Here is a 131,192-nt window from a genome sequence, read left to right on the forward strand (position 1 = left end):
GAAGTCAGATGCCCAACCGACTGAGCCACCCAGGTGCCCTGAGTCTAAAACCATTAAAAAAGTATATTTAAAAATCCACTAAAAAATACAGTAAAAAAAAATTCTGGGTACAAAAACCATATGTAGACTTGATCTGAAAACTATCCTGAGGGAAATACTCCCAAATGTTAGGTGCTTCTATATGGGTGATAGAAAACCAGGATGACAAGCGTCTTCATTATACTTTTTCATATTTTGTAAATGTTCCAACAAGGAGTTTGCTTTTTTTTTTTTTCACAATTAAGCAACACATTATTTACAAAGTTACCTTCTTTTCATTTTATATCGTATTGGTTAAAGCTTTAGCACAAACAGCAGGAGCAGAAACTGAGGGATCAGAGAAAAAGGTGCTCACTTTGAGCGGCATTCATTGAGCATCTGCTAGGTTTCAGGCACTGTGTAGAGTATTGACTGTGCCAACTGAGTTAGGTCTCAAAGAGCTGGTCCCTGCAGGGCAGACAAGTCAAGGGAATGGCATGTGCAAAGGCCCTGGGGTGTGAAAGAGCAGGCATGTCAAACAGCAAGCAGGGCCTGTGGGGGAGAGGAAAGAATGTGGCCGAGAGATGGGCAGGCTGGAAATGCCTCTGGGGTTCCTATTAGTTGGATCAAGGGGTTCCGACTGCATACTGAGGGCCCTGGAGCTCTTTTTTTTTTTTTCATTTAAAAAATGTTATTGATTCATGTATACTTGTAAGGAAGAATACAGAGAGATGCCTGGTACACTTTGCCCAGTTTCCCCCAACAGTGACATTTTGCAAAACCATAGCACAATATCACAACCAGGGTATCGACATTGACCCAATGTTATTCAGATTTTCCCAGTTTTACTTGTACGTGCACGCACCTGCACTTATTAAGTTCCGTGCAATTTTATCACCTGTGTAGGTTCCTGTATCCACCACCACAGTCAAGATCCCCAACAATTCCAGCACCACAGGGACTCCTGCTGCCCTTTGATAACCACACCCAGCTCCCTCCTGCTCCCTCCTCTCCAGCCCAACAGACCAGGGGACTGATTGGAGGAGGGGGAGGGCTAGGAGGAGGGGCCTGCAGAGACTCCATTTCTTCCAGGCAGAGCTCACAGGGGTTGGGGTGGGCTGTGAGTTAGGGACTAAGTTTGGGGGCCAGCATGCTAAGTTAGCCTGGCCACGGGAAGTGTCTAGAGGGCCAAGGAGGGGATGTCCTGGAGACCAGTGGATTTACAAATCCACAGTGAAGAGAGAGGTCGGAGCTGGAGGGGAATTTGGGAGTCACCACCTGTCACTGCTGGTGCTGTGGGTTTGCTAAGGAGGGAGGAAGGCAAGAGGAGGATTGCCACCCTTCATGTAACAGACTGCTGTAGTCTCTCCCTTCTGGGTACTGCCTGCCCAGAGGCCCAGGGACGGATGCCTTGTTTTACAGCTGGCTGCCTCCTGTCTGGCCAAGCCTTTCTCTTGCTTAAGGAGCCCTGGGAAACCGCACAGAGGGCTCCCCCTACGTGTAGGACGCCCTCACTTTGCCCCCAGTGTGAGCCTCAGAGCCAGGCATGGAATGTCCCTCTGCAAAATATGCACCCCTTAGCTGTGTCCTGTTGGGTTCCCTGAGCGCAGAGCTTGTTAATCCTGGCCCTGCCGTGCGGGGAAGGACCTTAGAGGTCACTGAATCCAAAGCCTTTAATTACAAAGGAGAAAACCAATCCTCAGAGAGGGAGGCTTTGCAAAGGCCATAGATGTGATCTGCAGCAAGAAAGGGGGCCGTTTGTTTTCACGTTCAGAATCTGCTTCCCCATAGAGAAGAAACCCAGGCGAGATGCATGGGTTTCGGAACTCCTTCACCGACCAGTTTTTATTGAACTTCTATTATGTGCCGGGCAGCGCTGAGTTCTCTGGAACCATGGACCCTAAAGCTGGTGCATAAGGGCATCGAAGGGTTAAATTCCGGGAGCTGCTGAGGGTGGGGGTGGGTAGAGGAATCTCCCCGAGGAAAGGGCCCCCTCTCGAGCTGCTCAGTCTCCGGAAACCTGGGCGCGAAGAGCCTGGGAAGCGCTGCAACCTCTGGCGCGCGGCCTCCCCCGCACAGCCCGCTCGGGCCCGGGGAGGGGCCGCTCTCGAATTACAACAAAAGGGGCCGGAGGCCGGGCCTGCCGCGGTGGCCACCTCCCGGGAAGGGGGTGGGTTCGGGGAGGGGTTTGCCTTACGACTCGCGTTAAAAGTACCGGGAAAAGCGTAAAGGAGCGACTCCGGCCCGCGGCTTCCTCAACTTGGATCCCGCTTCCTTCAGCGGCCTGAGAAGTCGGCTCGTCCCCTCTGCTCGGGAAAGGGGCGCAGCGGCGACGCGCGCGGAGAGGGGCCACCGTGGAAAGCTGGCCCCAGCCAAGCCAGCGCGGGCCCCTGTTGCCAAGTAAGAGCGCTCCCTGCTCCTCCCCTCCGCACAGCTGTAGGCAGGGAAGCGGGAGCGTCCCGGTGGGGTCCCCGGGGTCCGCTCCCTGCGGAGCTCCCTCTCGGCAGTGCTGCGGGTTCCCCGGACCTGCGTGGCGGGCACTTGGAGCGAAGGCTGCTTGCTCGGAGTGATGCTAGGACCTGCCGGCTAACGGGTGCCCCTTCCGACTCGGGCGGACCGGCCAGCCCCACCTCTCCCTGAGCCGGGCGAGGCTTTGCAGCTGGCGCGCCCCGGGGATCAGGGCGCTGTGTTCCTGGCTTGCTGGGGGCTCCTGCGACCCGGCAGGACGCAGCCCGTCGAGGCTCTGTGGGCCCTAGGTGCGGCGTGGGGCCAGGGTTACCCGGCGTTCTGGCTTTTGAGGGTATGGGGGGCGCAGTGCCCTGGGGTGTCCCCGGACTTTGGGGATACGGAGCGCACAGGGCTGGGGCAGAGCGGATGGGGGCCACCAGGGGTACGCCTGGGTGCCCTATCTCCCACTGCCTCGGAATTGGGTTTTCTACCCAGCCTGCTTGAAAGGCTGGGCTGAGCGCAGGAGTGCCCTGAGTCCCGTAGGAGGACAGGCGCGGTCCGCTCCCAAGGTGTTCCCTCCCACGTCGTGCTGGCTTGTCTGGGGACCGGGGCACCTCTCCCGCCGTTATCACAAAGAGACCCTGGAGTAGGAAAGAACTAGCACAAGCTAACCCGAGGGTCGTACATGCAGGGTCGCCCCAGTGGTAGAGCAAATCCTAGCCCTGTACGCATCCCGCAGGACTCAGTGCCTACAGTTTTACGCAGGCGCTTTGGCCACTGCGCGCTGCACACCCTCCCCCCACTCCAAATCTGGGAGTCCTCTAACTGTAGCTGCCTGCTGGAGGTGTCGCTGTAAATCAGCGCCGAGCTAGAAATGATTGGAAGAAACAAGCGAAGACCACCAAAAACCAGCGCGGGTGGGGTGAGGGGACGCGGCGGAACCTGGTGGGGTGGGGGTGGGAAGCACTGAACTGCTCAAAATGTTAGGAAACCTCAGGTCCAGGTGAGAAGAACGATGTTCACGTAAGTCGGAACATGCCCAAAATTAATTTTGCCCCCTAAAATCTTTGAACTGCGGGGTTCTAAAAGTGAGCCCGATCATTTCTTTTTGCAGAGGAGGAAAAACTCTGAAGCCCAAGGCCAGGGAGCTAGTCAGTGGGGGCTCGAACCCCTTTCCTGTACTCCGGCTCCTCCCTTATGCCACCGCCAGCCTGTCTGTCCAGGAACCCCCAAAGCCCATTTGTCACCTTTGCTGGAACTTTTTAGTTATTTATGGTGTATTCTGTACTTAAAATGGTCAGGGATGGGGTTTAGAAGGAAGAGGGAAATGCTCATTTCCCTAGTCAGTACCCAGATGAATGACTGGCTCACTGGACCCTGCCTTAGCTAAATTATTCATCTCCCTCTCCCTCTTGTCCTGTTCCCCTTACTGGTCCCCAGTATCTGCCCCGGAATGACCATTCACTCCCATGGCAAAGTGCATGCCCCCATTTGGCCCTGGGGTTCTTGGGGCCCAAAACAATTGAGCCTCAGTGGGGGGTGTGGGTATGCAAGCGTCTGTGTGTCCCCCTGTAACTTTGTGTTAACAAGTGACTTGGTCTAAGATGAATAGGATACTTAGGTCTGAAGACAAAGTGTGCAGTTGACTTTATAGGCTGGCTGACGTTTGGATGCATGGCAGACAGAAAATTCTGAAAGAGGCTTCCACCTGGGGTCCTGGCCTGCCTTCTCCTGGCCTTTTGCCATGTCCTTGTTCTCTGACCTCTGGATGACCAGTGTGGAAGGGTCTTGTGAAGGAAACAGATCTTCTGTGCTCTGGGGATGAACTTCAGTGAAGCTTTGTGATCCCCCACCCCCCAGTTCTGCAATGTTTACTTAAAAATTATCTTGTATGTGTGTGGGGGGGGCAGCGCCTAGGTTGCTCAGGGGTTTGAGCCTCTGACTCTTGACTTCAGCTCAGGTCATGATCCCAGGGTCACAGGATCAAGCTCCATGCCAAGCGTGGAGCCTGCTTAAGATTCTCTCTCTCCCCCTCTGCCCCTCCCCCTCCCACTCAAGCTCTCTCTTGCTAAGATAAAAAAAAATAATAATAAATTTAAGAAATTATTTTGTATTCTGAAAAATTTCATATATGCATAGTAGAGAGAAGGCCTCCATATTTTCTCCCCCAGCTTCAACAGTTATCAATATTTTGCCATATTTGCTCCTATCTATCCTTTTGTTCTTTCTTTCTAAAGCAAATTCCAGATTTCAAATTTGATAATAATTCTATCCCTATGTATTTCAGTGTGATCTTGAAAAATATTAAATAACCATTATGCCATTGCTATGCCTAAGAAAATTAACAATAATTCTTTACTATCATCTAATACCCAGCCCATATTAAAAAATTTCCCACTTTTGGGGCACCTGGGTGGCTCAGTTGGTTAAGCATCTGACTTTGACTCAGGTCGTCATCTCACAGTTCATGAGTTTGAGCCCTACGTCGGGCTGTGTGCCGACAGCTCAGAGCCTGGAGCCCGCTTCAGATTCTGTGTCTCCCTCTCTCTCTGCCTCTCCTCCACTCATGCTCTTTCTCTCTCTGTCTTTCAAAAATAAATAAACATTAAAAAAATTAAAACAAAACAAAGACAAAAATTTCCCACTTTCCCCCAAAATGCCTTTGTAAAGTTGAGCCGAGTCCTGCTGGTTTTTATAATCTATGTTCATACTGTATGTTATTCCTATCAAACCACTTTTCTATCCACTGTGTTGTTTGGTTATTATAACACTCCACCGAAGAGTAAGATGGTTACTGAATTCATTTTACAGCTGAGCACACTGGCAAACAGATAAGCTGTCCAGATGGCAAGGCAGGGATTGGGGAAGCCAGGACCTGACCCAGCCTCCTCATTCCTGGGCCACAGTGGCTCTGTTTCTCAGTGCTGCTCATGGGCTATCGGCTGTTCTCTGAAGTGTTCCTCTTGGCTCTGGCTGCATCCTGAGCTTATCACTTCCTGTACACCTGTGATTAGAAATCCGTGTGTAACTATGTAGTAACTGGCCATTTGGTGCTTGTGGTAAATCAGCTGCAAAGTCAGGAAGCCTGGGTTTATTTCCCAGCTTACTGTAGAACCGTATGAAAGTGACTTACCTCTTGAGGACTCGGGGTGGGCCTCTGTGAACTAGGAAGCAGCATTTCCCCCTAGTCTCTGGCTCCTAGGTCTGGAAGTAGGATGAGCAAATCCGCTGTCGCTGAAATTCTTGGACAAGACCAAGGCACCAGAAGGAAATCTCACTGAGAGCAATTACCCATCATTGATCATTGCCTGAGTAGTTTGGCAGCTAGTGTCTATAGTCGGAGATTCCTAAATTTCATGACAGGGAAGAGACTTCCCTCTGAAGTCCTTCAGTTATGGACAGCTTTGTTTATTCTGCCTTGGTCTGATGAGGATATAGAACACCAGAATTTTTTACTTTTAGCATTTTCATTACTTGTGCTTATTTGCTTGGAAGTGGGGTGATAAATCATTTCTACATCTTATTAGTAAGACTCATGAATTGGAATTCTTCCTTGGCTGGCCGTGTGGGAAAATGGAATCTCTTATTTCTTGACTCCTAGATTTTCTGCTCTTATATTCATTGCCCTGAAATAGACATTGAATGAACACACCTTCCATAAAACAGGCAGTCAGGGACAGACAAACTGGTTACTCAATCCCATTATTCAAACTGTAGAAACTCAAAGGGGCAAACCATTAACCTTGAATCACCTTGTCTTCCGGCAGCCATAAATTTCTCTTCCCTCTTAGCTAATAGGCTGTCTCCGTGGGAGCAGAATTTCTAGGTGATGCCACATCAGCTGTGACAGTTGCTTCTTTCCTTATAGCTTTGGGAGCATTAGGGAGTAGAGTCCCCCACTCCTGGAGCTGCTTGGATTCAGAACAGCTTGTGATTATTGTTCATTCCCCTCTGGAAAATGGTCTTAGTGATCTGTCCCCGTGGCTGTGTCACATAAACCCAGCTGCACCGTGGACCCTGAATGGGCCATGAGGCCTCAGATGAAGTGGCCGCAGCCTGCCCCGCCCCAGACCCCCCCGGAACCAGCAGAACTGGCAACTGTAGGCCAGGACTGGGAGGGCCAAGCAGATTGCACAGACGTGCACCTGCAGCCATGCACTGCTTATCTTCTGCTCTCCAGCCATGTCTAGTTTCGAAGTGAGTCTTCAGACCTTCTTATTTTAGTAATTCCAGCTGTGCTCCTGCTGTTGCGCATGGCGCATGCTTGGCAGGGAACCCAACCTGGCCAGGTGTGCTGGCCGCTCCTGCCCGCCACGTGTGTCTGAGAATTCTTTTGGCACAGGACCATCCCTTCAGAATAGCCACTTATTCCAGGGTGATAAGAGCGTGATGGTGACAATTTAGATAAGATTTCTGTCCGGAGTTCAAAAAAAATCTTTGGCACTTCTCTTGGCAAAAACGACATACCCAGGTAAGTGATATGTGGCAAGTCCGGGGGTACAGTGAGAACAGACTCAACAGATAATGAGGATGTAATTAGGACCACAGTTAATCATTTCTTCTTACCCAAGGCTTTTGATGCCTTCGTGTGGAATACCTCCAACTTCATACTGTAATATCGCATGCGAATGATGAGACATTTTTCAAGTTGTTTCATTGTCAGAATCTGTTAGACAAGCAGACCCGTGGAGGTTTTGTGCAAGCTGCCATATGCCCTCCTTGATGCGTCCCCAACACAATGCTTAGAGTATCTTCTGAGAAAATGATGCTGCTTGCCTGAAAAGCATACGCCTAATGAGAACATTATGTGGATGACTTGTGAACAGCTTACTCTGCTCCGTTTCTTGTCACTGCCTTTGAACTTGAATCCATGAACTCCCCCACCCCCAGCCTTGTCCTGGAGCACCAAAGAGTAGCGGGATAAACATAGCACAGCTTTCCAGAGTGACAGCGTGACCCTAAGATCTAGTAAGAAAGATCTTTTCCTATCTTCCTAAATCAAATACAAATATAAAATTGAGTGCATTTTTAAAGTCAACTTCCTCCCCCACCCCCCACCAAGAATAGCACATGTAGGTGAAATGGCACCAATTCTAAGCATACACATGTATATGCTTTTGGTTTTGCTTTATTGTGATAAAATATCCACAACGTGAAACTCACCATTGTAACCATTTTTAAGTGTGGGGCTCAGTGGCTTTAGGCACATTCACATTGTTGTGTGACGTCACCACCATCCACCTCTGGAACTTTTCCGTCTTTCCAAACTGAAACTCTATCCCTATTAAATACTAACCCCCTATTCCCCACCCCCGCCCCGCCCCCACCTCCCAGCCTCCTGGAAACCATCATTCTACTTTCTGTCTCTATGAATTTGACAACTCTGGGTTCCTCATGTAAGTGGAATCATATGGTACTTGGTCTTTTGGTGACTGGCTTATTTCACTTAACATCTATGTCGTCAAGTTTCATCCATGTTGCAGCATGTCAGTTTCCTTCCTTTTTTAAGGGAATAGTATTCCTTTGTATGGACGTACCACATTTTGTTTACCCGTTCGTTCATCAGTGGTCACTTGAGTTGCTTCCGCCTTCTGATTGTTGGGAAGAGTGCTGCTGTGAGCATGGGTGTACAGCTACCTGTTCTGGATGTATTTTTACAAAATGAACATGCCCGCGTAACTACCGCCTAGACCAAGACTAGAACATTACCTGGAGCACACGGCAAAGCAAGAGGTTTCAGTTACATCTCATGCCTGCATGCGGCTGCTTTAGCTACACCTCGGGGTCTTGGGATTGGACGCTCGTTTTCTCTTGGCGAGGCAGTTTGCAAGAGATGTTTGAAAGACACAAACATCGAGATTCGTTGTGAGATTTAAGCCACTTATTTCCTTAAAATATCTGGGGAAGATAGTACAGCATATTTGGCGTTTGCAGCTGTATTAACACATGACCACTAAGTATGGTCCCTCCAGGCTCTCCCTGGAAGAAGGGGACTCACATCCATCCACCTGAAGAACGGCCCTTTTATCAGCTTCTGCTGCAGCATGAGTTTTCAGCCTTGCGGGAAATTTTCGTGGCCATGTACTGCCTTCCTGTCTTATTTTCCTTCCTTCTTCCTTTCCTTCTCTTCCCACCTAGTCCTCTCTCTTCCTTCTTAACTAAAATGACTTATTAGTGGCCTTCTATGTGCCAGACACTCTGCCAGTCATTGTAGGAGACACAAAAATGAGTAAGACATGGTATTTGACACACGTATTTAAAATAAAATCGTCGGTAGGGGCGCCTGGGTGGCTCAGTCGGTTGAGCGTCCGACTTCGGCTCAGGTCATGATCTCACAGTCTGTGGGTTCGAGCCCCATGTCGGGCTCTGTGCTGACAGCTCAGAGCCTGGAGCCTGCTTCTGATTCTGTGTCTCCCTCTTTCTCTGACCCTCCCCTGTTCATGCTGTCTCTCTGTCTCAAAAATAAATAAACGTTAAAAAAAATTTTATAAAATAAAATCGTCGATCAAGAATACTATTCTGATGGCCGGCCGCCAACCCCTTAGTGCCCACCTAGTGCCAACGGCAGCCTCAGAGCATAGCCAAAGAATTTGTGGACCTCGGGCTTGTTGCAACATGTGAAGAGAGGAAGATTATCCACCGGGTTGCCTAGAATTGCTCTAGCATGCCCATAACCAAGTGGTAAGAATAATTTCTTTTTTTTTTTTTTTTTTTTTTTTTAATTTTTTTTTTCAACGTTTATTTATTTTTGGGACAGAGAGAGACAGAGCATGAACGGGGGAGGGGCAGAGAGAGAGGGAGACACAGAATCGGAAACAGGCTCCAGGCTCCGAGCCATCAGCCCAGAGCCTGACGCGGGGCTCGAACTCACGGACCGTGAGATCGTGACCTGGCTGAAGTCGGACGCTTAACCGACTGCGCCACCCAGGCGCCCCAAGAATAATTTCTTTAAAACACTTTTCAGCTAGGGGTCCCTGGCTGGCTGAGTCAGTAGAGCACTGACTCTTGCGTTTGAGCCCCTCGTTGGGTGTAGAGATTACTTAAAATGAAATAAAATAAAATAAAATAAAATAAAATAAAATAAAATAAAATAAAAAACTTTTAAGCTGCCTTGAATTCAGGTGCTCTGTTTGAGAGCCTTCTTCTAAAAATGATGTTTAGAGACATTTTAATGATGGGGACAAAAACACTAAAATTTACACATCAGTGAAACCCTGTGGGGTCTCTCATCCTTTCCAGAAAACCAGGCACTCTTGATTTTCTTGACTTGATATTCCCCAGCTGTTTTTCCTTCCCCACAGCTCACAAAGCCAGGCCCATCTCTCCACCCCACAACCATGCCAGTTACACCAACATCGTGACATGACCCAGCAGCGAGAGAGTTGCTCGTCTCCTAATTGGCCTCCTTTCCCTTGGTCTTAACCCCCACGAAGCCCTCCTTTATGCAATAGCCACTAGTGATCTTTCCAGAGCAGGGGTGGTAAACTTTTCCTCTAAGGACGGATAGCAAACATTTTTTTTTTGGACGTCACAGTCCATATGCTCTGTGTTGTTATTGGTCCACACTCTGTTTTAGTGGGAGAGCAGCCACAGATAGCAAGTAAAGAACTCATTATGGCCGTGTTCCAATAAAGTTTCATTTCCAGAAACGGTATTTATAGATTTGGCCCGTGGGCTGCAGTTTGCTGACTCCTGCTCTAGATCACAAATCTGCCCCCATCACCGCCCCCCCCCCACCCCGCCCCGCCCCTGCTTTACTGTCCATTGGCTCCTTATCCCCAAAAGGAAAACTCAGCATTTCTTAGCATGACGTTCAAGTTCCCTCTCTGCCGGCCCTCTGCTTGTCATCTCTCCCACCTCTCATCATCCCTACCCTGCAGTGCCTCTGCTTTTCATCTTGCTATCTGCACCACACACGGCTTCCAAAAGACCCTTTGTTATTTCAGACCAGCCCTACCTGCTGCCTGGGATGATCTCCCCACCCCCAACCTGTCAAATTCAAACTTGCCTCCACAACCTGCTCAGTGTCAATGTCTGAGGCTTTTCCTGTTCCTCATCCTCAGGTGTGATCACCGCCTCCTCCTTTCACTCCTGTATCTCGTTCTGTACTGTTTCTGCTTCTGTAAGTATTGTGTGCACTCCTTGAGGGCAGAACCCACGTCAGAGTCATCTTTGAATTCCCAGTGCCTAATACAGTGTTTATCATGTAGCGGCTACTTCATAAATATATACTCTTAACGCAAGTGTCATTTAAGTCCATTTTTTAACAGCTTAGTTGAGATGTAATTTACATACTATATAATTCACCCATTTAAAGTGTTCGAGTCAATGGATATTAGTATATCCACAGATATGTACAACCATCACCACAGTCCATTTTAGAGCATTTCACTACCGGAAAGAGAAACTTGTGTCCCTTACCTGTCACCACCCTTACCTTCTCCTCCCCCACCCTATCCTCACTCCCCACGCCCACTCCTCCTAATCTGCTTCCTGCCTAGATGTGCCCAATTCTGGATATTTCGTATAAATGGAATCAAACATAAGGCTTCTTTCACTTTACATGTTTCCAAGCCTTATTTATGTTGTGGCACGTAAGCATACTCCATACCTTATTATGGCCAAATAATATACACTGTATGGATATGCCACATTTTGTTTATGCGTTCATTGCTTTTTTTTTAAAGTTTATTTATTTTGAGAGAGACAGAGACAGCGTGAGTGGGGGAAGGACAGAGAGAGAGGGAGAGAGAGCATCCCAAGCAAGCTCTGCACTGCCACCTGCACAGCCCAGTGTGGGGCTCAAACCCACAAACAGCGAGATCATGGCTTGAGCCAAAACCCAGAGTCAGAGGCTCAAATGACTGAGCCACCCAGGCGCCCCTATCTGTTCACTGTTGGGGGACATTTGGATTGTTTCCATCTTTTAGCTATTATGAATAGTGCTGCCATAAACATTTGTATACGAACTTTTGTTTGAACATCTGTTTTTAATTCTTAGGTATATAAATAGGAGTGGAAGTGCTGGGTTGTATGGTAATTCTATGTTTATCTTTTTGAGGAATTGCCAAACTGTTTTTCACAACAGCTGTACCATTTTACATTACCACCAGCAATGTATGGGGGTTCCAATTTCTCTGCATCTTCACTAACACCTACTTTTTCCCCCTTAAAAGAAATGTATAGGGGCGCCTGGGTGGCTCAGTCGGTTAAGCGTCTGACTTCAGCTTAGGTCCTGACCTCTCAGTCTGTGAGTTCAAGCCCCGCGTCGGGCTCTGTGCTGACAACTCAGAGCCTGGAGCCGGCTTCGGATTCTGCGTCTCCTTCTCTCTCTGACCCTCCCCTCTACTCTCACTCTGTCTCTCTCTCTCTCAAAAGTAAATAAACATTAAAAAAATTTTTTTTCAAACATTGTATAGCCCTCCTAGTGTATGCAAAGTGGTATTTCATTGAGGTTGTGATTTGCTTTTTCCCTGGTGACTAATGATGTTGAGCATCTTTTCAGGTGTTCATTGGGCATTTGCATATCTTCTTTGGGGAAATATCTGTTCAAGTCCGGTGCCCATTTTTAAATTAGGTGGCTTATTCTTATTGAATTGTAGGAGTTTTTTTAAATGTTATTTATTTTCAGACAGAGAAAGTGTGTGTGTGTGTGTGTGTGTGTGTGTGTGTGTGTGTGTGAGAGAGAGAGCAGGGGAGGGGAACAGAAAGATAGAGATAAAGAGAGAGAGAGAGTCCCAAGCAGACTCCTCACTGTCAGCACAGAGCCTGATGCAGGGCTTGATTTCACAAACCATGAGATCATGACCTGAGCCAAAATCAAGAGTCAGACACTTAACTGACTGAGCCACCCAGGCACCCCAAATTGTAGGAGTTTTTATATGTTCCGGATATTAGACACTTTTCAGATCTATGATTTACAGATATTTTCTCCCATTCTGTGAATTGTCTTTTCACCTTCTTGATAGTGTCTCCTTGTTTCTCAGTTGACATCACATATACTCAGCCTTTATACTATAATGGATTCAGGGGATACAGAGATTATGTGCCCTCAAGGGGGTTTACAGGCTTGAAAGGGAGATAGACATGCAAATAGTACAATAAATACTTGATCACTATGCCTTTTTTCCTACCCATACTACTGCTGCCCTGGTTCATGAAACATCCTGATAGTGCCTTTTGATGCACTTTAAATTTTGATGAAGTCCAATATACATATGTTTAATTTGTTGCCTGTGCTTTTGGTGTCATATTTGAGAAACCATTGCCAAATCCAAAGTCAGGAAGATTTACCCCTACGTTTTCTTCTATGAGTTTTGTAGTTTAGCTTTTATATGCAGATGTTTGATCCATTTTGGATTAATTTTTGTAAATAGTGTGGAGGAGGAGTCCAGCGTCTTTCTCTTATGTGTGGCTACCCAGTTATGCCAGCACCATTCTTTTTACAAAGACTGGCCTTTCCCCATTGAATTGTCTGCATACTCGTGTCCAAATCAATTACTGATAAATATATGAGTTTATTACTGGACTCTCAGTTATATTCCACTGATCTGTGTGTCTGTCCTGTGCCAGTACCACACTGTCTTAATAACTGTTGCTTTGTGTTAATCTTTTGCCCTTTTGAAATTGGAAAGTGTGAGTCTCCCCACTTGGTTCTCCTTTCTCAGAATTGTCTTGGCTATTCTGGATCCCTTACAATTCCACATAAATTTGAGAATCAATTTTTCAATTTCCATGAAAAAGTAAGTTGGGATTCTAATAGAGATTTTGATGAATTCATAGATTAATGTGTATTCTCATCTTAATGACATTAAGTCTTCCAATCCATGAACACGGCATGTTTTTCCATGTATGTAGATCTTTAATATCTTTGAAAAATGTGTAGCTTTCTGAGGATAAATTCTGCATGTCGTTTGTTAAATTTGTTTCTAAATATTATATTAAAATTTTTTTCAACATTTATTTATTTTTGAGAGACAGAAAGAGTGAGAAAGAGAGAGAGAATGAGCAGGGGAGGGGCAGAGAGAGAAGGAGACACAGAATCCGAAGGAGGCTTCAGGCTCTGAGCTGTTAGCTTTGAGTCCAGTGCAGGGCTTGAACCCATGAACCATGCGATCATGACCTGAGCCAAAGTCAGATACTTAAACGACTAAGCCACCCAGGGGCGCCTAAATATTTTATTCTTTCTGATGCCATTGTAATGGAATTCGTTTTGTCATTTCCTTTTTGGATTGTTCTTTGAAAGTGAATAGAAACAGTTAACTTTTGTATATTGACCTTGTATCCTATAACCTTGCCGAACTCTTATCAGTTCTAATAGTCTTTTAGTAGATTCCTGAAGACTTTCTATATATACATGTGGGTAGATTCCTAAACATAGAGTAACAGGTGTTCAGGAGGTAGATATATGGTATCCTAGAACAAAGAACAGCAAGACCAAAGTCAGGGAAGTGTGGAAGCAGGTATCTTCTGGGGACCACATGCACTCAGGTCAGTGTGGCTAAACCTACGGTTGTGGGTTGAAGCTAGTATGTGTCATGCTAAAGAAAGTGGAGGCATCCTGTAGCCACCAGTGGGAGCCGTGCCATGGCTGGAAATGCAGTGAGAATATTAGAATCATTCTTAGGAAGCCCTGAAAAGACTTGTGATCAGCACCACTGACACTGATCAGGTCCAAAGGTAGCTGAGAAAGTCTGCCTCCCCCAGGAAGAGCAAGAACTTGTAGGTCCATGTGTATATGCCACTACTCTGCAGATGCCATTATCTCCAGGAATGATCATCAGTGACACAGCACCAGCTGGCATTGTGCAGCTGAGCCCCTCCAGCTTTGGTGATGTGGCGGTCAGTGCCTGCTATTACTCACCGGGCTTCTGGAAGGAAGCCACTGCTTCTAATGGACAGCAGAATCCCAGATCACGGGCTCTTAACAAAGTTGAGAACGGCACTCCTACCCCCTCCTCTGTGTAGCCAGACATTTCCAGACAAGGCAGAGATGTGGCTGCTCCCTCCTTTGCTGGGCCCCCTGGGTCTAGTTCTCGTCTGAGGGGCTCAGGCCTGAAGAACTGACTGTTGACTGAGGTTGCATCACTTGGATGAGGGCTTGGCCTGGAAACTAGTGGGGACACAGAAAGTGTAGAAAGCCAAAAGTGAGTCCTGCTAAGACTAGCCCTACCTGAGGCACAAGGAAAGCTAACCAGTACCTCCGTGGCCACTCTTGAGGAGGCATCTCTTTGAAAAACTGGTTTGTGTACTCCCTCTAGCCCAGAATTCCCTCCACTTCCCACCCAGTATACTCCTCTTATGAGCATGGCCAAGCTCCTCCCCACCTGTCTCTGCCTGGACCAATGCTCCATGGATTTGCATGCAGTGGGTCTCATCCCTAACTACACTTCCTGCCCTAAAAACACGACTTGTTGGCAGTGATTGGATTGCACACCCTTCTGGCTCTGGCTTCTGTTTTCCTCCCCCTAAAGTGGTGCAGAAACTCAGACGAGTTTGGCTACTGATTGTGGCTCTGGGAAACAGTGTGTTTGGGGGGTGTGTACAGAGGAGGGGAGGTGGGGGGATGGTTAAAACCTGTTACCTAAGTGGTGTGTTAAGAATGGTCAGTGGGTGAAGTGAAGCCCCTCCTTGGATTTTTCCAGGTTCTTGCTGATTTTATAATTATAATAGTTACCACTCATTGAGCATTGCTATGAGCCAGTCACTCTACTGGGCCCTTGATACTTCTTTTTTTTTTTTTTTTTTTTTTGTAATTTTTTTTTTTTACTTTTGAGAGAGAGAGACAGAGCATGAGTGGGGGAAAGGCAAAGAGAGAGGCAGACACAGAATCCGAAACAGGTTCCAGGCTCTGAGCTGTCAGCACAGAGCCCAACGTGGGGCTTGAACCCACAAACTGTGAGATCATGACCTGAGCCAAAGTCCAAAAGTCCAACGCTTAACGAGCCACCCAGGTGCCCTGGGCCCTTGATACTTCTTATGTGACTCACTAAGATGGTAAGACCCTTCTCTAGTTGCAGAAGCCAGATCTGGATCTTGACCACTCTCAGATGCCAACACTGTGTTCTTTCAATTATTGTAGGTTATCCTGGAGTCAGACTAGGCCTTCATTTTTTTTTTAGGGCCACGGATTGGTTAATTTGAATCCAATGGGCATCTTTGCGTCACTCTGTTCCCACCGCCATTACAATGGTATTGCCTTCAAACAACAGCACTGATTTTTGGGTTTTCTCTGCCTTTCTTTATGGACTATGTGCTGTAGAGATAAAATGTGTCTCTTATAGATGCTATATGTATTTGGCTTTCCCTTTCTGATCCAGTCTGACAGTCTCCATTAGGCACACTTTTAAGAGTCTGAAATTGTACCTTCAGCCTCCCCGAGAAGCAGCCTGGTTAAAATGAGATTCCATCCAGAGCCAGAGATGGACTGTGGGGAACCCTAGTTGATCACAACAAATTATGCCCGACAAAGGCCTCTTTCTGAAGGCTGAAAAAAAAAAATTCAGCTTTATATGCTTACCTTCTCACCATTTCCCGGTGCCCTGAACATTCCTGCTCTGTGGCCAGAAATAGACAGGGCTGAGGTGGAATCTTTGGCCAGGGGCCAAATGGACCAGCCCTGGCCAAGCCTGGTGTCAAAGTCTGCATTCTTGTCTGAGGTGGTTCAGAAAGGCCCCATCATCCCCCACCGCTGCCCTCATTCTCTGAGCACAGCCCCCTCACCAAAGGCAGCCTTCTTCCACAAAGGAATGTGTTCCATGTGGGGCCAGAAGCAGCACCCGGACCACAGCTGGGGTAGCCTCCCCGTGGTGTGCTCTGGGCCATGAATGAGAACCATTCATCAGTCCTGCTGATCCAGCAGGAATCCCTAGCAGTGAGGGTCTGATGAAGGAGACAGCCCCCACCCCACCCCTTGACCCCGTATCTGAATGCCGACATCTGGCAGAGACATTAAGTGGAGCGTTCTGTCCGGGTGAAAGAATCCCACTGGGTTCTGTGCTTCCCTGTTCAGCGAACGCTGAGCAAGTGCCCTTTGCATCGTGGGCCACTGCTCATGGTTGGGGAGTGGTGCCATTGTTTATGCAACGAAGCAGGAAGGCCCGCTACTGGGAGCTCCGGAGCACAAGATGTGGAGCAAGGGCTGCGAGGAACGAATCATTTCCCTACCTCAGAAGGGCCTAGAAATGGCAGGGCCAGTCATGGAAAGCTGGAACCCAAGGGAGGCCTGCTTGAGGAGGGCCTCAGACAGTCGTGTTGGTGGGTGGGAAGAAGGGAAACGGTTAAGAGGATCAGCTTGTAGAAGAGCAGTGCTTTTGGCTAAACGCACGCCGTGCAAACAGCAAATGGTGTTTACAGTGTGTTTTCCCCCCTCGTCTGTGCATGCCTTTGTTACTGACTAGGAACCAGCTGGGTCACGTGGGGCATTTTTTGACTGGGCGCCACGGAGTGAGGTGTCGGTGGTAAGGGGCCGTGGTCTGTCATATTGTTTAAGGCTACCCTAGGCCAGTCAATAGCCACTTTTCCGAAAATGTTTTTAGGCAGGCAGGTTCTCTAGCACAGAATGCCCCTTTCAAGGGAGGTGATGGAGTGATTCAGATGGGACCGCTTCTGGGGGAAGGAAAACGTTTGAAAGCCCCAAGGAAATCTTGAGACTCAGGGTTTCTTTTTAGAGTCGGCCTTTCATACTCTTTGCTAGGCAAAATGATTCAGCTGTCGAATAGTAGCCTAAGAAAAAGACCCTGGAAATTCCACTTTTACTTTCCTCTTTTGCCTTTTGGAGCCCTGTTTGGTTCAAGTTAGGTAAAGGATTTTCAAATATTCATCCATGATGGGAACAATGCCACTGTTGGAGTCATAGCATTGGATGACATAAACCCCATTTAAAAGTCTTATTTGCAGACACTACAGACAGACTCCCTGGAGCCCACCCTCCCATTGAACTTCGCACGATTTAGCACCCCACCTAGCTTATCCAGCACATGTGAAGACACCTATTGATTGAGGTAACTAAGCTTTTCTCCAGATCATATGTTCTCTGGAGCAAATGTGTATTTCTAGTTTTCAAATAAGTTGTTCCAAGAGCTGGATCCAGGAGGAACTACCTAAGCTCATCCTTGGGAGTTCCCAGTTCCCCAGATAACACTTGGGGAAACCTGAAGATCAAAATTAAGCACAACCACTTGCATAATACGGCTTAGCATCTTGTGGTTGGCACTTGAATTGCCCGACCCAAGTCTAGCAGGCTCCACCTATTTGAACCAAAATATTTTACCTGACATTTTTGACCACCTACTGTGGATCAGGAACATAAGAAGTACGACCTTTGATTTTTTTTTAATGTTTTTTTTTTTTTAACATTTATTTATTTTTGAGACAGAGAAAGAGCACAAACAGGGGAGGGTCAGAGAAAGAGGGAGACACAGAATCTGAAACAGGCTCCAGGCTCTGAGCTGTCAGCACAGAGCCCGACGCGGGCTCAAACCCACGGACCTTGGGATCATGACCTGAGCCGAAGTCGGACGCCTAACCGACTGAGCCACCCAGGCACCCCCGACCTTTGATTTTTGTAACAATCCTGAAAAGCAGGTGTTTCTTGCTTTCCCTTTAAAAAGTTGCTTTTAAGTAGATACCGTTTCCATTTGGCAGATGAACTACGGAGACTTAGACAATCTAAGTGTGCCTGAGGTCACAGAGCGAGTAGTGGAAATGAGATTTGAACCCAGATCCACGTGCCTCTAAACCGCTTCCTGACAGTAGAGAGGTGGCAGCGTGTCCAGCCTGTTCTTCATGGGGGAGGAGTTGCGCGGCTGTCTGAATGGCTCACTGTTTATAGAGGGTGCTCACGGCCCTTGAAGAAGGTGAGCTGATGCTGCCTGATGTTTGTCAGGAATGCCTGGGACCTTCAATCCCAGTGATGTGAAGGAATTCTTCCCGTATCTCTCCCAGATACTCCCTGGAGTATAATACCTCTTCTTGGCGTAGCTTACCCTAGTATCGACCGAGTGAAAGTTGTATCCTCCAGGGGACTGAATTGAATGTGAGAATGTCCTCAACTGCTTAGCCATGAGCCCAGCGAGAACATATTGGGAGAGATCATTTAGCACGTTCTGATAAGCCACAGTCACAGCCAGCTTTCTCCTGGCACGCACTGCCTCTCATTCATGTTAATCAAACACTGCAGTCCATGGGCATCTTGCCTTGAACCCTCTGACGATGGCCCACTCCCGAGCTAAACTGTGTGAATAATTAAGACCATCTGCTGCAGTAGTTCCCAGACTTCAGTCAGATGAGGTTTTAACAATACTCTCCAAGGTGAGCTTTCCCCTTGTGAACTTTCCTCAGCATGCCTGGAGAGGGTCGCTGAAACCCTCTTGAGCTTGCTTTTTGGTATGTGTGAACGAGCTGCAGATAGGTTCTGCTGACCCAGTTGGCTTGTGTTCAGGGTAGAAGGTGTTCCTGGAATTAAACATGGCCGTGGGTGACCTGGGAGGTCTTCAAAGGTGAATGCTGAATAGATCTTCCTGTTGTGTAAAAACTCCCCCAGCTGTGGGATCAGATACTACATTTGGCCAGAGGTCTCCACCATTTTTCTGATGTCTTTAGTAGAATAAAAATCTCTAAGGACTGAGAGAGCAGGTGTGAAGAGAAGGAATGTGTCTTTCATCAATCCAAATGTCATCAAATGTCCAGAAAGGTAAAGGGAGAATTGACCATATTTGTTTATGATTAGGTGCCAGAGAAGGTAAGAGACATAGTGCTCTGCTGTTTGTTTTATTCAAATTAAAATTCAAGCTTTGCTTTTATTTTTCACCATTGGGAGCCTAATACATCTTTTTTTTAATTTTTTTTAATGTTTATTTTATTTTTGACAGAGAGAGAGACAGAGCACAAGTGGAGGGGGGAGCAGTGAAAGAGGGAGACACAGAATCTGAAGCAGGATCCAGGCTCTGAGCTGTCAGCATAGAGCATGATGTGGGGCTCAAACTCGAGATCATGACCTGAGCTGAAGTTGGACACTTAACCGACTGAGCCACCCAGATGCCCAGGGCCTAGTACCTTTCTTAGGGAAGCTCAAATCCTTTAGTTCAAAGCAGTCTTCTTAAGCAAATTGGTCACTGGGCAAGGCTGGGTATACCAGAGTGTGCTTTTCTCAGTCACAGGGATAAGAATGACTCATGAATAAACGTCTCAGTTCTGGTATCTGGATGCCTGGATGCAAATCCCAGCTCGATCACCTTTTAGCTATGTGACCTTAGGAAAATCACGTAGCCTTTTGTCCCTCAGTTTTTCCTCAGGGAGGTGGGGATGCTTATAATACTCTCAGAGGGCTGCCTGGAGCTGTGCCGTCCAATATGGCGGCCACCATCAAGTGGGGCCACCAAGCACCTGAAATGTACTTGTCCGCGTTGAGATGTGCTGTGCATGTAAAGTACCCACCAGATCTCAAAGACTTAGTAGAAGAAAGGGATGTAAAGTATCTCATTAATAGTTGTATACATATATATTTTTTAAACAATTTTTTTTATTTTTTTTCAACGTTTTTTATTTATTTTTGGGACAGAGAGAGACAGAGCATGAACGGGGGAGGGGCAGAGAGAGAGGGAGACACAGAATCGGAAACAGGCTCCAGGCTCCGAGCCATCAGCCCAGAGCCCGACGCGGGGCTCGAACTCACGGACCGCGAGATCGTGACCTGGCTGAAGTCGGACGCCTAACCGACTGCGCCACCCAGGCGCCCCCATATATATTTTTTAAATGTTTATTTATTTTTGAGAGAGAGACAGAGCACGAGCAGGGGAGGGGCAGAGAGAGAGGGAGACACAGAATGCAAAGCAGGCTCCAGGCTCTGAGGTGTCAGCACAGAGCCCAACATGGGGCTTGAACTCACGACTGTGACATCATGACCTGAGCTGAAGTCAGATGCTTAACCAGCTGAGCCACCCAGGCGCCCCTAATAATTGTATATTGATTACATACTGGAACAATAATATTTGGGACATAAGATATAATATCATTAACATTAATTTCATCCATTTCATTTTACTTTTTTAATGTGGCTACTATAAAAATTTAAATCCCATATGTGGCTCGCATTGTGTTTCTATTGGGAAGCTCTAGTCTAGAGAATTAAATTGGTTCATACCTGTAAAGTACTTTTTATACAGTAATAGATACAGAATGAGTACAAGAAGTAAATAAATACAGGGTTCTTTTTTTTTTAATCCAGCTTTCTCTTTAACAGAATCTTACCTTAAAAATGCCAGCCCGTGTAGTGTCCAGGTTGCTGAATAAAAGCAGAAGTCATACTTTTGGAAGAAGGGGAGGGGTGCAAATGAATACATAAAACAGGCAGAGAGCAAGAAAGCGTATATGTCCCCGGGTGGGAGAACTAGTAGGGAATTGCTCACCATCATCTTTGCACAACAAAATGACCCGACCCCGAAGGTAGAGCACATCTGCCTCTCGGCACCTTCCACTATAACGTTACGTTCAAGGGGAAGGCTCTGGAGCTGTCCCATAAGCCTTCACTCTGCCTTCCTTCCTGGAGCTGGCATCTATTTGGAAATGGCCTCAGAGAGGGAATGGAATGTGCGTGGCTTCCATGGCACACTCAAAGCAAGAGATGATGCCCAGCCCCCTCCAGCTTCATGAGCATAGCTTAACGGTGTTGTAGGAGGTAAGCCGAGAAGGCAGAAGTCGCTGGAGCAGGCTTCTCAGAGCAGGTGGGTCTTTTTTTTTTTTCAATGTTTTTATTTATTTTTGAGACAGAGAGAGACCGAGCATGAGCAGGGGAGGGGCAGAGAGAGAGGGAGACTCAGAATCCGAAGCAGGCTCCAGGCTCTGAGCTGTCAGCACAGAGCCCGACGCAGGGCTCGAACCCACGGACTGTGAGATCATGACCTAAGCCGAAGTCGGATGCTCAACCAACTGAGCCACCCAGGCGCCCCTCAGAGGAAGTGGGTCTTGATGAGCTGCCATTCCCCATGGGTCTGCCATGTGGGCCCCGTAGACACAACAGTTCTCCCCTCTGGGTGTCAGCATTGTTCACTGCCTCAGACATTCACAGGCCCTGAGCATGTCAGGTCCAGCATGTGGGTAGGGGCTCATCCTTTGAGGGCAAACAGGTGTGTACAGGGGGTTGGCACATTTTCCAGGAAATCAGATGTGATGGGTTGGTACTATGCCTTACTCTGCGTCTCTTAGAGCCCATCTTACAGCCCAAGACTTTTGTCTAGATACTAAGCATTGATTATCTGTGGGGGTGCGATTTTATTATCCCAGGGCGTCTTCATCCCCCATAAATCACCCCGTCTGCCTACCACCTTCACTACACAGAGTGAACTTCAGAGGTAAGCAGGCACCTACGTCAGCTGATCTGAAAGGCACAGGAAGGTCCACCTACTCATGAAAAACCCGTTGCCCTTACTTCTAACACGGTGCAATATGTAAAATTCGACTACTGGAATTCGTATCTAGGAGTTCTTTGTTACAACGTAAAAGTCCTTAGAGCAATAATTAATTTATTCTTTAATGTGTTAAATTCCTAAATACGATCATTTCATGAGGAATGAATTTATCACCTTGCTTTTCAATGCACCTAGATCAGAAGAAAAAGGCAGTTTGGGTAGGGGTGAAGATGTGAGGAGGAATTTATATTTATTCACTCAATAACTATTTGCTGAGTACTGTAGTTACTCAAATCAAGGGGTACTGAGCTGGCAGGAAGGCAAGAAGAAAACTAATGTGCATGAGTCTATGCTGTATGCTAGGAATTTTTACATGATTTCATTTAATCTACACACACAGACACACACTCACACACACATCTCATTGCACTTTGTAGATAAAAGAAATGAAGACCAAGAGTTTAATGGATTGGCCCATGGTCCATGGTTAGTAGTTGGCAGAGCCTTTTCTTGACCTTGGGTGTCTTGGCCCATTGGGTGCCTTGTTGTCCAATTCTATCTATCTGAGATGCCTTTGTCTGTCCTAGGCTCTAAATTTTGGCTCTAAGAACTTGGTTCTTGGTCAGGCTCTAAGTTCTTGGTTTTTCAGTCAGGCTCTAAGTTCTTGGCTGAGGTCAGCTTGCAGAGGATCTGGAAGCATCCTGTTGGACCCCAGGATGCAGCCAGGGACCATGACAAGACCTCAGGTTCTCAGTCTCTTCTGTAACCTGAGTCCCTGCCACCCCTAGCCTCCAGTCCCTCATCTGTGCCATGAAGAGGGTGGGCTGGGACAGGGAAGGCAAGCAGATGTCGATTTGCATGTCAGATTCAACCAGCTAATGGTGGCTATCTAGGGTGTCTGGGAGCAAGACGTAAGAGGCAAGAGTGCTGGCACGGGTTTGTGATGACTGCCACAGGGCGGGGCGGGAGAAGGGCGGCGTGCCTGCTGGGCGTTTGCCATCCTGGGCACTGGATGAATAATCTTAAGAACTTTCTGGTTCTAAGATTTTATGAATCCACTGAGGTCCCAAATGGCCTAAGTGAGAAGACAGTTGGTATGGGTTGAACTGTGTCCCTTACCTTGCTCTGGTCAGTCTTTCTGGGGGCTAATCCCTCCCTCTCTGAACCCAGATCCTAATTCTGCTGCTGAAGTGGTGCTTCCTCCCTGGATCTCTCACTATCACCAACTGATGCTCTGCTACTGAGCCCACCCCAAACACGTGTTCCACGACCCCTCCGTGTGCGCATCTACTCCGTGCCACGGCTGCTCCAGCCACATCCGCTGATCTGATCGGATGGCCATCTGATGCTTGACGTGCCTCTCCGCGGTGATTTAAAAACAACCTCTATGCTAGGATCATAGGTCAAAACGCTATTCAAGTAAAGTGGCTGGGAGGGGACCTTTGACTCCCTCATCTTCCACTGTGTAGGTCCTCTTGCCTCCCGGCGGCCCCTCCTCTCGTATCTATTGGCAGCACTGGTTCCCCAGAAGGTCTGGTTGAGTATCTTGGAATCAGAACACAAAGGTCCAAACCCTGCCTTCACCACCTCTGAGCGCTATTGATTTGGGGACGCTTTACTTTTAGAGCCTGAATTTCCACTTTTGATTATGGAAATAACCATACTTGCTGACTCTGAATTCCCCTCCTGCTCTGAAGACCTGCCCATCCATCCTTTTCCAGCCCCTTCTAAAAACTGTGTTCGGAAGCCACCTCTTTCTGTCCCTGCACAGATTGCTTATTTCCACACCTATTGCTCTAGTCACATCATATGCTCTAGTCCAGACTACTCCACGTTTTCTTTTCCTAATTCTTCTTCCCAGCCCTGCTCAAGGCCTTCCTCCTCCCCTAGCCTCTCCTGACCTTTGTACTGAAGTGGGAGGAGTCCCGGATTTGGGAACCAGGAGATATAAATTATCCGCTGCGCTTGCTCCCTTAGCCGGGTGACCCCCGACATGGCCTTCCCCTTTCAAATGGCCCTGCATGGTCCTTTCTGGCAAAAACCTTCTCTGATTTTGTTCGAACTCACACAGACCTCTTGTATCCATACATCCATAACTCTTTTTTTAATGTTTATTTTTGAGAGAGAGAAAGAGCGTTAGGGGTAGAGAGAGAAGGAGACACAAAATCCGAAGCAGGCTCCGGGCTCAGAGCTATCAGCACAGGGCCCAGCGCAGGGCTCCAACCCATGAACTGTGAGATCATGACCTGAGCTGAAAGTCGGATGCTTAACCAACTGAGCCACCCAGATGACCCCCTAAACCCATAAGTCTTAATGTTCCCATAGTCTGGGCCCAACTATTTAAAACTTGAGTACATTCTCTTCTTATAATTCTCCCATTCCAGAGAGATGGGACCAGCCCAAGAGACAATGGGAGAAAAATGAGAACAGAATTTACATTCTAGATGGGGAGATAGGACCAATCCCACAAGAATGTGAGCACCTTCCGTTTCTTAGGTCTCTCCCACAGCAGCTAGCTCCATACTGGGTACAAAATGGGTGCTCAACACTGGGTGTTATATGCAAGCCATGGATCATGGGAATCTACCCCCCAAACCAAGAGCACACTGTATACACTGTATATTAGCCAACTTGACAATAAATTATATTTAAAAAAATAAATAGATGCTCAGTTAAATACTCAGTAAGTATGATAGTACTTTTCATTTATACAGATTCTATGAACTGAAAGGAGCCGAATAAGGAGGTAGGGCACAGGAACTAGGAGGTCATACAGACTGTCCCTCCATTCTTGCAAGAACAGAAGGGACGGGGTGTTTTTCTGCACTCTAACTTATCGTCACCTCCTCTGAGAGGATAAATCCACAGAGGGAGCTTTACTGTACCAAAGTTCAGTCCCAAACCCTGCAATTGTTCAGTTAAAAAAAATGACATTTTCCCCTGCTCTAATGATCCTTTCCGGAAGGAGCATGTATGCAATACAAGTCATTATTTACGGTAATGGCAGAAAGTTGAGGGAGTCTTTCTTGTTTGAGGTTTGGCCGCTGTCGGTCACCCCTCCCCTCTATTCTCACAGCAGAAAATTCACACAGGGCACCTACAGCAGATGAGAGCAGTCGCTTTGTATGAGAAAGCCAGGACTGGGGAAGGCAGCTTGGGCCACGATGGGGCTCCCACCTCCCAGGGAAAAGTGAGGATGACCTAATCCAGTTTTCCTCTGCTTTGCCCCTGTTTTCATTGGCTGAATATATTTTCTCACAGGTCCGAACGATGTATATATTTTACAGAGAGAAACACTGAAGAAGGGGAAATGGTTTGCTAGGGGTAATAGAGCGCTCCCACTGTGCCAACCCAGCTATAACCTCAGAACGTCTGCCCCATGGCAGGTCTGTTGTTTACAAGTAAAACTGCGACACTTACCCACCATCTGCGAGGCCTGCGGTTTGCCTGGCCTCTTCTGCACCGCCCTCCACCCCTACCCCACCTTCCAGGAATGAGGATGGGTCTACCCTGAGCCAGCTGTACCCTGTCCTTATCCAAATCTTTTAAAATAAGGGACTAACGTACGCCAGGGACCGCGCTAAGCCTGGGGGCCGGGTCGAGTGCCAGATCACCCACGCGGGCGCGAGCAGAAAGGGGACACCCGCTCCCACGGAGCCTGGCACTGCCCTGCCCAATCCGTCCTCACCCGGCCTGGTTCTTGAAAAGGCCCGAGGGAGGCAACGGGGCCCGCAAGTCCAGGCCGCCTGGTCAGCGCCCGCCCCCCCCCCCCCCGCCTCGGGGACGCTGGTCCCCCGAACGCCCGCGCGCCCCGAGCCCCCTGGGGCTTACCCAAGGACTTCAGCGCCCCGGGTCCCTGATGGGCCGGGAGGACCGCCCGCCCCAGCGCTGGGGCACTGAGCATCACGGCCCCAGGCCCCGCCCCCGCAGCTGGGTCTGGAACCTCCCCCTATCTGGCCCTGCAGGGCGGGGCTCGGGTCTCCCTGGGTCATCAGCGTCTCTGGACAGCGCAGCCTTTCAGAAACAGTGGGACCACCCTGGATAGATTCCCTGCCGGCCACCTTGCTCCAGGCCCCTGGGGCCTTAGGCCGAGGAGGGGCTGAGCCCAAGCTCAAGTGCAAGGCTCTTGGGTAGAGCAGGCGAGGCCTGAACTGGGTGGCAGTGAAGCAGCCGTGAGGAGCGACCACAGGGCATTTTGCTCTCCACCCACCCAAGCTTTGCTTTGGACGTTGGTTTCCACCTGGTAGTTTTTCCCTCCTGAGGGTTGTTTGGATGCCAGGGAGAAAAACGGATTTTACAAAGCAATCATGGAAAGGAACATTCAGGAGAGAAAGCATGAAGAGATAATTTCAGAAAGGAGGGAGGGAAGAAGGAAGGAAGGAAGGGAGGGAGGGAGGGAGGAAGGAAGGAAGGAAGGAAGGAAGGAAGGAAGGAAGGAAGAAGGAAGGAAGGAAGGAAGGAAGGAAGGAAGGTGGCCAATAGCAAGGAGTGGGGGGCTCAACCTCACTAGTAACAAAAATGCTAGTTAAAACAAAATACCCTTTCCAGCTTCTCAGATACAGAAAAGTTTGAAAACATGGCCTTAGCTAGAATTTTGAATTTGTGGGGAAATCTACATACTACTGGCCGATGTGTAAATTTACAGTCTTGCCGGACGGTCTTCTAGTTTTGCAAAAGTATTGACTTTTTACCAGCTCTTTGACCCAGCGGTTTTACTTTTTGGAATTGATCCCAAGATTGTGCAAAGTTTTAGCTCCAAGGATATTCATGTCAATAATATTTATAGCAGTAAAAAATTCTGTGATAAGATTATCCAATTTTATCATGTATTAATAAAAACAATCTTGTAAAAGAATAGTCAGGGTGGCATAATATTCACAACATACTATTAAATGTGAAAAGCAGTTTGCAGATAAGTATGTAGAAAATTATCCCCGTGTTTGGAAAGGATATATGTATGTACAGAAAAATAGGCTGGAGGGATATATACCCCCATGTTGATAATGTTTACCTCTGGCAGTGATATTGTGAATTATTTTCTTCCTTTTACTTGTTTGCGTTCCCCAGATTTTTATCATTAGCTTGTATAACATTTATAATAAGGAAGAAAAAAAGCATAAAAGTTATTTCTAAAAGAAGAGAGAAGCATCTGGGTCTAATTCTTTACAATCCCCCAGAGTAAGAAGCAGAAGGCCCCACAGAAGAAGCAAAAAAATTCAGGAGCACTTTTCTAGGAAAGATTTAGGAGTTGAACGCTGGCCATTCCCACAGATTGGAGAATCCAAGAAGCTGGGTGGAACAGTTTATAGATATACACATCCAGAGAGTAAGATTTCTTTTTAAAAATTTCAGGGCCACATATTCTTTTCATTTCTTCCTGAGACATGAATAGATGATCTAGGGGCACCTGAAGCTCTCCTGTGAGGGGGAGCCTGGTGGGGGGGGGGTAGGGGAGACAGGCAAATCCTGGACTGGGGTGGGCTGCTAGAGGTAGTAAAGCCTGGTGGGGGGAGGGCATAGCCTGGGTCAGTCTGTTGCCCATATTCAGAGCCTGGCTTGCACATCGTACCATCAGTGCAACCTTGGGTGACTTGCCAAACTTCTCTGTGCATCATTTTCCTCCTGAAGATAATCATGGGGTTTACCCCATTTGAATCAGGTATGTTAGGACACACAGGTGGTTTGAAGGAAGAAGGTTATACTCATTGATTCCTAGAAACAGGAAACAAGGCACACCACGGGGGACCACATGCAGAAGCACCAGGGTCGGTCAAAGGCAGAGGGAGTGAAGGGAAACTGAGGGCTGTGACTGCCCCAGGAAGGAATGGATGAGGCTAAATAAGCAGGCTAAGCAACATGAGGACCAGCCGATTGAATAATATCGGCTCACTCTGGGGCATTAGGAGCTGTCTCTAATTGTCTGGTACCTGGCACTGGGGTGATTAGGGCAGGGGGATAATGCCCCAGAGGGGATGCTAAGATTGAGATTTGGGTAAGGAGGTAGTTGGGGGGGGGGGGCGTGGCTCTGGATTGGTTGGTTTGCCTGGGAAAAGTGCACCTGTAAGGAATTAACTAACCCTGGGAAGGTTAATTGTGTAAAGCACAAGCAAAATACTATTTTAAAGGAAATCAGAGGACACATTCATTCTGATTAGAGGAAGAATTTCCTGTGCCCTTTAGGGCCCTTCTAGCTGGGCACCTGACACATTGGCACCTGACAGATTAACAGGAGAAAATCAAATTTAATTTCATACATATGGGGAATCTACACAGACATGGAAATTCCAAGGACAGGCAAAAGGAGGTACATTTGTCTTCATGAAGTAAAGGAAGGGGGTAGGGGTCTGGGACTTCAAAGGGAAGAATGCAGTTCACGGGAAGATGATAAAGAGTAAATGTTTGGTAAACAATGTTTGCAGGGGTGGGGCAGAGGGGCGGGCGTGGGGGGAGCACTCAGGCCAACTCAGAAACAATGGGACACACAGGACTTTGATCAAACAGGCCTTGCTAGGTTCCTCCCTGTCTACCACACCTGGTTCACACCATAATGTAGTTCTCTATGGTGACAGCTCTCTTTCCTGGAGCAGGTTCTCCATCTAAATATTTTTTAGGCAGTTAAAGGGGAGGGAAAGAGCTTTTCCTGAATCTGCTAGGTTTTGATTGCTTTGAACTCAAAAATAATCTTCATGCTAAAGTGGCCCATTTTGGAGTGGCCTGCCCTTGGCCCCCACAGGGGCATCTGGGAAGGTTCCCTTGAAGAATGGAAGGGGCTGTGACACACACTCTTTGGAGGGAAGGGGAGCGAGAAAGGATGGGGACACAGTGATATGTAAAACTTAAACCAAGTATAGGCTGCTGTGATTGGACTGGTGACATGTGAAAGTCTGGAGCGAGGGCAGGGAGAGAGGGGTAGTTGGAACTGAAGCCAAGAGCGTAGCTATGTGCTGATTGTAGCTGCTATGTGCGGCTTCTACAGGGCAGGCAGAATTGGGGCATTTCTTACATGTGCTGGTGGATCGTTGATGTCTTGGTAGCTTGGGAGTGGCTAGTTCTGGCTTTGCCTGCCCGAAGGGGCAACTCTGATAAAGTCCTCAGTCCTCCCTCGTTCTTGATTTTCTCCCTCGTAATAGAATCATAATCCCTGCCTCCCTTACCATGCCCCACAGTTGTAGCGAGGCTCAGTCGAGCTTGTGGATGCAATTGTGCAACAATGGGAACGAAGCGTGGCCGGGGCACAGGAGGCGAGGATGCTTCCCTTCAGAGCCACGTTGCTGGCTGTGGTCTGAAGGGGGCCACTGCAGGAACCCCTGTGACTTTCCGACCTTGTTTGTGACTCACAGGATGATGGCGAATGGATCTCCAGTGTAACCCGAACTAGCTTGTCTCCCTAACAGTGGCCCCGCACCCGCTACAGGGCACTGGGCACTGCCTGGCCCTCCCAGCAGACGTGGAGCTGCCTCTCCAAGTTAGATCATCCCCCCTGGGCAGCTCTGGGCAGTTATCTGGTCCTTCCTTGATGGTGACGTGCCATGAACTGAACACAATTAGCCTAACCCTCTGTACCTGATTAAAATAGAAAGTATTATACTTCTGGCTTCCACGTACTAGTCCTGGTTTTCCTTCTGGGGCCCCATATTCCAAGACTACTTCCTCTCCTGTGAAACATACCTGCAGTCCTTTTAAGCTAGTGGTTCCTGTCTCTGAATTATGGAAACACTGAGACACATGATCTACGTGGTTATCTCTTGCTATAGCCCTCCCTGTAGGATTCTTAGAGGTAGGCGCCACTGGGCTACGGTGACCACAATTGTAAGAATTTACATTTTTTATTTAGCAAATGCTCCTGCCACACTTACAGTATGTGCCACTCATTCAATCTCCGTAACATTTCGGTGAGCTACATAGTATTATCCCCATTTTATAGGTAGGAAGCACAGAGAGGCAGGGAGAAGTTAAGTATTTGCCCGAGGCTGCACAGCTGGTAGGTGTCAGAGTGAGGATTCAAATGCAAATCGTCTGGCTCTAGAGTCTGTGCTCCCCGCTCCTCTGCTGTCCAGTCTTCCCTCACCTGATCACGGGCCGCTCAGCCCTCTCCTGTCTGCCTCCCCTCTGTGCTAAGAGCAGACTAGACTCGGCCCCCCAGCACCCCTCAGGGAGAGAAACCATGCAAAACGACAGACCTGTCACCAGGACGTCACTGGCATCAGGACTGCTGCCTGAGGCTTCTGCTTGCAGAAACCATAGCTCAGCTAAGGACAGGCCCTGAGTGAGGGCTGTTTAAGGAGACTTTGCTCCTGACCCCCTCGCTCAGCAGCCTCGCCGGACTGCGGTCCAGAGTATGAGCTGTAATGAGATCTGAGGTGTGGGTGGGCAGCGTGCCGGTGTGTCTGAAGGCCCGGAGGCTGAGAGCAGAGCCATAGGAAGGCTCAGATGGGTGTGCAGAGAGAACAGCCCATGTTATGCTGGTGTTTCTCCTGGTGTTCTCTGTACCTGGAAGAGGCCATTTCCGTCCAGCTGAGCTAACGTCCCGAAGGAGGGAGGTCATCGCACACGGGAACACCCGGAAAACACACCCAGCCCCCCCCCACCATGCAGTGCGCTTAAGCGCCATACCTCACCAGTGGCTCAGTCCCTGGAACCAGATCACCCTCTCATGCAATAAACGTGTCCATGAACCTGTAATGTTTACTCTGGAGGAACCAAAGAAGAACGAGCTACAATTCCTGCCCTCGAGAAGTTTGTAACCTACCTGGGGACATGGAAGTGTCTGGAAAGGTTGAGAAGAATGTCTAGATAATGAGCCCACCTTGGAAGGAGAGAGCCACAGAGGCCGCTTCAGTAGGGATGTTGCATAAAGGAGGCGGGAACTGGTCTGGGCCCTGGGGAATGAGCTGTACAGAGGTGGGGAGAAAGAGGAAGAGTATGCTGGATGCCCTCTGATTGCCCTGTCTACTGCTGCCCTCTCTCCCCACCATTCCCTCTGCCCCAGGAGACCAACCCATACAGACTGCACTCCCCGCCCCCCCCGGGGGCTTGGCCTCATCCTGCAGGGTGAGCTTGCCCAATAGGAGACACTGGAAAGAGAGCAGAAGACAGAAGAGAGTGAGGTCAGGCATTTTTATTCTTCCTGCTCCTGTTGCTGTGGTTTGGCTCTAAGACCCTTCACTGAAGCCACAGCTCCAAACAGGCGACCCACTCAGCTTGGCCATGCTCTCTGGTCCTGTCACTCCCTCCCCAACCTCTCAAGCTGGAGTCGGAAGGGTCTTGCCTCTATTGCCAGCCCAGAGCACTATGTTATCTTTTGTTTGTTCCTCTGAGCTCTGCTCAGAGCTCGTGTCTGAGATGGTCTTTTTTTAAAACTCTGCTCAAATTAAGTTTGAATGTGCTCTGGTTCCTGCCAGGAACCCTACTGAAAACACACACACACACACACACACACACACACACACACACACACATTTCAAAGATATGGAATGGTAGATGAGCAGAACAGGTGAGAATTCACAGACCTGTCAGCTGAAGTGTAAGGTGGGAGAAGACAGGGGTCGGGGTCCAGAATGTCAAGAGCTTCAAATACTAAGCAAAGAAGTAAGGAACTCACTGGACGTTCTGTAGATCCCTATAACCTGCATTCCTTCCTGTCTTCCAGGACACTCCTGCCTGCCGCCCCTCACCACCCAGCATCCCCTCGGTCAGGTCCTCCAGCCAGAGGACAGGGATGGAGAGGCGCGGAGTCTGGCGCCTTGCCAGCTGTCTGGCCGTGCTCTCGCTGCTCCTGTCCCTGAGCCTGGCGCAATACGAGAACTGGCCGCACTACCCTGAGTACTTCCAGCAGCCGGCCCCCGAGTACCACCGGCCTCAGGTGCCCTCGGACGTCGCCAAGATCCAGCTACGCCTGGCAGGCCAGAAGAGGAAGCACAGCGAGGGGCGGGTGGAGGTGTACTACAATGGCCAGTGGGGCACCGTGTGTGACGACGACTTCTCCATCCACGCGGCCCACGTCGTCTGCCGGGAGTTGGGATATGTGGAGGCCAAGTCCTGGACCGCCAGCTCCTCCTATGGCAAAGGGGAAGGTAAAGGCTCTATGCTTTGGAACTGAGTGCTGGTGTCCCTGGAAAGCCCAGGAACCGTCCCCTTTTGCACAGTTAACCTGGTAAAGGAGGCTGCAATTGCTGTCAAGTGTGAATTCCTGGTGATACTTCGGCTGGATAGCCTCCTACATCTGCGCGGGAAGGTGGGAGCAGACAGGTGCTGGGAAAGGGTACAGTGACCAACCAGCCTGCTTTGGACTTTCCTGGTTTTAGCACATGAAGCCTGCCATCCAGGAAATGCCTCCCCTTGGCCAAAGCAGACCAGTTGGTGACCCTAGGTGAGGGCTGATATCAGGCTGTACCCAGGGCTCTGTGTGCCCTGCCCGGGGGCCGCATCAGCCAGGGGAGGTGGCGCCTTTCTCCCAATCGCCCCCTTGCAGGGGTGCCTTTTGCTTTTTCTCACAAAGGCCACCTATAGGCTCGCGTTCCCTGCCTCTCCCCACCATGCGGCTCACATAGCATTCCCGTCGTTAACACTAATATGCTGTTCTGGGCTTGTCCGTGATAGGAACAGAGTTACTTTGGGTTTTTCGCTTTGGTTGGCCTACCCTTTCTTCCCTTGTCAAGATCAAATCAAAATATTTTGGGGGGAAAAAAGATGTTTTGGTAAAAGCTTTGAGGGAGAGCAGGTGTTGGAGTCCAGAACCCTGAGCTGGGTCCACGGAGCTGGGGAGCTAACCCATAATATTCTCAGTTAAGGTCGGGGCTAGAGTCTAGGACTCTAACTTTTGGAAGCTTCCCAAGTGGTTGTATATATATCCATGTTTGGTAGTCATGGAAATAGATCATTATGATCCCTTTCAACCCTTGCTTTCTGTTACTCTAGCAATGACAGGAAAAAGGAAACCCACCTCATATGTATCTTACCTCCATGCAATTGAGTTTGTTCTGTGGAAATAACCAGACCAAGAGACCACACTTAGAGTAAACTGTTCTTGAAGCTACCTCCGGGTTCCCTAGTGGTGCCGAGATTAAAGTAGCAAAGACGAGTTGGCAAATGCTGTCTTCTTTTCAAACCTTTGGACATGTCTCCATACTTGTACATTGCCATGTATTCTGCTGGCCGAGTAATCCAGAGGTAACGTCAGGTTTGTGTTTTCAATCCCAGGCTCTTAAGCCTAGGTCTTTTACAACAAATACTTTTCAGGGCTGTGGGGTTTTTTCAGTGACAACTTTATTTTATTTCTACCCAGACTTAAGGTTCACCTGTCATCAGATTAGATGGATGTGGTTTTTTTCCCCATCCCAAGTTCACCTGACCAGAAGTAGGCATGGGGTTGCCAGGAGGTGGGTTAACCTGGCTCAGACTTCGCCATCCAAGGGGGACGAAGGGAAAAGAGTTAAAGAGAGCAGAGGGAATGTGTGAAGGAGCAGTTAAAACCATGGTGCCTGGAATCCGGGCTGGGTGAATAGAACGGTACTACTTGGGGGACTTGTGTGGAAGGCTGTAATGGGTCAGGGTAGAGACTGCAATACAAGAAGGAGGGTGCTAGAAACATCTTTGGGGATGGGTAGGGATGCGGAAGCACAGCAGAGGGGTTGAAATGGACATTGGAGAGGGGTGCCGTTGTTGGTGATGACAAGGTCTAGGCTGCGACCGTGGGAGAGTGGCTGATGTAGGGTGGAGGAAAGGCAGTGGGGAGAGAAGCTTTAGTCACAAGATGCCAAAGAGTCCTGGAAGGGTCATCTGTGTGGATATTGAAACCAGCAGGCTCAGGAAAAGAGAAATATCAAAAAGAAAGGGGGAAACAAATGTTAAAAAAAAAAAATTGTGATCTGTCATGTCTCCCAGCCTTGGGGATTATGTTGTCTGCGTAAAGTGGCACTTGATTTTTACATCATAAGAGAGAGAGGGAGAGAGAGAGAGAGAGAGAGAGAGAGAGAGAGAGAGTACAAGCTGGGGAGAGGCAGAAAGAGAGGGAGACACAGAATCCAAATCAGGCTCCAGGCTCCGAGCTGTCAGCACAGAGCCCGACATGGGGCTCGAACTCACAAACCGTGAGATCATGACCTGAGCCGAAGTCGGACGCTTAACCGACTGAGCCACCCAGGCGCCCCTGAATATAAAGATCTTTGAATATCTGCAGCATCAGTTTTGGATTCTCAGCACTGGGTACATGGTAGGCACTCGGTAAATATTAGCTGATTGATTCATTTTGATTTAGAAGAATACTAAAAAGAGCTGACAAGCAGTCATTGGCATAGAGATCAGAGGATGTGACCAGCGCCCAGGGGTGTGCTCCCATGGAAGGAGTTTAGCCTGCAAGTCAGCTCTGTCGGTGAATTGGGAACCCATGGCTGAGCACTTACGAGGCCGTCCCTGTCACCTGCTCCTGATGTGCAGGCAGTAGTAACAAAGCCCCAGGAGAGCATCCAGGCCCTCCCAGGTTTTCCAGCCTGGACTGTCAACAGATCTTTTCCCCTGAAGTGTCTTTGAGCTCAGGGAACTCATGGACCCTTTCAGAGGGTTCTAGAGGGGACAGCTGCTCTATTTCCCACCCTCCGGTTGGGTGTCACAGTGACCTTTGCTTCAGTCTCCAAACCTGAGATCAGATCTGATGGCTCCACTGCCCCCGCCCCCACCCCGTTGTTCAAATCCGAGTGACAAAGCCAGCAGATGACCACAGCGGGGAGCGGGGTGGGGAGCAGAGGTTCTAACTTGAGCAATTGCCCTGAAAGCAGCAGGGAATACTCTGGCATTCAAAGGGTTTCATTTGTGATCTCTATCTTCCAAATGGTCTGTTAATTGGTTTCTACATCTCCTCTCCTTTCATCAGGAGGAGCATGTCCTAGAGTGAATGAATGGACAGAGTAAAATGAAGTTTTGCTTCCAGAGCAGCTGGCTTTTGTGCCCAAAGTTAGAGCCCCATCTGTGATCCAAGGGCCTCTTTCTAGCAGCTCCGAACTGGGCCCAGAACCACCCTTCATCCCGGCAGGCAGAACCAGGGCTGGCTGCTTGGGGATCAGGACGGTCTAGTTGTTAGGAATTAAGCATAATGTTAAGTACTGTTAAGAAAACATACTGTTATCGAACCGGGCCAAATTAGGATATCGTGCCTGGTGACACTATCTTAGGCTACGTAGAAATTTACACTTCTACAATCTACGAAAAAATAACTGGTGAGAACATGTGAAGCGTAGGATGATTGACAGTGAAGGGTAGCTCTTTGGGATGCCTGGGTGGCTCAGTTAGTCGAGCGTCTGACTTTCAGCTCAGGTCATGATCTCACAGTTTGTGAGTTCGAGCCCTACATCGGGCTCGCTGCTGTCAGCACAGAGCCCGCTTCAGATCCTCTGTCCCCTTTTCTCTGCCCCTCCCCTGCTCACTCTCTCTCTCTCTCTCTCTCTCTCTCTCTCTCAAAAATGAAAAGAAAAGAAAGCAGCTCTTGGGGTCAGCTCTTTGAGGGAAGTTAGTTCCCTTAGCACCCCAGGGAGCTAATTTCAAATGTTCCTTATCAAAAAGTAAAGCAGGTCTTAGAGCACCTGTTCTGCAGTTCCCAATGGTTCTTTTAGCTTTGCGCTGTCCTGCTTCCCATCCCCTTAGGTGGGATGGTTTCTGTTATCACAGATGGAATAAGGGCCCTGCTCCCTTTCACCATCTCTGTCCCTTCAGCAGCTTTGTCACCGAATTTCCAAAGAAGAGGCCCCACTTCAAACGCAGACGGTCTTTTCCGTTGCTAATACTTAGCAAGACAAACATTGGTTTGTTGCTGAAGCAGCAACTGATTAGGGAGCATATGTTTCCGTGGAGTTCGACGGCTGGGAAGCAAGGCCAAATTGAGAAACCAGTTGGAAAACCTCAGCCCAGATGTTTTCAATAAGCTTGTTGTTCCCCACAATGTGTCTGAGGTGCTCTGGTTCAGGCCCTGACCAGCCATCCGTCACAGCGAACACATTTCAGAAGGTCCCCGGAGTCAGGGACTGGCCCCGCATCCTCTCTGACCTTGAAGAACCTCAGATTCTCCTCAATTTTCTTGCCTCTATAATGGGAGTGTTTTTATCTGTGTTTTCCTTTCCTCGTGGAAACCGCGGGATCCCCTGTTTTTCTGATTTACTGGAAGGAGGAAGGCAAGGGGGGCTGGGCACGTACTGGGCACATACATTATCTCATCAAATCTCCATGGTGACTTGTTTGTTGGGGATTCTTGTTTCCACTTTAGAAATGGGAAACAGGTTTGGTTAAGTAGATGGCCAAGTTATGTGGTGCCCAAGCCCGAGGCAGAGAGAGTTTGAGCCCAGGTTATCTGGCTCCTTTATAGTATAGAGCCCTGCCTGAAGCCATGAGGAAAAGGAGACATTTGACTTTGTTTCCTTTCATTTTATAGGGGTACTTACGAAAATCACTATTTGAAAACCCTTTAGCACTTTAAAAAAATTATTTTTAATTGTGATAAAATACACATAAAAATGTGCCGTCTTCATCACAATTCAGTGTACAACTCAGTAGTGTTAGTACCTTCATATTGTTGTATGACCAATCTCCTGAACACTTTTTTAACTTGCAGAACTGAAACTCAGTCCTTACTCAACAACCGCTCCTCCTTCTCCCCTCTCCCAGCCCCTGGCAACCTCCATTCTACTGTCTGTCTTTATGAACTTGACTCCTCTAAGGACCTCATCTAAGTGGAATCATCTAGCTTCTGTCATTTTGTGACTGGCTTATTTCACGTAGCGTAATGTCCTGAAGGTCCATCCATGTTGCAGCCTGTCTTAGAATGTCCTTCCTTTTTAAGGCTGAGTAATAGCCCAGTGTGGATATAGACCACAATTTGTCAATGGACCCTTGAGTTGCTTCCAGCTTTTGACGATTGTGAATAATGCTGTATTGCACGTGGGTGTGCAACTATCTCTTTGACACCCTGCCTTCAGCTCTTTTGGGTGTATACCCAGAAGTGGGGATTGCTGGATCGCATGGCAATCCCATTTTTATTTTTAAAATATTTATTTATTTATTGAAGTGTAGCCGACACACAATGTTCCATTAGTTTTGGGGTGTACAACATAGGGACTGGAAAAGTCTCTGCGTTACACTATGCTCACCAGGAATGTAGCTGCTACCACCTGTCACCATATAGTGCTATTACAATACCATTGACTATATTCCCTGCTGTGCCTTTCATCCCCACGACTTACTCATTCTATAATTGGAAGACGGTACCTCCCATTTTTAATTTCTTGAGGAGCCGCCATACTGTTTTCCATAGTGGCCACACCATTTTACATGTTTGCCAACCACTAGTGCATGAGGGTTCCAGCTTTTCCACCACTTTGCTGACACTTGCTATTTTCTGTCCTTTTGGTAGTAGCCATTCCAGTGGGTATGAGGTGATGTCTCATTGTGACCAACCCTCTAGTACTTTGCATGCTGAATTCTCTACTTAGTGCAGATCAGGTAGAGACACGGAGGTGAGCAGAATTCCACAGGGCCCCCCAGGCAGATTGTTCGCCTGACTTCTGGAACGTGAGGAGGCAGCTCTGTGGGTTGGTCTAGCCGGGCCATCTTGGATTCATTGGCTAGGAAACATCAGGAAGTGAGAAGAGCACTTGCTGGACCAGGTTCTGGGTTCAGGGGGTGAACCTCACTGGGTTCGGTGGGAATACTAATGCCTTGAGGCACCCAAGAGTCAGGGGAGGTGATACGTATGAAAATGCTGGAAAAACCCCAAACCTTCAGTGGCAGGATAGCTTACATTTTCCCCAAGGGGTCAGAGTTCAGCCTCCGCTGCGGATGGAAGGTGAGTCTGGCTTGTGCCATAGTCAGCATCACTAAAATCACCATCGTCATTATTGTTACCATGCTTGAGTAACTACGGGCCAATGATAAACTAGGCATGCATCATGTATTATCTCTAATCTGTATACACAGCCCTGCAGTTGAGGTGTCTGACGAGAGGGGCTTTGACCAAGGCCATATAGCTAAGTGGCTCTGCCAGCATTAAACCCAGCTTAGTATCCAACATCTCTGCTCTTTCTACCATGCCACGTGACTTCTGGGCTCAAATTTGGGTTCTGTTCATATCACATTCAGTCTACCACATCCCCAGATCACATCAGCGGTCCACTCTGGAACGGGAATCCAGATGGTCTAGAACTATACCCAATATATGAAACATACTAAAGATCGATGGATGACCACAATAACTGCCAAAATGAGAGAAAAATTCTCTTCCTGCGTATGGCGTTGGTGCCCCCAAAGACTCAAACCTCCTTTGACGCAGTGCTTGGTCTCTCTCTTCTCTGCTTCCTTCAGGGCCCATCTGGTTGGACAATATCTACTGCACTGGCAAAGAGGCCACCCTCGCAGCTTGCTCCTCCAATGGCTGGGGTGTCACCGACTGCAAGCACACAGAAGACGTGGGTGTGGTGTGCAGTGACAAAAGGATTCCTGGCTTCAAGTTTGACAATTCGTTGGTCAACCACATAGAGGCAAGTCTCGTGCTCTTGACGACCCCCTCACGTGAATACTTTCCTTCTTCCATGAAACTCCGTTCTTGCCTACTGATTCCAAGAGGAGTGTGTGAGCACGAAAGAGGGGACCCAAGCCAGCCTGGTTTGGTGCAGGGTAGTTGAGGAGAGGGTTTCTGGGGAAGGGGATACCGTCAGTGGGGAAAGGGCATTCCAGACACATTCCAGAATGGCTTGGGTAAGGGCACAGAGGGGCTGAGGCATCAGCTGGGGATAAATAGGTCAGTACTGCCCAACAGTAGTGGGAAATGAAGCTACAAAGGGTGCACATGAAAGCCCTTCTGTGCTCTTCCCAGGAGCTTGCTCTTTGCACTGAGAAAATGTACTAGTTATCAGTTGCCGTGTAACAAATTACACCCCCCCCCTCCAAATTTTGCAGATTCAAACAACAGACTGTTAGCTCACTTAGTTTCTGAGGGTCGGGAATCCATGAGCAGCTTAGCTGGTTGACTCTGATCAGATTCTCTCATGAGGTCACCAGGGGCTGGAGTGACCTCTCCCAAGCTGACTCAGGCAGCTGTTGGCCAGCTTTCGTTTCTTTCTGGCTGTCAGCTGGAACCCTCTGATCCTCTGCACACAACCTCTCTATAGGCTGCCTAAGTATCCTTAAGACGTGGAGGTTGCCCTTCTCCAGAGCGAGTGATTGATTCAAAATGGAAAGAGAGAAAGGGAGAAAACATGGCAGCTACAACCTTTCATAACCTAATCTTGGGAGCAATATACCATCATTTCTGCTATATCCTGTTGGTCACACAGATCAATGTACACAGTGTGGGAGAAGATTACGCAAGAGTGTGAATACAGAAGGTGGAGACTATGGGGGGCCATCTCGGAGGCTGGCTACCAAAGGGCCATTGTTTCCAAATCTAGCTGGGGGTCAGAATCACTTTTAAAATGCAGATACTGGGGCCTCACCCCAGACCTCCTGAATCAGAATCTCCCACTAGGGGAGGAGACTAGTTTTTAAAGCTCTCTCAGATGATTCTGATGTTGCCAGCCTGACCCAAGTCAGCCTTTGGAAATGGCAAAGGACTTGTGACCCTCCTACACTTATGGCTAAATTTCAAAGTTAGCTTTTCAACAAGTTCTCCACCCAAACAACAAAATCAGTAAACGTTTATGGCACTGTCCTTACGTGCAAGGTGTGTGGGGCTGAGGGCAGGAGGAGTGGGCAGCCTCCTCAGGGACGTGGTGGACGTCACCCGCAGGGCACTCTGGGATCTGCCATGAATCCAGGCCAAGGATCCTTCCCTGTGCTTTAGCCTCTAGCTGACCCCAGGACCCGCGCTGAAGAAAGGCAACTTGAAATTGCCCTATTTGGGCTCCGGAGGAAGTTCTACCCAGACTGTGGTCTTTACATTTTCCTCTCATGAGTCATCCCGTCCTGCTTTTTTCTCATATGTTCCTAGAACACACTGAGTCCACTGGGAACTCGTCCAAGCCTGCGGTATAGCAAAAGGATTTCCAGCTTTCTCTCAGCTGGCAGGATCAGACCAGAGGAGGATGTGACCCTCTTCACATGCCACTGTTTTATCCGGGAGAAGCAGAAGCGATTGTTGAGGAGTAGACGTGCTTTAGTGTCCCAGTTACCAATGGCAACTTCGCTTTGCTGTGAAGTCTCTGATTTGGAGGATGGGCTCATCCAGCCTAGTTTCACACTTCCCTCTCCACTCCTTGTAACCTCATACAGAATCGTTGGCACCCTCTTATATCTAGCTCATCTTTCTAATGTGTCCTGGGGGGAAGGGATATAGCTAATTCACCGTTGTATCCAGTAGAAATAGTGCCAGGAACCTAATGTGGACAGTGTCTCCAACCCCCCAATTTTCTTCTTCCTAGGAATGCATACCAAAGATTGTGATCCCCCAAAGTGAAGAATCTCCCAGGATAAAACATCAAAGGAAACAGTGATAAGCAGCACATAGAAGCGAATCATTCCTTCATAGCATCTTAATAGATGCTTAATAGATATATGAGCTTATTTATAACATCTTTATTTTATTGATAACATCTTTATTTTTGTTTTATCTTTTTTTAACATTTATTCATTTTTGAGAGACAGAGACAGAGCGTGAGCAGGGGAGGGGCAGAGAGAGAGAGGGAGACACAGAATCCGAAGCAGGCTCCGGACTCTGAGCTGTCAGCACAGAGCCTGACGCAGGGCACGAACTCACGAGCCGTGAGATCATGACCTGAGCTGAAGTTGGATGCTTAACCAACCGAGCCACCCAGGGGCCCCTATAACATCTTTAATGGGCTTCTGTTTAGCCAAGAACCTCAGGATAATACATTTGGATTGCCAAATGAAGATCCGGGCTTCTGGGCGTAAGAAAGTCATTGATAGCTTGAATAAAAAGAAGGTGAGCCAAAATGTCAGTGGGTTTGGGGTTGGGGAATGAAAAGACTCATCTGCCATTAGAAAAAAACGATTCTGGAAAAGATCTCTATGAGTGGCACTCCAGCAGAGAAGTGTCTATTGAAACTGGCTCGCAGAGAAAGCAGAAACTTGACTGGGTAGAATAGGCAGAGAAGTGAACCCCCAAAATATATTAAGGAGTACTTTTTTATTTTGGAAGTGCTAACAGTCCTCACAAAAGCTCAGCACCTACCTTTATTCTGGACATTCGTTGGGTGCCTGGTGCACACACAGCATGGTCTGCCATACCCTTAGGGAAAGAAAGCATGGCCCTTGTCCTCCTGCCCTTACAGCCTGAGAAGACGAGATGCATGCCTTTAAAAAGCCCGAGGATCATTCCGAGGCAGGGAACCTAGACCCTAAATAAGTTTATAGTAACCTAGAGAGGACTACCTGGGGAATGACTGGTTTGAAGCGTTCCACACTTTCCATCTTCCTAGAAGTCCTCCCTCTTGCTGTCGTACAATCAGGCTGGTTACCACGAGCCAGACTGGGAGCTTTCTTGTCCAGCCACAGACACTGAGGAAACTTTCAACTGATGAGCAGCCCCCTGTAACCTCTTCCTTCTGATACCGGCTGAACGTAGGTCGTGAAAGGGCCCGCATCTCAAGATGTCTGAGGAGAACCTTTGAGGGTTACCACTGCATCTAAGACTTTGTAGCTAAAGCTCATGTTTACTGTCAGAGCTGGCCTGATGGGTAGGGAGCTGCCCGGCCCACCTTACAGGGGGTATTTGTGGGATGCTGAGAAGTTTCTCTGAAGTACCTCATGTAATAGCCTGTGTCAGTAGCTGAAGTCATGGAATCATTCCTCTTGGCTAAAGAAATGTCCCCTATTAAACATTTGTGGATGAGAGGAAGAAGTGTAGGCTGGTGAATGTGCAGTTAGGTGGGGTCACAATGTGATGACTAATGGTGCCTGGGAGAACTGTGGGCTAATCAGCGTGAACACAGTGGTATTTTCTGGGGCCTTGCTCCTGCCTCTCCTACAGCGGAAATTTGCATGGAGATTAAAATGTGCACTGATAAGTTATAGGGGACACAAAACTGGGGGGGGGGGGGAGTTGCTGGAATATGACATGACTGAATGAGATTCAGTAAAACCTCAGTAAGTTGAGATAAAAGGCCCAAACTGTAATATATTCAGGATGAATTTAAGATCCTATAGCAAGGTTCATGGGAAAAAAGCAGCCACAGAGTGAAAGCCAGGGAGAGTGACTAGAAAGCCTTGACTATATCTTTAAAATCCCTGAAGGAGACTGGCTGACTGAAGCTTAGTACAAGCCAAGGCTATGATATGGCTGGTAAAAAAGAAAAAAAAAAAAAAAAAAAGTAAACGTACACTGATGCGCTGATGGAATTCTTCCCTTAAACTCTGTTGTTTTGGATCAAGAACCAAGTACAGGGTTCAGTTCTGGGGGCATCTCTTAGCTAGGTCACCCAGGGGACAGGCCAGCAGGATCTGGAAACCATGTCATATGACGAAGTGAAGATACTGTGTCAAGAAAAGAGAGGAGAGGGGACATGTGGGCTCTCTTTAAATATTTGAAATGTTACCATGGAGAAGATGTTGATTTCTTCTAGCCCAGAACCAAGATGGATAAGAAGGTAATGGATGGGATGTAGATTTCAGCTCAGGGTGAAAACTCTGTAACACTTAAGACTATCTGACCCACAGTGGATGGGGCTACCCTGTTAGTAGCAAGCTCCTGGTCACTAGAGTAATTCAGCAGGAATGGGATGACCTCCTGCCAGGAATGTTGTAGCCAGATTCCTACACTGGGAAGGAAGCAGGATGAGGTGATTGCCAAGTTCTAAGATCCCTTGTTAACTCTGCATTTATGAAAATACACCCAGCCCATGATGGGGGTGAGCTGACTGCTGGCAATGCACACCATTGTGTGCACTGGTGTCTCTCTCTCTCTTGCTCTCCCCCCCCCCCCCCCCACACACAAGGGATGCTGGCTGGTATATGTGCTGGGTGCTCTGGCTCTCTCCCTGCCTCTTCTCTGGTACCCCACAAGCTTGACCTTGAAAGCAAAAGCAGACTTTCTGCTCTCACTCTTCCCTATCAAAGTGTGAGAGCCTAAGGCCCTCCCTTGACTTCCCCAGTTTGGAGTCCATAAATTCAAAAGTGGCCAAGAGTAGAGTGTGGTCAAAGTGAAATGTCTGTTAACACTCTGTCTGTGTCTTGTGACCCCTGGGGTAAATGACTGACCTAATGAACCTGATAAGGACACCTGCCCCCCCTTCCCACCTCATCTCTTCCCACCCTGCTGTGAAGGGTGTGGTTGGGCTCTACAACATGCATCCTCATTGGCTCCTGGAGGTTGGGACCAGATCACAGACCATTAGAGATGACCCTCACAGGCTCGTGCCATCTCTGGAGTATACTGGAATTCCCCAAGCAGAGAGTGGAAGAAAACTGCGCCTCAGTCTAGACCAAGTTCATCCCACTTTGGGATGCCAGAGGCATGAGTCACTAAGCCCAGGGACCTGGCTGATGAATTTCACTCAATGAGCTAACTGTATTTCCAGTGGACTCCTACATCTGCTAGGGGCATCCTCAGGGGCTCTTTGATGCTTCATGATTTCCCTTCTAAAGAAGGGGAGAAAGCACACCTCCTTTATATGACTGACCCCACCAAGAGAGAGTTCACAGGTTTGGACCCTGAGCTACCTATTGGCCAGCAGCCAGAACCCTGGGCAAATCCATTCTCTTTATTACGATGAGCTGGTTGAAATCAGTCCCTTCCAGCTATGACAGTCTGTGACCCAGAGTGGTGATGGTTTCTCCATCAAAATGACACCACATGCACTCACCATTTACAGGGTAGTTTTAAATACTCTGTAGGGGAAAGAAAAATCAGATGATTTCCGCAAAAATACCTGGCAGACTATGAAGTGCTACAGGAGCTTAGCCCCACCACTGGTTCACCAGCCTTGGTTCATTGCATCCAGAAAGTTCACCAGGCGGGGTCTGGGGTCTCGGTTCTCCGGTTTGCTGACACAGACTATACTGTCACATCTTGCTGTGTAGCCTGTTTTAGACCCCGGAGTTCAAGTCAGGACCCTTGAGTTCTGGTCTGGCGGAGCCTGAGAACTGCAGCTGTGTGTCCAGAGTGACTGACCCTTCCTGGGTCTCTGGACACCTCGCTGTAAAACAGCATTCTCACAGGGCAAGGGAGTCTATGGCCCGAGTCTACGGACAGTCCCCAAAACCTTCTCAGAAAGAAGCAAGCAGGAGCAAATCGTGAAATGCAAAATACTGTTGGTTCCAAGCAAATGGATCTTTTTTCAACCTAGAAAACAGAGCCCCAGCTAAACCTCCCAGGATTTCAGAGGCTCTTAAATTGAGAGGCTTCGTTTCCTGTCTGTGGCAGTGGGCAAGTTGGAAAAAGCATTAGATAAGAAGAGATTACAAATCCAGATGCCCTCCTGAGGAAATTTCTCTACACTGGCTGTTTTGCACATTGCTAAGTCATGTGCTCATAGAAGGGCTCAAGGCTGAGCCCGTGTGTTGTGAGATCAGGGAACATGCAGCTCGTTTCCTTTTCTTCGCCTCCCCACACCACCTTCTTACCTACCCATTTTTTAAAGGCTCTTTTGCCAAGGCAGTTAGGTTACCAGAACTGATTGGGAACCCCCAGGCTGTGAGATTTAGGTGTGGCCTGGCCTCCAAGCCTCAGTTTCTCCTTGTGACAGCAGGCAGCCCCGAGGTCTGGAGAGGCCAACAGAGGGACGAAGAGGACGGGGCTGAGAGAATCTGGTACCCTTACCCTCCACGCTCCCACATCCTTCTGGAAGGGCACTGAGACCTGAAAAAGCTCTTTCTTCTCTTAACCACAGGAGCTGAGGCTGCTGTGAATTCTTAAAATTCCAGGAGTCCAGGTTTTTATTAGTCACACTCAGCTGCCAGAATGCTTCAAGGTTTTCCTCTCAGCCGCAGCCTTATCTCAGCCGCATCTGGGGCCTCTAGGAAGGTCTGAGAACTTTCCAGCAGAAAGTTTTCCCCCTACCTCCCCCTCCACCAGAGAGAGGGTACAACAGGTGACTGAGGAAAGAAAGGGGGTCTGTTCCCATCTCTGTGCAGTGTCAAGGCTGGTGGTCTCTCCAAGCCTAAATCTAGTCCTGCTTCCCTGATGGCCACAGGAGAGTTGGATGGCCTCCTTCTGTGGCAGGAGGAGAAATGGTGGCCAGACTGTCCTGCGAGGGAGTAAAGAGCCATGGTGGAAGCCCACAGCCTCTGAATCCCTAGCCTCGCTGTGTTGTTGAGCTGAGCATCAGCTATTGCTGTCCTGGGTTTGTCTCATAGCTCACAGGGAGGTTAGGCAGAGGATGGATGTATAAGATCCTGTCCGGAGTTAACATTCCGTGATTCTGTTTATTGAGTCTCTATGCGGTCAGGGCTTACCAGTGACCACAAGGAGCACACAAGAAGTCATTCCAGGGTGACCTATTTTCCCAACTAAAAGTAGGTCATAGCATCTGGAAAGCAAAAGGGCATTTATGCAGATAACAGAACAAAATATGTGAAATTGTGCACATCCTGACAAACTGGGAACGGGATGCTTGGCCAGGGTGGTGTTCACACAACTTTTTGAAAAGCATAAATACCTTTATAATCCTTTGCCAGGTGACATACGTGAATAAGCCGCATTACAGTTATCTGTCCGATGAAATAAATAAGTAGCATTATAATTTATCTTAGGTGAAATAAATGAATAGGCAGCATGTACTCAAACTTTGAACAGTGTAAATTGGGTGGAAAATGTGTGGCAGTTTAGAAAGGGAGAGAATATGGAAGGGATACTATATGGGAGTAGTGGGCAGGAGAACGACTCTCTTTGCCCTGGTTGGGGGATCCATTCTGTACGGGGAGTCCATTGATGTGACTAGAGTGGGGCTGCTGGGGTCCAGCCCGCTTCTGCAATGGACCGGAAAACCGTTCAGATGGGACTTCAACCATGTCGGAGGGGTCAGTGCCAAGGAATCCCCCCACTCCGTTCCCAGGAGGCGGTTAAGACAGTTGGATGCGTTATCTGGTCATGCATTCATTTGATATATTTTAATTGAGCACCAGCCACTGGGAATAAAGAGATTGAAGAAGTGGACAGCTTTGACTTCCTGGAGATTACGGTGGAGTAGTGGAGAAAGACAATTTCACAAATCGTTACTTTGTTACCATGGTGATGATTACTCTGAGGAGCAGTAGGCACCCCAGCTGGGAGTCAGGCCCAGGACTTGGCTGGTCTGCGGCCTCAGTCCGCCTGCTGGGTGGGAGGGGCCGGTTGCTGGAACAGGTGTCCTGCCAGCTTCCTGCAGACAGCAGGGCTTGCATTCTCCAAAGAAGCAGTCTCTGTGACCTACCCCGGTGCTTTCAGGTTGGAAAATGAAACACAGAGCATTCGATTTTCCAGCAGCCTTGCGAGACTCTTGATTTATAGAAGGAGGGCCCAGACAGACTGCAGGTTTTTTCCTCTGGTGGCTCAGAATGACCTCAACTGTCCACGCCACCCACCCCGACTGGTGTCCGTCCCATAGAGCTGAGGAGCAGAAGTCACTGCAACGCTTTCTCTCTTCCCTTTCATCCACCTGACCCGGTTGGAAGTCACCGGATAGAGAATGCTACTTCTTATATGGCTCCTTACTCAATGAATTCCTGATTTGATCGAAAGGAGGTACAGTGTAGCCAGACTTTACTACTACTCTCTTACTGTTTACAGATGACAACATCCAGACGCGTGCTGAGGGTCAGATCAGCTTTTCATTCAGCTCAGTAGCTCCCTTAGCATCGGATGTTGAAAGGACAGGGAAGGTGTTAATAGCCCAGATGACAAGGGAGTGCATGGATAAAGCGTAGACGTTCTGCTTGTCCATCTGTAAGTCACACAGGTAGGAAGAGAAGCAAGTACTGCCTAGTTGTTTATTTTGCATTAAATAAAGAATAAAGGCGGTCTTTATTAAATTTTTGGCTTGGGAGCTCAGTCTTCAGCTAAGTTGAACTCCTAGCATTTGGATTTTTAAAAATCATAATTGGTTCGGGGCGCCTGGGTGGCGCAGTCGGTTAAGCGTCTGACTTCAGCCAGGTCACGATCTCCCGGTCCGTGAGTTCGAGCCCCGCGTCTGGCTCTGGGCTGATGGCTCAGAGCCTGGAGCTTGTTTCTGATTCTGTGTCTCCCTCTCTCTCTGCCCCTCCCCCGTTCATGCTCTGTCTCTCTCTGTCCCAAAAATAAATAAACGTTGAAAAAAAAATTTAAAAAAAAAATCATAATTGGTTCATTCCAAAAATGTTTGAGGACCCCCTATGTGTCGTGTCTGGCACTAGGAGCCATGGGTAATACAAAAATGAGTAAGGCACAATTCTGCCATTGAGGGACTCACAATTCAAGGAAGTGGCAAAATAGATGCAAAGATAAATACTAATAGTATAAGACAGTTAGCATAAGTCAAGGACTGACTGACTGGCTCAGAAAGCAAATGCCAGGGGAATGAACAGGACGTCAAATCTCTGTGGACCAGATATTTGGGGAAGGGGGCTTCGTGGAGGAGATGGTGGTGCCTCTTTCCTCCTCTGTCGTGAGTGACAGCAAGAGACTCGCCTATCTAGTTGGCCTGTGTGTCCCAGGGCCTCACACGGTGCCTGGGGGTAGCAGCACTCAACAGTCAGTTTTCAGATGCGTGGATGAGACTGTCCCTGAGGTCAGTAGGACTCTGACAGGAGAGAGAAGGAAGAGAGAATTGCAGGGAGGTTCAGTGCCGGGCTTTAAGGAGTGATATCCCTGGCAGTGCGAGAAGGTCACTGGCTGGGAAAAGGGAAGGGGGAGGGTGGTATGGGTCAGATCAGGGAGCCGACGGCCTGGGGAGCCACGGGAAGGTTTGGAGCAAGACGTGGACACGCAGTGGGCAAGGTGGATGAGTGTGCTGGTGGCGTGTGTGAGGTGGCCGGGGCAGCGATTCCCCCTCGTGGCCTATGTGAAATGGCCGAATTACAGTGCCTTTCTTTCACTTCCATGGCTCTCGGTGCCACCTGACTGGCAGATGGAGGTGGAAATGGGGTGGTGATGGGTGGCCAGAAGGCATCGCTGGGTGGCTAGAGGTGTGAGGAGGGGAAGGTGCAGAAGGTGCGGAAGACAGGTGAAGCTTGTGCCTTGCAAGCTGCAAGGGCAGGAGCCTGACTGGGGGGGGGGGGGGGTGCGGGCGGGGGGTGGCAGAGGAAAGGTTGAGGGTATCTTGGATGTGTTGGGTGTGAGGTGCTGAGGAAGGTGCCAGGCTGGTGGTTGGGAAAATGGATCTGTATCTTGTTGGGTTTTTTTTAAGATTTATTATTATTGTTGTTGTTGTTATCTATTTTTGAGAGAGAGAGAGCACAAGTTAGCAAGGGGCAGAGAGAAAATCTCACGAGGGGCACAGAGAGAGAGAGAGAGAGAGAAAGAGAGAGAGTATGTGGAGCCCAAAGCAGGGCTGTGCTCACCCAGAATGGGGTTCGTGCTCACCAGATGTGGGACTCGAACTCACGAACTGCCAGACCAAGACTTGAGCCAAAGTCAGGTGCTTAACCGACTGAGCCATCCAGGTGCCCCTGGAAGGCCAGTTTTTGAAATAGCTGAAGAAAACCAGCCGGGAGCTTAGAGAGCAGGAACCCACCAGCAGTGGAGGGACGGGTCTCGCTAAGCGAGCCGAGGTTGTGTGCCATCAACCAGCCGTGCGTCCTAGTTGGGTTGACGGTGTGCTCCTGTATCTTGCCGCCGAGGTCCTCCCTCCTCGACACCACCCCCTGGTTGTCTTCTCAGCTGGGAAGGCCTGGGCTGATATTCAGTGACAACTTCTAGAACAGGGAGAAGGAGGATAGTTGGGCGAAGATGGGGCCCTTACAAACGCCTCCTAAGGAGGGGGGCTTTGCCCCTGGTGCCAAGCTTTCCGATCATGAAGTGCGTCCTTGTAAGGCTTGCTTGCTTGCCTGGCCTACCCCCCCCCCCACCCCGTTATCTTTATCTGATGCAATCTTCCACTAGACTTTCAGAATTGGTGATTTTTCCTCATTGGCCATAGCCCCAGACTGTCACATTGTGGAATTTGCATTCACAGATGCTGCAAATGCAAATGTCGTGCAGGCACAATGCTGGGAGTGCTGCCTTGGTGCTCCTTCCCTAGCTTTCTCCCCAGCAGCCCACTGACTGAAGCAGGGCAGGGTCCTGACCTCCCTGCACCTTGATTTTCCCTTTTGGAGGTGGGCGCTGGGGAGGAGAGGAGTTCTGGGTAGGACAAGTCTAGAAGGTTCTGTGCATTCCTTGGAGGAAGGCCTTTTCGGAGATCTGGGTGAACTGTTGTCTCTGGCGAGAGAGACAGCATTCAGACTCGAAGTTTAAAATGTGCCGGCTGTCTTACCAGCTTCTGGGCTATTGGGCTTAATGTATAACCAGCAAGTCTAGAGAGCTCTTTGTTAGAGAAGAAAAACGTGTATATGTTTTAGTGTTTCCAATCTTCTCTTTTCGAGTTGAACTGGGGAGAAAAAATCCTAACGCTTGTGGTTATGGAAGAGATTCCACAGCAGTGAGGTAAGGAGGGAAGTTATGTGTGTATGTGTGTGTTTTCCTACACAGAGGTCTCTGAGCAGCTTATGTGAGCTCGTTAGCTAGCAATGAGCCCTGAATGGGCGCCACGAAGGGCTTCCCTGCCGCCCCCTGGCTGGAGTCCACAAGCAGCTGGGAGGCAGCTCTCAGCTCACGTACACACTCGGGTCTGACTCCCAGTTCCTCCCGCAGAGCCTGGGCGGAGGAAGGACTTCGAATGTGCAGGCCCCAGAGGAGCTGAGCCCCTGGCCTTGCCCCGGGGTGGGGCTGGGGGTGTCAACTCGATACCAGGCAATGGACAGGGTGTGGCTGGGAAGGCAGAGAGGCCACCAGTCCAGAGCACAGGCTTGGAGTCAGAACTCAAGTGTTCACCCTCGTTTACCTGCTTATTGGCTGTGTGAACTGGCAGAAGTTGCAAAACCTCGCTGAGTTTTCTCATCTTTCACTTGGAACGGGGGTGTGCCATCAGCCTTCTCTGAGGGTGTCATGGGGGTTGAGTGGGCACAGAGCCTGAACGCATAATGAATTCGTTGCTATTTGGAAATTGAGGGCCCTCGCAGTTTTCATTATTCAGAGAAGAGACAGGGCCCTGCGTTTGGGGCATTGGGAGGAAGCCTGGCAAGGTCCATGGAGGGCAGACACTATACTTTTTTGAATGAATGAATGAAGCGAATTTGCGCCTGATGAAATGAGGGAGAAAAGAAGACATTCCATTTTGAAATTAACAGCCCTGACCCTGACCACTTTTTTAGGCGCTGGAGGGATCAAGTCCCTCTGGACCTTTCCTGCACCGCATAGGTGCACAAACAGATGCACACTCCACACACACACGCGCGCGTGTGCACGCACACTCCACACGCGTGTGCACACGTGTGCGCACACACACACACATGTACACACACACACACACTGAGTTGTTGGAAGAATAAGGACAAAGACAAGGACCAGGACACCTCGCTCTAGCACTTTCTCTTCTCCAAGCCTCGTTTCCCACATCCTGAGTCCACCTGCCCCCTCCCTCCCACAGCTGTCATACTTCTGCAGAAGACATGCCAGCCTGCATCAAGACGAGGGCATGTGGGTCTGCTGCGTCCCCTGTCCCACGGTTGGAGCTTGGATGCCTAGGGTCACATTGGACTTCTCCCCTTAGTGAGCTTGCATTGCTGCCCCATGGCAAGGGGGGAGTGGGGAGGGAAGGATCTGTGAATTTAGTGAAGTCAGGCCCAGCCTGCCACCCCGTAGCGTCACAGGGCCGGTGCCACAATGGTAACTTTCCTTCTGGGCATTACGCATTACACACTGGAATTCAGCCCTGCCTCCAGAAGGGGAAAGGGGCAGGAGGGGGCTGACCCACAGGCTGGTCCAGAGCTCAGGCCCTTTCTTGGCTTGCCCCTGTCCACGTGTCTTGGTGGCACAGGTCCTGTGGCCTGAATGGAGGCTGTAAAGGATCCAGGATCCAAGCTGGCAAACATAATCCTGCCCCTGGCGCTTTCCTTCCTCTCTGCATGGAAAGGAACTAGGGCCAAATGCCATCGCTCCCGGCCCACATACTTTCCACTGCCTTGCTGGACTGCAGAAACAGGGCCTGGCTGTGCACTCTGCAGCCAGGGCGAGGAGACATGAATCCCCGGGCACCCAAATAATGGTTCTGTTCAACCTCATGGTTCATTTGCATCCTGACTGGACAGGGGCTCGGGCACTCAGGTTGCCAGGATCCTCCCTCCCAGCACCCCTGCCCAGCCCCACCCCTCTCCCCCGCTGGCCCAGCTCAGGGAGCTCCCCACACTGCACTCCCTGCCCCTAGGTGCTTCTTGGGAGATCAGTGGACTCAGTTTTCTCATCAGATAAACAAGATAGTGAGAGTTGTAGAGCACTTAATTCTATTGTTTGAGGATTAAGTAAGAGAATGTACCTAAAACGCTCCTTGTGGGGCTCACACACGAGTCTGTTACTGTTATGTTGCAGTTCATCATATCTGAGTATGGATTTGGGGCTGGGGACAGTGAGGAGGCTGGAGGCATAGGTGGAATCAGTCGTGACCGGCCGTGGGCACCTCACTAAGTTAATCAGGCATTACTATATAGTTAAGGGACAAGATCGCTGTGTTTTAGGAGCTCTGGTGGCTACCCTGTGGCAGATAGAAGAGGGAGATGGAGACAGGGACTCAGGGAGCCTTGCAAGAGCCAGTGGTGGTGCCATTGGGCAGGGGCAGAGAGAGGAGGGGCTGGAACTGAGAGATTTAGGGAGGGAGCTCCCCTAGTGTTTGGGGGAAGATTGGGTGAGCACAGGTATCACTAACTCCAGGTAGCCCCCCATTTCTCTCATCCAGTTTGGCCTCTCGAGGCCCTCTGTCCTTCAACCAAATTCCTGGACCTCTGGGGTAGGCTTGGGGCAGGGTCATTGCCACTCAGTGTTAGGGTGTGGGGAGGAGAGCCCGCAGTGCAGTGAAGCAGGAGCCCCCCATGCCCAGCCTTTTCCACTTCCTCCTGTCGGGGTCCTGCCTCTTTCATCACTTCCACAGAAAGATGGATGGGGGTGGGGGTGGAAATGGAGGCAAGGAGTGGGCTTTCGGAGGGCCTCAACTCATTTGGAATCTTTCCTTCCATAGCCCGGTGGTTGTGTCCGTCCCTACCTCCCTGTTGGGCAGGCCTGGGGCCCTGCACCTAGCTTCTCCTTCCCCTCTTCTCTCCACGCCAGCCCCCTTCTCTCCTGGGACTTTCTCACTGAGGAAGGCCGACCCCCAGGGGACGAGGTAGTGTGCAAGATGGCACCACCAGCCTCAGGAAGGCTGAGGCTCATCTGCCTGACACGCTTCAGTTTTACTGAAAGATTAATGGGGAGATACACACACACACAAAACCGACACGCATGTGCGCACAGACACGCTTTGGAGTAAAATACAAAATCCAAATTATTTTTAATATAGAACCGGAAAATTCAAAAAACACATTTTCTCTTCACTTATTCTGAGAACCCCCAGGAGAGGGCTGGGGCGCAGTGCTCTCTAGGCTCTTTGTAGCAGGTGGGAGAAGCCGCCGGGGTCCTGGGGCTCCCCTCCACCTGCTCCCGAGCACCGCTCCGCCCCCCGATGTGCAGGGCCTGAGGGCAGAGGCAGGCTGGTACAGTCACCTCTCTGGGGCAGACCCGGCAGGTAACCCCCCTCCGTCTGTGCCTCCTTCTTCCCAGAACCTGAACATCCAGGTGGAGGACATCCGGATCCGAGCCATCCTGGGCACCTACCGCAGGCGCACCCCCGTGACAGAGGGCTACGTGGAGGTGAAGGACGGCAAGACGTGGAAGCAGATATGCGACAAGCACTGGACAGCCAAGAATTCCCGCGTGGTCTGCGGCATGTTTGGCTTCCCTGGGGAGAAGACGTACAACACCAAAGTGTACAAGTAAGGGAACTGCTCCAGCCTGGGCTTCCCGGGCCCTTGCCCTGCCGGGTTAAGAGTCAGCTCTTACCAAGCACCCCCAGCATAGGAAAAGTCCTCCCGCCCTATGTCATGGCGGGGGCCGCCAGTGTCCCTCCAGCAAGCCTGCCCTTGAGGAACTCCCGCTCCTGTGGGAGACAGACCCCCAAATGAATGATGAAAGTAGGGCGAGGGAAGGGTTAGGGCAGAGGCAAAGGGCAAGATGCTGCAGCCCACAAAAATCCCACCTCTCAGTGCAGACAGCCAGCTCAGTGACCCCAGGGCCTGAGCAAGGACAATAATACCCCGGCCGGACGGGGCAAGGGCAGTGCCAACTTAAGAAATGGTTACTTTTCCTCAGCGAAAGATTATTCTGAGAAATCTGGAACTTTCCGCAACTGTCAGGAAATTGAAAAACGGTTGGATTCGATTCAGTTACACCAATCCCAGTTAAACCTCACCTGTTATGGTTTCCAAAGTTGGCACGTCCCAGGGGGCCAGGGGGTAGATGGGGGATCCGAGGGGAATCCAGTGAAGGGGTTGGGCCCTGTGACAAGCTGGCCGCTGGGAGACCTCGGTTGGTAGCAGGATCTTCTTATCTCCTCTTATTAATGATAATGACAGTCTGTTTCTGAATGCCTACCCCGTGCCAGGCTCTGCCCCTTGTCATCAAGTTCTCACAGCACTAGGAAGTAGGAGTCTGCTTCAGAGTTGAGGCAAAGAAGTCAGAGAGAAATTGTAGAACCAGGATCCAAACACAGGCCTCCAGCTCCAGGGTCTACACTCCTGGAGAGAGTGTAGGCTCACAACACCACGTCTTTCCTTTCAAACCAAGGACAGGGAACTTCGGAGTCAGGAGACCGGGCTCCAAGCCCAGCTCGTCCTCCAGATCCTTGGGTCAGTTCAGGCTGCATCCCTCCTTGGGTTTGGCGTGGCCGCCTTTGGTTAGAGCCCCCAGTCCACCACAGGGGTGAGTGCTGGCGTCAGGGCAGGCTCACAACACCCCTGGGGGTGATCTTAGTGGCCATTCCCTCCCCCAGCTATCCCAGACATGGCCCAGACCTTCCTGGTTGCACAGGGCAGCTGGGAGGTGGCGTGGTCTCAGCCCTCGGAGTCTTTGGACAACTCCCGCCAGCTGGCCGGCTCCTTCCCTGGGGACACCTTCTCAGCTTTTCCGACCCAAGTGAGCCAAGAAAAGCAAACCCCTCCCCTGGCTGGCCCCACCAGAGCCCCCAGCCTAGTGGCAGGTCTGAGCCCAGTCCTAGGAAGGGGAGGGCTGCCACCAGCTCAAGACCAGGCAGAACGTGCCTTGTTCAGATGGCATTTGAAAGCCATCTCCCCAACTGCGGGCAGTCCTGCATCCTCTTCCTGCTTTCGAGGAGGGGTCTCGGATCTGTTTTGGCAGCTGCACCCCGGGTGATCCTCTCATGGGCTGGGTTGGAAACCCTCTCCTTGCTCCTCCCACTCCCGTGTCTGTGGCTGTGCTTTCTTTTCAAACGGGGACAGGAAAAGGCTCCGAGGGCTGGGAGGCACCCAAGGTGCCATCCCAAGGTGGTGGATGGTGTTCTTGGCCAAGTTGGGAGATAATTAAACGACGCTGCTGAAAACCAGCTCCGACTCCTGACCTCTAGCTGGAGATGCTATGGGGGAGCGGGAGGATGGGCGCTAAAACAACCTAGGGTTGTTTTATGTTAGACTCAGCTGACAGGCCCCAAAAGAGAAGAGCACACTGGGAAGCTTCTGCCTCAGTGGTGCTGTTAGGGGCTGTGATGGCAGCCGGCTGGAGGAAGTGATGAGCTGGGACTCCCAGGGCATGGCTTCAGCCCTCACTCAGTCCAAGCCCTTAGTCTGCATGGAAAGAGACACAGGCCTGAAGGGCGGGGGACTCAGAGGTCACAGAACCCACCTGCAGAGCCTGTGGGGGAGTCCAGTTGTGTCCTCCACACTGCTGCTACCTCAGCCCCAGCTCTGCTCCACCTGGCTACAGGGCACAGGCCCCTGCCACGGGCTGGCTGTTGAGTCTGGGAGGTGACGCAGGGCTGGCCTGGGGCCAGGGTGTCTGGGAGCCGTGCTCAGAGGCTACGGACAGCAGGGGCCTGGGGACTGAGTGTCCCCGAATCTGTGACTTCCAGTAGCATCTTTCCCCAACTCCCTTTCGCCCTTCCCACAGCCTGTCGCTGGTGTCGTTGACAGCCGCCCCCCCCCCCCCCAACTGCCTCCCAGAGAGGGCTTTCACCCTTAAGAAGGAAGCATTTTCAAAGTGATTCTGTCTAGGGTGGGTATCTCCTGGTATCCACCAGGTCCAAAGGGGCCCTGCAGCCTTAGACGTTCACCAGGGCAATGCCCGAGGCCTCTCCACCCTTAACTCTGCTAACTGGCATATCCGGTGGCTACTCGGAGGCCTCACCCCCACAGGGTCGCCGTGAGTGGAGTCAGCTTCCCCACCAGGGGCTGCTTTTCCGTGAGCTACATTCTGCTGTGCCCTGGGGAGCCATGGATGCTCCTTGATGCTAATGATGCCGAAGCTTCAGGGCCCCTTCCTTGGGGCCAGGGGCATATTGTGGTCATTTTTTTTCTTCAAGCAGGATCCCGAGGTTGACACCGGTTTATTGATGTGAGCTAACTAAGCAGAGATTCTGCGTCTAATGTCGCATCTCAGGCGTTAGGAAGAGCTATTGTGATTTGGTTGGTTGGCTGACACGGGGACCAAAATGTGGCCCCACCGGGAGTGACATGCAAATGCCCGATCTCCTTGGCTTCATGTAAAGGACGGGATTCCAAGGCTGAAGACTGGATGTTGGAGTGGATTTGTCATCTGAGACCTCACCCAGCCTGGGAGGGTCTGGAAGACGCACTTTCCTCGTGAATGAGGAATAAATTTATGAAGGAAACCCTGGCGTTCTTAAGAGCTCCCCAGTAGCTCTTCTCTGTAAGCCATCCCTCATCCCAAAAGCAGGAGGTGGTGACTGGATCCCAGGGCAACAGCACTCAAGCCTCCCAAGGCCAGGTGGGCGTGGTTCCCGAAAGACAAGCAGAATCAGAGCAGTAATCGGAACAGTTTGACTCCTGCACAGCCAGGGCATGGCCTGGTTGATCATGATGTTCCCAGAAGCAAAATGGATAGGAGGTCTACTAAGTTCTTACTCATTCTTTTTTTTTTTTAAGTTTATTTATTTTGAGAGAGAAAGAGGGAGAGAGAGAGAGCAAGAGAGGGGCGGGGGGGGGGGGGGGTAGAGAGAATCCCAAGCAGGCAGCAGACTCTGTTAGTGCAGAGCCCGACGCGTGGCTCAACCTCACCATCTGTGAGATCATGACCTGAGCCACAATCAAGAGCTGGACGCTTAACCGACTGAGCCACCCAGGCGCCCCCCAAATTCTTTATGAACAGAAAATCTAGGTCAAGAGAACAAAAATCTAATCATGTAAACAGAGCGTCATGCCCCTCGATCAATTCCCAGACTTGAGCCAGCTTACAGACCTAGAACCCTTTGAGTAAAGGGCAGGCTGGGTCCCCTTGAGGAAGGACCCCACCCAGTACACTGCCAAAAATTTACACCATTAATCAATTTCCCAAGCTTCCCCAAAGGGACTGATGGCCTTTCACCAAGATAGCTGTGCACTGGGGAAGATGAAATAATCAGAACTTTTGGGCACGACTGGACACAGGCTCTGAAATGACACTGATTCTGGGAGACTCAAAGATCACCATGGCCCTCCAGTGAGAGTAGGGCCTTAAGTGGGTCAGGTGATCAATGGGGTTTTAGCCTGGGCCCATCTCACGGTGGGCCCAGTGGGTCCCTGAACCCATCCTGTGGTTGTTTCCCTAATTCTGGAATTCATCATTGGAATAGACACAGTAGCTGGCAGAAGCCCAACAAAATCTGGCTTCTCCCTTGGCTGGGGAAGAGCCAGTAGAACTTTTCATTTTTAATGTTTTATTTACTTTTGAGAGAGAGCACGAGCAGGGGAGGTATGGAGAGGGGGACAGAGGATCCAAGGCAGGCTCCGCACTGATAGCACAGCACCCGATGCGGGCCTCGAACTCATGAACCGTGAGATCACGACCTGAGCTGAAGTTGGATGCTCAACCAACTGAGCCGCCCAGGCGCCCCCCAAATTCTTTATGAATAGAAAATCTAGGTCAAGAGAACAAAAATCTAATCATATAAACAGAGAGTCATGCCCCTCAACCCATTCCCAGACCTGAGCCTTTTCAGGACTTTTCATTTGTAACTGCATCGGCCCAGCTGAGCATTCGTCCCACTACCCTGCCATAGGCTAGACACCTCTTTCTCAAGCAGGCTTCTTCCTTGGCCCAAAGCTGCATCTCATTTCAGTTGCCCTCCAGTCACCAGGCCTGGAGCAGGCTGTCCACCCATCATCCACCAGCGCCTCATATCTGCACCCCCTGGGTCTGGCCCTGGTGAATCATGGTGGGGGGACGCTGCCGGCATCGTGGAGGCCTGTGGAGGGCCACGGTGCATTCCCGTGAGCTGATGTAAGAGGGAAGCAGGGCTGTCTGGGAAAGGCAGGAGCAGTTATGTGTTTGCTATGGTGCTTCAGTCTATATTAAGAACTCAGTACATCTGTTCGTGGGCGAGGGCAGTGTTCACTGAAAGCTGGAAGCAGAAAGAGGTTCCAAGCCAGTGGGGTCTGGCCAGCCCTTGTGCAGCTGATAGCCCCCGAGTGTGTTCTCTCGCCCAATGTTGGGGGGTGGGTCATGAGGAACAAGCTGTCCACCGCCCCCAAATGTGTTCTCCAGTCCGAAGTGATGGTGGGGGGAACAAGCCGGAGGTTGTTTCCGAGTGCAGGGCCTTGTATCCAGGAAGTGGGGAGGGGCAGTTTTTCTCGGAATTACTAACAGTCCTCCTGTGTAGTTCTCCACTCTAGGCTATGCAGCGATGTTGAGCACACCTCCTGAATTTTCCAGGATAGTCCTTTTTTCAAAGATTCTGTGTCATGGTGCCCACAGGGACACCAGAGTTGTTACCATTTGAAATTTTTAGTTAGGAAAAGATTCTGGTTTGGGGTGCTTGGGTGACAGCTCAGAGCCTGGAGCCTGCTTCAGTTTCTGTGTCTCCCTCTCTCTCTCTGCCCCTCCCCAGATCGTGCTCTGTCTCTCTCTCAAAAATAAATAAACTTAAAAAAAATTTTTTTTAAAGCAAGAAAATATTGGTGGTGTCTGTAGGGTTTTACCTTTCTCTATGTTCACATCCCATTCACTCTGAGACAGAAACTTCCAGGCCTGCTAACCCAGCAGAAACAGGGCCCCATTTCTGCCCCATCCTGGGCCAGCCTGCCCTGGGAGGCCCTTGCATTGGGCAACTGGCAACGATGCGGTCTGGCTCTCTCTGGCATCTCGCAGGTTCTGCCAAGCAGGGACAAGCACACAGACCCCAGAGAGCTGGGCCGGCGTGAGAGGACGGTCCTCCCTGCCCTCCTCCTCTGTAAATCCCACCCTTATTCAAAGCCTCGCTCAAACCCTGCTCCTCATTGAAATTGTGTGTCATCATTGCAACCACAGGGAACCCTCCTTTCTGTTTCTCCTTTAATATAGTTGTTATTTACTTTACAAACGCATATGAAGCCCTTCCTGTGCACTGTTTTAATTGCCTCACCAGCATTCGCTCATTTACCTTTCCTAACAATCATATAAAGTAAATCCCGTTGCTACTTCTGATTTGGAGATGGGGAAACTGAGGCACGGTAACCTTTCTGCTAACCCATTCATTACTTATTGGTTGGTTATTGTTTTAGAAAACACTGTGACTTGCCTCGATCCTTATGCTGCCTTCCAGAAATACATAAAAAGGAATCCTTTACATGTAATACAGGTTAAGAGTTCCCTGGAATACAGGCTATGCTATGGAGATAGCCTCAGCCTCACTGACTCCTGGGTGAACATTTGGTAAGGTCTGTGGCTGAGTTTCATGACCATTATAATTCCCAAGCAAATTTTACTTTGATTCAGCCCACGGGCTGCTTTAAGACTGTTCTCATTGCTTCTCATTGGATTTGGATTTACCCCTTTAATCTTGAGGATCGTTGGGAGAGAGTTTAACATTCAACTTGTTCTGCTATTGACACAGGCAAGGAGCAACAATGAATCATGTTGAAATTATCTGAAGGGTTTGGGTGAGGGACCATCTGGTTTGCCTGAGACTGTGGGTTTCCTGGGACCAGGGGTCTTATCTATTTTAGATCCCTTTTTGCATTTCCTTTTATAGGCTTTAATGCTGTCTCACTGCTAAGTCCCTTCTCTCCTAGAATATAAGCTGCCTGGGGGAAGGAAGCAACGTCTGTCCTTCCAGGTCCTGCTCCCCAGTGCCCAGCATGGCGCCCCGCATGGCCGAGGTGCTCATTGGGTGGATGCCAACTCAGTGGGGCTGAGCTCTAGATGCAGGGACCATGCACATTCCGTTCCACTACTAGACTCCAAGAAGCTAGCACCGTGGTTGGCCCGGTGCCTGACACCCAATCATAGAAGGAATGAGGGGTGGTGGCCGTGGTGCCCTGGTCACCTGCCCCCTCTCACCCTCTGCAGAATGTTTGCCGCCCGGAAGAAGCAACGCTACTGGCCATTCTCCATGGACTGCACAGGCACGGAGGCCCACATCTCCAGCTGCAAGCTGGGTCCTCAGGTGTTGCTAGACCCCGTGAAGAATGTCACCTGTGAGAATGGGCTGCCAGCTGTGGTGAGTTGTGTGCCTGGCCAGGTCTTCAACCCCGACGGGCCCTCGAGATTCCGGAAAGCCTACAAGCCAGAGGTGAGGATGCGTGCAGCGGGGGGTCTGGCCACTTGACACATGGTTGGGGTGGAGGGTGGCATTTGAGGGAGCAAGCAGGGGCCCTCAGGAGGGAATGAGGAGAGCCAGCCCTGATTCAGACCACTCCCCTACAGGGCAGGAATGTAGTGGGACACCTGTCAGGACTGGCCACACCAACAGATGCCACCTCTAGAGGGTGACAAGCAGCTGGGCCCCAGCCCCCAGTCATCAGCACCCACATCTGGCCCTTCACCATTGCTCCTCCACTCTGAGATCACAGTCCCCTCTGTGGAGGCCACACACCAAGGAGGAGAGAGCACCTCATTACCCACGGTCACAGGCTCTGTGTGCTGTCTGCTGGCCCCACACAAAAGGCGGGGGTGGGGGGTCCTGCTCCGTTCCCAGAGAACAGTGTTCTAGAGTTGTTGGAAAGTCAGTATGATTCTCGAAAGCACATGGAATCAGCCACAAATGTTTCCAAACATATTTTGGTTTGTTCTGCAAGAGAAAGGACAAAAATTTTTTAAAGCCTTCACCAAGACAGAAAATGAAAACCTGTCATTCCCATGTCTGTGTCACCTGTACCCATCGGTCATGTTCTATGTTTGTAAGTCAGCAGCACCTCTGTGTGCACGTGCATGTGAGCGCGCTCCGGACATGTTGATGCACGTCTGCTCACATAAATAGCACCCCCGTTTCCACTGTGTGATTTCTTAGGACAAGTGAACCGACCCAACCATGGCGGGTTTGACGCAGCCTCTGAAAAAGAGAAAGTGCATTATTCTCTCTTCCCTGAAAATCATTAAGAGGAGATTCGTTTTTCTTTTTCCTACCCTTCCTTTTTCCTATATCCAAGGGTCTCTGTGATGTGCATGTTCTGGAAACTGCTCACATGGGGCTGGTGGATGGGAATAGCACAGGGAGGAGAAGAGGGAGGGGTAGGAATGGTGGCTGATCGTTTATCAGGGAATGGTTCCCTGAGCCAGACAAAACCTCGACACTCACCTGGGCAGAGGTGAGTTCCAAGTCAGCTCTGACCACGTCAGGGGGAAGAGGAGGGAGAGAGGCCATGATGGGGGCAGATGGTGTGGGCACCAGGTGGTGGTGCGGGAGGGCCGGCCTCATGCTGTGTCTCCTTCCCTCTCCCTGTCTCTCCCGCCTTTCCCCTCTGCCCTCTGTAGTCTCTCCTCCCCATCAACATCTAAAGACCTGCTTGGAAAGGGGGTGATGGCGCTCATCCTAAGGAAAAGGGAACCCGGGGCAGGAGTGAAATAAACCACGTTGGGTGCCCCCTCCCAGGCTGGGGGTGGTGTGTTTGGACAAAAGAAAAAGCCTTCAAAGAAAGGACTGAAATGAACGCTGTGAGCCCAGCCAAGGGCATGGGAACTATTTGGAGTACCTTCCCGACTCTTCCAGCAGGCGGCCGTCCCTGCCCCCTTGGTCCCCACAGGGGCCTCCAAAGAGGACAGACCTACTGCAGGGCGCATACGTGCAGCCAGGTGACAGAGGTGCACCTGGACGGTGCAGGCCCCCCTGCAGCCCCCGCACACCCTCCCTTGCCCCCCTTCCAGCCCACCGCCACGTGATTTGATCGCCACATCCTTCCTACAGCCTCAGCCTGGCCCACGGCGCTTTCCTTATGTGTCATCCAGAATACCAGACCCTACTGTTTTGGAATTCCTCTCGCTGTGTGGTTTAAAGCAAAGGAATCAAATTCATACCAAATGAATTAAAAAAAAAAAAAAAAAAGAGAGAGAGAGAGCAAATGAGCCTTACATCACATTTTCCCTTGGTTGCTTGCTTTCCTCCAGGGCCAGCTGACTGTGTGGCCACTGCCAGCCTGGCACGGGGTTATTTGGCCCTCTGCCTCCATTAAGCTTGGTCTTGGATGGTCTGCTCCCTAATAAATGATCAGCCACCTTTCCTACGCCTCCCTCTCCTCTTCGCATATTCTATTCCCACCCACCAGCCCCTCTGAGCCATCTCCAGAATGTGGAAATCACAGCTTCCTGTGCTGGACAGCTTGGGCACGGGGTGGGGGAGGGGAGAGGCCGCGGCTCGACCACAAAGCAAACGGGCTGCAGCCAGCAGTTGTTTTGAGTTTGTTTTCTAAAGCTAGAACAAAGGTTCTTGAAGCCAGTGGGTGTTTTGCACGCACCACTGTCCCTCTTTTCTTCTCCCCCTAGTGGCAGGGTCAGAGCCGTCCTGTAAATCCAAGTGCTGTCACTGCACGGTGTCCTGCCGTGGCAGCCACGAGGCGCAGTCAGTGGGGGAGAGCAGTGTGGCCGAGTGGGAACCTCAGCTGGAGGATGGTGACACGGGTTCCCTTCTGATGCCTCGGCCCTCAAGGTGGCCGGCGTACATGAATGCTGACAAACAGCACCTCCAGCCAGGCCGGGCCCTTGGTGGGTGGGTAAAAGTTGTGGTCTGAGGACCACGTAGGCTGGAGGGGAGCAGTGACTCTGGTCTGATCCACCATACATAGAACGGCTGCAGGGCACCCCACCCCCTCTGTGTTGAATCAAATCAGCATCGGCGAGAACTCAGAGCCTTGAAGCCTCTGAGCCCCCACGCCAGCACTCACATGCTCAGGCGTGCACACACACACACACACACAGGCATGCACGCACATGCACACACATCCACACATGGGCACAGAAGTTAATGCAGACCAGCGTGTGTGGGCAGATGGAGTCAGGTGCTCCAGCTCCCATCTGGTAAAGTGTGATCCAGTGGGATCAAAACGCTGGTGCAGGGTGGGTCTTACTCTTGTGCAATGAAATAAACCCTGTAAGGTGATTGGGCTTCCAGGCTGTCCCTGAGCACTTGGGGGCATTTAAACCATAGCCACTCATCATCTCTGAGTACCTGGTGGGGCCGCATCTTCTGAAGAGTTGGGCTGATTTGGAATTGGAGTAGAATCGCGGGGGCAGGGAAGCAGGAGCAGTGGCCGGGCACTAACGTAGCCCCTGGACACGTGGCAGCCTTAGCCAGCACAATGTCTGTCCTCTAAGTCATGGCTTTCTTGGTTAGGCCCATGCTATAGCTCCCTGTCTCCCCCCTCCTGCTTCTCATCTACCTGCAGAGCGGGATTGTTGGAGTGTAACCTGTTCAGTGCCCTGAAGTCCCCCACAGGGCTAGACCGTAGCGCTCTATCAGAAGCAGGGTGGAATTATGATCCATCTGGAATCTGCCAAGTCTGGGGCAGGAGGTCCTCTCCGTAGCTCTAAAGCTTGAGGTTCTGGAGGGAGGGGGTGCAGGGAGGTACTGGTGGTAAGGCCCCTGAGCCAAGCATGGGTTGGGGTGACTAACTGATGAGGGTCCCAGTGGGCTCCTCGACAGTCCAGGACAAAAGCTCCAGGGAAGGACCGCAAAGCAAGTTTGCAGCACAGCCAACGTGCAGAGGGGGCATGTGCACACCTCCCGCCCCGTGCACACGCACACGCACAAATCCAGCCCCGTTTCAGCTCCTCGCCGAGGCACCTGTTGTTTGGGGTGGGGGGGCTGGGGAGGGAGGGGAGCGGGCAGTGACAGCCTGCTGAGTGGGCATCAGCTTTTGCACTCAGCAGGACCGTGTGTCCCTTCAGCAACCCCTGGTGCGGTTGAGAGGTGGTGCCAACATCGGAGAGGGCCGAGTGGAGGTGCTCAAGAACGGAGAATGGGGAACCGTCTGTGACGACAAGTGGGACCTGGTGTCTGCCAGCGTGGTCTGCAGAGAGCTGGGCTTTGGGAGTGCCAAAGAGGCCATCGCTGGCTCCCAGCTGGGGCAAGGTAAGGAATGGGGCAGGCGGCGGGGGGTGTTCTGTGGCCTCTCTTCACCGAGAGCATGGCGCGGGGAGCCCAACCCAGGGGCGCTGGCCTTGGGCCTTTCGGGGTCTTCTTGCTGTGCCCCCTCCCACTCGCCGCTGCCGCTCTGTTAGAGAATCCCTGGCCGCTCCCCCAGCAGTCAGAGCTGGAACGGCCTTAGGGAACACTGAGTCCCCCACTGTATGAATTTGGAAGCTGAGGCCCAGAGAAGGGAGTGAATAACCAAGATGAGACAACAAATTAGCAGCCAGTGAATACTCTAGCGGGGGTCTCCCGGCTCCTAACCCTGTGCTCCCCACTGTCCCACCGAGAATGCTGGAATTCTCAAGGCCTTCCTCCAGGACAGGACCTCGGAATTCCTCAGGCTGTGCACCACCCCAGACACAAAAGAGTCCCAAAAGTCATCTTTCTTTCCCACTCTGGTGCGGCCCCACAAACATTCTCTCCCCGCCACCAGAAACTGGGAACAGGATGCCCGTCTCTGGATGACACACGACGTTAATGAGAAGGAGCCTGGTTTTCATTAAGTGTCCTGAGTAGATCTTTCATTTAAGCAAGACCAAAAGTGTAAGAAGCTTTCGAGCTGGTCGTTCCGTTGAGAGCACCGAGGCAAACATGGCATGAGAACGTGACAGATAGCTTCCTTTTCTGGCAAGGAGGGTGGGGCGTCCTGTCCTGTGGGGAGAGGATGTTTCCATACTGCCGGACGTAAGGCCATCACCCCACAGAAAGGAATGTGGTGAGGTCATCGGTCACATTGGAGGAAGTAATAGCCCAGTGGACTGGAGAGAGAGTCCCGGAATCATAGATGGCACTGCTGAAGGGGACCTCAGTGCATCTGGTCCAACAGACGAGGCCTCAGGTGCTGGAGCACAAGCTTGCAGTCTTCCCCATAGTTAGTGGTGGAGAAAATCTAAAACCCAAGTCTTTAGCTCGCTCATATTTGGGCTTCTCCCTGTGTGCCCACCTTGGCCCAGTCCTGCTCACGTTCGGAACACCTCTCTACCCCCATTCTGCAATCCCCTGCAGTTTCCTGGGCATGCCCTGAAGGTTAGGGGTCTAGGCTGGACTCTAACCTTGCATCGTGCCATCTGGAAGCCTCAGTTATACCACACGACAGTCCTCCTCCTCCCCTGGTCATGATGAGCTGTTTGGAGTTCCTTTGGATCTCGAATATTCCCACAGTCCGTTTTACTGATTGGCTGATGTGTCGGTGTGTGTTTCCCCAAGGCCTACTGTACAAAGACCACTCACCCTGAGGAATAAATAAGCACTGGATGACATAAGCATTCCATTTATCATGGGCGTGGGCTGTTGACCTAGTTATTTCCCTGCCCAGAGCAGCCAATGGTTTCCAAGGACCTGCAGAACTCTGGAGAGAGAGACAGTTGGCATTTTCGGTGCTGTCCTGGAAAGAACCACTGGATGATTTATTATCTCCTGCCACTCTGGGCAGATCAACTCCGCTAGGCAGAAGGGGGAAAGTCCACATTCAGTGTCAAGTCACAGAGCAGACAGGCTCAGTTCCGTTCTGGCTCTGGCTGGTGGGCCAAGTGACCACACCCAGAGTGAGGGTATGAAAGGCAAGGATGGGGAGGCAGGCGATCTCAGTCCTCGTCCTGGGCCTGCTACCTACTTTCTCCGTGACCTTGAGTAAACTCCAGGTCCTCAGATTCTTCACTGGATTCACATTCGAGGGTTTATCTGGCTCCTGCCTCCTGTGGGTTCCCTGAGACCTGCTCTTCTCACCAGGATGGATCAGAGTCAGGCACTGTGCTGTGTGTTCTGTGACCCCCTGCACATATCTGGGCTCCAGCTGTCTGTTTCCACAACCACCTCCCTCCATGACCAAGTGCTGCAAGAGAGGAGGGCCTGTGTTCTTCGTGCTAAGTGTTGCCAGCTTATAGTGCCCTGGGATATTCATTTTATGAAGAATGAATGAATCAATGAGTGAATGAATGAATGAATGAATGAGTACCAGTTGCATAAGTAGGGTCAGCTGAATGAACACCTGGTGAAGCAGTTTTAACACTCTAGACCTTAGCTGTCCAATACAAATACAACGTGAGCCACATAAGTAATTTTGAATTTTCTAGTAGCCTTGTAAAAACAAATAAAAAGAAACAGGTGAAATTAATTTCAATAATATATTTTCCTTAATCGAATCTATCCCCCAAATTATGATTTCAACATGTAATCAGAATGAATGCTGTTAATGAGATAGTGTACGTTTCGTGTACCAAGTCTTTGAAATCTAGGGTGTGTTTTATACGTGGAGCACATTCCAGTCCAGACTGGCCACATTCCAAGCGCTCAGTGTGGCCAGTGGCAGCCCTAGAGCAGTGGCTTTAAAACCCTTTTGCCTGAAATCCCCAAGCAGAAATGCCATGCATATAAAGCCGAAACAGAAGTTTCCAGAAATGATGCTTACCTCTCTAACATGCAAAACACTATGCTATGTCCTGTTGTATTCTACCGTGCTCTTAGAAGTGTGATTGTCACCGGCAAAGTTGATTCTGGGTCTAGAGTCCGTGACATCACTCCAAGACGTTGGGCTTCTCCCTAGTACCCTGCTTCCCCCGGCCTGTGGCCACCTGGGACAGCGTTTATACGTGGGGGAAGAGCAGGGCTAAGGTGGACGTGGAGAAGCCATCGTGAGAAGGAACAATTCAGGGGTCAGTCCAGAACCAGGAGTAGGTGAGTGCTGGGAGTCAGGATGCAAGTGAAGCCCAGGTCCACAAAACGAGCCAAGAGCCCACAGGCAGCACTGGGCATGCTCAGCTGTACACTGGGCGAGGGTGTATCTAAGTTCGGCTGGAAGGACACAACCAGTTGTTAGTCGGAGTCTAAAGCATGGTAGGCTCTTGCATAAACCTCTCCTCTCCTGGCCAGTCCAGTAGGTCAGTGATTCATAAGCATTCGTTGTTTGGGCTGGGCCCTGGAATGGATAATTCGTTAATTCCACAAACATTTATGGTAATGGCTTCTGCTCCCCAGGAGCTCCCGTCAAGTGGGGGAAATTAGAAATAACCTCAATCAAAGGTAAACCTGTACTAATAGAGAGGTGATGAGATGTAAGGGAAATACTGAGAACATTTACCATTTCCTGAGCCCCTGGCCCACCCCGCCAGAATGATTTTATTATTGCCTTTTATGATGAGGGAGGCGAGACTCAGAAAGCTCCCGTCACTTCCCGAGGAGGAGACGCAGCCCGACTGCTGGCCCATCACCTCACCAGCGAGGTGTAAAAGAAAATGCCACGGGCGGGGGCGAGGTCGTGTCCAGCTGAGCCCGGGAGGAGGAAGGATCTGAAGTGTTCCTTGGAGGCAGGCCTCTACCTAGGTCAGCTCTTTAAGAGGAGCAGGGCTTCCAGGAGGCAGAGGGAGCATCCCCACGTGAAGAACTAGGTGCTTCTAACCTCTCTGCTCTTTCCCCAGCAGCCCTCCTCTCCCGTCCAGCACATGGGGTTCTCTCTCCTCACGTGCCTCGGAAACAGAGCAAGACCCTGCAGTGGGGTCAGGCTGCCTGACGTGAGTGCTGGCTCCTCCATCAGGTCCCCGGTTTGCTCATTTTACCGAGTTGCCATGATGATTGAGTGCGTTCATATATGCAACGTGTGTAGGACAGAACCCTAGTAAGCGCTCAGTGAACATGTGGTGTCATCATTGCCATTGTCGCCATCCTCCTCCTGATGGTCCTCAGGCAAGCCGGGCATCTGACTGATACTCAGGTCCGAGGTGGCTGCGTCTTTCTGTGTCCATCTCACTCCCTGAGCTGTGGCCCCTGCCTGCTTCAGGGGCCCTGTTTGGCACCTGTGGTGCGTCCCAGCCTCTCCACTCCGAGTTCTTGGATGCTTCCAGCCACAGTCAGCAATGTGTTTTTATCAACTGTATAACATTCCAAGGAATTGAAAGCGTTATTGTTTATGAATTTCCAAGGAAAGGGAAACTTGGTTCTCACTTACTAATATGGGTTGTCCCGGAAGTTCATCTTGGCCTAGATACCAAGTGTCTCCAGAAACCTCCTCAACGGAAATGGGACACAGGCACGGCCTGTGGTCGGGGGGCCTCCGGCCTAGCGGGGAGGCAGACAGGGAACAGAGAGCCACCTGAGTGCTTGATGGGAGGGGGGCCCAGCTTAGACAGAGATCAGAGAGGCTTCTCTAAGGAAGTGGCCAAAGCCGAGCCCTGAAGGATGAGCAAGCTGGTGAGGAGGGAGGAGGATGGGCCAGGCAGAGGGTCCAGGCAGGGGAAGAGGTCAGCTCAATCAAGCAGCCAAAGGAGGTGGCGGTGTGGCAGAGGTGGGAGGAGCAGGTGGAGCCAGACTGCGTAGGATGAACAGGGTGCTCAGGGACTGTGGATTTCACCCTTCGATGCAGTGAGAAGCCATTCTGGGACTTACGATGGGGAGTGACACGATTCAGTATGCATTAACAACCCTCTTGGGTTGTCTTGTGGCAAATAGTTGGCAACGAGCAAGCAGGAGGCTGCCTGGAGGCTATTGCCTTTGTCCAAATGGACGATGACAGAGCAGGACGAGTGTTGCGCCGGCAGAAATGAAAAGCACCCAGAGTTAGGGAAGTGAGTAGAGTGTGGTGATGGATTCCTTGGCAACCACAGAGGAGGAGGCGGTACCAGAGGTGACCTCTGGGTTTTGGTGAGAACACCAGGTCAGATGGATACCACTTTGAGATGGAGAGGGCTGGTGGAGAAACAGACAGGAGTAGGTCCTTCTACTGGACACGGAAGTAAAGGGGACAAAACAGACAGCTCTTCCAAGAAGTTCACCCTGATCCAGATGAAACTGACAGGCCAGAGGGTGGGCTCAGGGGAGGGTGGTTGTAAGATGGGAAGTTTGAGTGAGCGCTGAGGGGCAGGACCCCAGTGAGAGGAGGATGGTGAATGGGGGCAGGAGAGAGAGGTGATCACAGGTGGGCAGGGACCAGTGTGGGAGTCCATGCAGCCCAGAACTCCTAGAAAGAACTAGACTTAGGGGAGCGCCTTGGTGGCTCAGTTGGTTAAGCATCTGACTCAATCTCAGCTCAGGTCATGATCTCACGGTTCATGAGTTCAAGCCCCGAGTCAGGCTCTGTGCTGACAGCATGGAGCCTGCTTAGGATTCTCTCTCACTCGCTCTCTGCCCCTCCTCTGCTTGCTCTCTCTCTCTCTCTCTCAAAATAAATAAAAATATTAAAAAAAAAAAAGAACTGACTTTGATCCATGTTGATGGGCTAGGGCTAGACAGAGGGGAGGTAGCCCTGTGAGCTGAGTTGAGCCAGACTGGTCAGTTTGGGAATTCTCTCTCTTCTCTCTCCCCAACAGTAGGGGCCTCCCTTGGTTATCTGGGTGCCTGTGAGAGAAGCTTCTCTGCATGTTCACCATAGGTCATTTACTGGATGGCCCCTCTCTGCCTTGGGGACACTGACATGGCCAGTGCCCAGGGAGCACTGGCAGTAGATGGGCTGGGGAGAGGAGAGAGGACAGGGACTCCCTACAGGCTCCCTGCGGGCCACTGTGTCCCTCCTCAACGAAGGGTAATGGCTCTTAGCAGGTGGCCTCTCCACACGGCTTCTTTGCTCTCCTGGGTCAATACTACAATCTTTCCTTCACTCCTGCTGGCCTCAGGACCTTATCTGTGTCCCACTATGAGGGGGAGGCTTCAGAGGCTTCTGAGTATTGGACTGTCTGCTGTGATTTTGTGATTTCCCCACACTCTGTCCATACCTTTGTTTTCAAAACCCCCTTTTCCAACTCTGTTCAAATCATCCAGTTTGAGGGTGCCATCACTTTCCTGAGGGGACTCTGAATCTATAGGGATAGTCACCCCTGTGAGGTTCATAAATGCACAAGGTATTAAAGTTGAAGAGGGAACTTAGATGTCGTCTCTTCCAGTTTCTTTATTTAAGGAAGAAAACCTATTCAGAGAGGCTGAGTGGGTTGGTCAAGGTCACACAGGAAGTTAGTAAGCACATTTGATTTGCTTTTATGGGAGAAGTGAATCCTAAGACAAGAAGCAGATCTCTCCAGGGAGAGGAGGCCTGGATCCTTGAGCTGATTATGGGATGTAGTTGGAAGTTTTGAGGATGGAGAAACACGTTCTTACTGGCTAAGACTTTCTTGCCCATTCCAGAAACTTTCCTCCGGAAGCTGTCAACAGCACGTGTTTATTTCCTCCCCCAGGGATAGGACCCATCCACCTCAATGAGATCGAGTGCACCGGGAATGAGAAGTCCATTATAGATTGCAAATTCAACGCTGAGTCTCAGGGCTGCAACCACGAGGAAGATGCTGGTGTGAGATGTAACATCCCTGCCATGGGCTTCCAGAAAAAGGTGAGGGGATTATGTGCTGTTTTGGTGACCAAGCCCCAGAGAGTATGAGCCAGGTAGCCTCATTCTGAAGGTTTCCAGCATGCAGTGTTAGAGCGCTCTGATGATGAACTCAGAAAGGGCTTAGGCTCCACTGCTGTCACCATTAAGGACATTGTCACCTAGCATTCGTTAAATGGGCCAAGTGAGAAAACGTATGTATAAACACCGCTGTCCTTAGTGGCCCATGTCGGGCATCCAGAGTGTGCCTCTCCCTGTGCTGGGACTAGACGTGTGGTGTGATCTCAGTGCAGTCCCTTCTGTAAGGTCTGAAGCACCTGGGACACCCTTGGCATGGTCCCTAGCCAAGTACCCAGAGGAACTACATCGACAGCAGGCCTACAAATTACACAAATGTAAGCACAATATAGACAGTATTTGGGGACAGAAGACTGTATTTTGGTAACCAGAGGGAAATAAAGGGGAAACTTAACAGCATTATACCAGAGACACACCCGTCCTTTCCTGAGATGGAGTTGCTAAAAACCTACGTCGTGTGGCTAGCGTGGGTGATCTTTCCACAGGGGTAGCCAACAAGATGAATTCCTCTCAGGCTATCCAATCCTACAGAAAGGCCCAGTACATCCTGTTTACTGCTCTTCACCATCCTGTTTACTGCTCTTCACTACGCCATGAACTTGTCTGGGTCCTGTGCATTATCTGCTATAGGGCTGGCATGTTGGAAGGGTTTCTTTAGTGCTTATTTTATTTTATTTTTGTATTTTTGTATTTTTTCAGAGAGAGAGAGAGAGAGAGAGAGAGCATGTGAGCCTGAGCAGTTGGGGGGGGGGAGCAGAGGGAGAGAGAGAGAGAAAGAAACTTTTTTATTTTTTATTTATTTTTTATCTTTGAGAGAGAATCTCAAGCAGACTCCGTGCTTAGGTTGGAGCTTGATAGGGGGCTCAATCCCATGACCCTGGGATCATAACCTGAGCCAAAATCAGGAGTCAGGTGCTCAACCAGAGCTACCCAGGTGCTCCTTAAGCACTTATTTTGAAAACGAGCAAATACGGGGATGCCTGGGTGGCTCAGTGGGTTAAGCCTCCGATTTTTGATCTTGGCTCAGGTCATGATCTCATGGTTCATGGGTTCAGGCCCTGCACTAGGATTCTTTCTCTCTCTCTCTCTCCCTCTCTTTCTGCCCCTCCCCTGCTCATGCTCTCTCTCTCTCAAAATAAATAAGTAAACATTACAAAAAATAAAAATAAGTAAAAGTGAGCAAATGCAGACATATCAGGGTGCAGGATGGTTCCCCAGTTGGGTTCTTGCTTTGACAGTGATTCTTGACCTTGGCACCAGCATGCCAAAGACACTACTAAACTGGTCAGCCGCAGCATGTGTTGTGCAATTCACTGCCCAATGGGGCCAAAACCGTGAACCCAACAGCGCTCAGTGAAGCCATGCATTTGCCTGTGGGCGAGCAGGAGCATGGGCCACAAGCCCACAGCCACGGGGAAGGCTCACCACCGCTAACGGTCTGGCAGCATTCCAAGATAGCCATAACAGGGCTATGAGAGGTAACATGCCACATGTCATGGTATGCTGTGGCACCATTCACTTTGGGCTGATTGGAGTTGGGTGGAGTGGGGTTTCCAACACAAATGGAAGACCTGGGCCAGAGAAAGTGATGTTTTCCAGATGCATTTTATGGTTGGTATGGCTGAGCCAGGCCGTGTGCTCACTGATGCCGAAGGAGGCACCACATTCCCGGCACCAACGGCCTTAGTCTTGCACAGGCCCTCCAGGCTCCACCCGGTGCTCCCTGAGCTCAAGCATGCAGCGTGGGGGAGTTTTACACCTGGTTGTGATCCCCCAGAAAGGAGATGGGGACGGTCACCCATGAAAGAAAGTCGTATGGGCTGTGCCGGTTGTCTCGGCGCAGCAGCGGGCCAGCCTTCCACGTGGCATGGCGTGGGGCTCCCACGGCCGCCAGCAACAATGCCGGGCAGAGCAATCAGGATTCCCATGTTTTATCGCTGTGTTAGTTCTCTGGGGCTGCCATGACAAAATACCACAGACTGGGTGGTTTAGACAGTAAAAATTTATGTTCTCCCAGTCCTAGGGGCTAGAAATCCAAGATCAAAGTGCTGGCAGAGTTGGTTGCTCCCGAGGCCTCTCTCCTTGGCTTGCAGATGGCCGCCTTCTCTCTGTGTCCTCGTGTGGCCTCTGCGTCTGCATCCCCGGTGCCTCTTCCTCTTCTTATAAGGACACCAGTCATATTGGACGAGGGCCCACCCTGATGACCTCATTTGTTCTTCATTACCTCTTGAAACACACTCTCTCCAGATGCAGCCATATTAGGGGTTAGGGCTTTAGCACGTGAGTTTTACAGGGGGACACAGTTCACAACACTCACTCCCTGGCTGATCCCTTATTTAATTTCTTTGACTCTTGAGTTTTCTCCTCTGAAAATAAGGGGGTGAGAGAGAGGATTTCCCTAGCTTCCCTTCCAACCCAGTGCATGAGGAAATTGACTTGTCTATTGAATGGCTAATAAAAAAGCCACAAACTTGGAGCCTGGTAGCTTTGGTCATCCAACCACCGCAAAGCCTCATTCCCCTCCCTGCCGGGAGGGAGGAGCCAAGCTGAGGAGGCTGTGGGAGTGGCAGTGAGGTCACCAGGCGACCACCCTTGCTGACCTCCAATTCACCTCTGACCACCCTGTGGGGGGGGTGGTGCAGGAAGGGGGGTTTGGCTGGCCTAGCCTGGTGGCAGGACCAAACCCGTGTATGGAATGTGAGTTGGAAAGTGCCCGCGCTGCCTTTCATGCTAACATCTGGGCCAGGTTACCTCGCCTCCTACCCCCTCACCTCCCCAAATGAGGTGTGGGACTGGTTCACCACAACCTTATCAAAACATGATGCAACCCTGCCCTACTCCACTGGCTGGAAGTGTTTTGTTTTCCCTATTCATGCTCAGGGAGATGCGGCTCCTTTCTCTCAAACCCCATACTGCTGCCATCAAGAGCCAAGGGAATAGGAAAAGGGAAATGCCTGGGTTACTTTCAGAAACTCTGAGGAGGATTGACCTTCCCTGGTATCCTCACTGGGTGACGAGGTGGAAGGATGAGGGCCAGAGGCCCCTGGCTGACCCGAGGCCTCTTGGGGTTCCACCGGTCCTGGTGATGTCAGAGCACCTCTAGCTAGCAGGCCAGGCCGTTTCCAGAATGCTGGTGCCTAGGAGTGGGGCCCTGGGAATGGAGAGCAATGCTCTGGGCCATGTTAGAGCTTCATGGCTCGCCTCTTGCTCCCTCTGGTCTTCTCTGGAAAATGAGAAAAGGCCCCCAATGCATCTTGAAGTGCTTAGATTCCCTCCTGAGTAGTGGAAACCTGGTCCCTATCACCGAGGCTGCTCCAGGCCTCATCAGCCCTGGGGAATCACAGCAGCAGCTTGGAGAAGGGCTTCAAGGAGAGGCCCCCGCTCACCACTGGTGACCACATGAGTCAACCTGCAGCCACAGTCTTCAGCCAGAGCCTCCGAGACTTCCCTTGGCTTTCAAATGCAGGACAGGGATGCTGGCACACAGCCAGCCACCTTTGGGAGGGCTTCACAGACAGAGATGGACCAGGGAGAGCATCCTCTAGAACTAAAGGGAGCCCTGGACACAGGCCCTTTGCACTGGGGAGCCCCATTGCTCCCCAGGAGCAGGACAAAGTGTGAACAGGGGTCCTTCCAGCTCCTCCGCCCTCACCCTTCACTGCTCTCCAGATGACAGAATGAAGTCCGTCTTCAGGAGGCAGTGGCCTGTGAAGGGGGCAGCCGGAGGCGCCACGCGTCCCCACTGCAGTCAGTAAGGCAGGGCACAGTCCACACGGAATCCAAAACCAGTAGTAAACCCGATTGAAAGTCATTCTGCTCTTTAACTTCACTGCCCACCGACATCCTGAGACTCAGTGCTAAGCTGGTCCAGTGGAAGGGTGCACCCCCTGCGGGCCTTCACCTCCCTGGGCTTGGTGGTGGGAGCTGGGCACCACACGGGGGGAGGGGAGGGATCTGGACATCCCAGAGAGAAGGGAAGCTTACCTCCGGCTCCCGAAATCAGAGCCCACGTTGTGGGAGGGCTTGTCCCGAGGCCTAGATGCGGGGCCTGCAGTGCAGGCTCTATTGCCGTCCCCGGGGTCTCTCTGTCCTCACACACAGTGTCCAAAGGCCCACGGCCAGGCCAGGGGGCTGGAGACTCGGGACCAGGGGAGGAGGGAGACGGGATGTGCGTAAGGGGCTGGCAGATTGCTCCTTGTCAAGGCAGCAGTCGCTGAGAGGCGACCTGAGACGGGTTTCACAAGACCCCAAATTAGGTTTCTTTGTGAGTGTTTAAGCCTCAGGGGTCAGTGTGACCTCAGCGGACAGTCAATACCTCAGAACCCTAAAGCCCAGGCCCCAGGGCCCAGATCTCCCAGCCAGTGTGCTCCCTCCGCCACCTGACTGCAAAGGCCCAACGCGGTCCTCAGTTCTGGGTCAGTGGTCCCTGCTTTGAAACGAAAGCAGCCCTGCCTGGAGAAGGAGGCCTGGTGCCTATGGTTTGGAGGTAGTCTGGTATGGAAGTTAAGAGGCGCTTCCCTCATCTGAGACTCTGTTTTCTCATCTGTAGAATGGGGATGACCTAACAGGGTAGTCGTGAGAACAGAATGAACTCATGTCCACAAGAGACTTGCACGGGTCCACGGACACCATACGTGCTCCAAAGTCTGTCTGTAAGCTTCCCCACGCCGAGCACAGTGCCTGTCACAGCACAAATGCCCAATGAGCATCAGCTGGATGAATGGATCTGGTGAAATCTGCACAACTGATTTCATCCCTGGGGAGGGGCTGGCATTACCTAAGGCAGAGTTCAGTAAGCACGTAAAGGAAGTATATGGTGAAATAGAGGCCTTTGTTAGGTCTCAGGTAAGCAGAGGGACTGGCCTGGGGTTACCTAGAGGCGTCCCTGTTGGCTTTTAACACACGCCTGCCCAAGGCGCTGGCCCTTCCTTGGGATGTTGGAACTGAGTCGCCTGCCTCCTGCCATTCTGGAATTTTCTCAATGGCTCTGCTCATCTTATTTGTTTGTGTTTTTACATAGCCCTAAAGATGCGTTAGTCATGGGTAAAGTACAATCCGTATCTCAGACAGTGTCCAGTGCCCACCTTCACCCTGGTCCTCAGCCCAGAGATACTCAGCAAGACAAACATTGGCCTCCCGAAGGCCAGCCCCCTTCTCGTGTGCTCCGAACCCTTTGATTTCTTCTGAAGAGAGTTTTGATTTCTGATGGGACTCCCACCCTAATAAAGATCATCGCTTTGATGATGGCTCATATTTCTTGAGCACCTACTTTTTGCCAGGCCCTATCTAAGCACTTTACACAAACTATCGCATTTTTTGTATTCATTTATTTTGAGAGACAGAGAGAGTGTGAGCAAGCATGCGTGAGCAGGGGAGGAGCAGAGAGAGAGAGAGAGAGAGAGAATCCCAAGCAGGCTCTACGCCATCAGTACAGAGCCCAACATGGGGCTCGAACCCATGAACCATGAGATCATGACCTGAGCCAAAATCAGGATCAGACACCTAACCGACTGAACCACCCAGGCGCCCCTGAATTATCTCATTCTTTCATTCAACGAGCGTAGGACAGAGACTTAGCATCATGGCTGCCCTTGACTTGTCTGTTTGCCAGCTGACCTCATTGACTTTTGCAACCCCTAAGCCCATAATAAGAACTTAAGAACATACTTCATGCCCTAGAAGTTATGCTTGCTAAGAACTGGTGAGCCAACAGCCCAATGTACTGAGGGTTCCTGGAGGTGTCATGCCTTGTCCCAAAGGAATGAATTGCTAGGTGTATAGAGGGAAGGAAGGTAAGGTGTGTGGATTAGGGGTTGCATTTTCAGGACGCTTCCGCAACCTCCAGATCTCTCTGCCTGCCCTTATGTAAATTGGTCCGTGCTTTCCGTCCATAAGACTGGTCACTTATTCATTCATTCCAGAAGTAGTGTTGGAGAACCTAACACTTGTGAGGTGCTCGCTTCGTTACTGCTCACACAGCAAACCACACAAGTACAACTCTGCCCTTCGGAGCTTATGTTCTGGCAGAGGAGACAGGCATTAAACAAACTGTAAGTTAGCTTAGTTCTAACTGCCATAAATGCCAAGAAGGAAATGTGTGGGGAGCAATGGAATGTGTCTGTGGGCCCTGACCCTGCAGGCGAGAGAGGAGTGTCGCTGGGTATGGAATAGGAAAGACGGACAAGGATCAGCAAGGCAGAAGGGCATCTGTGTGCAGTGGGCTTCAGTGTGAGAGGTGTGACTTACTATGGGACTCGGTCAGGAGAGTTAGATAGCCACAGAAGCTGAGAGAAGGCCCACATGCCTGGAGGTCGGAGAACAGGATGAGAGAGTGAGCAGTGGAGCATGGGAAGCCGCTGACGTGTTCTGAGCAGGGAAGTGACACGATTGGGTGGTCTTCAAAGACGACTCTGGCTTCTGACTAGACAATAGGGCGATGAAGTCCAGAGCGGGGCAGGGAGGGGGGGGCGGAGGTCTGGCAGGGGCAGGAGGTGATGGCGCCAGGGACAAGGGGGTCTGCACGGAGCTGGAGGGAAGCGATGGATTGGAAGGAGACTTTGGAGATAAAATCCACGGAGGAAGATTTGACGGGATGTGGGGGAAGAAAGAGAGGGTGGGGTCGAGGATGGCTCCGAGATTTCTGGCGTGTATAACAGAGCAGATTCGGAATCAGCAAACTACAGCTTGCAGGCCAAACCTATCCCTCTGCCTGCTTTTGTAATTACGGTTGTACTGGAACACAGCCATACCCAGCCATTTACACATCTGCCGTGGCTGCTCTTGAGCTACGCGGCAGAGCTGAGCGGTTACGACACAGAGCATACGGCCCACAAAGCCTAAGATGCCACCTGGCCCTTTATAGAAAGGTTGCTGCCCCTGGAGTAGATGGTAGTGACTTTTACTGAAATAGGGAGCAAGGGAGAGCTAGAGCACAGGCTTAGGTGGGGTCAGAAAAGATGCCAGGGTCAGATTTGGGCCTTTGCAAGGTGCCAGGCGGAACTGTCAAATAGGCAGTTGGCTACAGTGTCTCGGAAGGGGAGTCTGGTGGAGAGGGGAGTGGGGGTGGAGGCAGATGAGATCGGGAGCTGGAACCAGGTGAGCAGAGGGTGTGATGATGACAAAGGGCCCAGGAAGGAGTCTTGCAGAATTCTAATATTTTAAGGCCTCTTGCACCCTCACTAGTGTCTGATTCTAAGGACAGCCCCTACAGGTTGTCTCATGGAGGGCAGCAGGGAGTAGAAACAGGTGCTGCTGTGGTGCTCAGTGGGGGTAAGTGCCTCTCCTCTAGCCACACAGGCTTCTAAGGTTCCAGGATGCCTGTGAGCGGGGACCTAATACGTAAGACCATGCTGGGCACGATAAGGGCGCACAGTAGGCTCTCAGTGATGCTGTCAAATCCAACTGTGTCCCAGGCAGGACCCCCTGGCTTGGGGAAATTGAGACTGGTGGCAATATGGTGGGCACCTCCCCTCTGTCTCCACCTGCTGACCATGCCTTTCTCTCTGTCCGCAGCTGCGCCTGAACGGGGGCCGGAACCCCTACGAGGGCCGGGTGGAGGTACTGGTGGAGAGGAACGGGTCCCTCGTATGGGGGACGGTGTGTGGTGAGAACTGGGGCATTGTGGAGGCCATGGTGGTCTGCCGGCAGCTGGGACTGGGCTTTGCCAGCAACGCCTTCCAGGTGAGAAGCCCCAGCCTCGGACCCTTCCATCCAATCCGGCCCTGCCCCTCTCAGTCAGCCCCTATTTTCCACGAACCTTCCCCAGCTACCCAGAAAGTAGAGAGCAAAGTGCCCTGGACTATGCGGGGGAAGGGGAGGTGGGTAGGAACCTCATCCTGGCCTCAGCTCTGCCCCTCACCGCCCTGAGTCCTTGGGTGAGTCATGCTCCCTTCTGGACTGTTTCCCCACTACAGAGTGAGGGGCTGGACTCTGGTTTCCAGGGTCTACTCAGCTCTGAGTGCTGGGAATCACCCTGGGCTGTGGACTGATTCTGGGGTGTCCTGATGTGCGACTGCAGCAGGAAACAACTCGGTCCTACGGGGCAGTGGCAACCACCCAGCCCAAGGCCCCAGATGCCTTAGCTCACTCCCTTGGAGGCCCCTCTGGCCAGACCATGTGTCCCAAGTGGTGTCATGCGTTCTCCCCATGATTGGCAGGTAAACCTCCAAGCCTTGTCCTGCATCTGTGCCCTCTTCCCTCCGGTCCCTTCCTTAAAGAAAGAGACTCAGATGAAGGTAGCTAAGCCCCTTCCCCTATTGGACGGCAGCAGAGGAAAGGCAGGAAGCTCTTTGGCTTAAAAAATCATTGACTTCTGTTCCCTATAGTGTGAGGGAACGTTGTCAGAAGGAGGCCGGGAGGAGGAGGAGCCAGAGATAGGAGGCTCAAGGTCTATTCCCGACTGTATCCCCACCAGCCTGCTGTATAATGATCTAGGACAAAGCAGCCACTCTTCTGTGCCTCAGTTTGTCTCCCTGTGACATGGAATGACTAGGCTCAGGTCCTCAGTATCCTGGCTCCAAACACTTTCTCACAGAAGAGGAAAATGGCTAGAGCCCCCAGCTTGCTTGGCCAACCCTGACTCCAGCTCCTGTGCCCAGGTGGCTCTATCCCCCAGAACGGGATCACCTAGGGAGGAACTCAGGACAACTCCGCAGCCTTGCTGAGCCTGACTGCCTGCTTACAGGCTGGCGGGGTCCAGGGCAGGAGCTGAGTCCTGAGCAGAGACTGCCCTGTGGCTCCTCTCCCAGCATTCAGAAGGGACAGGCCTCTGATGCCACTGCCCACGCCCTCTGGGGCCCTGGCTTCCCATAGTGCCTCTGCTAATACTGCTTTGACCAGCCGAGCCCCTCTCTGGGGCCCCAAAGGGGGTGGAAGAACAGTGTTCTCCAGCTACTTTTGTTCCTGGTCAGCTCATTCTTTTTTTTTTTTTTTTTAACGTTTATTTATTTTTGAGACAGAGAGAGACAGAGCATGAACGGGGGAGGGTCAGAGAGAGAGGGAGCCACAGAATCCGAAACAGGCTCCAGGCTCCAAGCTGTCAGCCCAGAGCCCGATGCGGGGCTCGAACTCATGGACTGCGAGATAGTGACCTGAGCCAAAGTCAGCCACTCAACCAACTGAGCCGCCCAGGCGCCCCTGGTCAGCTCATTCTTAAGACACCTATGTGTCTGCAGGGTCATGCAGTGGGCCAGGATCTGCCACTGATTACACACCCTGTCCCCTCTCTAGGCCCCGGTGTTCTCTCTAGAGGATGAGGGGCATTCTCTCAGTAACAGAACCAATTGAATGTATGAATATTGAACTATCATGTGTGAATAGATCGCTTCTCTCCTGCCAATTCTGACCAACTGGCAGTGTCTCCCGGGAGCACTGTGTTGAGGATCCTGAGAGCACACTGGGTTTAGAGGAGAGAGTGCTGTGATTGATTAGTCATGTCTGCCCCGGGCGTGGGGCTGGGGAGCGAGCAGGGCATTCCTGATGCACAGTATTCAACTGCTGTTTGACCAGAGTCTTAGCTATGCCTTCCCCTCGGGGAGCAGTGGCAGAACCAGAGTGCGAGGGTCTCCCTCACTCTGCCACCAACAAAGTGCGTGACCTGGGTGAGTGACTGTTTGTGCCTCTGCTGTCTCCATCTGAAAAAATGGGGCTCATTTAGCTTTAGCTTGGGGATTTTTGTGAGGCTGAAAGTTGACAGAATATGAGACAGTGACAATCCAAGGTGACCCACTTCCCGTTTCTTTTGTTTCATCCAGGAGACCTGGTATTGGCATGGAAATATCTTCGCTAACAAAGTGGTCATGAGTGGAGTGAAGTGCTCGGGAACAGAGCTGTCCCTGGCGCACTGCCGTCACGATGAGGATGTGACCTGCCCCCAGGGTGCGGTGCAGTACGGGGCTGGAGTCGCCTGCTCAGAAAGTGAGAGTCCCTGGGGTGTCCTACCCCACCCTCCCCGCCAGGCTCCAAAGAGTCCCGCTGGTTATTCCTTGCAAGGTTCTGGGGCCTCTGCCCTGAGCGGTGCCAAAGAGGAAAGCAGAGATTAATTTTAAGTGAAAAGAGTCGCGGGGTGCCTGGGTGGCGCAGTCGGTTAAGCATCCGACTTCAGCCAGGTCATGATCTCGCGGTCCGTGAGTTCGAGCCCCGCGTCAGGCTCTGGGCTGATGGCTCGGAGCCTGGAGCCTGTTTCCGATTCTGTGTCTCCCCCTCTCTCTGCCCCTCCCCCGTTCATGCTCTGTCTCTCTCTGTCCCAAAAAGTAAATAAACGTTGAAAAAAAAAATTAAAAAAAAAAAAAATAAGTGAAAAGAGTCAGGGTGGGGGGAGGGGGGAGGAACTACCCCCTACCCACAGCCCCACAACTTGCCTGCTGACAGTGGAAAGACAAGCAGGAGGGAGGGACTTGGAGAGTCTGGGAGTCTTGGGTTCAAATGGCAGGGCCAGTGTAGATGAAGTGACTGAGAACTACCCGTTCTTACCAGTTGATGAGGAAGAGCGCACCTTCCTTGGAGGATGTCTCTGAGGGCAGTAAAGCAGACGAAGCATATAAGAGGTGCTCTGTGCCTGTTGGCTTCCTTCCTTTCACCTTGCTCCAAAGGGCATCTCCTGTTTCACACTGTGGAGGCAACTTCCAGGTGACTCCCTGGGAATCCCAGAGAGCCTAAATACACAGAAGGAGAAACCCCGCCCACACTCAGAATGGCCCAGCTCATGAAGGCTCCCTTCTGTGCTGAGAGAGAGAGGCCTAGCCGTGCAGCTTTGCGGGCACACTGCCGTCCTGATGCCCAGACTCTGCCCTCCCCACCCTGGCCTTATAAAACCACACTTAGCCTTCTCCCTCGAGAACCTGGCAGGTGGCAGAGGCCCAGGATCTGGCCAGAGAACTTGAGATCAGACCCCACCCACCATTTATTAGGTGACTTTGGCAAAGTTAGTTAACCACTATGATTTACAGTTGTTTTTTTCTGAGACACTGGAAATAAAATGTGACAATGAATACATACACGTGCACAATAAACAATGATGCACGTCTTTTACCATCATGGAGAACCTGGGGAAGAGTAAACCTGAATTCAGTGAGCTTCGTCCGCCCATCGACCCCATTAGACTCACTGACCCAAGCCTTGTAAGGTGGGACTGTCCACCCGGCATGAGCTTCTCTGGGCAGATAGCACAAGTTATCACATCCTGTCTGAGGAGATCATCACCCTTGCCAGCCGCCCCCACCCCCGCCCCAGGAAGAACATCCTAGCAGAGAGAAAGCAGTCAGGGGCCTTTCCTTTGCTTCTTAATTTATTTTATGTTGTAATATACCATTATTGCCAAAAGGAAATTAAGACAATATGAACCTCAGTAAAAGGTAGCATGAGATAAAAGCAGATACAAAAGGAGTGCCTCGGGTGGCTCAGTTGGTTAAGCGTCCGACTCTTGATTTCATGATCTCAGGGTCATGAGATCGAGCCTCATGTCAGGCTCCATGCTGACAGCACGGAGCCTGCTTGTGATTCTCTCTCTCCCTCTCTCTCTGCTCTTCCCACCATCTGCTTCTCTCTAAAAATAAATACAAACAAACATTTTAAAAAACAGCAAGAAAGTAGGGGTTGGCAAAAAGGTAGTGGCTCAAAATGGAACCAAGAGAGAGGTTAATAAAAAATTGTAGTGTGGAGTCCTATACATTTACTCTTGGGAGGTCATAAAATTCACCATGAGCTTCCTAACAGCCAAAAAAGGAAGGAAACCTGGTCATTAATACCAGTATCCATGAAATAGAAACAAACCCATGAGATAGGAGCAACTCACTGTTCTAGTTTCCAAGATGGAAGGGAATTTCTCATGAAAATGGACAGTTATGAGATCAACGGTACTCTTGACATCCTCATGGCAGATGAGAAGTTTCGTGGGGTCCTGAGAACCCCTCAAATTAGGTTAAAGGCATCACTCAGAGTGACTACAGGGAGGCAGTGCCATTTGGGCCAGGAACACAGCTCTTGGCTGATCTGGCTTAATGAATGTTATTCAGAGAGAGAAAGTATATTCTCCAGGCAACCCTTTGTAATTACTTTTTCCCATCCAACCTGTTACACCTGTATCTGCAAGACTTCTCCTCCTCACCCACCCCCCACATACAGTCCATTTCATTTTTACCTCTCCATGTTTTCTCGACTCCCTCTACCTCCTTCCACCCGACTGTCTCAGCCTGTGTCCAGATGACATTCTTCCATACTGCAGAGCCCCCTCAGCGGGATCCCCACAGCGACATGTGCCCCTCCGACCGCTCCCCCTCCCAGAAGCCGGAATCAATATTGGCCTCCCACTCATGCCTCTGTCCTGTCCAGACCCATCCAAGCTTTCCCACAGCACTTAGGTGAGTGCAGGGACTTGCACAAGGCAGGTGTTGGCCCGGCTTCGTTGTGGGCCACCCTCCATTCCCCCACCCCTCCTCAGTGTCCCAACCGCCCAGGCTTTGGTCCTCCTTCATGCCCCAGGGGCCTGGCACATGCAACTTGACATTGTAGAGATACTTCCTATAGTCCCCACTCATCCTCCAGGGAGCAACGAAAACATAACTGCCTCCGAGGAAATTCTTCCTGACCTCCTCCCCCAGACTGGGTCCCCCTGTCATAATTCCCAACACACCCATGTTTCTCCTTCTATCTCTGGACACAACTGTAATTAAGTAATTAGTATGTGCTTCTGTCTTTCCTGCCACAGTGTAAGGTCTGCCCTGTTCAGCACTGTCCAGAGACAGTGCAGTGTTCGCTATAGTACTTGGTGGATGGGCAGATGAATTCATGCTTCAGATGAGTTTCCGGTGGACATTTCGGATGTTAGGGAGGTGAAGGCCCCCTTCTATGGCAGGTGCTAAAAGCGCGGTTCCCAGGCTGCCAGCAAACTGCAGATCATGTTAAGACATCTGAGCTGGGGTTAGGGCTGGCCTCCTCCCAGAAAGAGGAGAGAGCAATGGAGACCCATTTGCTCAGCTCAGAGGTAAGCAAAGGAAGGGGCCGTGGGTTGAGTACCGAGTAGGGTGCAGACAGTGAATAAGAGACTCATAACACCCTCTAATAAAAGCATGCCCAGAACACCTGGTACCGGGCATCCTGGTGTGTGCCCTCCAAGAGGAACTATTTCTCAGCGAATGAGGGCCTCCCGATGTATGTCTTCCACTCCCCAAATCACATCCCATCGGTGCTCCCCCTTCATACCCTTCAGTTCCACATCCAAGCCCTCAGATGGATTTGTTCTCAAGGGGGTGCGGCCCCGTGCCGGAAATTGTGTCCTGAGAAGCTGCCGTGTTCCACGTGCAGCCGGGAGGCCGTGGGGAATGCTCCAGACTCTGGCAGACTTGAGGGAAGCAAAGCTCACAGGTGTACACCCACTTTAGACATTTACAAGCAACTTGATGGAAAACATAGGATGGGTCTGGTTGTACATCAGATACAATAATTTTGTGACTTGAAATGTACTAGAAATAGTCAATGGAATCCGACTTTTAAAGGGAAACTTACAGTTAACCCTTTTGTAAAGAAGCTAAACTTTCTAATAGAATTGCTTAGTGAGCAAACATGGACTGTAGCCATTGGTAATTTTTTTTTTAACACCTGCTGTGTGCTGTGTGCTGAGTAAATCGAGCTTTGTTTTACAAGAAATACCTGGGGGCACCTGGGTGACTCAGTCAGTTAAGCTTCCAACTTAGGCTCAGGTCATGATCTTGCAGTTCGTGTATTCAATTCCTGCATCGGGCTCTGTGCTGACAGCTCAGAGCCTAGAGCCTGCTTCAGATTTTGTGTCTCCCTCTCTCTCTGCCCTTCCCCTGCTTGCACTTGCTTGCTCGCTTGCTCTCTCAAAAATAAACATTAAAGGGGCGCCTGGGTGGCGCAGTCGGTTAAGCGTCCGACTTCAGCCAGGTCACGATCTCGCGGTCCGTGAGTTCGAGCCCCGCGTCAGGCTCTGGGCTGATGGCTCAGAGCCTGGAGCCTGTTTCCAATTCTGTGTCTCCCTCTCTCTCTGCCCCTCCCCCGTTCATGCTCTGTCTCTCTCTGTCCCAAAAATAAATAAACATTGAAAAAAAAATTTTTTTTAATAAAAAAAAAATAAATAAACATTAAAAAAAATTTTTTATAGGAATTTAAAAAAAATAAAAGAAGTACCTGGGGAAACCCTCATGTAGAGCAACAGTGTGAGTGGAAATTGAAAGAAGCCATTAAGAAGGTGATTTGGCAGGGGCACCTAGGTGGCTTGGTCAGTTAAGCATCTGACTTTGGCTTAGGTCATGATCTTGCAATTCGTGGGTTCAAGCCCCATGTCGGGCTCTGTGCTGACAGCTCAGAATGTAGAGCCTGCCTCAGATTCTCCCTGGATTGTGCTCTTTCTAAAAAGTAAGTAAACATTTTTTTTAAAAAAAAAAGATAATTTGGCAATATGCATCAGAGCCTTGAAAACATATAGCCCTTCCTCCCAGCAGTTTCAATTATAGAAATATATTCTAAAGAAAAAACTGAAGTTAAATACAGATTTACTACAGGATGTTTAACTGTGCAAAAATGTCAAGGAACCAATGCATCTAAAAATATGAATTAAGTATTATATAGCCATGAAATGCATGTTGTAATGGATATTTATTAACAAGGAAATACCTCAAGATACATTTTAAGGGAAACAGTATGAGCAGACTGTAAGTCTACATACAATGTCACACATGTTGTAGACTGTATTTATCGATCCCAGAAGAATCAGACCAAGGTATGGATGGTGCTCTCCCTCAGGGAGGCACACGATCATTGCTGTTGTTTATTATGGAAAATCTCCGGCCACCCAAAAGTAAAGAGAACAATATAATGAACCCTCATGTACCATCACCCAGACTGAACAGTTGCCAGCATTTTGCCCACCATTTTGCACCAATAACCAGAGGCGTCCAAGAGGACTCTCAGAGAAGGGGAAGAGGAATTGGGGGTGGCGTTCCTCAAGGAAAGTGACCTTGAGAGGCCATGAGCCAGTCCCAGATGGTGCTGGGGGCGGGGAGGGGTGTCTTGTCTTGTTTGAACATCGTGTCTGCCCTCCCTAGCTGCCCCTGACCTGGTCCTGAATGCGGAGATTGTCCAGCAGAGCACCTACCTGGAGGACCGTCCCATGTTCATGCTCCAATGCGCCATGGAGGAGAACTGCCTGTCAGCCTCGGCTGCCCAGACCGACCCCACCACAGGCTACCGCCGGCTTCTGCGCTTCTCCTCCCAGATCCACAACAATGGGCAGTCTGACTTCCGACCCAAGAATGGCCGCCATGCGTGGATCTGGCATGACTGCCACAGGTGAGCCCTCCTTGTTCATCGTTAGCATGTTACCCTGGCCCCCCACGCTGCACTGGATGGGATTCAGAGTCACAGGGAGCCCTGGAGAGAGCTGACAGGCCACACATCCAGGAGGCAGAGTCTTCCTACACTGGAGGGGTCATTACAATGGCCTTCTACATTTATTCAGCCATTCTCCACTCTCAGCTGCCCCGGCCCACCTCCCCTTCCCTAAGCCCAGTCTCTTTCTTGCCTCCAATGCCTCTACTGTTAGGAAACAAACTTTTTTGAGGACCCGATGCCTCTCCATTGACCCTTTGGTCAATGGTTTTCAAATGCATCTATGGCGAGTTCACGATCTGTGGGGTGCTTGGGGGCTCTGCAGTTTTTAGACTGAATTCATTCACCAATGTATTTTAAACATCTCAAGAAAGACGGTGGGTGTGGAGACAAGAGTTCTAGGCCCAGTAGTCGTGAGACCTGGTCTCTCAACCCAGCTGTGTCTGTAACCAGCTGCACGATGTCAGGCCATCTGGGCTACATCACCGGGGGCCTCCAGTGTCCCTGCCAGCCCTCAGTCTGTGGACTTGGTCCCAGTGCTGTAAGTCCTGCACAAGAACAGAGTGAAATCCTAGAGCCAGCCCTAGCTGGAGCCAACAGAAGCCACCCCATTCATCTCCTTGCCTTTTCTCTTTTTTTTTTTCACTTTGCCTTGATTCTTACTCCAATCCAGGACCCACTGCCCCAGCTTGTTTGCATTTTCCTGCTGAGGCCTGAGTTGGGCAGGTAGAGGGAACAGAAGTGGGCACACTTTTGAAAATGAAGGGGCGGAGGCCCCTGCTGTGCACAGGGCAGCAGTGCCCCTCAGGGGTCCACGGCGAGCGCCCTCCTGTGCATCAGTGCTCTCTCGGCAGCACAGCTCTCGTCCTTGGTCCCTGCGTCTCACGGTGAGGCCCGTGGGCTTGGGCAGAGCCTGACCACCGCAGACCTTCCCATCAGAATCTGCATTTTGTCAGCGTCACCCGCTGATGTGCGCGTCTCACATCAGAGCCTGAGAAGCCCCAGCCCAGCTGATCAATCGCTAGGCGTCCTTCCAGCTCGAAAAGGAAGCAGGCACTGTGAGGGGCACAAGAACTGACGTTTATTGACCCCCTTCTAACTGCCAGGCACATGGAACCCTCATTTTCAAGGGTAAGGAGACAGAGGCTCAGTGTCTACATGACTTGCCCAGGGTAACACAAGAAGTCACCCTGCAGGGACCCTCCACTCCTGGCTGTCTGACCCCAGGGCGTGGGCAAATCTTTCCGTTACCTCTGCTGAATCTTCATCAGAAAGCTATCCTTTTCCTGCTTTTTCCTGTCACAACTGATGGTCCGGTCACATTCCAATAAGTCTTGGGATAGAGCTGTTCCATCTGTTTCAAAAGAAAAGACTATGATAGAACTTAGGGTGTTGATTTTCCTTTATAATTATTATAAATTGTGTTTTGAATGTCCCGACTAGCCAAAGAATTTTTGGTCTTTATATAGAAACATGCCAGCCTTCTGCAGGGTGGAAGTCAAAGAGTAAAATTAAAGTCATGACCATATTGGTGCCTGATTTCCTTTGGAGACCACGTGGTGGGAGCCCTGGGTCTGCGGGGGCTGATGTTGCTTATTATAAGTGGAACATAATTGCATCTCTGTCCCACACATGGCGGTCCACCCAGACATTACATGGCAGAAGTCTCCGTGGGACATATGCTTGCTCTCCGAGCAATGGTCTGTCCTCTAAGAATACACATGGCGACACCATGGAAGTGTTTCTTCTGATCTGGAGCCCCAGGCATTCCGATCTCTATGCCACCCCACCTCCTGATTTCCCTGTAGTCTATTTCATTTCTTTGCTTACAGATGTTCCCATCAACGATTTGGGAGGGATGGGTAGAAAAAACATGCTGGCCAAGCATATGTCCCTCCAAGCCACCCCTTCCTGGTCCGTAACTGAGAGCCTATGACCATAAGATCTCAGGGAACATAAGAGGACACCCCTGCATCCTGGCCTCCAGAGCTCCAGGGGGCTTCTCCAGTCTCTGTAGGAGGACCTGTCAATAGGACTCCTGGCCCCATACCTCTGTTGGGTCCCTTTGAGAGTCTGATAACAGCAGGCCCTCCCTCCACTCAAAACAAATTATTTCTGGAAGACTTAATACCCTATCTCAGCAGATTTACAGACCTCGGAGCCAAAGTTGAGAACCCTGGCTCAAATTAGTATGAATGGGGAAAACTATCACTCCCAATTTAATTGATAGTACAATGAGGAACAGAACTGTGTTCCTTGAAAGCCTTAAAATGAAACGTGAAGACTGACCCCCTTAGCACTTGCCTTGCCGATCAGACTTAGGAAAAAATGCCCTGAGTTGTTCTCTCTCCTATGCATCATGCCCTTGGTTGATGATCCTGCCCTCCTGCCACTTGCGCCCCAGGGGGTGGAGCCACACCTCTTTAACTGACACATCACATCGCAGGTTCCACGGGGTCCGGACGAAGGTGAGCACAGAGCAGCTCTCCTCTGAGGCCTTCACAGCTCAGGAAGCCCCTGGAGAGGCGCCAGGAGCTGGCCGGTGGGGAGGTGGATGTCCAGCATGGGTGCCAGCCCAGCGAGTCAGGGACAGCCCGGCTACAAGGAGAGACTTTCATTCGCTCTGCCCCTGCTTCTGCCGCATGCAGAGCAGACCCCCATGTTGGATCAAAGCCCCACAGGTGCGATGTGGCCCCTGTGAGCCCATGTTAGGCTCTCGTCGCATCCGTAGGGCTTTGGCCTGGCCAGAGGGCTCCTCCTCACACATGGGGAAGCAGGATGGAAGGGTGGAAGGCCCCCGCCCTTCATGATAGCACCTCCTGAGACTGGAGCACACCCCCAGTTTTCTCTGCAGTGGGGACAGAGCATTGTCCCAGCCACAGCTGAGCACCAGCCAGGACTGTCCATTCTATGACATGTGGCTAGTATGGGACAGGATGAAGAGTGACAGCATCTCCTCTACAGTGCGCATGGACTCTCTGATGCAGAGTTTTATTTGGGCCCCCAACAACCTAGGATGACAAGGGATATACCCAAACCCGCCATCTTCCTCTGGACCAGCCTTGTGGGTCGTCCACATACTCATCAGCTCCTTCTTCCCCTGGTACCATGTCTTAGGATACCGAGCTCTGGAGTCTTGTGCTAGAAGGCCATCCTTCCTTTTATCCAGATTACAATGACTTCCACCAAGTGTCAGGTTATGCTCTCTCTTCTTAGGTTCTGGAATTTCTTTCCACGTTAGAGTTTCCCTAGGTCTACCCCATGGATCAGGCGTCCTCTTAAGGCTTGCAAAAGTCAGGACACCTCAGCCTGGAAAGAGGAAGTATACCCTCATCACTAGGACATGTCCGTCCGTCTTCCTGGTAGCCCCATCTAGATCTCCTGGGGTGCGTAGTTGGGGGGTACCCCTGGCCTCCACAGCCAGCCGGCGGGGAGGAGGACATGGCCCCGGGGTCATGTCCACACCTGTCCCAGAGATAAAGCACAGGGGCTCCAGGACTGCAGCTAGCTGGGATCAAGAGGCTCCGAACCAGCTGTTCCCTCCTAGTGTTCGCAGGGGAAAAACTGAAGAGCTAGGGAAGACTTAAATCAAGCGTGCAGGAAGCAGGGGGAGCGGGAGAAGGTCAGCCTTACAACAGTCCATCTGTGGCCTCCGTCTGAATTTTGTTTAGACAACGGAACATAAACCTATTTCTCTTCAGTCTTTCCAGCCGGTAAACATGGCAACATAAACCCCTCTCTGAAAGATGCAGACATGTTTTAGGCAATGAGTCAGACCTCATGTCTCATCCTGCTCCTGCAAGCAGCCAAAATAGACTCGTTCAAAGTCATCACTTCCACTTGCCACAAAATGCGTCCTTGTGAATGTTCTCGGGGGCCCCTGGCCCAGCATCGCTTTACCCAGAAACAGCGACCTGGGAAAAGCCCAGCTTAGGAACTCCTGACATTTTTAGCACAAGCAAACACAGGAGGAAGGAGGAAAGAGCCTTTAATTTCCTCTCAGAAAACCGATCCTTTTCATTCCTCTCTTGCCTCTGTCCTGACTGCAGTACTCCGGCGGAGGGAGCCTGAGCCCGGCCCCATGAGACCTGGGGGGTGAGGAAGCCTGGGAATGGTAGTGGGAATAGTGGTGGTGGTGACGAAACTACTACTCCCGGCACTACTGCGGGCCGGAGTAACAAGAGAGAGCCGACAGGTGCTGAGTGCCGCTCTGTTACAAGCCCCGCGTGAGGTTTTTCTGCAGTTTCTCAGATTCAGTCCTTCCAGGAGCCCTGAGAGTGGGTCCTGTTATCATTCCCACTTTCCTGAGGAAGAGGCTCAGGTCGTGCCTAAACACAACCAGGCATTCTGCTCCCCGTGCCTTGGGTGCCTTGAACTTCTGTCTCCCCGTTTGCCCCGTGTCCCTGCAATGGCAGCGACGAGTGTGTTCAAGTAGTTGCAGACGCCTGTGATGCTCGCATGGCAGCTTAGGATGGGCCTGGCCAGCAGAGCGTCTCAGGGAGGCCCCCGCCCGCAAGGGGCAGCCATGTTCCCCTTGTTTGGTCTGACCCAAATGCACCACCTTCCAAAAATCTGCATCTGTTCTCAATCCCTCCCAGGCCAAGAGATGGGACGCTGTTATGTAAACGGTGCGCGGGGCTAGAGCAGCTGGGTCACACAAGCTCTCCGGCCTCTCTTCCGGGGCCCACGAGGACGCGGCTGCCATGCTCTGCTCCTTCCCAAGGGCCTGAGAAGCCCTCTCTCCCCCTTTTTGTGCCAGGAGCACAGAGTCCTGTCGCTCACTCCCTAGCTGGTGTCAGGGAGGCTGAGGCCTTGCTGCGTCCTAGTCCCACTTCCTGCCTGACACTGGGCTGTGTGAGGGGCTGGTCCAGATACCCCACTGCTCTTCCTGCCTCTCCCCCTTCCTCCACGTGCCCTCCCCTTTCTGTTCTTTCCCTCCCCACCGAATTCCCACTTAAAAAAGTTTTCAGGGGCACCTGGGTGGCTCAGTCAGTTAAGCATCCGACTTTGGTTCAGGTCATGATCCCGCGGTTCGTGGGTTCGAGCCCTGCGTCAGGCTCTGTGCTGACAGCTCAGAGCCTGGAGCCTGCTTTGGGTTCTGTGTCTCCCTCTCTCTGCTCCTCCCATGCTCACGCTCTCAAATAAATAAATGTAAAAAAACAAAACAAAACAAAAAACATTAAAAAAAAGTTTTCAAAAGACATCAGTCACTTTCATCAGTCTGCGGTAAGCATACCCAATAGGAATGGGCTGGGAGAGCCACGTTCATGCCCCGGAAGATTATGAAAAACACCTATTAAAGATATCTTAATTAATTTTTAAAGTTTGTTTATTTTGAGGGAGAGAGAGTGTGCGTGCACAAGCAGGGGAGGGGCAGAGAGGAGAGAGAGAGAGAGAGAGAGAATCCCAAGCAGGGTCCGCTGTCGGCGCAGAGCCCAATGTGGGGCTCAAACTCAGAACCGTGAGATCACGACCTGAGCCGAAATCAAGAGTCGGACGCTTAACCCACTGAGCCCCCCAGGAGCCTCTAGATAGCTTAGTTTATTGAGCGTATGGTATCCCAGGCGCGGTGCTCACCCCTTCACCTCACTAACCCCCACAGTACCTCCTGCATGACAGCCGGGGCCGGGCCGGAGCGTGGCCGCTGGAGCTCCATGGTTAGCGGTTAGCGGCCTCTGCTTCTTCCCTCCCCACCCTCAGGCCCTGTCCCTGCTCAGACCACGCTGCTGGCTCCAGCTGCAGGCGGCAGCTCCTCCAGACACTGACCCGTGGGCCCTCTCTCTCGCTTCAGGCACTACCACAGCATGGAAGTGTTCACCCACTATGACCTCTTGAACCTCAATGGTACCAAGGTGGCAGAGGGCCACAAAGCCAGCTTCTGCCTGGAGGACACAGAATGCGAAGGAGGTATCTTTGTGTGTGGGGGGGCGGGTGGGGGGGGCTTCAGAGGGGCTCAGATGCCCCCCACCTGTCCTGAATCCCAGGCCTGATGCTGGACTCTGTCCCGCTGGCCACTGCTGACTCTCCCCGTGACCCTTCTCTAGCCAGGGCCTTCCATGGCCCCAGCTCTGTGGGCAAGGCCTGGCTACGAAGGAGCCCCCAAAGTTATGCTTATGGGCACGGGTGGGTCCACACGGTCCCCTGGGTAAGGCCCAAACCTGGCACGTGGTCCCCTCTCCCTCTGGCTGCCGCAGCCTTTCTCCCTGTGTCCCAGCACCGGTTACCCCTGCCCCACAGGCTCATGCTCTCCAAGTCCAAGCCCAAAAGACCCACTCTGAGGTTCCTGGACTCTCTCGACTCCCCCAGACAGAGGCAGCTCTCTGCCCACACCCCTAGCAGGCCATTACGGTTGCACTGTGATCACCTGTGGGCATGCCTGCCGTCCGGACCTGACTGGGCCTCAAGGGAGACACAGTGATTCCTCTCCATATACCCAGTGCTCAGAGTAGTGCCCAGACATGGTAGCCTCTCAATAAATGTGTCAGAGACATGCCATGCCAGGAAATCACACACACAGATGGGTTTTTGAGCACCTACTACGTGCCCGGCAACCGGCAACCCACTAAGGGTCGGATTCACAAACCAGACCTGGGCCCACATCCAAGTGCTGATTGTCCAGAGGGTGGCAAGATGACCGCCACATTAAGCTAAATTATCAGCACCAGAACGATCCCAGATAAGCATTCACTCCATTCCCAGGCTAGTGGAAATGCCAGAGTGGCCAGGGGAGGCTTCGTGGAACAGGAGGCGCCAGGCTGGGCCTAAAGGGGTGGGTGGGATGTGGGAATCAAGGCAAGGATTCCAATGAAATGAGAACGGATGAGAAGCCCGCACAGTGGGGAGATGGGATGCCAAGCCCAGAAGCAGCAGAGTTCTGAGGACTTGGGGGACGGAAGAGATTTGCTGAGTGTGGGCTCTGGGAACGTCACCCACCCAGCAGGCCTTCTTGGGGCTCTTTGGGGGAAGGGCAGCTGGGAGGGCAAGTAGTTCAGGCAGTGGGGCCAGGGTGCATGGTGACCGGGCTTCCCTCTGCCCCCGCCTGCAGACATCCAGAAGAATTATGAGTGTGCCAACTTCGGCGAGCAGGGCATCACCATGGGCTGCTGGGACATGTATCGCCATGACATCGACTGCCAGTGGGTTGACATCACTGACGTACCCCCTGGGGACTACCTGTTCCAGGTGAGGGGCACAGGAGGGGGTTTCAGCCCCTGCTGAGGGGAGGAGCGGCCTTCTCCCCGGTGATGGGGGAGGCAGCCCCCTTGGTGGCGGTGTCCAAACACAGAACACGTGCAGGGAGGCACACAAAGCCCTTGGGGAGCTGCCAGGCCCCTGAGACATCGCGTTAACACTTGCGAATCAAAGCGCGTGCACGTAGCCAGGTTTGGTCTTCAGGCTGAGAATTTGTTCCACAGACCCTAAGGCAACCCTCATTCGTGGTGTCCTCTGACACAGACTGTCACCTCCCCCCCACCCCTCCCGTGCCCTCACCCTCCCCTGTCTGTGCTATCGAGGCTGGAAGTAAGCTCAGGAGGAGCCATTCACCCGCAAGCGTCTGTGACTTGCCTCTCCCAGAAAAGGTGACCTCCCGAAAGGGTCTGCAGAGGGAACAATGCTGCTGCCTTCCTGCAGACACAGCGGCATGCTCCAGCCGTGCCCCTGGCATGGGAGCAGGGGCACCACATTCCCGGCATCGCCCTCTCTGGAGCACAGGTGCGCTCCAGCCCGCAGAACTCCCTGGCGCTCTGGCACGTTCCTACACCGCCACCCGTCTAGGTCTCGAGCTCACCCTGCTGGGTGGCAAAGTGGGTGACCAGAAATGTGTCATTCTGCCTTGAAAACTTTCCCAAGGGGCATTCAGCCAGCCCAGAGCCCGGCCCGTGGTCCCCACCCTGGAGACAGCCCTGGGAAGAACCAACACCTGCACAGAAGTGACCACAGAGGGGCTTTGAAAGTTTTCCTGTGCAATTTCAGAGGCTGGAAATCAGACAGCCAAGCACTTTTCCACCCCCAAACCCAAAACCGCAGACTTGGAGAGGCCCAGCCAAAGAGCAGAGTGCTCTTTATTTTAAAAAATGAATATCCATGTCTCTGTGCACGTACACTGTGCCCAGGGTTTTGTGTTTGAGGTTTGCTACCACTTTGCTGGGTGAACGTGTATTCTCGTGTGTCCTGACAAATGCCACCTATTTAATAACTAGGGCTCGTTGAAGATTGATGCCAGGCCTGGCCGTGCCTAAACCCTGTGAATGAATGTAATTCCCCCAATGAAGGCCTTTACTACTACCCTCATTTTACAGCCAGGCAAACCCAGGTCACATCAACTCGGCATCCGTGTTCCTGACCCCTGACGACACAATTAGCAAGTTAACTTACTGGGAGCGTTTGTGCCTCTGATTAATGGAAAAGAGTATTTCCCTTGGGACAGACAGGGAACTTTAGATGTGTGATAGCCCTGGCCTGGGATTTCACTGGCCCTCTCCATTCCCACATGGACCTAAGAGCAGACCTCAGTAATGCTGCCAAAGGCGGGAGAGAGCCAGGGAAGGAGGACGTGCCTTCCAGGCAGAAGGGCCTGCAGGAAAGGCTCAGAGGCAGGGACGTGTGTGAAGTCACACCTCCAGGAGCACACGGCCTGGTCCTTGTCCCATCCCATCTCAGCACATCCTGCTCCCCAGCTCCCTTCTAGTTCCTATCAACAGCCCGTTCTGTGGCCTCCCTGGGCCCCCATCCCTGCCTCTACTAATCTCAAACCTCCCAGGGCACCCAGGAGAGGGTAACCCCTTTTTGAAGGCCGACTTATGGGAGGGTATATGTGTGTGAATCACAGAGAGGCAGACAGAGGTGCACATTCTCACTCCTCCCAGCCTTGACCCCTCATCTCTGGCTAGTCCTGCCCCGGGGCTGCTCTTGGAGCAGGAGGTCGCCCCGACTCTGGAGGCAGGGCTGGTCTCAGTAGAGCCTGGGCCCGGGGTGAAGGGTGACCAGGGCAGGACTCACCAGCGCCCTCTGACCTGACTCGCCCCCAGGTTGTCATTAACCCCAACTATGAGGTTGCGGAGTCTGACTACACCAACAACATCATGAAGTGCAGGACCCGCTACGACGGCCACCGCATCTGGATGTACAACTGCCACATAGGTAAGGTCCCTGGGCACTGGTGGGGGAGCACGGCACACCCAGAGCTGCCCCCAGGCCCGCCAGCCCCCCGAAGCGCCCCCCCCCCCCAGGAGACAGGCGAGAGCTGCCCTTTGTCGAGGAATCAGAGCAGCTTCCTTATTCGGGTAATGAGCATGGGGAATGGAGCCAGCCTCCCATTTCCACGCACAGGAAGGAAGCTGTAGACACATAAGGCCTGGACAGAGGCTGGGTTTTTGCAGCCAGCTCTGGCCGGGGAAAGAGGGAGGCACGGCACCGGGCTTGGAGCTGAGGCCATCTCATTACACATGTGACCTCAAACATGTGGGCGTCAGCAATTTGCGGGTTCTGTGTATCATTTTCCTCTGTTGAGAACCAGAGGCTAGTCAAGCACTGTGGCGTCTGGTGGCCAACGAAGAAACTTATCCTCGCACTACACACACTGGGGAACAAGACAGGGAGCAGAGCTTCCTCTTCGGCAGGAAGAGAGACGCCCCCCACTCTCGGGATGGCAAAAACTAAACTCGCTATGTCTAGTTGCTCCTTCTCTCGTGTTGCCTGAACACCTGATGTGGGCCTGGCCCTGGGGATGACCAGCACCTAGTTGCTGCCCTGGTGGCGTCGCAGAGGTGGCCCCAGCAGGCCATTTGGTGGAGGGCGGTGGCTCCAGGGCCCCTGAGGCCGGCAGTTCCAATGGGGGAGAAGGCTGAGCATGCGGTTTGCCAAACTCTGTCTCCCCGATGCCTACCCCTCAGGTGGCTCCTTCAGTGAAGAGACAGAAAAAAAGTTTGAACACTTCAGTGGACTCATAAATAACCAGCTCTCCACACGGTAAAGCACCAGGTCACCTCCTGTCTTGAGGTCACAGCGCATCGTCCCCAACAACTACAGTCTGACTGATGGCCACACTCCCTCCTCGCCAGCCCCGCCCCTGCCCCATCTCGACCCCCTGCAGCCATGCCCAAGGCCCAGGAGAAAGGGGTGTGCCTGTCATTTGCTGGGGGCTGCTGCCTGACCTTTGGAGCCTGGGGACGACCTCCAGGGTGGGGCTTGGCCACAGGGCCGTGGGTGCCAAGAGCCATCTTGTCTGGGACCCCAGGAGCACGGTTAGCAGCAGAGCATCCCACCCAAAGCACGGTCCACCTCAAGTAGGAGAGCACCCCCCTCAACTCACGACAGATACTACGGGGCCATGTTGGTGGTATGAACTATCAACCCAAGGCGGTCAGGTCGGGCTGAATTCCATTTGTCCTTCTCTTAGCTCATGTCCAGCCAACTTGAATATCTAGACCTCTCTTCCAATTAAACAGACTGCCTCTATCATATTCACATACACAGATAATGCTGCCATGTGTTTTTCTAATTAGGTGAGCTCAGAGTTGGTGCTTCCCCCGGTCCCCCTCCCAAATCCTCTTATTTTTCAAGATACCATTATTATATTTTCACAGACTTTCAAATACAAAGCAACTTAGTGGCATTTAATGGGCATCTGGGCCTTGGAAAGTATAGGTCAAAAGAAAAACCCAACCCACCTGTGTAAGTGGCTCATCCTTCTGTTGTTCCAATTCTGTGGGTTAACTGATTCAACGGTGCTATAGCCAGGGTCCTGGGTGATGAGGACACCCACCGAGCGCCATGTGTCATCACAGACACTTACACATACTTGAAACTTTGAATAAAAAGTTTATGGTACGCATCTGTGTTTCATTTGGGCCTCTGTACCTGGCCCTGAGCCGCAGAGCTGCTTCGTACAGTAGGCGGGAGGGAGCCCGGCATGCACTTACAGGTTCACGGCTGCAGAGACCTTCCAGAGAGGCTGCAGGGGGTCTCCCCCAGTTCCCACCACAAAAGACCAACTCCTGCCTTCTGGATCACAAAAACACAAGTCATGACCTTTCTTGAACTTGTTCTGTAGTGTCTTTCAGGGGGCACGGCGGCTGTGTTAGGACCGGATGGGATGTTTAGATTTAAACCATCTCGTGGGACTGGGGGGCGGAGGGGGGAGTTTCTTCCCGCAAGGGCAGCGCCTCGGCCAGGCTCCAAGGGAGGGGCGGTGATGCAGAGCATGTGCGCCCACAGAGCAGTGGCTGAGCTGTGCCCAGCACTGGCAGGGTGGGTGGTCGAGGCTAGCCACTCTCCCCCAGACACGGGGACTCTCACCCGTATCAAGAGCGTGCTGTGGCCCAGCGGGTCAGAAGGGTCCACAATGACCCCAGAGCACCAGATAGGGCCACCTTGGCACCAAATCCACCCACACCAGAAAAATGAGTGACTGGAGACCTTGTCCCCATCGATGCCCTTGTCCTGTGAGGGGGGCTCAAATTCATGGGCCATTTCAGATTTTACCTCTTGGCTTTGCTCACAGTTACAGAATTCTGCAAGAAGCCCCTCTGTAACCCACGCCAGCAGGTTAACACGAGGACAAGTTCACAGCGTTGGTGCCCTCAGCACTGCCATCAGCCCACTGCTGCCCTGCAGCCCACGGCAGGTTAGGATGCCTGACTTGTTAGGAGACTGGGCAGGTGTCACACAACAGGTGCAACCTCCTCCCCCCATGAACTGGGCAGGCGCTGGGCCAAATGCCTGAGGCCCAGCTGGGATCCTCCAGGCCAATCTAGGGGCCCCTTTTGTTCGGCAGCCCCAGTCTAAACTAGGAGACAGACAGCACCCCCTGGTGTTGCCTGGCAGACCATCGCATTTGGAAACAACTGTCAGGTTTTTATTTTTTCTCAGCTTCCGGAACTAGACCAAACTAAAGCCCACCACACCCAACAAGGACACCCTGACAAATAGTGCAGGGCTGTTCCGGTGTCTATAAAGGCTTGTGGTGTTGGCGCACCAGCTTCGTCCTGGGGCCACCGATCCAGGCTTGCTGGGCCTCTCAGGGCCTCAGGGAGGTAGAAGACTCGACCGCAGGCCGCTCTTTCTTCTTGTGTTGGAGCCCCAGGGCCCGGGCCACCAGCCTCCTGGCCACCGCTGTATTTGTCTGTGGTCTCGCCTTCGCCAGACGCAGGAGCTCTAAAAGGAAAGCCCCATGGGACGGGGACTTGAATTCAAGGCTGTGGCCACACTCCTCCCAATGACAGCAGACTAGAGGCCATCTGAGCCAACCTCTAAGGCCCAGCTGTGCCCACAGCATGATGCCCATGGGGTCCTCACCTAGTCCTGCTGCTTCTGCACCTTCCCTGTCTCTCCGTCTGGGGGAAGTGAGGGGAAGGAGGGTGGGCTAATCTTATATACCTCTCTGAACTGCAGAGCCAACTGAGAGGGAAGTCAAGTCAGGTGGGACACCTGGAGCTCTGGGACTGACAGGATATTTACTGTCCCCAAGTCTGGGGCAAAGGCTACAGAGGCCACAAGAGCATTGGATAGCCTCGGCCGGCCTCTTCTGGGCCACTTTTGCCAGTCACTGCTTTGCAGCCACAGAAAACTGGCCTCTAAAAGCCCCCATCGTGCTTTCTGGAAGGAGAAGAGGAAAAAAGAGGAGGTATCATTTACTTGGCATCTTTTGTGTGCCCCCCACTGCTCTAGACAGGTCTGCCAGGCTCTTTTGCTCACTCCTCCAATACACCCAGTACAATCTGCTTATTTTACAGAGACAGGGACCATCTCACAGACATTAGGTGGCTTGCTCAAGGTCAACTTAAATAGGTGACAGAAGCGGGATCATACCCAGGGCTGACCCCAGAATCCAAGCTCTTTCAACCCCACTGTAAAGTATGGCTCCCATGACCCTACAGGAAAAACCAAGCTTTTCCCTGAACAGCACCCAAAAGAGGTACGCATAGGAGGGCAAGCCCAGCACAGAGAAGCTGGCAAACAGCTCTCCCTCCTGGGGCCCTTCTTCCCTAGGCACTCCAGCCCCCAGGGTGGGGAAGGAGCACCCCTTTGGCCACTGTAGCCCAGGGGTCCTAGGGCAGACAGCTGAAGACCAAGGAATGAATCTGGAGGGAAGGCCCCACCCTGCCCAACCAAACACTCATACAGCCTTTCGATCGGGACACAGCTGGCTTCCTTACTTGGCCTCTGCAAGGCTTTCAGCTTTGACTGCTTGGTTCCCTGCGTAAGGGGCCGGATCTTGAGCACAGAGAAATCCTTGGTCAGGGCTTCAGCGGCTATGAAAAGAAAACAGATCTGAAGCCACTGCTCTTCTTCCTGGTGAGGCCCCCTCAGGGACAAGGGATGCATGTATCACCCCAAACTGATGGAGCTGCTTTGTGCGCCTATTTAAGGCTCGGGGACAGGGCTGCCCTGACACCACTCTGAGTGGGCAAGAGACAACCACCATCTGTTCACCTCACGCCCAGCGCCCCGCAGGCCTACACAGGGCACCCGTGCAGGGCCAGCTTCCACACGCTACCGTGGGGTGGTCAGGAGCCACACCAACCAGCAAGGCTGCAATTGTGACATCAGGGAAGGCAGGCTCCCACCTTCTAAAGCCCAGGAGCCTCAAATAAACTCTACCCTTTCCCCCACTCACGACTCTCCCGGGCGCATGCCCTCACTACCCCGAGTTCTGCGGGGTCATGGAGTATTTGAGCATGTCAGACTCAGCATGTCAGAGCTTGCAGAGGCTTCGGGTCCAAGCCACCCTTTTATGCATGAGGAAACTGAGGCCAGGACGTGACGTACTCATCGCACACAGCTTGGCAGAGCCCAGAAGGCAGCCGTGGCTGAGCCTCACCCAGCACCCATTCTTTGCACCACACCCTGTGGCCATCCTCCCTGCCTCCCCTTCAGTCAGGTCCTTCTGTGGGGCTGCCCCAGTCCTTCTGCTCTCTAAACACCTCAGGCTCTCCTGAGAACTGGGCCCACACCAGCTATGGCCTCTCCCAGCTCTGGTGTTCAGAAGCTCGTGGTTATGAAAAGCCCAGCCAAGGAGGGCTTTTGATAAGGGTCTTGATAAATACACCCATAGTGAGCAGTGGTGTGGCAGCGGCAGCTTCGGAAAGTGGCCGAGAGGGAACAGGAGTCCAGAGTTACAGCCAGAAGGTTGGCTGACACCCCCAGACTTAACATCCCAGACCACTGGCATTCTGGGCACCTCAGTCTCCCCATCTGTAAAATAGAAGTAATCTGACCTACATCTTGAGGCTGCAATGAAAACCAAGTAAAAATGCATCTGTCTGAACCAGACGAAATTATCAGTATTTAAATGCTTTTTACCTATGAAAAGAGCACTTTCTTATGATTTAACATGTGGAAGCCCCATGAGCTTGGCCTGAGACATGTACTCAGTAAATGTCACCAGAATCTGAAATAGGCACCACCGTGAACAGGGGAGGGTGTGAGCAGCCTGGCCCGGAGCCCACTCTGCTGCCTCTGAACTTCTGGATGAGGCAGGCTGGGAGTAGGCCCTGGCAGTCCACTTGCTCAGGTTAGCCTGCACCCTGGACCCTTGTCAATGGCAGTCAGAGAAGAGCCAAGCCCACCGTGAAGCCACATTACCTGAGGCCAGGCAGGGAAAGACACCGAGCGCGTGCGTGTCATCTACCCACTGAATCTTGAGCCCCTTCTCTCTGTGCCAGGGAAGAGGAGACAGAGTGAGTACAAAAGCAAGGGGCAAAACCCTTTCTGAGAAAGGAGTCCCCTCCCGCGTCCAATCCTCCAACACTATGAGCTCAACACAAGTTCCGATCTCCCCTGGGAAGGAGACCACCCTTTGCAGCAAACTTTCTCTGAAGACCATATGGTTGGCTTGAGAAAGATTAAGTATCACCCGTGTTGATCAGATACGTCCCAGATTCCTAGACTGCAGAAAGCCAGGATTCAAAGAGCCTAGCGCCAACGGTAAAGATGGCTCCACACAGGCACCATCACAGCAAGGCCAAGGGCATAGGGTCCAAGGCTGGAGACAAAAGGGTTTATGTCCTAGGAACACAGGACAGGACCTAAAATAAGCAGTCAGTATTACTGCCCCTAATCAACTTTCTTCCTACTGCCCAAGAAAGCCACAGACTATGGGGCTGATGAGAGGCCAAAAGCAGTTCAGGCCCCCAGTTTCTCTGTGGGCACTGCCCACGTGGGCTGAGGAAGTCACAGGTGGCCCCGGTTTGGCCACGCTTTTAGGGAACAAGAGCAGATGTGCCCCTTTGCCCCACGAAGCTGCCCCCTCAGCCTTCCTCAGGCTCAGGGAGGCAAGGGAGGGCAGTTTCGGAAGCAGTCAGAAAAGGGGGCCATGAAGAAAGGGATTTTTAAAAGACTAAGCAGGAAGGCACCTGACCAGCTCAGTCAGTGGAGGTGCAACTCGGTATTGGGGTTGTGAGTTCGAACCCTGTGTTGGGTGTAGAGATTACTGAAAAATAAACTCTTTTACAAAAATTTAAAAAAAAAGACTACGCAGGAAAAGAGAAGGGAGACTGGAGGAGAGAGAAAAAGCGAAAAGACTGGAGTTGGATCCAAGAAATTTGGGAAAACATAAGTCTTTCCTTGCAATATATCCTCTTGGTGCCCGTCTCCACCCTGACTCTGCCCGAGCACATTCAAGCCCAGCTCACCCCACAAACAGTTCTTACACAGAAATGGCCCTCGGCCCACTGACTGAGTGGGTGGCTGGGACGTGGAGCAGAGGAGGCAGTGGGCTGCCTGTGTCATGCCTGTGTCATGCATCCTGATGAGGGGCTGGCTCCTGGCAGACGTGTGGGACCAGCAGGACCAGATCTAGGGCCACTGAATGTGTCCCTCACCAGAAAATCAGCTCTCCTCTTCTGTACAGTCATAGGCCAGAAGGAATATGAAGCCTAGGGCAACCACACCCACTTTCTGCCTTTCTTTCCAGATAGCTAGACACTGGGGAAGGGCAGGCAGGTGTCCCCAACAACAAAGCGATGGTCTAGCTCCTCTCCAGAGGCCAGCACCCACCTCCCCTGCCTCCCTGAAGCTTCGGGAGCACTCACTGGAACTCGGAAAATGCTGCCAGCAGGTCCTCAGTCTTGAGTGTCGGCTCAAAGTCGTAGATCTCCACCACGTGGGCAAAATCCTTTTCTCCAGGCAGCTCCTCCATGAAGGAGGACGTGTCCACATGGATCTTCTCTACCTGAATCTCCTTCTCAGTCAGGTTGTCTGTTATCTGGGAGATCACACCCTTTAGCAAGGGGAGCTCTGACACACAGGGATCCAAACACCTGCTTTCAAAACCACACACAGTCCTGCAGGCTCCTGGGCCGACAGGGAGGTGAGCACCAAAAGTGGCCTCCCACAGAAGCCATACCCAGCAAGTCTGGGAAAGGCAGCATGATGGCAGAATGGGCTAGAAGGTGGAGAGGCGGGAGTTTTAGGGAAGGTAACTTTTATGGAGTCTCCATTGGGTAACTGGCATTTACACAAAATATGTTTCATAGAATCCTGAAAACTGTATCCTATATATACCCTCTTTATAGATGGAAATGCTATAATTCAAAGAGTTAAGTAATTCTGCCCAAAGATATACAGTCAGGAAGAGACAGAACTGGGCAAGTTCAGGCTCTTTCTTCCGCTTAACAATGTGATATTAAGCAAGTCTTTCTGGTCTCTACCCTTCATCTATAATATAGTAATAAAAGATGGCTACCCTCCCAACTGAACACGATAGCCAGTCTCAGGGGCAGACACACAGTTCCAAGGAAATGAAATTTGTAAAACAAAGCTTCAGGCGAAAGATCATTCTTATGACCAAGGTCTGTAGTCCTTTAGGAAGCAATTCCACACATATCCTATCTGCTACCTTGTGAAGCACGTATCATTACTCGTTTCTCAGATGAGGGCACTGAGATTTAGAAAAACAAAATGACTTGCTGGTAGAAGAGCTTGTCAGACAGCTCCTACGTGGTTACGTACCCGACCCCATATCCTGAGCCTCGATCCTCCCACCGTGTCAGTCCCGACTCCTTCGTGCAAGGCCCAGTGCTCCCCACTACGTCTCCTAAGGGACACCTAAAACCCAGCACCCAGCCCTGCTCAGGCAGCACAAACCCCACCCTCTCCTCACCAGGACCCTTGGTGCCCATCCACCCTCGACCACACCCACCTCACTTCCGCCCTCCCTTTTCTGGGTTTAAGAGCCTCATCACCTCCTGTAGCAGCTCACTGTAATCATCCTCGGAGCAGCTGCCAAGCCCCAACTCTTCCAACTCTGCTTCTTCCTCCTCTGCCAGGCTCTTCTCCACCTCACTCCCATTCGCCTCTTCTGAGTCCAGCCTCAGACTGGACCCAAGTTGTGTGGCCATCTCCAACCCATGTCCTGTTCCTGAGTGGCTCTCGGGCTGTGGGGACTCAATGCCAACTAGGTCCAGTAGCTGTTCATTGTCACAGCGTTGGTCTGGGCCCTGTAGGTCCTCAGGTGCCTGAGTTGTCAACACAGGGAGGTCCTGATCAGAGTTGAGGTCCTCAGCACCAACATTTCCAGGCTCTTCCAGGAGCCCACCAGCTGGAGCATCTCCCTTGAGCCCTTGGGTAGAGGGTGGTACCCATTCTTCTTGCCTGCGCAGTACTCGGGGCACATACAAAGCCTGGTCTGGTTTGCGTCCACGATGCCACCGGCCAGCCCGCGCCCCCCGAGGACCAGCAGGTGCTCCTTGGTTTGAGGTGGGCCGAGGTCCTCGGTGCTTGCTAGGCTGGGAGGCAGGAGGGTGGCAGGGGCCAGAGAGTCCATCTGAACTGGGTAACCTGGAGCAGGAGCAGGAGAGGATCAGAGCCGCAGTTAGGCCCTAAGGAAAATGGTTTACTGCAGCTACCTACTATTCAGGCATGAGGCTCTCAGGTCAGCATTAGGCCAAAACCCAAGCCAAAATGACCCCTGAAAATGCCATAGGAAGGCAATGTAGTGGAGGCTGAATGCCAACTTTGAAGAAGCCCAAAGCAACCAGCTCTCCCTCTAGTATTATAAACTATTAGAGATAGCTGAATCTTCGGTTATACACTAGATGAAATAAGTACTTGCATTTAGGAACTTTGTCGCTAGAAAAATATGTAACTTTAAACACCAGGATCACAGTCACTGTGATAAGACCCTGAGAGACCACATGGTAACAGAGACGTGTGAGGCTCGAATGTGCTTCCCTCGTCCCACGGCCTCTCGAGGCAAACACTCTCACCGCTTAAACTACTCTATTTTTCTCTCTTTCGGCCCAAGTGGATAGCTGATTTTGCCAAATGAATTCCACAAACAATGCACACTTAGTGCACTGCTGAGGCAAAAGGCAGCACTGTCTTTAAGTAGCTGAGGTGGGGCCAGAGGCAGCAGCCTGGGGGCCTGCTGGCTCTGGCTCCTGTCCACCTCACCCACCCACCCACAAGGAACTCTGAGGGCCCTCCACAGCACTATGATACACACCTGATATCCAAGTGACAGATGACTGTCCTTCTCCTCCAGCCCTCCCCAACAGAGAAGCTGCTCAGAAGATCAAAATTCTCTGCTGTCCTGTGGATCAGGTACCGGAGGCGACTGGAGAGTGGGGGGAAAAGAAGTACCCTGGGAAGGGAAGGGAATGAGTGCTGAGCAGGGGCTCTGGGTGCTGCCCCCCCCCAAGGCCTGACCCCCACTCCCCAGCCCAGGTCCATGCCCAGTTTACGGTAGGCTAGACCCTCGGCTCCCTCTGCCTCCTTGCGTCCCTGGCCGCTTGCAAAGGACATGGGCATAGAGGTTATCACGGGAACTTAGTGGTCCTATTCCATTCCTGTGCTGAAGCCCTTCAAATCTCTGGGTGATGCTCAGAATTACACAGGAAAAATGTGGCTGGGAGAAGCTAGCGAGCAGGTTATTAAACCCAAAGGCGAAGATCAGAGGCAGGTAGGAACCAGCTACCTGGGAAGGGGGCCCAGGTGGCTCTGGACGAACCTGCCCTCCCTGCACTGGCAGCCCGCACCCCCCACCACCCACTCCGGCTTACTTTGACAGCTGCTTCTGCAGCAGAAAGCGGTCCAGCTCCTCCTGGATGCGGTGCACAAAGTCATTCTCGGCGGAGGAGAGGAAGACGCCGTCCAAGCAAAGAAGGGCCAGGGTGACAGGTGGGAGAGCCTGGGGAGGCAGACGGACGCGGCAGGATCAGATCACAGACCCCGGGCCCACCCACAACCCCGCAGCGTCGCTGCCGCCGAAAAGGTCGTAGAGGCCACCGCGGCCAAGGTCTCTCTTCCAAGTGAGGAGGAGCCAGGCTCCGAGGCGGGGAAGGACGTGCCCAGGGAGGAGTCTCCTGGCCCTGCGGGGACGCGCACCCCTGCACAAGGAGCCCCACGCCGCGCTCCCTCTCCCTGGGGCGGGCCCGCCGCTCTCACGCCCGGCTGACATGCGCGGCGCCGCTCGGGCCTGCTCGGCGGGCGCGGCCGGCCCTCCCCAGGCCACGAGCGAGAGGCCCTAAAGGCGCCGTGCCAGCCCGGGGTGACTGCCCGCCCCCAAGCCCGCAAGCCGCGCTCACCGCCCCGCGGGTCGCCGCCGCTCTGAGGGCCCCCGGAAGCCCGAGCCCCCGGAGCACCCAAGCACCACCGGGCCTCCGAGGAGTCACAGCGCCACCGCGCGGCCCGGGGGAGGCATCGCAGAAATGGCAGAGGGGCGTGTCGTGGAGTTTTTTTTGCCCATGAGAGCACACTGTCTCCTAGGATTCATTAAGTTCAGCAAAGACTTTTGAGTGGTTCCTATGTGCCAGGTTCCTATGAGCTAGATTGTCCGGCTCCTTGCTCCCTTCCCTAGGGACCTAACAAGGAATAACTCTAATTAGTAACCTTAATTGGGGCTTGAAATTCTTGCCATCAGACTGCTCCTGGGTCTATAATCTAAGAGAACAGAATCAAAATCCTCCTGTTTCCTGAAACGTGCTGAAATGGAAGCCCCTGATCATCTTGAATCCAGAAGCTCAGAGCAAAGCAGAGCCCTGAGCTAACAACACGTAAGACCCAGTTTTTAATACAGAGAAGGGACAGTCTGAATGTACCCTGCGGTAGGATATGGGCAAGGTCATGGGGACAGTATACCTCAAAAGGTGGGCTGGTTGTTTAAAAAAATTTTTTTTTTTAAATAAGATGGGCTTGGAGAAGGGGCCTGGGAACTGAAAAATGGGGGGAAATTAAGATGCATTTTGCTTTCTCACTTTTCTCAGAGTATTGCTTTAAAAGATGGTGCTATTATATCACATTTACAAAAACTATCTTTCTAAATAGTTTGAAGAATAAAAAGGACCTAGGAGAAAGACAAAACCCAGTACAGGGAGAACTCAAGGGAGCCAAGTCTTGAGTCCCCTTTCTGGGCATGGTAGCGAGGAGCCTCTGAAGGCCAGGCACGTCGCCTACCTCCAGCCTGAAGGGACGTCCAGCCTCTGAGGAAGCAGAGGATAGGAGGGTGGCAGGAAGAACAAGAGACATCCATTTGGTTTCTGACCCTACAGGCCCCACCCACACCCCACACAGGCTTTAATGAAGTGGGAGCAGGCCTGCAGAGAATGCTGACTGGCCACAAGATGGCACTGTTTCTCCGACCAGGCTTCTTTGGCCCTTGGAAGGCTGGAAGGCAAGCCCACTCAGCCACAGCCGCAGAACAGATCTGACCTGGGAGAAATATTCCTGGGGACTCAGAAAACAAAGACCCAACTTTCTCAACAAAGTGGCTGTCTCTCCCCCCAAATAGAGGGACAAATCAAAACCCAGGAAACAAGCCATGCCTCCACCTCTTTAGAGGGCCCACAGTACAGATGTTCAACACATTCAGAGACGGTAAAAACAAAGCTTGTAGAAGAAGTACTGCCCCTGAACCCTTTCTACCATACCTTCTTCGGACAGCTCAGAGGGTGAACAGAAAAAAAGGTGTCAGCATGCGGGCCTCCACCATGGGTGGAGGTTTTGAAGGGATGCCCAGATAAATGTGGAAGAGAATCAAAATGCATCCACCGACGCTATTTTGACAATATCAGATAAGGATAAAATGGTTCTCTATTACTCAGAAGGGAGTAAACAGAACAAAAAGCAGCACAAAAGATACACAGAATTTCTACAGGAAAAAAAAAAAAAAAGAAAAGAACATAGTAGGAAAAAGAGCGTGGAGGGTAAGAGTACATTGGAAGATCATCTTGAGAAAAGAGAATAAAATTGCAGTTAATAACTGCTTCACATTCCCAAGGAAATCAAAGAAAGCCTGATTTCCCTGTCACAATGGATAAACCAACAGGCTGAGATGAAAGAGAACTGTCAGAGCCACGGAAAGATGTGAAAGAGGCAATCATGTTCATTACAGGAGCGGCAAAAACTAGAGCCAACTAAGCAGTGATGTTGAGTAAATGCTTGTGGAAAAGAAGATTACTATTTACTGTTTAACGAGTGCATAAAAACTGCGCTCGTTAAATCCTTACAGCAGCCCTTTCAGATGGAGATTGTTACTCTATTGTAGAAAAATAAGCCAAGGTTTAGCCAAGGACACCCAACTACTAAGTGCAGAGTTGGAACTCACTCAAACCTAGATCTAGCCTGACTGCCACACGCATGCTCCTAAACACCACAGGATTAAGATTCTCCATCTCTAGAATGTCATTAAAATGGTCCCGATGGCCAGTGGCCAGATGCAAAAATCAGGAAGTAAATAAATTAGATGAATCTGATCAGTTGGAGAAACATGCTAATACGTGCTAGAGAATTTTACCCCAACAAGAGGTATGACTGACAGATTATGAAAGAATTGAATGCAGGGGGACACGGGGTTACAAACAGTCCCCTCTGAAAAGATGGACCTGGAGTCCCTTGCTGCCATAGTGTTCTCTTTGTGCTTAAGTTTAAATGTAAGAATATCAAGTTTATGGGGCACCTGGGTGGCTTAGTCGGTTAAGCATCGACTCTTGGTTTCAGCACAGGCCATGATCTCACGGTTTGTGGGTTCGAGCCCCACATCAGGCTCTTTGCTGGAAGAATGGAGCCTGCTTGAGATTCTCCCTCTCTCTCTGCCCCTCCCCTGCTTACTCTCTCTCTCTCTCTCTCTCTCTCTCTCTCAAAATAAATAAATAAACTTAAAAAAAGAATATCAAGTTTATTATTGTTATCAAAAGTCCTTGTAATGTTTGCATCATTTGGCATATTAAAGAATCTAACACATTAGGTGGTGATTCCAATTTAAAAAGTGAAATGGATCTCAGACTTACAATTTTATTTTTTTAAATATAATTTATTGTCAAATTGGTTTCCATACAACACCAAGTGCTCATCCCAACAAGTGCCCTCCTCCCTGCCTGTCACCTGCTTTCCCCTCTCCCCCCCCCCACCATCTACCCTTAGTTTGTTCTCAGTCCTTAAGAGTCTCATGGTTTACCTCCTCCCTCTCTGTAAATTTTTTCCCCTTCCCCTCCCCCATGGTCTTCTGTTAAGTTTCTCAAGATCCACATGTAAGTGAAAACATATGGTGTCTGTCAGACTTACAATTTTAAATGGGTAGATGTAAAGATGAGGAGAACAAAGGCAAAAGAAATGTAGATAAAATTAAACTTCCCAAAAACATGCAGCCCATTGACAAATACTTGAGACTGGCAGAAAGGACTTCCTCAAAGAACTCACAACTGCCTTAATGTTAATGCTTTGCTAGACGCAAAAAGCAACTTTAGCTGGACAATAGCTGGGCCTCCAGGATCCTGTAAGCCTTCTTTGGCATGTGAAAGTCCTTTTGGAAACTTCCTTTGTCGTTATCCCCACTACCACCAACTTAAAAATTTATAATGAATAGCTCCTTACAATCCTAGTACAGCTCTTCCTGCCCACAGGTCCTGACGCCATGCTTTAATAAAAACATCTTTTACACTGAAAACGTCTCAAGAATTCTTTCTTGACAGTTCCCTCCTGGCCCACATCACATCAGTAAGAGTATTTGACTACATTGGTAAACAGTATTATAATATTAAAGACAGCTGGATTTGCAATACTTTAAGATCAAGAGTTGTTTACAACACAGAGAAACATTTTGCTTTATACCCCACAAGGTCATTCATTTGATATGCCTTAAAAAAAGTTGGGACTTATGGAGGCGCATCTAGGTGACTCAGTTGGTTAAGCATCTGACTTTTGATTTTGGCTCAGATCATGATCTCATGGTTTATGAGTTAGAGCCCCTGTGGGGCTCTGTGCTGACAGCCTGGAGCCTGCTTAGGATTCTCTCTCTCCTTCTCTCTCTGTCCCTCCCCCACTTTCTCTCTCTCTCTCTCTCAAAACAAATAAACTTTTTTTTTTAAGTTAGGAATTATGGAATATAAACATACTTTTCCCTATTCCTTCCACTAAATACAACTAAAAACCCTGAACACTATATATAAAACAAGTATAAGGAGACTAAAAGGTAGAGAGAAGAAAGCAGACCAGCGAGGGACTTCAGGATTCAAGGAAAAACAAAGTGGTACATTTCCTGGTTTTTGTTTTTGTTTTTGTTTTATTTTATGCCTCACATTCCCAGACCCGGAGCTTAAAGAAGCCAGCAACCCAGGAACATCACAAGACACAAACAAAACAATACAAAACAAAAACCGGACAAAAGCCTTTTTTTTCCTATCTACTTAAAGGGGCAAGCTAGCAAGAAAGAATACTTTGAGACAATAACTGTTCTACCCCAGCCAAACACTCTCCTCACTCAAACCAGCAAAAGCCAAATAGAAACTTAAATTGTCACTTTCACTGTCTTGTAATAAAGTGCCACAACCTTCCCACCAAGATAATGTCAGAGAAGGCTCAGTAGAGAATTGGGACTTTGGTGCCTTCCAGGTGGTGATGAGCCCTGACAGCTTCCTGCCGTATCAGTAGAGACCACTAGAGAGCCTAACTTCCACCCCTACCCAGCAGTAAAAAGTCACCTTCCTCCTCACCCTCCTCACTGGCGTGCTATATCATAGGAGGCCTCACGGACAGTAGGACTTTCATCAGGATGCAGAAATCAAGAGGCCACCCCCCCCCCCCCCACTGTGTCAGTGGAAGCCAGGTAGGGAGCAGCAAGGCACTTCTGATGAGGGAGCTTGAGGCAGACTGAGGGCAAAATACAAGCTAGCACAAACCCCCACAGGTTGGATTCGTGTGATATTCCTCAGGCACTCCTGGCTGCCCAAGGACAAAGGAAAAGTAGGAAAACAAATGGCCTACTGATAGAGATCACAGTCATATAGGACATGGGTCTCCATCAGTTTATAAATATCTTAGTAAATCACAAGAAAAAGGCAATCCTATCAATAGCCTAATCTCCAGAAACCTATAGACTTAGTTCCCTGGAGCCCCAGCATCACCCTTCCATAGTGATATGGGGAAAAAAGACAAGAAGGAAATGGCAGGTGAAAGTAAGTCTCCTTATAACCTGCAGACCATTGACAGACACTTGAGGCAGGCAGAGTGAAAAATTTCTGCAGGAACTCCCTACTATCTTAATGTTAATGCCTTATTAGAGGGGAAAACAATCTTAGCTCGACAATAGCAAGGCCTCAGTTATCTTTGGAGTCTTTAGCATATCAAAGTCACTCTGGAGGCCTTTCTTTTGCCTTTACCACCTCAACTTCATAGTATATAACCAGTCACTCTTCACAACCCCAGTGCAGCTCTTGCTACCCGAGGATCCTGTCCCCATGCTTTAATAAAATCACCTTTTTGCACCAAAGACGTCTTCAAGAATTCTTTCTTGGCCATTGGCTCTGGAACCTGTGAATACCCAATCACCTCAAAACTTCATCACTTCTACCTCTCCCAGCCAGGAAAGTATCCCTGGAGTCTTCCTGGGAATCCAGAACTCCCACCCCCCACCCAGCAATAATGAGGGGCCCCCACCTCAGGTGTGAAGGAGGGTGAATGGGGAAGCTGGATTTTAACCCCCACCTGGCAGTAAGAGGGCAGTGCCCCCCATCCCCCTGCTGGAGTGGTGTCAGAAAAAGACATCTAAAACAGAGATATAATTAAGACCCAGAATCTTACAACATAACACCCAAGATGTCCAGAATTCAATCAGAAATACTTATACTAAATACTAGGAAGATCTCATACTCAATGATAAAAGGCAGTCAATTGATACAAACACTGAGATGCCAGAAATGTTACATTATCTGACAAAGATTTTAAAGTAGCCATGATAGAAATGCTTCAACAAGCAATTATGAACACACTTGAAATAAATGGGGAAAAAAAATAGTCTCAGCTAAGGCACAGAACATGTAAAGAAGAACCAAAAGGAAATTTTAGAATTGAAAAATGCAATAACCAAAATAAAATGCTCAGTAGCAGAATGGAATAAGAAAAGGAAAGAACCTATGAACTAGAATATAAAACTAGAAACTACCCAATGTGAACAATAGAGAGTAAACAGACTGAAAACAAAAATGAACAGAGACAAAGTGATCTGTGAGACTTTAACAAAACAATTTTATATTCATTTTATTAGAGTCCTAGAAAGAGAAACTTCTGAAACTTGAACTGAAACTTGAACTGAAAACTTCTGAAACTTGGGAAGAAATCCACTGGGAAATGTGGAAAGGGTCAATTTACCAAGAAGATATAGCAAATTTGAAGAAGAAATCAAGACAATCTCAGATAAAGGAAGAGTAAGATAACTTGTTGCCAGGAGACCTAGCCTAAAAGAACAGCTTAAAAAAAGTTCTCTAAATAAAAAGGAAACAATAAAAGAAAGAATCTTAGAACATTAGAAGGAAAAAAGAATAGAGTAAGCAAAAATAAAAGTAATACAACAGACTTGCCTTCTCTTCTTGAATCTTCTAAATTGTGCTTGACGGTTAAAACAAAAATTATAACCAACTAGTGGATCTAAATGTACATAGAGGAAATATTTCAAACAATTTATTATAAATGGAGGAGGTTAAAAGAAGAAAAACGGAGGTAAGGTGTCTATACTTTACTCAAATTGGTAAACTGAGAACACCAGAAGACTATAGTAAGTTATGTGATACCAAAGCAGCCATTAAAAAAGCTATAGAGAGGGGCGCCTGGGTGGCGCAGTTGGTTAGGCGTCCGACTTCTGCCAGGTCACGATCTCGCGGTCCGTGAGTTAGAGCCCCGCGTCAGGCTCTGGGCTGATGGCTCAGAGCCTGGAGTCTGTTTCCGATTCTGTGTCTCCCTCTCTCTCTGCCCCTCCCCCGTTCATGCTCTGTCTCTCTCTGTCCCAAAAATAAATAAACGTTGAAAAAAAATTTTTTTTAAAAAAATAAAAAAAATAAAAATAAAAAAAATAAAAAAGCTATAGAGAGACATTTAAAAATACTATAGGTTAAAAACATACTATAGATAAATCAAAATGGAATTCTAAAATATGTTCAAGTAACCTACAGAAATACAGGAAAAAGAAAACAGAAGTATAAAACAAAGAAAACAAACAGAAAACAAACAATAAAATAGCAGACCTAGACCCTAAAATATCACTAATTATACTAAATGTAAATGTTCTAAATACACCGATTAAAAGACAGATTGTCAAAGTCAATTTAAAACCATGATTCAACTATATGCTGTCTGCAAGAAGCTTACTTCAAATATAAAAATATAGGCAGGTTGAAAGTAAAAGGATGGAAAAAGATCTATAATGCAAACATTAATCAAAGAAAAGCAGCTGTGGCTATATTAATTTCAGATAAGATAGAGTTCAGGGCAAAGAAAATTACTTGAGACAGAGAGGGACATTATATAATGATAAAAGGGTCAATTTACCAAGAAGACATAGCAATCTTGTATGTGTAAGTCCAAAACAAAAAATCTGCAAAATATGTAAAGCAAAAACTCATAGAGCTGAAAGGAGAAATGACAAAGCCCACAATTAGAGATTTTGACATCTCTCTTTCAACAACTGGTAGAATAACTAGACAGAAAAACAGCAAAAATGTAGAATAACTCAACAATACCATTAATCAACATGATCTAATCAACATGTGGGGTGCCTGTCTGGCTCAGTTGGTAGATCATGTGACTCTTGATTCCAGGGTTGTGAGTTCAAACCCCATGTTAGGCACAGAGCCTACTTAAAAAAAGAAATAAATGAAAGAAAAGAAAAGAAAAGAAATAAAACATGATCTAATCAACATGTGTAGAACACTCTACCCAACAACAGCAGAATACACCTCTGTTTTAAGTATCCATGGAAAATTGTCCAAAATAGACCATATCCTAGACCATAAAACAAACCTCAACGACAAACCTTAAATTATTTAAAATAATTTACATCATATGTTCTCTGACCACAATGAAATCAAAGTAGAAATAAATAACAAAAACATAGCAGGAAAATCTCAAACTATTTGGAAACTAAACAACATGCTTCTAAATAATCCAAGGGTCAAAAAGGAAATCCTAGGGGAATTTAAAAATACACTGAATGGAATAAAAATGAAAAGAATATATCAAAATTTGTAGAACACAGGTAAGCAGTGCTATGAAGGAAATTGATAGTACTACATTCATACATTAAGAAAAAAGGAACACTCTCGAGTTAAAAGATAAAGAAGAGCAAAATAAACCCAAAGAAAGTAGAAAAGTGGGGCACCTGGCTGGCTCAATTGGTAGAGCATGTTACTCTTGGTCTCAGGGTTGTAAGTTCGAGCCCATGCTGGGTGTAGAGATTACTTAAAAATAAAATCTTAGGGGCACCAGGGTGGCTCTGTCATTTGAACATCCAACTTCGGCCCAGGTCATGATCTCATAGTTCGTGAGTTTGAGCCCCACATTGAGTTCACTCCTGCTTTGGATCCTCTGTCTCCCTCTCTCTCTGCTCCTCCCCACTTGCACTCTCTCTCTCTCTCAAAAATAAACAGGGGCGCCTGGGTGGCGCAGTCGGTTAAGCGTCCGATTTCTGCCAGGTCACGATCTCGCGGTCCGTGAGTTCGAGCCCCGCGTCGGGCTCTGAGCTGATGGCTCAGAGCCTGGAGCCTGTTTCCGATTCTGTGTCTCCCTCTCTCTCTGCCCCTCCCCCGTTCATGCTCTGTCTCTCTCTGTCCCAAAAATAAATAAACGTTGAAAAAATAATTAAAAAAAAAAAATAAACAAACATGTAAAAAAAAAACCAGTAAAGTAGAAAATAAAAGAAGAAAATCTTAAAAAAGAAAAAGTAGAAAGGAAGAAAATATAAAACAAGAGTAGAAATTAATGAAATTGAAAACAGGAAAGCAATAGAGAAAATCAATAACCCAAAGAGCTGGTTCTTTGAAAAGGTCAATAAAATGACATGAAAAATAGAACACACGATTTACCAACATCAGGAATGAAACAGGAAATATCACTACAGACCCTATAGACATCAAAAGTATAAAGAAATATAACAAACAACTTTACACACATACATGTAACAATTTAGTGAAAAAACCCAATCCTAAAAAGTCATTCAGTGTATTCTATTTATATAACCATTTTGGAAAGACAAATTTTTTTAGATGGAGAATAGATTAGTAGTTGAAAGGGTTAGAAACAGGAGGTATGGTGGGGGGAGACTGATGGAGGGGAAAGGAAGTGGGTATAACCAAAAAAGCTACAGGAAGAATCCTTGTGTTCTGTATCTTGACTGTGGTGGTGGATACAGGAACCTACACGTGTAATAAGGTCATGTAGAATGAAATAGACATGCACACAAATGCAAATGAGTATAAGCAGAAGTGAGAAAATCTGAGTAAGATTGGAGGATTGTATGAACGTCTACTTCTGGTTTTGATATTGTGCTATAGCTTGCAAGATGTTACCACTGGGGGAAACTGGGTAAAGAGTACACGAGATTTCTTTTTATTATGTCTTACAAATGCATGAAACTCTACCACTTGCACAATAAAAATTTGCAGTTAATAAAAAAGAAAAGCCATATATATCAAATTTATACATGTTGATTAAATATAATAACTTCATAAATATGAGTAAAACCAGGACCAAATGTTTAAGGGAAATTTGTCAGTCATTTCAACTTTACCAAAGTTGCTCTCATTTTCTGTAAAATATAGTACATATATAAATAAAATTATAATATTTATAAATTGAAATTTAAAACAATAAAAACTAGGTATTTACCTGTGTTACTTTTATAAACTAATATAACTTAAAAGCTAAATAGCTATAATAAATATTTTGTGAATAAAAAGCCACTCTCAAGAAAAACTACATAAAACTACATGAAATTCAAAGCAAAAACAGAAAAGATTAAAGCAGTTAGGGAAAATATGAATACAGAGGCTTACATACATTGTATGTAGATCCAACATATAGATAATTAGGACACCTGAGGAAGAAAACAAAATTATTGGAACAAAAATTTAAATTGCAACAATATTTTGTTTAAACAAAGGAAAACATGAAACTGTAGATTAAAGTGACTTACTGTGTTCCAGAAATAAATAGGTGATAGATAGGTAGATAGATAGATAGATAGATAGATAGGAAGACAGACAAATGGCTAATACAGATCATGATAAAATCATTTTCTCTGGACATAAAAAAAAGACAAATATCATGATTTAGGTAGAACACAAAGGAAAAAATCAGGTAGCTGCAGATCTCCCTAGCAACTCATATGCCAGAAGAAAATGGAATAGGGGCGCCTGGGTGGCTCAGTGGGTTAAGCGTCTGACTTCAGCTCAGGTCACGATCTCGCAGTCCGTGAGTTCGAGCCCCGCATCTGGCTCTGGGCTGATGGCTCAGAGCCTGGAGCCTGCTTCCGATTCTGTGTCTCCCTCTCTCTCTGCCCCTCCCCCATTCATGCTGTGTCTCTCTCTGTCTCAAAAATAAATAAACATTAAAAAAAAATTTAAAAAAAAAGAAAATGGAATAATATCTGTGAAAGGTTAAAGGGCAAATGTTAAGACCAGAAAATTCTAAAAACCATGATGGCAACCTGAGATGTTTTCAAACTTGCAATGACTTTGTAGGTCTATCTCTCCCAGAAATTCTGCTGAGGGAAATGGAGTGGTCCTGGCCTGTCTAAAGTGGAGACATAGGCAGACAGTGTTCATAGACAGTCTGTCATGTGTCCTGTAGAGATTAAGTCTCAAGACTTTTGGAAAATCCACAAATAACTAAAAATTGTTTTCTCTGAAGACCTAGTCAATTTATTCCAGAATAGATTGCCCTACTGGTCTCTTGGATAGCTGCCAGCTAATCACCTTAATTAGAAAAACAAAATTCTTTCTAGACTAGCACCCTTTTTCCCCCTTCCCCTCTTCCCTTTTTCTTATATAAATCCTTTTTGTTGTCTTTTCTTTCTTTCTTTTTCTTTTTTGTCTTTGTTCACTGATAAGAATCTCATTACTGTCCGTGGTGTACTTGTGAGCTAGTTTTACAACTTACAACTTACTAGATGGTTCTAAGTTCTGCTTTTCCCTTCCTGGGAAGCTACTAAAAGACGTAATCCAGACAACCAAGAGATGAACAAAAATAAGTGACTCACGAACTGCAATGTCATGAGAGAAAAGGCTTCATGATTGAATATTTAATTTGCTTAAACACTCAATTGAATGAAATAATCACAGCAAGAAAATGATATGCAAATATTATAATTCTTGAAAGGAGGGCTACAGAATGTAAAAAAAAAAAAAAAAAAAAAAAAGCATTTTTAATCACCACAGATTAAGACAGGATTCCCAAAATGCATTTTAAAGTGTGAAGGAAGGAGGAAGGGTGTATAACTGACAAAGTCAATAAGTACAATTTTTTCCAACTGGCAGAGGCTGAGGACATTAGTTAATAAAGAAAACTCTGTATAGCGAAATGTAATACAAGGGTGGGGGGACTTTAAAAATAGAGAAAGAAAGAGGTGATGGAAATAACATGAAACAAAGCTTTTGTAGCAAAACCACAAATGGGATAGATTCAATTATATTATAAACATTGAAACTGATTCAAAGAGCAAAATATCATCCTATACGCTTTACCAAACTCACACCAAGGACAACTCTATACAAAATTCACTCAGGGACTTCAGTAAAATAGTCAAAATACCACATGGAACTTAATGGGGAAACACTAGAGATACCACATTCATTTCAGAGCATGCCAGTGATATTCACCAGTGTCTTTTTTGACCATTTTTTCCAGAGGTACTAGCAAAAGCCATTTAAGGAAAGAAAGAAAGAAAAGTGGAAAGGCTGGAAATTTGGTGGGATCCAATTATCATTGTTTGCAGAATATGTATTTATTTACCGAAAAATCCAGGATCCATGAAGAAACTCTTAATAAGCGAGAACTGTCCCCAGAAATGAAACCCGTCTGGAGCAGAGGCAGTGGGAATTCTAGCAGAGGGGCAACGAAAGGGGGGGGGGGGGGGTGGGGAAAAGAGGCCAGAGGAAGAAAGGAATGAGAAATCCACCCCCTAGTCCCTGTGCTACCTGATTGGCCTCCATGTGTGCCATCCCTGGTGTGGAGGGTCCCCACCCCAGCCCCAATCTCTCTGAAGCTATTTGTTGTCCCTCAGTTCCCAGGAGACCACCTCAGGCTTGCCAGAATTCCAGCTCCCTTCTTAAAGGGCCAGAGTAACAGGAACCCAGATGGGGAATGGGGGGTGGGAGGCAGGTCTCACTGGTGGGCTGTGGGGCTAAGGCCTGGCCTCATCTCAGCCTCTAGGCTCCTGCCAGGGACTCCTTACCAGGGTTTGACTGCATGTGTTTGCACACTCACCCAAACCCAAATCTGTTTTCCCTAGTTCAAGTGCCACCTCACATCAGATCCTTTTGCACTGCAGGACCTAGAGGACAGGAGGGAGACATAATATTAAGACTTTGTAAAGGCTGGGGGTGGGGGGTGGGTGGCTGGGTGGCTCAGTCAGTTAAGCAGCCGATTCCTGCTTTCAGCTCAGGTCATGATCTTGCAGTTTGTGGGTTTGAGACCCATGTCCAGCTCTGTGCTGACAGTGTGGAGCCTGCTTGGGATTCTCTCTTTTTCCCTCTCTCTGCCCCTCCCCTCCTCTGTGTATGCACACTCTTGCTCATAAAATAAGTAAGTAAATAAACTTAAAAAAAAAAAAGACTTTGTAACAGGGGCGCCTGGGGGGCTCAGTCGTTTGGGCATCCGAATTTTAGTTTCGGCTCAGGTCACGATATCATGGTTCATGAGTTCGAGCCCCATGTAGGGCTTTGTACTCACGGTGTGGAGTCTGCTAGGGATTCTTTCTCCCCTTCTCCTTCTGCCCCTACCCTGTTCCATGCTCTCTCAAAATAAATAAATAAACATTTAAGAAAAAAAAAAAAAAAAGACTTCGTAACAGCATAGGAAGTGCCCGTGTTCAAAAGTTCAGTGAAAAAACATGGCACAAAATTGATGTTCTTGATTTTAAAAAAAGACAACAGAAAAAAATATTGAAAGAAAACATACTAAAATGTGGGCAGTGATTGTCCCTGACTGGTTTTATTAGAAGTTGTTTTCTTCTTTAGACTCCTGCATCTTTCACACAAATTTTCTTAAAACATATCTATAGACGTGTGTATTTCATATGTAGAAACATATGCTATTTTTATAAGCAGAGAAGAGACACTTATTGTTTTTAATCTTCCCAAATCATTCAAAGTAACACTACATGCAAATTTAGCAAAAGTTTTAAAACTTCACTCAACATATATTTTTAAAACCACCCTCCCTTAGTTGCAAAATTCACAGAGTTCCAGCCGTCCCCAGTGTAGTCCCCTTGAACAGGATCTAATTAATATGAGCTAAGGCAGTGGAGAATGCTTTGGCTCAGCATCCTCATTTATTAGGCTCCTGCTGTTGGCCTGGCACTTTCCATACATTACCCCACGTCATCTCCATTGAAATCCTGAGTAGTGGTTTCCACCCCCACTTTACAGACATGAAATTGGGCCCGCAGCATTCAGTAAATGGCCCACCAATGATCTGCTACTGAACAGCAAAGCCGGGACTCAAATCCAGAGGAATGGTCTCAAAGTTTGTGATCTGTCCCTTATTCTAGTAATTTCTCAAGACTAACCTGTGGAATCCTCAGTCCAAACAAATGCCACCTGATAATATTAGTTTGCTCAGCCTGCCATCAGAAAATACTTCAGACTGGGTGGCTTCGGCAAAGAACTTTTTGTTCCCCACAGTTCCAGAGGCTGGAAATCCAAGATCAAGGTGCTGGCTGAGCGGGTTTCCTCTGAGATCCCTGCTTCTTCACATGGTTGTCCCTCTGTACATGTGGGCCCCCTGGTGTTTCTTTGTCCAGATTTTCTCATTTTATAAGGACATCAGCCATATTGGATTAGGGTCCACCCTAACAGCCTTAAATCACTTAAATCACTTCCTTAAAGGCCCTATCTCCAAATACAGTCACATTCTGAGGTACTGATGATTAGGCCTTCAACATATGAATTTTGAGTGAACACAATTTAGCCCATAACATCTGGACTCTAATGTGTAAATGTGTCCTGTTGGGGCCAGGGAGGCCCGGAACCCAACCCTGCATTTACTCCCTAATACCCCTTTATAGGCTCAAGGAAGAGTAATTGGGAAATCACTACTTTTTACAGCTTTGAAAAAGGAAAAAAAATATTCAAAGAAACTCAGTAAAATAAAATCCACTTGAGCCATTTCTGTGAAAATACAGATGGAGCCATCAGCTAATTTAATATGAAGACTGCCATATTTCATGTGATATTTTCCTCATCGTCCCTTCACACTGGCCAGAAAAAAAGGATTGTATTTTTCCTCACCCAGTTCTCCAACTGCAAGGATAGAAAGCATCCCAGGAGGTAGTAAGCTTTGTCCTTATATATGTATATTCAGAGATGAAATATTAAATATTTTGGTCTCGTAACTAGCATTTTGGATATCTGGGGAGTGGATTATTTTTAAACATCTTCCTCCTCTAAACAACAAAACTAGTTTTGCTAACAATCACATAGTAATCTGTAATATTCACTATTGTCTTGATTCATTCTTCAGCAACAATTAACATTAAAAAAAATAAATTTTAGGGGCGCTTGGGTGGCACAGTCGGTTAAGCGTCCGACTTCAGCCAGGTCACGATCTCGCGGTCCGTGAGTTCGAGCCCCGCGTCGGGCTCTGGGCTGATGGCTCGGAGCCTGTTTCTGATTCTGTGTCTCCCTCTCTCTCTGCCCCTCCCCCGTTCATGCTCTGTCTCTCTCTGTCCCAAAAATAAATAAACATTGAAAAAAAAAATTAAAAAAAAAATAAATTTTAACTTAAAGATACTCAAATTCAGCAAAATATTTCATGCATGAACTAAAATTTGCTAACTTACCAAACAAAAATATACCAAATGTTTTCGATTCTTTCACTGTTTTAAATTTTAAACACAAGTAAAACTCATAATTAAAATGACACAATTACTATAACTCATGCTGTTTCTTTTGTATTTTTTAAAGTTTTTTATTTATTTTGAGGGGGGAGGGGCAGAGAGAGAGGGAAAGAGAATCCCAAGCAGGCTCCACCCTATCAATGAAGAGCTTGACGCAGGGCTCTATCCCAAGAACTGCAAGATCATGACCTCAGCTGAAATCAAGAGTTGGACACTTAACCAAACGGAGCCACACAGGCGCTCCACCTTTTGTATTTACAATTGCTCTACTATCATCGTAGATTTTGAATCTACTGTTTAAACACAGGAGTATGGGGCGCCTGGATGGCTCAGTCAGTTGAGCGTCCGACTTTGGCTCAGGTCATGATCTCATCACAGTTGTCGAGTTCAAGCCCCACATCGTCTTCTGTGCTGACAGCTCAGAGCCTGGAACCTGCTTCAGGTTCTGTGTTTCCCTCTCTCTCTGCCCCTCCTCCACTTGCATTCTGTCTCTCTCTCTCAAAAATAAACATTAAAAAAATTTTTTTTAAACATAGGAGTATGTATTATAATAGTTGAAGACACAAACTGCATCTAAAATGAGCTTTAAATCCAAACTATTAAGAACTTACTTTTGGCACCTGGGTGGCTCAGTCTGTTAAGCTTCTGACCTTGGTTCAGGTCATGATCAACAGCTCAGAGCCTGGAGTCTGCTTGGGATTCTGTGTCTCCCTCTCTCTCTCTGCCCCTCCCTTGCTTGCTCTCTCTTTCTCTCTCGAAAATAAATAAACATTAAAAAAAAATAACAAAAAAATAAATAAAGAACTTACTTTCAAAACGAATGTGACAGCCCACTGTATCATTGTGAATTCCCTAAATTAGCTTCCCAGGATTGCTAAAAGATAGTAATAAAAATGTTCCATTTGAAGCTTACATAACCACAGGCATTATTTTGAACTTAGACCAATAAATCATTTTTTCAGAAAAGCATTTTATTACCCACATGGTTTAGAATTGCCAGCACATGGTGATAATAAAAAGCAGACTGGGTTTTATTGTTTTGATATTATCTGTAGAATTGCATCCCCCTAAGCCTGCACCTGGAACAGAGTGCTCCCTCTGCTGGTCCTCACTAGAGTGGAATCAGGGTGCATGCAGGTCAGGCTGAGAGGAGAAATCAGCAAGAGTTTGAGAGACATGAAATGGTAGAATCAACAGAACTTGCTGGCTCTTCTCTTTCAGTTTCCAAGCTACTACAGGTTTCCTATTTCCTCCTTCCCACTAGCTGCCACTCAGTTTTCTTCTGGGCTCCATTTCTTCTAGTCAATCTCTAAAGGTTAGAATGCCTCAGGGCTCTCCACTGGCTCAAGCTCAAGTTTATTCCTCTCCTGGTTTCACCCTCTCACTAAATGGAGCAGTATCAACCCTATTGTTCCAAGCCAGTCATCCTTTATCCCTCCCTTTCTGTTCTACCTTACCCCAAGCCTTCGGGAATCTGTGGGTTGCCTTCCTGCAGCAACATCTGGAAACTGGTCTCTCCTGACACCCGCCTCCTATCTCTCCAAATTCCATGTTGAAGTCCTAATCCTTAAAACCTTTAATATGTGACAGCATTTGGAGATAGGGCTTCTAAAAAGATGATTATGTTAAAATCAGTAGGGTGGGCCCTAATCCGGTATGCTGGTGTCTTTAGAAGAGGAAATGTGGAAACAGACACACATTTTACTAGGTTAAGAAAATTCCCTTCTGGTTCTAGTTCATTCCTTTTATTAAATCATAAATGGTAGTTGAATTTGATCACATGCCTCCTCTGCATCTACTGAAGACTTTGTGAGACAGACGTACTTTAATTTGTTAATGTGGGCAGGGCTGTCAACAGCCCATATGGTACCTTTGTGTGACGAAAAGGTGCTCCTTCCTCCAGGTGGACATAAATCCATGCCAGGGCCCACAGCTTGGCAGGAAATCTTGAACTGAATTTTAGCCCCATTCAACCCTTCAGCAAGATGCCCACATATATGTTACACCCTATGAGGAGTCTGGCTCCAAGCCAATTGTATGTGTGATCAGGCCTGACTACAGACAACTATAAAGGCTTTGCTGGGCAGCCCTCATGGGGTAGGGGTGGGAGTGGGGAAGCTGCCTTCTCAACAGACTCAATGCACAGCTTGTGCATTGCAGTGTGGAGGGAGTTAGTCAAGGCCTCAGCTCCCTAGCCCCCTCCACTGGCCATGCTCTTACATATACCTGCAATGTCTACATTCCTAGCCTATGATCCTCTACTGCAGGAGGCTGGGGGTCAGCTGAGACTACTCAGATGCCTCTGCATCTGGCCCTTCTCGCTACCCTCCCCCTGGTTTCCAGCTCCATAAAAAAGCAAGAGTGATTTGTTCTGGGCTCCCTGGACAGTGAGACAATTCCCTTCCCCACTAATTCAGCTAACCTTTATTCACTGCTGTTTCATGGAGGGAAAATAGACCTTTAGGGAGCCAGCATCCTTTTTTGTGTAGACTCTTACTTGTGCTAAATAAAGACTTGCCTGTTACTTCTGGTTTGGCTTCCAGTTTTAATTTGTAATCTACTTGTCAGACTTTTGTAACTACCTCGTGCTGATCTCATGAGTTGGGAAGTATTCCCTATTTTTCCATTCCTCAGGAAGAGTTTGTGCGAAACTGTTATTTCTTCTTTAAATGGTTGGAAAAATTTACCAGTGAAGCTTTTTGGCCTGGGGTTTTCTTTGTGAGATTTAATCTCTTCAATAGATGTCAAACTATTCAGCTTTTCTATTTCTTGTTCTGTCAGTTTGGTAAGCTGTGTTTTTAAAAGTGTAAAGTTATTCCAAGGGCACCTGGGTAGCTTAGTCGGTTAAGTGTTTAACTTTGGCTCAAGTCATGATCTCACAGTTTGTGAGTTCAACCCCCCACTGTCAGTGCAGAGCCTGCTTGGGATTCTCTTTCCCTCTCTCTCTGTCCCTCCCCCTCTCCTGCTTTCTCTCTCTCTCTCTCAAAATAAACACCTTCCTAACACCTGTAGTATAACTGTATGATCTGTAGTGATGTTCTTATAATACCACTTCAACCGGCCTTAAGGGTTGACTTTATTGAAGTTAACACACTCCTTACTTGCTGACCTAAGGCCTTTGATCTATAGCAGAACGAATTTACTTTCTTTTGAGATCTGCAGACCACTAGCTTTGAGGAGCAAAGGACCAAACTTTCCCAGGCCACAGAGGCCAGCAAATCTGAAGTTGCCTCAGTTTTCTGATTAGCCCAGTAATTTTTTAGCAAAAAAAAAAAAAAATTTTTTTTTAGGTCACACAAATGAATTTATTGACCTCCGTTTGTGCATCTGTAGACCTTGCCCTCCTCTGCAGAAAGAACAGAACACTCCTGCATATCATAAAAAAAGAACCGGACCCCCTGTCACAATCCTGAAATCCTGCAATAACATTTGTAGCTGGCATCATTGAGTCTACAGGAAACCAAGAAACATTGTAGACCACTGCACTCCCTTTGCTGATTAACTACCCTAAACCCCTTTAAAAACCCCTAGGCCACACAGAAACCTCAGAGTGGACTTTTAGACAACAGTCTACCTTCTCTCTGGGTTGCCAGCCTCCTGAATAAAGCTCAAATTCCTCTCCAATCAAAACTCATCTCTTGAGTAATGGCCTTTCAAGTGACAGGCGGTGGAGCTTGAGCTCAGTAACATTCTCTTTCATTTTCTTTTTTCTTGATCAGTCTTGCTACAGATTTCTCAACATTATTCATCTTGTCAAAGAACCAGATTTTGGGTTTGATAAATTTCTTTGCTGTACATTAGTTTTCTATTTCATTAATATCTGCTATGTTTACTTCCTCCTTCTAGTTGTTTAGGTTTGATTTGCTATTTTTCCTAGATTCTTGAGATGGAAGCTTAGATTCCCGATTTTCCGGCTTTCCTTTATTTCCAGTACACAGGTAAGGCTAAGCACTGCTGTGATGGCACCCCACAACTTTTAACACATCGTATTGTTCATAATGTACTTGTACTAACTTTTTGACGTCTATAGGATTTAGATCTAGGTATGAATCATTTTACCTGTTTGGAATCTGATCCTGAATTTGGGAATTCATATCTCTCATTGGTTCTGGAAAACACTCACTGATTTTTCTTTGAGTATTGTCTCTCTTCCATTTTTAAACTCTCCTTCTGGACATCAAGTTAGATATATGATAGACTTTTTCATTGCATTCTCTCTCTTCCTTCTCCTCTTCCTTCCTCCACCTGTCACCCAGTCTTTCTCTCATCTTTTCATCCCATGTCTTGCATTTGGGTAATTTCCTCAGTGCCATTTACAGTTCAGTTATTCTTTTCTAAGATGTATCAAATTTTCTGTTTAATCTATTCATTGAGATTTGATGAATAAATGAATGAATATACTTTTATTTTTAGAAGTTCTATTTCCTTTTTAAAAAATCTGCCTAGTCATTTTCACAATGTATTATTTCATTTGAATTCCTTTTTATGCTTTTAAATTATTTAGTACATTTTCATTTTCATAATTGTAAGCTGTGAGTCGTTTTAGCTGAAGTTCTGGGGTCTAATCCTGCTTTTTCTGTGTTAGTTCTCAGTCATGGTTGATTGTTTCCTTGTAAATTTTGTAATTGGGGGCCATGAGCCTATCTTCAACAGTTTAATTGTGCAGATTCTGTAAGGCCTTAAAAGTTGTCTTGTTTTGGGGCGCCTGGGTGGCTCAGTTGGTTAAGCATCTGACTTTGGCTCAGGTCATGATCTCATAGTATGTGGGTTTGAGCCCCACACCAGGCTCTGTACTGGCAGCTCAGAGCCTGGAGCCTGCTTCAGTTTCTGTGTTGCCCTCTCTCTCACCTCCCCACAACTTGCACTCTGTCTCTCTCTCTCTCAAAAATAAACATTAAAAAAAATTAAAAACAAAAAAGTTTTCTTGCCTTTGCCTCTTCTAGGTGTTCATGGTATCAATAGCCTGGGACCATATTTTACTTGGGGTAAAATATACATACAGGACCACTTTTTATTTCTCATCTTGGTAGTTCCAACATCACATAAAAAATGAAAAAATTAAAGCCCAAACAGGTGTGAGCAGCCCTGTGGGGCTCATTTCTCAGGTGGTACTTTTTTCCCACCTACGCCCAGGCTGAGAGAGACAAACTCCCTTGTCACCTCCCTGTCCCAAAGGACAGCTTTTTTTTCTTACCTCACCCTTTTGGGGACGGTGTTGTACTTTGAGGGTCACAGTTTTTAATAGGGAGTCTTGTTTCCAGCTCCCTGCTTACACTGACTTTTGGACTCACCTTTATCTCTGAGTGATTGTGAAACGCTGTGCCCTATGTTTCGACACACCACATTTGGAGGCAGCCACAGTATCAGCTTACCTAGTTTTAAGTTCTCTTTTTGTTCTTGGCCCTTAAGGATTTCTCTTCTTTCTTGGTATCTCAGTTATGCATTATTTTCCCCCAACTTTTTCTTTTGAAATATTTCAAACCCATAGAAAAATTTCACACAGAACAAATTGGACACACACATATTTACTTTTTAAATTTTTGGTAACCATTTGAGAATTAGTCAGGACATCATTACACTTTACCTCTAAATACGTATGCATACATCTATATAATCATGATACAATTACAATACTCAGAAAATTTAACAGTGTAGTACTTTAATATACAGTCTAATTTCCCTATTTGTCCCAATAATGTCTTTTACAACTGTCTTTTTTTTTGTGATGTCATTTACATGTCTTATCTCTTTTGTGTCTTTCAATCTAGAATAGTGTACCTGTTTTTTTGTCTTTCATGACATTGACATTTTAAAAGTCTAGAGGAGCTGTTTTGTAGAATAACTTTGAATGTGGACTTGTCTGATTATTTTCCTAATGATTAGTTTCAGAGGAAACATTTTTTTTGCCAAGAATTGTACGTCGTAAATATTGTGTCCTTCTCAGTCCATCATATCGGGAGGAATATGATGCCATTTTCTGCATTTGTGGTAACGCTGTTTATTTGATTAATACCTACCTGGTTTATCCATTAAAAAGGCACTTTCCCTCATTCACCATTAATAAGCTAAGGGGTGATACTTTCAGACTGTGTGAATATCCTGGTTCTCAAAAACCTCCACTCAGTAGTGTCTAAATTAGCTATTATTGCCTGCACTAGTTTTGGTGTGATGGTTACAAAATGGTAATGGTTCCAATTCTATTATTCCTTCGATGTTTATTGGTTCTTCTCTAAAGACAGCTTTCCTTTCTCCATACCCCAGCCACTCCCCTCCCAGACTCAGTCACTGTCATCATTGTAGTTAATATCAAAATAAACTCACAATTTTCAAATACAGTGTGTTAAAAACCATTCCTCTCACTATTCATTTTTATTCTCACATTATTCTTGCGTTCCTTCAAGTTGACTTCTGTGTCCTTTTGACATGTTCCCATTGGTTTGTGAACACTTGCTTTCTGGAATAACAAGATATTCTAGGCTCACCTTAAACTTTCTCTGACCCAGCCCTCAGACTCATTTACCCAAGGATCCCCAATTCCTTTCACTGGGAAATGATATATATATTTTTAAGTTTACTTATTTATTTTGAAAGAGAGAGAGAGAGAGAGAGAATGCACATGTGAGAGGGGAGGAGGGACAGAGAGAGAGTGGCGAGAGAATTCCAAGCAGGTCCTGCATGTTGTCAGTGCAAAGCCTGATGTGGGGCTCGAACTCACAAACCGTGAGATCATGACCTGAGCCAAAATCAAGAGTCAGATGCTTAACTGACTGAGCCACCCAGATGCTCCTGGGAGATGATATTTTATTTTATTTTTTAAATTTTTTCAATGTTCATATATTTTTGAGATAGAGACAGCACGAGCAGGGAGGGGCAGAGAGAGAGGGAGACACAGAATCTGAAGCAGGCTCCAGTCTTCGAGCTATCAGCACAGAGTCCGATGTGGAGCTCAAACTCATAAATCACGAGATCATGACCTGAGCTGAAGTCAGACACTGAACCCACTGAGCCACCCAGGTGCCCCACCTCCGATTTTGTATTAATTAAAAACACACACACACACACACACACACACACACACAAACTCCTCCACAAATATTAGTAACCATGAAGTCCTTTGCCTTTGTGTGTTTGTGTGTATGTTCATATATACATGCTGTAAATGTGAGACATTTTTCTACCTCCAGATGGTATTGCTAAAATTAATTTGTAAAAGAACCCTGTTTAGCTGGTTTGAAGGCAAGCACTTGTAAGGATTGGGCATTCTAAACTCTCAGGAAGATAGACATTAAGCCAAATGGTTTTCAAGTTCACACCATCTGGGGAAATGTTCAATATAAAACCCAGTTTAAGGTTGACGGCTTAATTAGAACAGACAGGTCTTTAGAATTATCAACATCAAGTATAAGACTTTTATCCTATCTGAGTTTACCAGTCAAATAAGCTCACATTATCTCTTATAAGATCTATGAACAAAAAAATAATAGCTTCGGACAATGGCTGACTGTGGCTAATGTTTAATGAAGTCTGTGTAGGTAATCTAAACACAGTTATTAAGGGCGCCTGGATGGCTCAGTCAGTTAAGCGTCTGACTTCAGCTCAGGTCATGATCTCATGGTTGGTGGGTTTAGGCCCCGCATCAGGCTCTGTACTGACAGCTCAAAGCCTGGAACTTGCTTTGGATTCTGTCTCTCACTCTCTCTCTCTTTCTCTGCCCCTTCCCAGCTTGTCTTCTCTTTCTCAAAAATAAATAAACTTTAAAAAAAGTATTTAAACATAATTATTAAGAAAAAGTAAATTAAATAGATGTAAACAAGATAAAAGTTTGTAAATAAACTCTTCTGCAATATTTAAAATCTACTTAAATTGTTTTCCCAAATCTTTTTGGTAACATAAAACCTTAACGTTTTGCTAAGTTAGGTTAAATTAAGAGTTAAGTTAAATTCATTAAATATTTAGATCATTTCCAAATGAGAAAAAATACTAAAGCATTAAATACTGAATAGAGGTTTATCTACTTTTGGCTTCTCATTATGAGAATCTAAAAGATATATGAATGTGTTACTGCTATATTGGAAAATTTTAAATGGCATATCCTTCCAGAAATTATAGAATATACTTATAAGCTAAAAAAAGAATATATTCATAAATTTACAAATCTAAAAAACGCTGGTGTAACAGTTCACAGTTAGTTACTAAATATTCACTAAAAATTAAGATTTCTAAGAGTTAAGAATTCTAGTAAGTGTAGTTAAGACTACTGGAAATAATAAGAGAAATAACTCTGTATGCAAAGAAAGTAAGATGTATGTTTTTGGTAAGAGAAAATATAAGAAATAAAAACACATTCTTGTTAAGGGAAAAGAAAGGAATTTGGTCCCGAAATGAGGCTGGATATTTAAAGAGGGAAAACCTAGGGCAAAATCTAAATGTTAAAAAAAAAAAAAAAAAAAAAAAGTTGTAGAAGGTTTGTGGAAAATGAGTCTTCGGAAAGAAATTTCAATATGTCACTGGATTTTATGCAAAGGGAGTAGCAGGATGATGAAGACTGTGGCACGTGCAGTAAAGCCCATTCTGCTTCCATAAAAATGGCCGCCCACAGCCAGAGCCTTACCATCCTGATGTCCTTGTCCCATGGGAACAGTCTACTCCTGGATCAGAGAGATTAAGGTGGGCAAACACCAGCTATAAATTACGTGGACAGTCAGGGCCATGAGAACCCAAGATGGCCATTTGATTCTTCCCAGCTCCCTGACAACCTCCATTTATTGGTTTTTCCATCCCTTCACCCACTATAGGGCACTTAAGATGAGTAGAGTGGGGAGACTTCTATAAAATTGCAAACACTGTCTACCAGCAATGTCTGACTTGTCAGGTCCGTAATCCTTGAAAAAAGCTGTTCTTATTCCCAAAAGCCTCCAACGCCCTCCCTCTGGACCCTTTAAACACCTGCAGCTGGACTTCAACTTCCAATTGGTATAGATTATTGAAAGAGGAGCCCTACTACCTCCATCCATATTGACCTCAAACTTTCTAATTGATTAAGTTCTTCTTTCCAGTTTATCTCTTAACTCAGGCAAAATACCCTGCGGGCAAAGTGTCCCCTGAAGGGAACCAAAATTGCCCCCTCAAGCAATAAGGACTGCCCTGAGCCAAAAAGACTTTTCCCATGATTGACCCCAAGACAACAATCCACCTGACCCTCACTGCCCACCAGCAGGGACCCACTGATCCTTGTGCCACATTTTCCTTACATAAACCTGGAAGTGTTTTCAGCACGTGAAAGACCTTCTTTGAAACACTAGTCCACTGTCTTCCCAGTGTTGACCTCACTGAAATAAATTCCTTTCTTGTTTCACCAGCGCTCGTTCCTCTGCCCTTGGGTTTTGTCAGCGGCGAGTGGCAGAACCTGGTCTGTTTGGGCCCCCAGATTCAGGTGCCCTTGCACCCCTGCGCCCAGCTATGTCACCAGTATGTTCTTATGACTGTGTTTTCTAGATCATGTGTTCCCTTGCAATAAGGCTGATGCCCCCACAATAGCAAAAACGTTAAAAAGTGTTCCCCATTTAGGGTATACCTCCTTGATCTCCAGTGACTGAGGTACCCACTCTACTAGACAAATCGTACGAGCCTCAATGAAAAACTGCAGACTTCTTGGAATTCTATCAAAATACCACCTTCTGCCAATCTCCTGTTGACTTATGCTAGTATGACTTGCTGCTAAAAGCCTCTAACGTCTTATGTTCAAGCCCATCATCAAGTTCCAAGGATCTTTCTGGTCACAGTTTAGAGCCTCATGACTGAGTATTCTGAAAATGTCATCATAGGAAAACTGCCCTTGAGCCCCATTGCAAAGGACTTTACCAAGTACTCCTGGCCGCTAACACTGCTGATATGGGGCCGAGAGTGAAGGGTCAAGAAAGAATTCGTGAGATACTTTTGGTGCAAACAGACGCTTTTATTATAGTAACAGGTCAGGATCTGTAGGCAGAAAGAGCTGCCCTGGGATTGTGAGGAGTGACACATTATACACTTTTTAGTTAATGGGAGCTAAGGATGGCATAAGTCTCTAGGGAATTTGGAAGCAAGGCTTCCAGGACCTTGAGGGGCTAGCTGCTGTTAAGATCAGGTCATTTACTACTGTCGAATAAAACATTAGTCATGAGACCCTTCAGATAGATGTCAGTGGGCCATAGGCTTGAAAGATGATTGCTAACATATGCCTTGGGGAGGGTTGTTTACGGTTATCAGAGGGCAGTAACACTAACCAGAGCAGAGCTATAGTGGTAAAACATGAAAGGAAGTCCCGGAGGGAGCTGTAGGAGTGTTACAATCTGTATGTCTCAGGGATTTATCAGTGGGCTGCAAGTTGTAAGCAGATTTAATTTTAGCTGCCATTTCTCTCGCCTTTGTTCTCCTCATCACTGCTCGAAAGCTAACAGGTACTGAGCCTTGGGCACACGTCACACAGCTTAGAAAGGTTCCACCCGACACCTAGTCCTGCACTGATGCTGGGAGACCTCTAAATCAAATTGATGGAGCCGACGTCAAGGAAACTGCCTCCACCCAAGATGATGGCTCACGCTTCATACTTTAAACATGAAGCCCTTTCACCTCATTTTCCCTTCTCTTTTCTCTGGCATTGGCCTAGAAAGAGGACACCTTCATCTCTAGCTCCCAGGCCACTGCTGTGGGTGGTAACCTCTGGGATGTAAAATAATCTTTTATTTCAGGCTAAAGAAAATCTAACTATGTCTCTAACTTCTCACAAGCAAAGTAAGGCATCTCATTGGTCAACACCTCTGAATTTACGGGTCAAGTTAAAAAGGACCTAGCAGGAGGCCTTCATGATTCAAGACTCACTCCTTTTTGGCAGGTCCTACTTCCCTGGTTAGGGATAAATGTAAATGAGGCTAACTTTTTTTTTTTTTTAATGTTTATTCATTTTTGAGAAAGACAGAGAGAGGAAGGGGCAGAGAGAAAGGGAGACACAGACTCCAAAGCAGGTTCCAGGCTCTGAGCTGTCAGCACAGAGCCTAACACAGAGCTCAAACCCTTGAACCGCTAGATCATGATCTGAGCTAAAGTCTGACACTCAACCGACTGGGCCACCCAGGCGCCCTTAACTTCCAAATTCTTAAAATTATTGTAGAATCTGCTGCTAGAGCAATAGCTGCCTAGCAAAGATCCTTAGATTGTCTGCCCTAAGTTTTTTTTTTTTTTTTTTAAGAGAGAGAGAGCGTGTGGGCAAGACAGAAAGTGGGCTAGAGGTAGAGGAAGGGGGAGGGAGAGAAGAGAGAGAGAGAAAATCTGAAGAAGGCTTTATGCTTAGAATGGAGCATGGAGCTTGGTGTCCAATGTGGGGCTCAATCCCATGACCCTGGGATCCTGACCTGAGCCGAAATCAAGAATTGGTTGCTCTACCGACTGAGCCACCCAGGTACCCCGAAATTATTCTTGATGATAGGATAAGCCCTTAGTTACCTTTTAGCTGAGCAGGGACACCTGTATTGGTAGCCAATACCACCTGCTGGACCTGAATTAACAATTCTGGAGAAACTGAAACTCAATTACATAAGATCACAAAACAAGCCACTTGGCTTAAAAAGATGACTCCTTCCTTGGAGTCTTTGACTTATTTGATTTTGATTGCTTCTGGGTGTTGGGGACCATGGTTTTAATGTGCCCTCCAAACATGGGAATTATCCTGCTCATAATAATCA

At 49.1% G+C, this 131,192-nt stretch overlaps 2 protein-coding genes across 3 annotated transcripts; one reads left to right on the top strand and one right to left on the bottom strand.

Moving 5' to 3' along the window:
* The first annotated feature begins 1,968 nt into the window (after positions 1–1,968).
* On the top strand, positions 1,969–95,981 carry LOXL2 (lysyl oxidase like 2). The gene is made up of 14 exons (XM_043561575.1): positions 1,969–2,418; positions 31,522–31,945; positions 38,214–38,389; positions 52,603–52,814; positions 59,374–59,596; positions 63,184–63,367; positions 69,583–69,734; positions 77,322–77,489; positions 79,562–79,724; positions 84,869–85,112; positions 90,943–91,058; positions 92,197–92,333; positions 94,181–94,292; positions 95,045–95,981. Exons 2-14 carry the CDS (start codon positions 31,591–31,593, stop codon positions 95,122–95,124), a joined length of 2,322 nt encoding a protein of 773 aa, XP_043417510.1. The 5' UTR covers positions 1,969–2,418; positions 31,522–31,590; the 3' UTR covers positions 95,125–95,981.
* Positions 95,982–96,986: 1,005 nt separating this feature from the next.
* On the bottom strand, positions 96,987–116,612 carry R3HCC1 (R3H domain and coiled-coil containing 1). 2 transcript variants are annotated; one of them, XM_043561586.1, is made up of 8 exons: positions 116,552–116,609; positions 104,156–104,283; positions 103,600–103,737; positions 102,338–102,932; positions 101,186–101,358; positions 99,738–99,808; positions 98,309–98,404; positions 96,987–97,307 (listed from the first exon to the last, which is right to left on the bottom strand). In XM_043561586.1, the coding sequence occupies exons 1-8, from the start codon at positions 116,573–116,575 to the stop codon at positions 97,171–97,173; spliced, it is 1,362 nt and encodes a 453-aa protein (XP_043417521.1). In that variant the 5' UTR covers positions 116,576–116,609; the 3' UTR covers positions 96,987–97,170. The 2 variants fall into 2 exon arrangements, with proteins under 2 accessions (XP_043417521.1, XP_043417530.1); XM_043561595.1 differs by lacking the exon at positions 98,309–98,404 and having other exon boundaries at positions 116,552–116,612.
* Positions 116,613–131,192: the final 14,580 nt, after the last annotated feature.

Source organism: Prionailurus bengalensis, chromosome B1, assembly GCF_016509475.1.
Source record: "Prionailurus bengalensis isolate Pbe53 chromosome B1, Fcat_Pben_1.1_paternal_pri, whole genome shotgun sequence".
Classification (NCBI taxonomy): Eukaryota; Metazoa; Chordata; class Mammalia; order Carnivora; family Felidae; genus Prionailurus; species Prionailurus bengalensis.

Coding starts and splice junctions, on each gene's coding strand:
- LOXL2 (XM_043561575.1), top strand. CDS start 31,591: ATGGAGAGGCGCGGAGTCTGGCGCCTTGCCAGCTGTCTGGCCGTGCTC. Junction 69,735..77,321: donor CCATGGGCTTCCAGAAAAAG/GTGAGGGGATTA, acceptor CTCTGTCCGCAG/CTGCGCCTGAACGGGGGCCG. Junction 94,293..95,044: donor GATGTACAACTGCCACATAG/GTAAGGTCCCTG, acceptor CCTACCCCTCAG/GTGGCTCCTTCAGTGAAGAG.
- R3HCC1 (XM_043561586.1), bottom strand. CDS start 116,575: ATGGCACACATGGAGGCCAATCAG. Junction 103,738..104,155: donor CTGCAGAAGCAGCTGTCAAA/GTAAGCCGGAGT, acceptor TTCCCTTCCCAG/GGTACTTCTTTTCCCCCCAC. Junction 98,405..99,737: donor CTTTCCCTGCCTGGCCTCAG/GTAATGTGGCTT, acceptor TTCTTTTCATAG/CCGCTGAAGCCCTGACCAAG.